The sequence below is a fragment of the Peromyscus eremicus genome, chromosome 3, assembly GCF_949786415.1.
Source record: "Peromyscus eremicus chromosome 3, PerEre_H2_v1, whole genome shotgun sequence".
Taxonomy (NCBI): Eukaryota; Metazoa; Chordata; class Mammalia; order Rodentia; family Cricetidae; genus Peromyscus; species Peromyscus eremicus.
In genome coordinates, this window is record NC_081418.1 from 71,415,210 (window position 1) to 71,559,388 (window position 144,179).

At 46.7% G+C, this 144,179-nt stretch overlaps 1 protein-coding gene across 2 annotated transcripts; it reads left to right on the forward strand.

The window, feature by feature from the left end:
• Positions 1–29,473: 29,473 nt before the first annotated feature.
• Positions 29,474–81,936, forward strand: Adcyap1r1 (ADCYAP receptor type I). Of its 2 annotated transcripts, XM_059257882.1 has the most exons (18): positions 29,474–29,795; positions 37,692–37,813; positions 39,500–39,605; positions 51,316–51,423; positions 54,134–54,154; positions 55,045–55,086; positions 57,681–57,790; positions 58,276–58,373; positions 58,798–58,930; positions 60,123–60,276; positions 60,615–60,675; positions 61,279–61,348; positions 65,142–65,233; positions 67,959–68,042; positions 71,636–71,719; positions 74,483–74,612; positions 75,977–76,018; positions 77,389–81,936. In XM_059257882.1, the coding sequence occupies exons 2-18, from the start codon at positions 37,748–37,750 to the stop codon at positions 77,575–77,577; spliced, it is 1,590 nt and encodes a 529-aa protein (XP_059113865.1). In that variant the 5' UTR covers positions 29,474–29,795; positions 37,692–37,747; the 3' UTR covers positions 77,578–81,936. The 2 variants fall into 2 exon arrangements, with proteins under 2 accessions (XP_059113865.1, XP_059113864.1); XM_059257881.1 differs by lacking the exons at positions 67,959–68,042; positions 71,636–71,719.
• The last annotated feature ends 62,243 nt before the right edge of the window (positions 81,937–144,179 follow it).

Below are 144,179 nucleotides of genomic sequence, written 5' to 3' on the forward strand. Positions count from 1 at the left end.
GAGAACTGGGGAGACTGCCTCTGTACCTCTTCACTGGAGATCCAGCATACCTATGGTCACCATGCTGCCTGATGCAGGATAGACATTTCATGTCAAGAAGTCTTGCTCTCTCTTCAGGCATCAGAAACAGACATGGAAGTCACTCTAGTGAGAGATAGGTCAGGTCAGGTTTCCTAGGATATCGAGGGAATCTTCTCTGACACCTCAGGCCTCAAAGGCCTCAACTGAAGCCCTTGCCTACCTTTTCCACACTGAAGGGAAAGAGCCACTGTGCAAGGCTCCTCCTTTGTTGACTAACATTTGCCCATGTCCTTTCATTTCTGGACCTCTAGCACAAGACCGTGTCATATCTGGCCCCAAACAGGCCTTGTAGGGACGTCTACAAGGGATGCTTGCAGGATGTCTGAAACGGTGCTTCCAGGAGGAAGGGAGAAAGTCATGCGGAGACTTGGGAGAGGAGGAGATTGGGGGAGAGTGTGCCTTTGTGGAAAATAGGGGCACTTTTGAGGATGCTCAGGCTAGAGACTGGCCTGCCACCTTGGAGCACCCATGTCACCAGATTATATACCTCTGCAGGTAGCTGATCGTGAATGGCCTGTCCACCTTTCACCTGCTGCAAAGGTGATCCAGTAGGGGAAGGGCAGAGACTTGGGGAAAGCAAATGAGGAAGGAAGGAAGAGAAAGTCAAAAGCAGGGCCCATAAGAGGGGGTAGAGGGAAGGAAAAGGCGCGGGGAGGGAAAAGAAAGGATACAAAGAAGAGGGAGGCCGAGAGAGAGCACTCAGGAACGGGACGAAGAGGCTCTCATTCTCAGTCTGTGTCCCTTTCAACCTGGCAAGGCAGAGTCTGTGTTGTGTTGTGAACATTTCCTTGTGACTTTTTTACCTAATAGTTGTGAGACTAGATCCTTTTGATGTGGGTCATCCTGGGCTCTAACCTAGTACCTGGGGCAAACTGACCAGAAGCTGGCTCCTTCCCTGGTCCCCAAATGTCTCATGCTTGGAATCAGGAGGCTTGTGGTCTCGGAGAGAGCATGGCATAGGAAGTATGTGGGATCAAGCTATCCAGGCTCAGATGCCTGCCTGTGACTTTAAATGACTCAATGACGAATTGCCTGAATGCTTTCAGCTTCTGTTTGATGATCTCCAAATGCGACAAAACCAGCATCTCCCTGGGAGGTGGTGTGAGGTTTGGATGAGGCAATCCAGGTAGAACATCAAGCCTGGGCATCATGAGAATTGCAGGAGTCTGTGGTTTTGTTCCTTGGGGCCCTAGGTATGGAGGTGATAGCCCTCACTAAACTTCTGCTCATGGCTCTGCTTGCAGAGGGGGGTCAGTGATCCTGGCTCAGAAGGTAGCCAAGGGTGGTGAAGAACCTATGCAGAGCAGGGGCAAGCAGCATGTCCCCAATGACTGCTTCTCCTTGGCTTTTCCTCCTCTCTCTTTGAGGAAGTATTAATGTCCACAGTACAGATGAGGAAACCCAGGCTAGGGGCAGACTGTGGTTTACCCAGGCAAAGTGGAAGATCCAAACGACTAGAGAAGTAAGGACTCCCTGCCTAGAAGGTTCCTTTCAATGTGGGCCCTGACAAGGAGCTTGGGGACTGTGGGAGGACAGGGGACAGGCTCAGTTCCTGCCAATAGCACCCATTACCTCCCACTTACAGTTCTTTGTTGATTCTGAACAGCAGGTACCAGGTTTTAATGTCACCATTGCCGCTCCACATCAGGAGGAGAAAATTGGACTAAAATGGCTTGGTGCTTTTACCTCACAGTTTGGAAGAGGATGAAGTCACAGCATAAGGGCAAGTAGGAAAGAAAAGAATTGTTTCCAGACCGAATCCAGGCATGCCAGCCTGCAAGGGGCTCAAAAGCGGGTGCCTGGGAAGAGGGAAGAGCTTACCAGGGCCCAGGCCCCTTCCCTGTAAGATTCGGGTGTCTGAACCTCCTCCAGTGAGTGGGTGGTCTTTTAACTCGGGCACGTTCAAGTGGGGCCCAGTGGAAGGGCCTGCCTATAAATATAAGATGCTTAAAACCATGGAAGAGAAGACAAAGGTTGGTACTCAGTTGGGTGAGGGCAGGAGAAGGGGACACACCAGAAAACTGTGAAAAGATGTCTGTTTTCCCCAGGGCTGGGACATAGGGACCTCACTTGCCTAGCACGGGGCATGCAAAGAACACCATAAATTTAGGACAGTCACTTCTATTATTCATGGATCACCCCAAGACCTGCAGCCTATGGCTCAGGACTAACTAACTATAGAGTACGTTTCCCACAGAGTTTGGGTTTTGTCCCCAGTACAGGTGCAGCTTAGGTGCTACTTAGAGGGTTAGCATGGCCTGTGGACCACTGTCGTTGAGATGGACTGAGGGGAGTACTCAGACAGAGGAGTACTTTACTCCCCAGAGAGTAAAGGGCTGAGGGTCTGGTTATCACCATCCAGTGCTTCAGAAGCCAGTGAGATGCAAGCTATGGGGCTGGCAGGAGGTTGCAGACCCCTCAAATCACAACAAGAAGTCTATGGATATAAAAGCCCAGATCCTGAAGGCCATGGTGGGACTACCACTGCTGCCCCTAAGGAGTAGGTTGGGGCACCTAAAAGGTCCTGAAATGTATTCCTTACTTCTCTCATTTCTGTGAACAAATACCTGAGCAAAAACAACCTAAGAGGGTGTCTTAGTTAGGGTTTCTATTGCTGTTATGAAACACCATGACTGTAAGCAAGTTGGAGAGGAAAGGAGGGTTTATTTGGCTTACACTTCTATATTGCTGTTCATCACTGAAGGAAGTCAGGACAGGAACTCAAACAGAGCAGGAACCTGGAGGCAGGAGCTGATGCAGAGGCCATTGGGGGATGCTGCTTACTGGCTTGCTTCTCGTGACTTGCTCAAACTGCTTTCTTATAGAATCCAGGACCACCAGCCCAGGCATGGCACCACCCACCATGGGCTGGGCCCTCCCCCATTGATTACTAGTTGAAAAAATGCCTCACAGATGGATCTCAGGGAGGCATTTCCTCAGCTGAGGCTCCTTCCTCTCTGATGACTCTACCTTGTGTCAAGTTGACACAAAACCAGCCAGTACAAAGGGGAAAGGCTTATTTTGCTCACGGTTCAGAGAAATACAGTCATGTCAGGGAAGAGAGGAAAATGGAGTGCTTGGTCTATTGTGCAACCAGAAAGCAGAGAAAAGACAATGACAGTGTTTAATTTGTTCTTCCCTCCTTTTCTGTGTGGGTCTAGTGTATCCATGTATGTGTACAGTTTATGCAGGAATGTACATGTGTGTGTGGCGACCAGAGGTTGATGTCAGTGTCGTCCTCTATTGCTCTCCTTATTTTTTGAAACACAGGTCTCTTATGTAACTGGATATCTCTGATTTAGATAGATTGGATGGCTAGCAAGCTGCCAGGATCCCCCTCTCTGCCCTTCAGTACTAGGGTAACAGATGCACACCATCATGCTCAGCTTTTCATGGATGCTGTCCGTCCAGATGCAGGTATTAGCGCTTATGTGGCAAGTGCTTTCTTTATAAGGCCATCCTCCCGGCCCCCTTCCCTCTGTGTATTCAGTCTGGAACTCCAGCACATTGGATGGTATAATACTTACTTTTCTGTTGCTGTGACCTAACACCACAATCAAGGCAACTTATAGAGGAAAGAGTTGGTTTGGGCTTACAGTTCCAGAGGGAGAGTCTATAATGATGGGGGAGGCATAGAGCAGGAGGCTGGAGCAGGAAGCTGATAAGTCACATCTTCAACCACAAGCATGAAATAGAGGGATAACTGGAAGTACGATGAAGCTACGAACTCTCAAGGCCCATTCCCAGTGACATATTCCTTCAGCAAAGCTGCACTTCCTGAAGGTTCTATAACCCCCCCACCCTCCACCCCCACATAGTGCCATCAAGTAGGCACCAAGTCTTCAAATACCTGAGCCTATTGGGGACATTTCTCATCAAATCACTACAGATGGTGCCATCCACATTCAGGTGAGCTTTCCCTCATCAATTAAGCCACCTAGGAAACACTTCACAGATACGCCAAAGGGTGGGCATTATTAATGTCCAGGTGTTTATTAATCCTTTCAAGTCCACAACTGAAATTTATGAGTCTATCCCTTTTCAACTTGACACTCAAACATCACAAACCATAACGTTCCACCCATCATCCTTCTTAGGCTCATGGAGATCTCATACATAATGCAAAATGCACTCATTAGGACATCAAAAGTTCTCACAGTCTTAAATTTTAACACTTGTTCAAAGCCCAAAGTCTCTTCTGAGACTCAAGACAATCTCTTCACTGTAAGCCTCTACTCAAAAAACAAGTTCATACTTCTGAACTACTATGGCACACAGCATATATCCTCTTACTCAAATGGAGGAATAGACTCATAAGCAAGGAAAGATTAGGTTAAAGCAAGACCAAAAACACAGCAGTTCAAACACTAAAATTTTCAGCTCCATGCTCAGCCTCTAGGGATCTTAACAACATCATCTGAGCTCCCATACCTATTCCTCTGTTGGTGCTACATACAGCACAGATAGACTTTCTCCCTTGGTCCAGATCCACTTTATACCTGTAGCCTTCTTCTACAGATTTCCCATGGTCTTTGCATCTCCAACATCCATAGATATCTACTAAAAGCTTAGACTTTACTTTTACATTTTCACAAAACTTCTCAGAGCCCCACATCAACTGGGTTTGGTTGCTTTCCAAAAGCTTGGCAGAGCCTCCATGACCCTCAATTTGTATTTTGCAAACCCACAAAGCAGCACCATGTGAATGGTACTGCCAAGTTCTGCTGCCAGTTTGAGATCCAGCATGGCACCCTTCTGTCACAGTTATACTTACCTTCATACCTTGGAGAATGAACCTATAAAAATACCTTCCTTGGTTTTTGTTTTGTGAAGGGACTACCTTTAGTGAGTGGGGAACCCCTTCAGAAGAATTTTCCAGCTCGCCCTCTCTTCTTTCAAATGAATTTGCATTCTTAAAAGATTTTCGTTTTGTTATTTTTAATTATGTGCGTGTGTGTGTGCGTGTGTGTGTGCGTGCGTGCGTGCGTGCGTGCGTGCGTGTGTGTGTGTGTGTGTGTGTGTGTGTGTGTGACTGTAGGTGCCCACAGAATCTAGAGACATCAGATCCCTTACGGCTGAAGTTGCAGTCAGTTGTGAACCACTTGACTTTGTGCTAAGAACTGAGCTAGGGTTCTCAGCAAAAGCAGTATGCATTCTTAACCTTTGAGCCATCTCTCCAGGCTTGAATATGCATTTTTTATAAGGTGGAGCCTTCAATGGGTGGGGTCTTGCCATTAAGGAGAGCAAATGTGTGGTTTCTCTGTAACTTTTCTAATTTAATTAACAGTTACAGTAGCTACATCTCTACCTCCCTTGTTTACAACTTTAAATTAGCTCATGCTCACTTTCCTTGTCAGACTGCACAGTTGTCTGAAACTGATCAGATGCACTAGGTTCCTCCATCCCCAATCTTTATAAGCAGCAAGGACTGCTGAGAAAAAGCACTAAATCGATGGATCAATCAATCAATCAATCAATCAAGCCCTATAGAGCAGCAGAGCAAGAGGAAGAGACCAACTAAACTCATTAAGCTTCGGGTTTTCAGATTTTGTGAGCTATCACCCATGCTGGGTTGGGATTGGGGTGATGCAACCCTCTTTGAGTCACTTATACCCCTGTAAGTAACCATCACCTACACTCCATCGGTAACCCAATAAAGCTCATTGGTTCATCAATTTGGACTTTAGAGGCATCCTTTGGTCTGTCATGAATTTCCTTTCTCAGGTGAATGGACTTTTGTTCACATTTCCCCAGGATTAATGTCACATAACAAGTTGACAATCAAAATTAGCCATTACATGGAAGTGATATGGAGGCCAAGACCCTAGGGAGTCTATTCTGCATGTATTCAAACTCCATTTATTGAATTTTATATGTTTTTATTTAACATGTTTTCATGTAATATCTTTTGATCATATTCCTTTCCTACTCCATCTCTTCCCAGATACTTCCCACCTCCCTACCCAACCAACTTCCATGTTTCTTTTTCTTTCACTCTTTCAAAACCAAAAACCAAAACAAAACTGAAAAAACAACGACAACAGCAACAACAAAAAAAATGAGAAATTAAAATCAAAACAGACAAACCTAAAAAAGGGAAAATCAATAAAACCAAAATACCAAAACACAGCAAAACAAAAAGTGGACGGAAAAAACAAAAACCATGGGGAATATGGAGTCCATTGATGGTGATCAACTATTCTTAGGCATGGGGCTGGCCCAGGAGTGTGGTTGATACACCTAGTGACATTCAGTTGGAGAAAACTGGTATTTACTTTCCTAGCAGGTACCAATTACAAATAGCTTCTTGGTTAGGCATGGGACTTTGTGTCCACTTCCCCTTCTCAGTGCTGGGATTTTGTCTGATTTAAAGCTGTGCTGGTCTTGTGTATGCTGTCATTGTCCCTGTGATTTCATATGTGTTCCAGTCCTGTTGTTTCTGGGAGATGTTGTTTCCTTGGAGTTGTCCACCACCTCTGGCTCTTATAATCTTCCTGCTCCCTCTACTGTATAGATCCCTGAGCCTTGTTGGGATAGATTTGATAAAAGGAATCCCATTTAGGGCTGAGTGCTCCAAAGTCTCTCACCCTTGGCATATTGTACAGTTGTGGATCTTTTTGCTAATTACTATCTACTACAAGAAGATGCTTCTTTGGTGAGGGTTGAGTGGTGCTCTGATCTACCAGTATAGCAATTAGGGGTCATTTTATCTCTACGTTAAATGAGATAAATGGCAAAAATACTATGTTTTAGGAGAACAATAGTAGGTTTCCTCATAGGTCCGTGACCTGTCAGCTCTCAGATTCTTTCCCACTTCATCAGTGTCGTGTATGGATTCTATTTCATGGAGTAGGCTTTAAATCCAAATTTTTCAAAGTGGCTAATTACTCCCATAACATTTGCACCAATACTGCATCAATACTGGCAGGTCTCTTGTTGTAGGTTTTAGGATTTGTAGCTTGATGAAATTGGTGAATATTTTGCTCCTTCTATAGTGTGCAAAGTACCTAGTTAATAGTTATGAAGTTTCTAGTTGGGTACTAGCTTGATTTCTTCATGTTCAGTGACATGAGTAAGTTGCGTCTTCAAAAGGCCTTATCATGAGGCTTGGAGAGTAATCAATAGCCTTAGTAAAAGCTTGTGATTTTTTTTTGGGGGGGGGGCTCTATAGTTAATAACTCAGCAATATATAACTCATTTCTGGCACTGGAGGTTTTACTTGGTGGAATAAGATGTCTAGTTTGGGCACTATCTACCCCATTACAAGTTGACTCTATTTAAATTCCTTTCATATATGTATATTTTTCAGGATGCTTTTGCGGTAGTAGGTTTCCATATGGCCTTTCAAAAGACCCTTAGTGGTAGGCGTCCTTTCCCATAGTTTCTCATTTACTATGCTCTTCCATCTCCTTCACTATTTAATCCTCCTATTCTGGTTTTCTCTTTATCTCTTTATAACACTTGAATCTATTTCCCTCTTTCTTAGAAGATCTCCTCCTCCCCTCTGGTCCCTTACTAGGTACCTAACCTCTGGAGTTATTTGAATAGAAACATACACACACACAGCTCAAAACTACCATCCACATATAAAAGAATATATATATATATATATATATATATATATATATATATATATATATATATATGCATATGTTTTGGGTAAGGAAGGTTATTCTTGTACTCGTGAGGTAAGACACTGACTTGCAGCTGTTCTAACCTCTCCCAGATCATCTACCTTGCATCTTGCTTCTGCCCTTCTTCCTCCTCTTTTCTTCCCCTTACACTTTTATAATAGGACAAATAGACCACACATGTCTCGGTATGTCATCATCAGGGGCCCAGGACTTTCTCCTCTCAGGGGTATAGGTGTATACAGAGATGGAGTCTGCATTTCATACTTGTACAATAACACCCTACAAACTTGGCTTCCCTGGCAGGCATTTAAAAGAACATTTAGGCTGGGACCAGATTTTGAAATGGTAAAGCCCACCTGTGAGTTGGCCCTCAGGGGTACTGGCCAGGGGAATACTAATGGCCCTGTGCTGCCTGCTCCAGTACATTAACCAAAGCCCTGCACCTAATGTCCATGCCCACAAACAACAGAGACTGTTAGCATCCTGCAGTGGGGTGCTGATAGCTCAGGCTCCTGGGTCCGTACTTGGGGCTCCTGATGGTGTTTGTAGCAGCTGTGCTGTTCTCCTAGCTGATATTCCTGAACAGCCAGTCCCCATTAGTGAGCAGGTGTTTGTCTGGACCATCCATTGACTGCAGACCTGAAGAGGACCAAGGGAGGACTCCTCCCTACATTGTAGCTCTCTCTCTAGGGAATCCTTAGATACTGCTCTAGAACTCAAGCATTCTTCAGTTCTGGAGAATGCCAGGATATGTCCAAACTGTGGCTTGCTTGAAAGTGGCTAACTAGCGATATAAAACATCCCAGAGGACTTTAAAAGCATGGAAGGGCTTCGGTTAATGTTGTCCAGTGTGCTTTCTAGGCATGTTTAACTAAAAATCTAACCAGGAAGCTTCAGTGACTAAACCAGATGACAACAGAGTGAATCTGACTGCAGTAGGCGCTGGGCCAGGGCCTCCTGACTGATCTCATCCTCCCTGCCCAGCCAGGTCAACTCTTGGAATGTCCTCAGTTAACCCCTTGGGCCCCGGGGAATCCTAAACTGGTTGCATTTAGTGCTGTTTGGGATGCTGTCTTAGATGATAGGGTTCTCATTGCTATTTTGATCAACACCATGACCAAAAGCAAGCTGGAGAGGAAAATGTTTATTTGGCTTGTACTTCCACACTAGTTCTTCATTGAAGGAAGTCAGGGCAGGAACTCAAACAGGGCAGAAACGGATGCAGAGGCCATAGAAGGATGCTGCTTACTGGTTTGCTCCTCCTAGCTCGCTCAGCCTGCTTCCTTATAGAATTCAGAGGTGATCCCACCCACAATGGACTGAGCCCTTCCTCATCCATCACCAATTGAGAAAATGCCCTACAGACTTGACTACAGCCTGATCTTCTGGAGAAGTTTTCCTAATTGAGGCTCCCTCCTCTGAGTTTGGCTTGTGTCAAATTGACATAAAGCTAGCCAGCACAGACGCTGTCAACAGATTTCTATTTCTCATGTTATGTATTTGCCTAAATGTTTTCAGATAGGTACACTGAGGTTAAGGCAGAGGAGTAACTTATTCAAGATTACTCTGGCACAGCTAGGAACACCAGTGTAGGTTTCTACATCATAGCCTGGCTTCTCCCAGCTGCCCTAGAGAACTCCATCTTCCTGCCTGATGATTGGATTCCAACAGCTCTGTTTTAGAGAATAATTTTATTGTCCTCATTATGCATTTCAATATTCTAAACCACCTTCCATCTGCTTTGGAGGCAGGCAAAGGAAACATTATAAACACATATATACCATCATTATGCTCCCTTTGGTCATTCAACTCTGGCATCTGTTCCCTTGTGCAAGGGAATAAAGGAAGATGAATCTGAGCTTGGGTCTCCACAAGGTCATAATCAGCGTGAGGGTAGAGGCAGAGGCGATAGGCCCTGGGCCCACCCTCAGGGGAAGATAGGCAGTCATGCCCTCCTGTGCCCTGGAGGTGCTGTGGCTGACTGCAGGCCAGGGGTGTTCTGTATCATCCCTGCCTTTCATCAAAGTGCTATAGACTCACTGCCACTTAGCAGCTGTGATCTTTGGCAAGTTTGCTAATTGTCTCTGCCTCAGTGTCCTCCTTGACAGTATGATAATAAAAGCAGCCCTCTTTGCCCGAGGCTTGGACCTTGGAGTCCTGGCTGGGACTATTGCAGGCAGAGGTCTGTCACAGAAAAGAAGAGCCTAGGTAGGAAAACAACTCTTCACTCTTTCAGAGGACCTTGGGCAGGCCTGTGCATTGTCTGAGACATGGCTTTGTTGCATCTGTGTGCGTGCTAGTTTGAGTAAATGTGTAACAGGCATAGCCCTTTGCCTGCCACATTGGAGAATTCAGAGAGTGTCAGTTTCCCTCCACAACAAGACAGGCAGGCTACCCTGAGCATCATGATAAGATCATCTTTTGAGTTATGAGAGAATATTAGAGGTGATGGGAGCAGCTGAGGAGGCCAGGCTGGCACAGAGGAATATTTCATTTTTATCCACTCGCCCATTTTCTGGATATGATCTATGTCTGTTCCCTGGTTGGTACCCTGGGGTAGGCAGGTATGTCCTTAATGTTCCTGCCCACAAGAGTTTCTAGGCTGAGGGAAACAGGGTAGACGTACAAAGGCTTGCCTGATGTGTGGAGGCACCAAAGGTTGAGGGCTGAAGTATAGCTCCAGTGATGTAAGAATGTCACATTGATTGAAAGGCATCCTGAATGGAAGAAATACCTGGGAACCCAGGGGCAGAAGACTACGAGAGTATGAAGGATAATGTTGTGGCAAGTTGTGTATTGACTGCTTCCCTTGGACATACCATTCAATGAGCTCAAAATTCTTCCTGGGGAGTCTCCCTTCCTGCAGCAAAAATCCAGAGCTCCATTAAAGTAGCAACCGACTACTCTAGTTCTCAAATGGAGACCAAACCTTACTGGTTTCTACCGCACAGGTGAAGAGTAGGTGCAAACTCAAATTCTCAGCAGGATCGTGGAGGTTAAGAGAGGCCAACAGGAAGCCTGAATAGGACTAGCAGAGGCCAAAAGGCTTCTAGGAGCAGGGGATGCTAGAAGAGGAGAAAGCCTCCCCTAAGAAAGCTGAGGTTGCTCATCCACATCTCATGGCAGATGCAAGCTGGGAGCTTCTTCATATTATGTCTCACTAAGGAGACAGGCCTCTTCTCAGGCACAAGGCTGACATGTTTTGTTTTCCCCAGATGGGGATAATCAGCCTGTTTGGGAGCAGGGCTGACAGCTCCAGCAGCAGGCTCGGTCTGGGGGCGGGAGGCCCGGGCTGCAGGCAGCTCCCGACTCTCTAGGGAGCAGAGGCTGCCTACGTGACAACCTCCAGCAGGTGGGGATCTCTGTTGGCACCACAGAGAGGACTGTGGAGTAATTTAGCTCCGCTACATGAACCCTGAGAATCAGCCCAGATCCTCCTTCCATTTAGTTTACGCCTGAGTGTCAGAGCTGAAGTGCATCAAGCCAGCCTTCCCCAGGTCCACTGGTAGAGGAATGAGCTGAGCATTTCCAGATCTTGTGCAGGAAGTTTGAGTCTGGCTGTCCCCTCCACTTCTTTGGGAAGATTAGTATACTTTCCTGTCCCTTACTGAGGTCCCCACTCATACCAGCTCCCCAGCCCTCAGCCTCCAGGCTCACATCCCAACTTTTCACTAGGGTCTGTGTAAGGTTCTTTCTTGGTTCAGGTTCTGGGGGGAGGAGAGCAGAAGTTCCTACCACTCAAGGGGACTCCTAGGCAAGCCTGCTGGCCTAGGGCCCTGGTTTGCTGATCAGCATTTCTGAGCACTGGCCTAGGAAGAGATTTGTATCTTGTCCCAAGACAGGACTCAGCCTCTGTGATACCAGCCTTCTCAGTCATATTCACCCTGAGGATAATGGGTTCCTTCCACGTGGATCCCTAGCGGTCTCAGGAGACCTAACATTTGCAGATGGCAATGGGCTCTTTTTCTACTTTCTTCTCATGCTGTCCCCCACCTTCAGTTACAGGAGACTGTAACAGCAAGGCCAGCCTTTTGGAGGGGCTTCCTCCCTTGTCCCATCAACAAGCCCTCCCAGTTCGAAGACCCAGCCAGCGCAAGGTTTGACTCTCCTCCCCACCTTGGCTCAGCACCCCTTTTCTGGGTCCCCAGCCAGGTTGCACCTTACATATCTGTGTTTGCTCATTGGTTCCCTGTACACTATAGGTTGGAGTCTCTCTCAGTCTCCAGCTGTTCCATTGTATCTGTTCCTGGGAGCAAGTTTAATAAGGACCTTAATAGAGTTGGGGCTCGTATCAGGGGAAAACCTGTACGTATATGCGTAGGCCCATGAGTTTCTCTGTCTGTGTACCTGGCCATCAGAGGCCAGGATGAGGCAGAGCCCTGGCTTTGTCCTCGGCTCCTCAACCAACACCCACCCTCAGTGGTTGGTGATCTGGGCTCTGCATCTCAGTTCCCCCATCTATCTAGTGATTGCACGCCTGTGAGACCCCAGCGGTATGTACACAAGGTTGTGGTCCCCAAGACATGCACCTCTGGGACCCCGGGCCATCTGGTCTTCTGCAGCCTTGTGGAACAGCTTTCCTCCTCTGTGGTCTCCCTGGCAACGCAGAGCCACCTGCCAAGCCTGCTGCCGGGGCCTGGTGCCCGAGCCGATCTTTAGTGCCACACAGAGATGGCTGATGGCAGGAGCCAGGGTGAGGCTCAGCCTTCCCAGCTGTCACAGTGAGCAAATCAGACAAAGGCTGAGTCTGTGGGGGTGGGGCACTAGGGCCAGGGGTCCTGGGAAAGTGGCTTTGAGGCCCTGGCTGTACCTCTCCCACCTCATTCTCCTGATGCTGCCCTGACAGTGACCCTTGCTTTCCAAAGCAGTCTCTGTGAGGTTTCACAACCTGGACTCCACATTTCTCTATCTACCAAAAAAGGGAGCAAATCCTCTATCCCTCTAGTTTATTGACTGAAGACAAGAATGGAGCTTAGATATCACAGCCCTATGGAACGGAGAGCCTTCAGGTAGCTAGTGGCCTTTGGACAGCTGCCCAAACTGGCCTACAGGTCTTTGGAGGGTGCTGATCTCATGCGCATTTATTAGCAAATATCTCCCGAGACCCTTAGGTCTAAGGTCCAGAAGTCACTGTGACCCTTACTCCATGATTCTGGAAGGCATTCCTTCCCAGAGCTAGGTTTGCCCTTGAGGTCTCTCCCCAAGACCACCAGGTTCTGGTGGCTGAGCATCTATCTTGGCTTCAGATCATAGGCACTCCATCAAGGACACCATTGTTTCCCTGTCTTGAGAGAACAGGATGTTAGAGCTGCCCCTGGGAAAGGAGTCCAAAAGAAGCATTTGTGTCTGAGAGAGCCCTGGGGATGCTGTTTCTGTCTGTGGACAGCTGGACAGATCAAAGCCAGGGAAGGAGAGACCATTATACCTCAGCAGACTCCCAGGTCTGGAGCAAAGATCCAGGTACTTCCATCTAGGCAGGCCTGGGCAGCAGTAGAAACGGCTAATTGCAGAGGGGTTCTCTTGGGACTAGACAACTATCACCAAACAGCAAGATCCACAAGGGCAGGTTGCCCGCAGGCCCCCGTAGCCTCTTTATGTGAAGGAAGGATGCCCTTTTCCTCTAGTCTTGACTCTATGGTGAGTGGACTTCATTCACTTACACCTCCACAGGCTATATCTGAACCTGAATTGCTATCTGTTACAGCCTGCCAAGCAGGAACTGAAGAGCAGCAACTCCTTGACCAAATACTAGAAAATCCAGGGGCAATTCCGGGCTGGTCTCATGAGGAACTATTGTTGACATTGAGCCTGAGACCCAGAGGCCAGAGCAAGGACTTCAGTTCCTTCAACAAACACTAATTGAGATCCCCTGCCTTTGCAAAGAAAGTACTTGAATCAAGACAGAGAAGGTCCCTGTGGTCTTGGTGCTTGTGCTATATAGAGAAGAGACTAGAATAATACCGTGGGAGATGGGCAGGGAGATGGATAGTGAGCGCATGGCAACAATAGATGTGGCCTGAGGAGACACATCTGGCAAAAAAACACCCAGAGCCTTAAGCAGTAACCCTCCTGAGAAAATGTTTCTACTTCGGCATGGACAGCTTGGCCATAATGTTTCCCTGCCCCCGCCCCCCATGGGGTCTTGGAACTTACACAGCTCATTCCCTTGCTGGGCAGAGACTTCCAATGCACTGATTGCAAGCTGCCATCTCAGCCTGGTTTCCAAGTAGCATTTGGGCCTGGGAAGTGAGGTGGGAGCAGTTTCTGGAGCTCTGGGCACTATTCACAGAGGCTCCTGTAAGTCTTAGCATACAGATGGAAGGTCAAGGCTGTTGAGTGAGTGGTATATGAAGGGACCTTAAACCAAGCCCACCCAACCAGAGTCCTGGAGAGCAACAGAAACATGATCAACTAAAATGTAGGATGGTTGATTCCATCTTGTCCTGGAGGAAATGCATCCCCTTAACACATCACACTTAGAGTCACACATCTTGGCTGCATGTGCCCATGTCTCCTCTGGCACAACACCTTCTTCTCACCAGGCCATCAGCAAATCCACCCTGGGTATTAGCCAATGACCTGAAGACCCTCTTTACCAAAGACATCTTGGTAGACCACTGGCCTTTGAGCCCTAGAAGCACAGACAAAGCATGGCAGAATCTCAGCAGAAGCCTTCCTATTGGCATCCCCCCCACCCCCCGGCCAGCCTCCATAGGTATAGGTAATGGGCAGTAGATCCCTAACACTCAGCAGAAGTCATAGGAATCAGATTTCAGAAACCCGTGCAAAAGAATGGATTTTCTTACTGTGCACACTCTTTCATTTCCTGTGTTTGCCCCCAAAGGGCTTTTCCATCGACAAAGCACTTGCTTCTGTAGGCAGTGCAGTTGATGAGAAGCTGCTGATGGGGAGATTAGCGATGGGGACAGAGAGAACCTGGAGAGCTGGGGCGGCAGTACTAAGGAAGGGGTGGGAGAGCCCAATCCAGCCCCAGGCAGACAGGAATGGGCCAGCTAGAAGAGGAAGCCAGGTGGGGCTGCACCAGGAACCGGGGAGCCCCGAGTACTTTGTCAAACCAGAATCCAGTCTCTATGTATAAGTAGTGTTCCAAGGAAACGGTGTGTGTTCAGCTAAACTACAAGAACTTTGAATAAATATTATAGTCAGACAAAAGGAAGGACTTCCTGGCTAACAAATGAATGAGTTTTTTAGGTCACTTGTGTATACTGAAGAGGCTTCCTCTTACTTATCTGGGGCCACTCGGCATAGCCCTTCTTAGGAACAAGGACTGCCTAGCTCTTGGGGATCAAGGATGAGCTTGATGCCGGCAGGACTTAACCAGAGGAAGCCCTGTATCACAGATGCCCTGCCTTGGGCATCCCTCAGACTGTCTCACTTCCAAAGGCTTCCAATGAGCCTGAAAGTGAACTATGCCCACCACCATCACCACTCCTGATGCATTCCTACCTCTCTTCTCTGTCCTTGCCTCTGAGCTCCTCTCTTAGCCCCTTCCTTTCCTTCCTGCCTTGCTCTAAGCCCCCCTCTGAAGCCCTTCACTCGACATCTGTACTCTCTGGGTGGTCCCATTGCCCTCTGAGGTTCTCTGCCAACAATGCTTAGCTACACTCCATGCCTCACTGTGAATCCATCCACCTTCTCCACAGGACCCACACAGATCTCCTGAGCCTCTTTTCCCAGCCTGCAGGCTCCATTTCTATGAATGGCAGTGCCCTTTTTTGCTACTCACACCTAGATGCTCCTGTGCCTTTTGGATCCCTTGACTTTCCTTAGGCTTCCCAGGGCCTGCTGTTCCCTCACTGATGCCTGCTGAGCCCCTGCAGGTTCTGACTCACCCTTCCCCCTCCCCACCACTGCCACTAAGGCCAGGCCTCCATTCCCAGAGGAAGTGATTCAGCACTCAGACTCTGCTATGTGCCTACTGCCTGTGCAGCTTTGGGTGAGTTAATTAGCCTCTCTGGGACACAGCTTCCTCATGTATAAATCAAAGATAAGAATGATATATCCCTTCTGCACTTGTGAAAAATCAAGTGGTCCATGTAAAACAGGCTTGTGCGTAGAGGTAGGAACCTGTTAATTAGGGTTGTCTCTGGCCACTCACTGCTGCCCCATAGAAACATGAGAGCCACATTGAAGCCATATATATAATTTCAAAACATCTAGCAGCTGTATTAAGAGGAAACACATGGAATTAGTTTAATGGTGTATTTTATTTAGCCTACTAAATTCAAAATATTATTTCAAAATTCTATCAGCATAAAATATGACTGACCTATTTTGCCTTCTTTCTCATGTGCCAAGTCTGAAATCCAGCATTTATTTTACATTCCCATCACATCTCCATTTGAACAAGCCATGTGTAGAGTGTTCAAGAATCATATGTGCCTAGTGGTAAAGGCACTGGCCAGCAGGAGTATGAACAGTCTCCTTGCGTCATGGTTCCTCCACAGCAGACTTGCTCAACCACTGTAAACGGCTGCTATGGCTTCCCACCACACTGAAGACAAAGTCCCAGGCCTTCAATGGGGCTGACAGTGTCACCACATCTGCCCCGGCTTGCAGAGGGCATCACCTCCATTCTCCTCAGCCACTAAGCTGCAGGTCTTGCAGCCTCCTCGTTCATTACGGGACAGGCCAAGTTCATTCTCTCCACCTGTGCGTGGAGAACTTGGTGTGCTTCTCCCTCTGACCTTCCGCCCTGGCAGGTGACCCAGCGAGGGGGATGACAGAGTACAAGGGGACACAGGAGCCTTAGTTCGAGACCTTACTCGAAGGAGGAAAGCCAGAGTTGGGTGACTGATACAGAGACTCCTTCAAGTTCCTTGAGTTGTGTCAATATATCCTAGTGTGGGATAAATTGACAGCCAGTGACCACAGTTCAGGCACTTGGAGAATATTCTTCACTGGGGCTAGGTTGGCCGGTCTCTACCCCGGGGAACAACAACAGTAGAAGAAGAACTAGTATGCATCAGGATGGGGCCCTGTGAGGCTAGTTTCACTAGCAACCTCTTGTCTTGGTAGGGCCTCACCATAGTTCTCTTGATGTGTAGATGGGATCAACAAAACCACACGGCTAGCTGTCAGGGGAAGAGACGATAGAATAGCCTGAATGCCTGTGAGTGTGCAGCAAAGGTTGGTGCTTGCAACAAGCCAGCAGCTGCAGTGACAGAACTCACAGGCTGGCCCTGGGCAAGGGGCTCCTTCCCAAGGAGGCCTGTGGCATCCACTCCCTGGTAGCCTATGCCCAGGTCATAGCAGTGCCTAGAGAAGTTCCTAAGAGTCTAGAGGGCAGTGGGGGTGTAGGCCAAAGAAAAGAGGCCATTGTCTGTCACTCTAGAGCCCATTCTTGCTGAGAGGACAATGTATGTCCTATCTGGTGTCCCTGTCATGTTCCCTGTGGCCATTGCCGTGGGCTGACTGGGCAGTGGCTAGGTGTCATCACTTTTTCTCATCAGCAGGCAGTAGCAGGAGGTGCGGGAGGCACTGAAGGGGACAGGCTCTGAGTTCAAGTCTCTTCACTCTGTTCTTCCATCTGTCCACTCCAGTGTTTCAGTCATCCACCCAAGTAGCCCCACTCTCAGCTGCCTATGAGAATCGAATGGGGACTTTTAAGAAAACCCCAATGCCAGATCTTGCCTCAAATCCCTTCTGTCAGAATTTGTATTGTGTCTTGTTACCAGAATTCTGAAATAGTCTTGTGATGCCAGGGTGGAGAACCTCTGGCTTGTTTCCAACCCCAGGCTTGCTCTTCCAACTTCAATCTCTTTTCTGAGCTTCTCACTTCCTCCCGTGATATCTCTTCCTGGGCTTCCCTTAGGGTGTCTCAAACCCATCTGCTCCAAGTCAGGCTCCCTTCAATGAATGTGTCCACCAGGTACACAATAATGCAGCTTGGTGTCAGCCATCGACTCTGCTAGGTTCAACCTCCATGTATTTCACGGCTCATCCATCCTTTGAAGGTTTGCTTCCTCAATAGTAACAGTGAACATCAGTGTCAGAATGCAAGAGAAGCGGACTGCTTCCTTGCATACTAATCCAAGGTGACTCACCTGTAAGCCAGATCCTTCTCAAGAAGCAGCTTTCTCTTCCTCACAGGGTTATGCTGGTTTGTACTATCACACTTCTCTTCCAGTTGGTGGGGAGGAGAAAGCAAATGGCTCATCCATGGTCCTCCCTTCAAAAGAATTGACTGGATGTTGTTTACATCCCAGTGCCCCAAATTCAATCACACGCTCACGCAGCCAGGCTGTTCTCCTTAGATAGCCTCCTGTTTCTCCATCTCTCTCTCCTTCCCTCAGTCTTTGCCCAATGCAGCCAGTCTTCTGACTCTGTTCTCTGCACCCTCCAGCCTCCTCTCTTCCTTGTATCGTGGGTAATACTTTCAAAATGCAAGTGAGATCTGGTCCTCTTCTTGACCACTTCCCACTGCTCTGAGGATAAGGCCCCTGACCATGCAATCTGGCCCTATGGCTCAAATTCAGTCCAACCCCATTGGCTGGCTCTCTCATGGTCTGGGGGCAGTGGGTCTCATGCATGCTGTTGCTTTTCTCTGTGGCCTGTGCTTTTTTTCTCTATTATAATCCCTCTGCCCCATGGTTATTCCTTAACTTGTCCTTTAAATCTAAGATCAGCCGACTTCTCAGGGACACATCCCTGACATCTGGCTGAGATCAGAGTGCCCGGCTTCCCAGTGTCAACATTCTAGTTGTGTTCCACTAAGAGGTTAATCATTGCTTAAATTCTGTGCACCCCATTTGAGCAAACAGCCCAGGAGGAATGGATCACTGTGATTTCAGTGTGCCACTGTGACTAGTCCTTGGAAATCCTCACTAACACTGCTTATGAATTATGAGGAGCAACTGTAAGGAGTGACACCCAGGCTCCCAACTCCCCAAGAATGCAAATGAGGTACATTTGTAGAGGAGGAGCATTGGGAAGCAAGGAGACAGCAGGCTCTTGTGTTCAACACGGAAATGCTGCCGGGAAGTGTCCCAGAAGTTACTGGGCTCATGTGGGCTGCTATATAGATGGGAGTCCGGACCTCTGGAGGGATGTCCTGGCTGGATCAATGAACTATCTGGATTAAGGAACTAGAAAACTAGAAGCTGCCAAAAATGTAGTATAATCATTGTTAACTTGATTAGACTGATAGACACCTAGGAAATTAGTTGGACACACCTCTGGGTGTGAGAGTGAGGGTGTTTCCAGAGGTACTTAATATATGGGATACAAAGCGATGTAGGAGAGAATCACCTTGACTGTGAGTGGTACCATCTACTAGTGTGGGGACCTGGATAGAACCAAAGAGGAAGAAGGAGGCAGCCAGCTAATGCACAGAGTACACAGTACAACCACCCCTCTGCCTCCCCCCTCCTTCCTCCCTCTCTCCCCTTCTTGGTCACCGGGAGGTAAGTGACTTCACCATGGTGTTCAGCCTCCCCACAGCCTAGAAAAAACAAAGATAGCAGACATGGATGGATACTGCTGGAACCACAAACCCGGGAAAATTATTTCTCCCTTAGGTTACTTTTCCTAGTTTTTTTTTTCCCCAGAACAATGCATATGACTAATATAGGCAGTCATTCGAAGGTTCCTGTGTTATGTCCAACTTTAAAGGGGAAAAGTCCCACTTACTCACCTTCCTCTGGTGACCTCAATGCTGTTCTGAGGTTCCAACTTTGAGTCCTTAACCTTTCCTAAGTTGCTTGGAGGCAGGTGGCAGGATCACGCTGCCTAAACAGGGCTGAGGACTCTCTCTTTGCAAGTCCCACAGGATGACCTCTGTGTAGTTCTCAACGAGTAGAGGCAGGCCACGTTAGAAATGTTCGAGGGTGTTTTAAATTTCACGGTGAGTAGCCATGGCTACTGGGATTTAGAGCCAGAGACACGCTGAACACTGGCTAGGACAGCCTGACAATAAAAGGTCTCAACTCACATGCCTTCCTTGTTGTCCTTGCTGAGCAATGAATATGGGGTGATGCGGCTGAAGCAATGTGGTTGGCAGCGTGAACTCAGCTTAGAAGGAAAGTCTCTTTGCCACCATCCATGAGGCCACTTCTGCATACATCTCACTTGTCACGCAGAGAACGTGATTCTCACTGGAGAGATGTTTAGGAAAGCTGCTGGGGTGATAAAGGCTTTCCTGATGACCCGCATGCTCTGTGGCCACATGTGCCATGGGAGGCTGGCCATGCTATTCCTTCATTGTACAACTAGGGCAGTCTTTTCTCATTTCTCCTCCTGGACAGTTGGAGGAGAGTTTTCAGGCTCTCTTCTCCTTTCTAGACAGGACCCCTTGAGCGTGTGGGCATGAGAATGTTAGTTAGTCAAGGTCCCAAGGAGGAGGTCTGGAAGCCTCCGCCGCAGCCATATTGAAGAGCAGAACACAGCTTCCCTCTATCTTGATGATGGCAGAAGATTCAGAATCCCTCTTAGAAATTCTCTGGGCTCAAATAAGGAAGAGAAAGAAAGCTGAGGAACCTGCACGAGATGTGTGAAGTGCATGGTCCATTCAGGACATTCATCCCTATCTGACTCCATTTACCAAAATTATCAGGGTCAGTGTTCCATTCCCAACACCAGGTGGTGATGAGTTGAGTCACTGCATGGCTTTTAGGAGTGGGCTTGACTGGGGTGCTGAGGGAGTGAAGAAAACACGAACACATAAATATACAGGGAAGCTGGAATTGGGTGGTCTGGGCTCTCAAATGGAGAAACCCCAGTACCATAGAATCTCACATGTTTAGTATACAGAACTGACACAGAGAGGCAGAGTCATTGCATTCAGCTGAACAGAAGATGAGGTCATTACAAGGAGACAGAGTTTATGGCAAATATGGTTTATGTTTATCCAACAGCTGGATCAAGGAGTCAGGTGTAGCTAATCTCAGTAGGAGCAGTCTCTGTAGGGGAGCAGTGTTCAGGCTGTAAACATTTGTGGGGAGAAAGCTATGGTGGACATTTTCTACATACACTATCACCATCTACTTGTGGACCAGAAGGGAAGTCTTTACCATTTTTCTTTTTGCCCTGAGTTGTGCCCATGGCAGGGGAAGGAGAATTTGCCATTTCCCAAAGGGTCTAAGAGCAGGGTCCTTGTTATGGCTGTGCTCACGCCAACAGTACCCATTCACTCAGTACTTTGATCCCTACAGGGTGGTTACCTCCACAGTCACTCACCAATTCTATCATCATCTGCATCTTCACCTCCAACAAGGATGACTCTGTCCCCATCATCTATGTCTTGACTCTGGGTGGGGCTAGTATCTGCCTACTGATCTCCGTTTAGACTCTTTCTGGACAGAGTCTGGAAGGACCTTTGGCACAGAGCTACTTCTGGAATCACACACACACACACACACACGCACACACGCACACACGCACACACACACGCACACACGCGCGCACACACACGCACACACACACATACACACACGCACACGCACACACATGCACGCACACGCACACACACGCGCACACACACACACACACACACGCACACACACGCACACGCCAGGGCAAGATGAGTCCCCTCTGAGGAGCGGGGGGGAGGGAGTATGGGCTAGGGCTTTGCAGCTGCAAGTTTCTAGAAGCCAGTAGGTCTCAGGGAACAAGCAGTTCTTTAAGAAGAGTCCTGTCTTCAGAGAGAGCTCTATGGAGATGGGCGAGATACAGAGATGCCCACTGAAGAATGCTGGGAGACTCTGAGTAGGGGCAGAGCTCTGTCCTGGATGAAGATTATGGGTCATTTTATGACCTGAGCCAAGGCTTTCTCTGAAGTGGGGATTAGAGGCCAATCTGAGAAAGTGTAAAGGGACAGGCCTGGCTGGACCACAGTATTGGCTGGCCTGAGGATGTTCTGGGGTCTCACACTCAATGCTTTTTGTGTCACCCCCACCATCTTTTCCTGGCTCCTTGGTGTCACTGGCCTTGCCTTTACTTCCCTGGTACTCGAGGCACAGCTACATCCTCCTTAGTGTTTGGGATTTGAGTGAAACAGAAGACCTTCAGAACCTGAGGATCTCTGCAGGCTGAATCTGCAGGCTATCCCGATCAGGGGAGGAGAGGGCAGCGCTGGGGTCTGGGGTTTTGCCAGCACTGGCAGCTGGATGAGCAGCTGTAATGGGATTAGGACCAGCCATGCCCACCTCCCTCCCCCGGTAGCCTGATTAGGATGCAGTGTTGGCTCTGCTGACTGGACCAGGCAGCTCTTTATCCCTCTGCCAGTGCCTAGCAACCCTCACAGGGGAGCCCTTTCCCACCGCTCTGTCCACTAGCCCGGCCCTAGCCTCTGAGCACACACAAGCGCCACTTGCCTTTTTTTTTTTTTTTTTTACACTGAAAGGGAGCCAGCTGGTCAGATGGTCTCTCCAGATCCTCCTATGATTCAGTTCTGAGTTTCTTCTGAAAATCTAGGCTTCCTTTCCAAGAGTCCTGCATCCTATCAGCGATGCTCGGGTAGAGTTTCATTATGGAATCCCTGAGTCACGTGGGTCTATTCTAGAAAGCCCCCAAAACTCCAGGATTGTAGGGCAGGGGTCTCAGATTGGTGGGCTGGACTCTAGGACTTGGTGAGTGTGTTGGAGAGGAATGATCTAGAAATGGGGTCTGTGGCTGTGGTTCAGGGGGCACAGCTAAGAGGTGCTGGAAACAGAAACTTCCTGTCATTCTCTCGAAACTGCACTTTCTGAGTGTGCAGCGGGAAGTTAGGCGTCAGTCTCTGGTTTAACAGTGTTCAGCTGCCCAGGCTAGGGCTGGAGCAATGAGTAAAGAAAGACTTGGTCCTCAGGCAGCTTGTGATGCCTTAGGGGAGACATATCTTATAGGAAGGGACAGGTGGTGTGTCGGGTGTGCACAGAGAAGGCCGTGGAGGAAAAGGGCAAGCCTGATGTGGCTGCGCATTAACTCTAGCATTGCTGAGAAGGAGGGGGATCCCAGGTCTAGCCTGGGCTAAGTAGGGAGAGCCTGTCAAAAGCAATTGGCAACAACAACAGCAACAACAAAAACTAAAGCAAACAAATTGTTGAAAACAATATGAAAAATGAAAATGAGCAAGCAAACGAAACATGACTCTTAGCATCACTCCAAGACATGTATATATATGTATGTATATATGTGTACATATATACATACACACACACACACACACACACACACATATATATATATATATATATATATATATATATATTTTCACAACGGCCTTAAAGACTCACTACTGTTAATTAGCTCTGCTTTCTGGGTAAGGAAATAGAGGCACAGAAAGTTAAACAACCTTGTAGGAATGGCAATTTGAACCCTGAAGGCTGAAGCTGAAGTCTCTGCCTTGCCAATACTGCTAACCTCAGTGAATCAAGAAGAGATGACAGGGTTCATGATGGCAGGGCCATGTGGACTGAGGAAGAGGAGAAGGGATGTATGAGGAGATCTGGGGAAAGGGTGCTGGGTAGATGTGTCCCTCAGAGAGTGGGCTGGTGGCTCCTTCCAACAATAAGGATGGTGGAGGTAGCCTGGGGGCTGGAGGAAAGCTTCCCACTGGGAACCTGGTGCAAGCAGCAGTCTCTAAGAGCTACTGTGACTAGGGTGTGTCTCTGCTCACCCCCAGATAACATTCTTCTGTGACCTTTCCTTCCAGACAACTGCAGATGAGGTCCCCCATTCTGTAGAAGTATCCTCAAGACACACAGAAGCAGCCAAAGAGACAGCCTGGTGACAGAGATCGTCAGTCAGGCTGATTAGGAATAACTGAAAACACCTCTCTCTCTGTGGCAGTCATCCCAGGGTGAAATAGACCCAGGACTGATTACCCCAGGAACCTGAACAGAAGTGCAGGAGTGAAGGAAGTAGCTGAACGTCTTTGAGTCCCCTTGCACATCTGTCCCCTGATAGACAGAAGCAGTGTCGGTGACATTGGGGTTGAACTGAGTGGGCTGGCAGCATCTTTGGACAAAGGACTTGGTTTCTCTGAGACTTGGTTTCTTCACCTGCATAGATGAGCACCATGTCCCTAACCAATAAAGCTTGACGAGCTCACAATGACAGCACAGAACCTGTCATACAAGCTCCTCGTCAACAGTGTTGCAGATGTTGTTTCAGGCTTTGGATGGGTTGATGTAGTTGTTTTTCTGTGCTGGGCTTTGGACTCCCCACCAAGGTACAGTGGAGATGGGGGTTGGCGACTCACTTAGAATCAGCACAGAGTGGATGCCAAACACTAGAGGTGCAGCCAGGCTCTGACTTCAACGAGCTGCTATAGTGGGCTGCTGAGCCCCAGTCCCGTCCTCACACTCCAGGCTGCAGACAATGGGGACTGCAATAGGTTGAATTTTAACTACCCCCAGTTCCTGCCCCTGGTGTGAAATATCATATAATCCCACCCTCTTGAGTGTGGACAGGACTCGTAAGTACGGTGCAATTTTGCTTTCCCGATTGGAGCTCTTAGGAGGCAAAGGGGAAGGGATCTTGCTTATGTTACTGAATCTGTTCCCCCAAAGAGTTGCCTTTTAAGTTTACTCCAAAAGAGCCTGGGCCAATCAGATGAGTCCTTTGAAAGAGAGATGGAGGACAGAGAGGCAGAACAATTCTGAGGGTTACAGTGTCATGGTGGACCTCAGCAGCACATGGTGACTACCCTCTAAAAGCGAAGGCCCAAGTTCTACAACCCAAAGCAATTGAATTCTGCCACAGATCAGGATGAGATCCCAGGTCTCCCCTGAGCTGCCGGGCCTGGTCTCTTTTTGATCGCTGCCTTAGAGTATCTTGAACAGAACTCCCTGTCCAGTCTCTGAATGCATAGAACCTGAGGCACATGCCAGCTAGCCAGGTATATTATCTCAGGTCACTAAGTTGTAACATTTTGCACAGCTCTAGAAACTCAAAACCATATAGACTCTGTCTTGAATATTTCCAAGGCTTTAAGTCATCCCCTTCCCGTTAGCTCAGGTCTAGGGCCCAGGCACCTTATGGATTTCTTGCAGACAGTTCTTCTATCTGCTACAGCAAAGAATTATTTTATCAGCTGCCAAATTGTTCCCAAAGTTTGTCATCAAATAACCTTCTATTTGCTCTACTTTTAATATAATTATCAGCATCATTTGCATGATACCAACTCAGGTCTCAGCCTGTCATAGGCCCTATATTATCTGAACTACTTTTTCTGGGAACAGCTTTATTCATGCCTCATGCAGGCTGCCTCCTCCCACATGCATTATCTGCAATTTCCACACCTTTGTGCCCGCCTGCGGAGGCCCTTTATTAGAGTCAGGGCTGGTGTGGGGTTGGGGCATACTGTATTTATAGAGTAGTCAAGACAGACTCTAGGAAGCTGTAGGAGCAGCAAATGGAAACTGGTTTTGACTATGGTATCTGCAAGGAGGAAGCAGACAGAGGTGATGCATGAATCAATTGTGACAGGACCTTGAGCAGGCCAGGGGTAGCAGACCTGCTCCTAGCTGAGGGTAGGGTATGTACAAAATGGCCTTTAAATACATATGTGGCCATTTTATAACATAGGTTGGAAGGGTCCTTTCTGCAATCAAAGAGGCTGTGCACAAACTCCAGACGTGAAGAAAACAGGAGGGGATGGAGGGATGAGAAAATAATCCTATGGAGAGAGAAGAGATAGTGTGAGAATAGAAATATTTCATTCTCCATCAACTATGGGCTCTCAGAACATTTGGCTCCCATGAGTAACCAGCTGAATCCCTGGGGAAGGCACTACGGAAGGTGAATGGAAAATGTCACTCACTCTCTGACAAGAATTGCCTAAGAGTGATGAAGCTATCCCTCTGCAGACAGGTTCTGCTGTCTGCCTGAGATCCCCCAGGAGGGAATATCTCTATCCCAGAGGAGAAGATGTATATTCAGAGCATGAATCTGTGTGTGGTACCACTCACTGGCTCATCTGTAACCACACCTCTGGGGATGTATGCTGCACCGGAAGTTGCAATGAGTATGTATATTTACCTGTGCACTCATCTGGGCAGGACAGAGTATTTGAATATCTATGTACACAGATCAGAGAGCTGTAGATCAGCACACAGGTCTCTTGATTTTTCCTGTCCGTTTCAAAGAATTATTTCTCTCATCCAGTCCGCCCTAACATCTGTACTTTCCAACTTCCTAGATGCATATGTTCTTATCTAAGAGTTAGGGAGGCACAGGGCTGGTAGCTCCGAGGCCTGCTCTGCCAGCAGCTGTAATGACTCGTAATTGAAGTATCATTTCTGATCCTGAACCTTATGAGTGAGGGTTCCAAATCTCTTGCCCCTGGTTCCCACCTGCCCCTAATTCCAAATAGTCCTTGCCTCACTCATCTGTATCCACTGCTGGGCCCTGGAATGGGTGGGGGACAGAGAGAACTTAAAGCCTAGCCTCTGAGGGGTGCCTAGTACCTCTGAAGATGGCCTTCCATCCTCCTTGACTCCCTGCAGCTGCTAAGATATGTCAAGGGATTTCAAGTACACCACAGCCACAGTCTGCACAGCATGGCTCTAGACAGAGAACTAACATACATTCCCTTGTTTTTTCAGGGTATCCCAAGGTCTGGGGACCAGGTCCACAAGGTCCCTGTTCTGGTTGTATGAGCAGACCACCTTGGGAGGTTTCCACACAAGGCATGGAGAGGGCTTCTCACAGTGCTCCAGAACACTCGGGCCGTATGTTAAAACACCCTAGGGAGCTTTCAAAAAACACTCCTACCCAAGCCTCTCCACAGACCAATTATCTAATTATCTGCGGTGGTGAGGCCTGGGCAGGGGTGTTTCTTTCAAAGCTTGCGAAGAGATTCTGTGGAGAAGAGCTAAAAAGGATCCTTTCTCTAGCGGACAGTGCCATGAATCTGGAGCAGCCTTGGGTCTACAGAGGGAGAGCACACCAGAAATGCCAGCTCTCCACCACGAGACACCTGTGTTCTGGAAGGTGCAGCTCATGTCTGAGTGGCGCCAGGGCTGGGCTAGAGTCACGGAAGGAACGGCTGCCCAGGAGATATGAATGCTGGGTAGGGTGGCCTGGCATCCATCTCCCTCAATCCCTCATCCCAGGAAATCAAATTAAAACCCATATTTTTCAGCTGCTGCCTGCTCAGCTGGCTGGCTGGCTGGCTTGTGGAGAGGGATGAGGCAATGAGCTCCTCAGGGTAGGGAACAATGGGTGTGGAGGCCCCTCATTCTCCTACTCTGGGAGGGAAGGCACCTCAAGAGGGCTCTGGGAGACCATTGATGTGGTGGTTCTTTAGCACCCCTCCAAATGCTTTCCAGAGCCTGGCAGCTAGGGTGTGGGTGAGGTGCCAAGCATAGAAGGTAAAGGTTAGAACTTGACCTGAAGTTGACATCTTGGGTGAATGAGCATAGAGATAATGAGAAATCCTGGTTCTGTTCTTGAGGATGCTTAGCTTGGGTGACCGGAATTGGTGTAGTTATTATGCATCAGACCGTGTTAGGAGTACCAGAGACGAATACCTGTGATAGGAACAGAGTAGCTATAGGGCACAGAAGCTCATCCTATTCTTATGATGGAGGGGGTAGCTCACAAGACCCTCCTCTGCTGGGGCATGGTGTTTGGTCTGATGAGAAAGTCATCTTTGTGCCCCTGGGAAGTGAATCAACTGAGAAAAAGCAGCACTTTTGGATGACTTCAGACATACCTGGCTGCGTGTGTCACGTTTTCCATCCACACTCTGCCCTTATCAGATCTATTTAGACTGGGTGCAAGTAGAACCAGAGGCCTGACTGCCCAATTGGTCTGTGGGGGACGCACCTTCAGATGATTAGGCTGTGAGGCAAAGGGAGGACAGGTGTGTGTGTGTGTGTGTGTGTGTGTGTGTGTGTGTGTGTGAGCACCTCACTTCCTTCTACACAGCTGGCTGCCTGGACAGAGGGAGATGCACACCACAACTGCCTTCTCAGACACTATGATGTACACCTGGTAACAAAGAACAGAGAGCAGGGTTCTGGTTCCCGGACACAGATATGAAGAACCAAGAACGTAATAATAACCCAGGGACTGGATGCACAACTTCAGAGTGGTGGTCCTCCCACTCTGACTATCACCGTTTCCGGAGTGAACTGCTCTACTGTAGGTGATCCCAGCTCCCCGTTCCATGCATCCCCTAGTGCCAATGTCCTGCGTTTCACGCTTCACTTCCTATCTGGAGGCTCCCAACAGCCATGTCTTCCCCTGTATGTCTCACAGCTTAACAGAGTACTTCCGCAGGTGACATCTCATTTGATTGTTCCTGCATCAGGACTGGAACATCAGCTGAGTAGAGAAGCTGACTCCCGGCTTGGGAAAAAAGACGAGAGAAAGAGATGCAGTGCATTCCAGAGGGTGGTTTTGCTGACACCTGCTTAGCACCTGGCTGTGCTCTTTCCAGAGGGGACCCAACCACTCTTAATAGAGAAGACTGGTATTCTTCACTTCTCTTCCTCTGGAACATGGCTGGAAAGGAACACAAGCTAGTGCCAGCCAACAGTGAGGTGAGGGGCCAGTGCTTACTGGGCTACAAGGCGGAATCATGAATATGCTGTCTGTATATAGGGCACTTCACATATCTTTCTGGGACATTAGGTTGCTCCTTATTCTGAGCCTTATTGTTTTCTTTTATGAAATGGGGTCTTATGTGTTAGGGTTCTGTATGGCTCTCATCCATGGTTCTTCTCCGTGTCCCAGACCTTTCATCTTCAGCTAGACTGACTTTTCCAAAGAAAGGCTCAAGTCTTTTCTCCTTCCCTCTTCCTCCTTGGGGATTCCTCAGAAAGCACTCTGTACCCAGTGAATGGACTCACAGGGAGGATGGCCTAGAACTTACCCGAATGGGCAACAGCAGACCTGGTTGAAGGCTGAGTGATGGGGATTCAGAGAACTCACAGGATGCTCTGACTGGGGACAGTTACAACCAACTGGGTGTGGCAGGACAGTTGGCTATGTGCCTTAGCCTGCCGAGTTCTGCTCATTAAACCTCCAAAATGTACCAGGATAAGGTTGAGCAGACCACGTCACCAATAACAATAGTAATTTGTTCAGCATCAGAGACTGAAGCTAGTACAAGTCTACTACTGGCACACAGACTGTCCTTACTCAGTGTTGTTCTCAAGACAACCAGAAATAGGAACTATGATTCCATTACGCAGGTGAAGAAGTCGAGGCTCAGAAATGTCAGGGCACATGCCCAAACTCACAGAGCTGGCAGGGCAGTCTCATTTATTTTAAGAGACCTCCTATGAGCACCATCACTTCTACAGTGACTGTAGAGGTGTTCTCCAGAGTGTCACATTTGAGGACATCCAGACAGGCACTTGCAATCCAACCCTTGCAGACCCGGACTGTGGGCAGAGAAAGGCCCAAAGACGGCCTGGGACTTGCTCGGGTGGGGGTGGCAAGGTTGGCAGAGGAAGCTTGGGACACAGTGAGGAGAGGGAGAGGGCTTTCCCTCTTGGATGTTTTGTGGTTGGACAGAAAGGTGGAGAGTCCTGAGGAAGGCTCAACTCAGCCCGGAAGCTCTGCGACAGAACTGGGAAAGGGGGGCTGTTACCTCCGCCTCCGCGCCCTGGGTCTCTGCCGCAGCTCCGGCTTGTGTCAGTGCGGTGGTCCTCATCCAGCTCCCCATCTCTGCCCCGGGCCTAACCCCGCCCCCGGGCCCTCATTGGCTTGCACCCCACCCCCAGCCTGCGAGGTCCGCTGGGGAGGCGGTGGTCTGTCGCCTCCCTCAGCCCCGGGCCTGGCTGCGCAGCAGAGGCGGCGCCTCTCCCGCAGGACAGAGCGGGCCGCGCAGTGCAGAGCGGACGAAAGCGGACGAGGGGCTCCTGGCTCCCATCCCCGGAGGTGACTGGCAGGCCACTCTGGACTAGCGTGGTCCCCGTGTGCACATACGCGCACACGCCGCGGCGCAGGGACACACAGACCCAGCTGCCCGCGGCCACACGCACTCAGAGACCAGGCTCGGCGCGCGCTCCGCGGCTCACACGCTCCAGCCAGTGCAGCTCCGGGCGCGGATTCGCGGGCTACGCGCCCTCCTGCATCTTCCGTGCCGGCGCCCTGTAGCCGGCTCGGCTCTGCGGCCAGCAGGTAAGGGTCATCTCCGACCTGCTCCAGACGCTTCTCCTCTCCGGCGGGGCCCTTGGACCCCTCCTCCAGCTCAGAGGTCTCCTGGAGCCGCATGCTCCGCCGATCCAGAGCCGGCGAGGGCCAGCGCGGGGCACAGCGCCGGAGCCCAACCTCTCTCGCAGCTGTGGGCTGCCTACGCTTCTCTCTGCCCCATCTAAGTGTCTGGGACCGTGGACTGGGGCTATCATCCCTTTAGACCACTCAGTGGGGATCGGCCTAGCTTTCTCAGCCTTTTCTGATGCCAGAAAAGGACATTCAGGGGCAGGGATGACACTGCGGCCAGAGGGACCCCAAGAGATCTATCTCCCTGTCTCCAGGGCGGACCAACGTGCCTACGCGGATTTGGAAGGGAGATGCTGGAGGGTCCTTTGGGGGACTCGGTTCCACAGTCTGCGGGATATTTGAGGGGTAGGCAAGCTATGTGCTGGGGATGAAGGTAGGGAAGGAACCAGTTTAGTTTGTCCCCCAGTGGAGATAACCTTTGGATTGTTTAAAAAAGGATAGTCCAACGATTTTTCCCGCGGCGCAGAAAGGTTGAATGAGAGATGCTTGGGCTTTGGTGGTCTAACAAGGAAACGCCCTGCAGGGCCTGTGGGAGAAAATTGTTGCTGGGAGTGGGGCTGCTGAAGTGGGCCCACCTGAGACCCCCTGCTGACTGTTGTAAAGGCCCGCAGTAGGTAGCTACTGGGAACAGGACCACATCACCAGCAACAGCATGGCAGGTTTGGGGGTCTGAGGGACCAGGCACCAGTGCATGGAACTAGATCTGCAGGAGCAAGCACGCAGGAAGGGGACAGTGATGGCATTTCACTTGCTGCTAGGGAGTGGAGTATCAATTCCACATGGAGCTCAGAGCCTTCTGGACCATCTTGGCCTGAGAGTAGGTCTTGGTAATTCTTCAGCCCATCTCAGGGCTGGTGTATGTGGCTACTTTTCTTTACTTCAGGCTATGTGTCCCATAACCCTTCACTCTCCAAACAAAAAGAGAAACGGGCCTCTCTTGGGATTTTTCTGTGGCAGCTCAGGTGCATTCCTGTGGGGGTATGTGGGAGTTTAGAGCCCAGACAGAGCGTGTGGAGGGCAGTTTGCCCTGGGGCTGCAGTTGAACTGAGGCAGGCTGTTCTGAAGGTCAAGCTGGAGGCTGGAAGGTGGCTGTGGGCATGGGAAGAGGATGGGGTACCGTGATTGAGCCTTTTGGGAGCCCAGGGATAGCAAGTAGCTCTAGGTTTGTTCAGGAGGCCCTGGGATGCAATTGGTGTGGTGAGCAGGTGAGGTTGGAGGATTCCCCCATTCCCGAGTGTGGGCCTAGGACTCCTGCTCCTCACTGACCTTGGAGAGAACAGGCAAAGGCCCCAGTCTGGACATAAGCCAAAATCTGAACACACAAATTCAAGACAGGACATGCTGGAGCTGGCCTTGAGCCCGATCTCCTGACCAATCCATCAACAAGTGTGTGTGGTGTGACTAGGAGTCAGATGCAGATACGGTTCCTCCTGCTTTCTGCCATCAGTGGTGGCTCATGGGTGGTGGGACATCTGTCCTCAGGCCCCCGAGGGTCTGTCTGTCTCTGTGTAGTGAGGGACGTGTCTGTTGGAGGACCTTTTCCTGCCCTCCTGAGCCTGGGCCAGGCTAAAGACTGCATTCACATTTTGTGCATGTTTCAGGCTAGCAGGGGGCTGATTGGGGAAGCACTTTGGGAGCCCTTGCTTTTTGTTTTGTTTAGTTTTGTTTTCACACGGTCACCTCTCTGTCGTGCTTCTACTTTTGGACACTCGTTCCTTCCGTTTGTATTGAATGGTGGAATGGACTCAGTGCATGTTTATAGATCAGAATGCAGGTGAGATTCCAGAAAGGACAGGAGATAGGGCCACGATGTGGCTTTCTCATTGAGAAGGTGGCCTGGCAGGGATGCATTTCATTGCCCAGGAATGGCACTGAGGAAGCGGAGGACCCTGTGCTGTGGGCCAAATGGCAGGGCCCGGGGAGCTCAATGCAGTGTGAGAACTTCACTTAGGACCAGGAACACAGTGTTCATCTGTGAGCCGCCCATCCTGGAGTTGACCCTGAGGGGACTGAAAGGAGCAGAGGATGTGTGTGAGCAGAGCTGTGATGCTCCAGACAGGGGATATGGGGGCCTTTTACCCCGGAAGGCCTAGAGGCTGCCTGCCACTTCTGAACAGCAGGAACTGGGCTTCTATGCCCGAACGGATTGGGCCTCATGGTCCAGCTGCCTGGCAACATGGAGGCAGGAAAGCCCTTAGCTGTGATGTGTTTGTACTGAGCTCTGGATGCCGTCAGAAGCACACAATGATAACCACCCCCACAGTGACACACAGAGGAGTGACACACAGCTGGGAAGGCTTGTAGGCTTCCCACGACACTTGCCTGGGATCTGAGATGAAATAGAAATAAGCAGCAACAGAAAGACATCCTCACACAAGATCGGGGAACACTTGGTCACAAAAGCCAACCTTAATGAAGGCCCAGGGGTGTGTGTGTGTGTGTGTGTGTGTGTGTGTGTGTGTGTGTGTGTGTGTGTGTGTGTGTGGTGTTTGTACACTGTATTGCAGGAGCCTAGAACATGGGATGTAGCTTTTTTTTCTGTAAATCTAGCAGATATTTTAGACTCTGTGGCCATCGTACTTGGTCTCCGTGACTTTGTCCTGCTGTGTTAGCTTGGAAGCAGCCACAGGGGACAGACGAACAGAAATTAAACCTGACTGTGTTTTGGTAAACTTTTTGGACCCCTCATATTTAATTTCACGCAATTTGTATTTTGTGAAATTGAGTTCTTTAAATTTCCTGCACCATGTAGAAACCATACTTGACTCTCTGACTGTCCAAAATTAGGGAACTAAGTGAATCTAACTGGTGGAAGGGTCCCTAGCTCCTGGGCTGGATGGTTAGAGGCAACAGAGGGTCCAAGAGGTTGAAGAAAGAGAATGTCTGATCTTGGAGCTCAAGACACCTGAGCACTAGGTGCTCCTCTTGGTCTCTGAGAGGCATCTGTCTATCAGTCCCAGGGGAGGCCTCCACTGTGCTCAGGGGACACCCCTACTCCTGCAGTGTACCTGGAGATGGCACCCATTAAATGCTTCTGATGTCTGAGCAAGCCGAGTAGTTCCTAAGCCCCTTCTCCTGTTCCTCTCACGAGGGAGAAGCCAACTCAAAACCTCACCTTGGATCTCGCAGTAAACTTGGCAAGACCTCAACAGCCTAAGCAGGAGGGAGGGGCTCTTTGTTCACGGCTGGGGACCGGAGGATAGAATGAGTAAGTCCACTGGTGGGCTTTCAGGAGGTGGTGTTCCAAGGTTGGAATGGCCTCTCTCCTCCCAGCTCTCCCCAGATTCTGAGTAGTATGTGGCTCTTTATTCTCCCTGGCAGATGGGCAAGTGGCACGCTGGCTGAGATCACTGGCAGCCACTGTGCACCTTGGAATCTCTTCACTGGGAACCTATGGCTCGGCTAGCAAGCTCACCCTCCCTTCTGCTTCTCTCTTGCCCTGCTGTCCTCCAAGGACCTTTCCTTCCTGCAACATCTTCCAGGGATGCTTTGCTGTCATATTGCCCCATACCTCAGAATTTGGCCCACTTTCCATCAATTTGGTCCTGATCCTGAAGGGCCGGCCCTATGGTTGCTCTGCTCAGTGGCCAGAAAAATATCTTCCCTTGTGGGGGTATAGCAATCTCTTCCCACTCAGTGATACCCCATTTCCTGATACTGTCCTCCAGTGTCCCTAGCTGCTAGACTGGCTCCAGCCTCCCCTACCTCCTCCCCATCACCTGATGTCTTGCCCTGGAAGTGTCTCTGGTGCAGGGCATATATGGAGCCCAGGCCTGGATGAGGGGACGGGGATGGGACAGTGCTATCCTCACGTCTATCCCTGTAGGGGCTTCACAGGGCAAAGGAATTTAGAGTAGGAAAAGATGCAGAGAGATACCAGACTCCAACTGAGGACCTGGACCATGTGTGGGAGGAGTCATAAGTGGCCTGCAGCAGAAACCACGCCCCCTCTGAGCATGGCAGATGGCCTCTGCTGGGTTTGGTGCAGTGAGAGCGGCTGAAGGGTCTGCAAATCCCCCCTTCTTGTGACGAGGAAAGTCTCGAGGTCTGTGAGTCACCAATTCTCCCGTGTGCTGACTGGTGATGTAGCAGCTGCTGCTGCTGTCAGTTCCTGTTCAACTCACTTCAGAACTGCTGCAGCCTAGGGAGGGCAGGCCTTCTCTGGCTAGAGGGCTGGGCCTGTTCTGGGGTCTCCTAGACCCCCTGAAGTTGAGTTCACATCTCACTCCTGTCAGGCATATCTCTAGGCTTCACACCGTGTAACCTTGGGAAACACCTTCCCACTCCGGCCTCAGCTTCCCCGTGATGAGGCGGCTTTTCAAGTGGATCTCAGGCAGAACTGAAATGCTCTGTTCACAGCTGTTCTTCCTGACAATGGGGACAGGTACAGGTAGGCCCACCTCTGCACAGGCAAATGGCGGCCAGTAGTAGAGGATCTGCACACCTCTGAGCCTGTGAGAACTCATTGGGGGTGTTGCACGCTCCTTTACAAGTGATAGAGTCCTCAAGGGACACACGTGTTTTGGTGCCACTTTCTAGCTCTATGGAGCACTTCCTGTGTGACCTTGGAGAAGTTGTATAGTCTCTCTGCGCCCCTGTCATCTCTCCTGTAGAATGAGGATGGTGACAGGAGTTATTTCGTAAGTGTCAGTCAGGTTACAGAAGTTGATGGGTATTCAGTTTGGAAGAGCGCCCAACACACACTGAGTGCTTAGTAAGTACTGGCCACTAGGAGATAAAGTGCAGCCATCCTGCTGTTCCCAGTGTATGTGACAGAGAGTGGAGGGAACAGCACTGTGGCACAAGAATCATGAACACAGAGAGGGAGACACCTCACAGATGCCAGGCTGTGGCACATCCTTGAAGCGCTGCCATTGGGACAGGCATGGCTGTCATGCCCACTTTGCAGACAATGTGTAGAGGCCAAGCAGAAAGCTTAAGTACTTTGCCTGAGGTCAAGACGAAAACCCCCAGGGAAATCTTCCCATTTCTCTTCCACTCAGAGCTCGGAAGCAGAGCTTGCCTGTTCTCAGAGCCACCTGCCCTGCACAGTTTGAACCCCAGAGAGCATGGGGTGGGGTGAGTGGGCATGCAGGGTGCCCAAGTCAAAGGGCCTGATGCCCCTCCTCAGGGTGGGGTGTCTGACAGATCTGTGGTGGCCTGTCTCATTCCGTGACAGGGACACTTGCTTCTCCAACGAGTTTTGAGGCAGAGGCAGCCTGGGTAGAGAGGAGCAGTAGGCTGGTGTGGCAGATCCAGGGGACACATCTTGGGAGGCTGCCTGTGGAGGATTGTGTCTGGGCCCCACAGAGCACTGTAGAAAGCATGAGCTAGGTGCCACCAGGAAAGAGTGGGGACAGGACAGAAACACCCGGAAGAGCAGAGGTTACGTGAGATCTCCAGAGTCAGGAGGAGAAGCCAGGGCCTGAGCCCTCTGTGGTAGGAATGAGGTGGAGCAGCAATTGTTACCCAGGACCGTAGCTCTTGCCTAGTCGCTGCCCCACCTGAGATACTCACCTGTGTGCACTCCATGGCTCTTGTGTCAACACTATGTGTATCTCCCTGGATTGTGATTTGTCTGGGAGACTGTACACAGAACCAGGGATCCCTGCACATATCTGCAGGAGGATGATGTGTCTGTGAGCTAATAGTACCCTTACAGTAGTGTCTTCTGTATGTGGTTCTGGGTCTCCATAAAGGGACACATGAGGAGAGGTGTTACAGCTGATCATATTGATGCTGGCAAGTGAAAACTCTATGGATATTGGTGGTTTAGTGTCTGTGGACATGACGTGTGTCTAGGCTCATTTGTTTCAGAGAGGGAAGGGGAGAGAGGAGAGGGAGAGGGTAGACTACCAGCCCCCCACCCCACCCCAGCTCTCTGCCATCGTGATCCCTCCACCAGAGAGAACCTTAGAGCTGTAGCTCTTTGTTCCTGTGTGCATCCCAAGGTTCTCACAAGGGTTAATGCAGAACCACGATAAGCCCAACAACACAACTCAACTGGAGGCCCATCCTGACTGAGAGGGTCTGAGACAGAGAGGAGGGAGGTGCGTCTGGGGACAGTCTGGTCCTAAAGGGTTTCCCTGGGGACCATAGCTCTGTTTTGGAATCTTAGTCTTGAGATTACTCAAGGTGAAAGAGAATCAGTCCCGACTTCGGAGGACGTCCTGCTCTTACTGGTTTTTCTGTCCTGAACTAGCTGGGGAAGATGGCTTCTCCCTCCTGCTGAGGGCCCCAGAACTAGATATTCCTCTATCCTAGCCAAGCCTGAAGTCATTTCTGCAGGCAGAGTCTGGGAATCTCAGACTGGTAGAGATGATTGCCCCCTTTGGGGGAACCACCAGTGCTACAACCAAGGCTGCCTGTAGCCGCGAGGAGATGTAGGAACCTACTCAAGCCTGTGTGCCTACCTCGGTCTGTTCCCAGTCTTCTCCAAGCCCAGCCCTACTTGCCCCCTCCCCCAGTACTTGTCAGCTATCTGAGGCCTCCTCAGCATCTCTGACTGAGCTGTAGACTGGGGAGGGGCATTCTTTTCTCTTCATCTTCTTTCCTGTCGCTGGTCTTTATTCCTCATTTTGGGTATTTGTCTATGACAAATGGTTGAGCCAAAAGGGTTGAAAGGGGGTATTAAGACCAAGCAGCAGGGGCACAGAGGCAAAGGTGACAGAAGCTGGGTGCCTAGGACATGTGGGTAGAGGAGGCAGGCTTGTTTCAGCTCTTCGCGGCCTCCACAGTGAAGCACTTTTGTGTTAGCTGTGCTCTGATAGGGCTACTTAAGAATCCTTCCCACAGCCATGTAGTAATAACCACCATCACTCTGGAGGGATGACAGCACTCTGCTTAGCAGGGCCGGTGTGACGCTGCTGCAGTGAGTAGACTCACATACGTTGCTCTCTGTCCAAGGGCAAACCTTCCCCAGTGCAGAGCTCCCGAATGGCAGGGCATTTGTATCCATAGTCAATGGCTGGGACTGGAACTGGGACTGTGAGCTCAGTACTCCCAGTTTCCTCAGTTATCTGTAGCTTTTCTGGTCCCTTCCAGGGTCCTGGTCCCTCCCACACCTGTCCTTGAGGTCCAGCAGCACTAAGATGTGAGGGTACCCTTTAGTAGTCACTGAGGACAAAGTGGGGTGGGGCAGGGTGGAAGGGGAATGTAACTATCCCAACTGTGCAGTGGGAGCAAAGAGGCCCTTTCAGAGTGAGCAGATGGTATAGAAGTTCATTTCTCCATACCAGAGCAGCTTGGAGTTAGCTAGGCTACCTAGGCTGGAGAGGTGTCCTGCTGCCACAGACCACACAGTGATCCTGGCTTCTATTCCACTGTTATTCTCCAACTGCTAGGAAATTATTCTGTCCCCTCCCTTGAAAAGGCGGACCCTGCATTTAGAAGGGAAAATGAAAGAGGTAGGAGCATATGTGCCCTGCACAAGAGACTCATGCTTGTGCCTGAGAACAAGGGAGCCTGGTAAATGTCACTGCTAGGTGGGCATGCATATGCCAGCCAAAACGCTGCTCCTGTGTGGAAGCAGAGAATGTCGAGACATGGAGACAGTTGGTCTACTACAGAGGAATAAGCTGCCCTAGAGTGTTCCAGTAGCCTGGTAGCTGAGCTGGCATGTACCTACCACATGCGGTGCCCTACTGTGGGCCCAGTGCAGATGATGCTCAACCCATGTTGGTAGGACAGAAGAGTAAAAAAGAAGGCGTTCAGGCCCCAAGGGTTAACCAGGGCTGGAAGCCCAGACTGGGAACCCACTGCAGTAGACCTGGTGTGCTCTTTCCTTCCCTTCAGCCTGTGGACAGCGGCACTGATTCTCCACTGCTGGGAGCCGCAGCCAGAGATAGAGGATGGGAAGCACCATGGCCAGAGTCCTGCTCGGCTCCTCCCTGACTGCTCTCCTCCTGCTGCCTGTGGTAAGGGCCCAGAGTCTCCCTCCACAAGTGTACGGAGTCTCCACCTGGAGAACCAGTTATGTCTGTGTATTCTCAGCCAAGCTGTCCCCTAAGCTGGCATTTTTGTCAATTTCTGCCAACACTCACCGCCCCCCCCCCCCCACTGCACCACTCATGTTTCTGTGGTGTGAATTAGATAAATGATTTTTCTCAAGACTGGTGCTGATTGAACTGAAAGTTGTTACAGAGTTTACAAGTCTATTAAGATGGTGATATGTGCTGTGGCATTTAGAGTTGCATAGTATCTGGATAGCTCTACAGTGTAGCTAGAGTTTTCCTGCCTGGCCCACAGTCAGGACAAATCTTTGTCACCCGCCAGTCCCACAGCTGCTCAGACCCAATCAAGTAAACACAGAGACTTATATTGCTTACAAACTGTATGGCCGTGGCAGGCTTCTTGCTAACTGTTCTTATAGCTTAAATTAATCCATTTCCATAAATCTATACCTTGCCACGTGGCTCATGGCTTACCGGCATCTTCACATGCTGTTTGTCATCGTGGCAGCTGGCAGTGTCTCTCTGACTCAGCCTTCCACTTCCCAGCTTTATTCTCCTTCCTTGTCCTGCCTATACTTCCTGCCTAACCACTGGCCAATCAGTGTTTTATTTATTGACCAATCAGAGCAACACATTTGTCATACAGAACATCTCACAGCACTACAGTGTGCAGGGTCCCTGGTTAGGGCCACAGAATGGTCTTTTGGTCCCCATCCCATGAGGCCCTCTGACATCTAAACTCAGGGGCCTGTCCTCTGCTCAGACCTCTCCTGTGCAAGGGTGAAGATCAGGAGGGGAGGAGGGTTCCATTTGGGCCAGGATGAGGCTGTCCTTAGAGCCCCAGGTATCCAGTCTCCTGATCTCTATCTCCTTATGTGATGGGATAGGCACATCCCTCTCTCTGTGAGAAGCTGGGGTTGGATCTGTCTTGGGACATGGCCCTTGGCAACTCTGATCTTTGCCAAGGGAATCATTTCTGACCTGGGATTTGATGGAAATGAACTTGGCCATCTATCATGATCATCTACACTTGGCTGTAAAGTTCCTCGATCCTGCCATGGGACCCGAGACGGACTTTGTACCATACCATCTCTGAGCTTGTCTTTCCTCCTCTGAAAGAGAGTGGTAAGGCCCCTGAATCCTACCATTACCCTTTGTCTGCTGTGGCAGGGTGCTTGCTCCTGTAGCTCTCAGTTTACCAGGCCTCATCTGCCCCTAAAGTGCAGCAAGAGTCAGAAGATCAGCTTCAGATCCTGTGACACGGCCGTGTGTCTTGGAACAAGTTAAGTAACATCTCTGCTTGGTTACACATCCGCAACAGAGAATGAAGAAAACAAAAAATAGTCCCTCCTTTGTAGTGTTTATGAGCTTCTAGCATGCACGCACAGATGCTCAGCTGCTAGAGGGCAGCCCATGCAACTCTTAATGTCACCATACTGTGGAGACTGAGGCTCAGGAGCCTGTGGGACCCACACATTGAGTTGGGGTCTGTGGGGATCTCTCATGGCATCTGTAACAAAGTAGATGTTAGTGCCCCTGTTGGTCTGAGGTCTGTCACCCTCCTGCTTAACACTTTGCTTCTAAGTCAAAGCAGAAGGGCTGTCAATGGAGCCCCTTGCTCTCTCATTGGCTGTTCCTCATGTCCTACAGGCTATTGCTATGCACTCTGATTGCATCTTCAAGAAGGAGCAAGCCATGTGCCTGGAGAAGATCCAGAGGGCCAATGACCTGATGGGCCTAAACGAGTCTTCCCCAGGTGAGTGAGGTGGCACATAGGCCTGGTGTCCTCAGCACAGGCAAGCTAGCTGTGCAGACGTGGTGGGAGGGTGTGAAACTCTGGAGCCTTCAGAACGCCCTCTGAGGCCATGGCGCTTGACATCTGCCCTGCTCAGTGACACTGGGTGGCTCTCCTTGTGCCAGTCTGGGCTGGGCTATTCTGGGTAGCTTAAAGTGACTTCTTTTCTCTTGGGCCTGGTCTGGATAGCAGCTGTCAACAAGCTTGTTCATGGGCCACCTGGGACCAGTGGCAGCAGGAATGCAGCTGTTATGGTGGTTGGGTTATAGAGTATCTGGCTAGATAGAGGCAAGGGTGTGGGGTCATTTCCTATCTGCTGGGTCAGGCAGAAACCAGGGTTGAAAGCAGAAGCCAACCCCAGGGCTTTGGTTAATGTGGAGCTCCTGTATCATACGCTGGATGTAGTTGCGTACATCTTTAGCTTGTTTCCTCAAATGATCCCAAGGATTCCAAAAAGTGCCTCCTAAAAATTCATGTCCTGAGGGAGAGGCACAGCTCCTGGGAAGACCCAGGGATCTTCTTCCAACTCCCCCTGCAGGGGTAGGGGAGGTTGGGTGGGCATCTTGGAGAGGTCATGCTTTTCTCCTGCTCCTGTCCCAATGCAGAGCAGGCTGGATCTGCCTAGGGGTGGGGATCCACTACATCCTGAGGAGTGTACCTTTCCCTGTGGATTCACTCAGCTCTTCTGAGAACAGTCTGCTTGAAGACTTTATTAATCTTCAGCCCAGTTAAATAGAATTTCTGCTGGGCCAGCTTTACACCAGCAGCTTCTTCACAAAGACTGATGGGGGGGGGTGCTCCCAGCATGGCGTGGCTGCTTCACTGTCAGACCAGAAGCGGACTCTAGCCCATACCAACTAAAGATACTGAGGAAAGGGGACAGATGAGTGTACAGTGAGAGGAAACTCAAACTCTGATCTAAGTGGCTACTTCGCGTGGGTGAGAAAGTGGGTCCTGAAAGGAATAGCTACCCAGTGCCTGTGCACCATGTGGGTAGACCCCATGCAGCCTGCGTCCTGACCTGGAGTCATTGGTCCCAAATGGCTGCTCTCTTGCCCATAGGGTGTTCTTATCTGCAGGCTGAAGCAAAAGAGGACAGGTGTGGGTAGAGCATTGATAGAAGGAGGGGCCGGTGGTGGTGGGAGGGGCTTCCCTGGTGGCTTTGGAGAAGAAGAGGTGAGGGCCAGGAGGAGCAGGGAGGAGTGAGTAGCTTGGAATACCCACCCACCAGGGGACCTTTTAGGAGGACATCCACAAGCCACAGTACAGATTAAACCAGAATCTTGGCTTGACATAGTTACAAGACATTCAATAGCTCCCAGGAGGTTCTGATGAGAAGCTAGAGCTATGAAAACTGGTCCAAGGGAGGGGTGGGCATCGGACTGCGGGTGAGACAGGGCCAATGGGAGAACACTGCAGGCTGTTTGCAGTCACTCCTACTTCATAGATGAAGAAACAGATGCGAGGGAACCCCGCACCTTGCTCAAGGACACAGTTCACTGCAAGTGGGGCCTGAATTTGGGCGGTCTGTATCCTAAGTCACTGGAACAGACTGCCTCAGGACAGCATACTCTGAGGCCCAGCATGACTTCCATATCACCTTTGAAGACACGTAACACCTCAATTTTCTTGGGTCTAATGGAGGGGGGATTATACGTAGCAACTGTCATCTGTATGAAGCAAGATGGCTTGAGGACTTCAGAGTCACTGCATCTGAGTCTCCCTCATGGTGTAGAAAGCTACAGGCTTTGCCTTTGGCTAGGTCAGACTTCTTCTGGCAAGGTAGACACCATTTGGAACTGTCTGGAAAGCCTTTCTGAAAGAGAGGGGAGTGTAGTCAGACTTTCTTGGACTGCCAGCCCCCAAATAATGACACGGAGACTTATTATTAATTATAAACACTTGACCTTTAGCTTGGGCTTGTTCCCAACTAGCTCTTATAACTTAAACTATAACTTACAAGTGTTTCTATTAATCTATGTTCTACCATGTGGTTCTTTACCTCTCTTCCATTCTGTATGTCCGGCTCCCTCAGTGTCTCACTGACATCTCTCAAGCACGTAGATTCATCTCCAGTTCCTCTCTACCCCTGGAAGGCCTGCCTAGTCTCTCCTACCTAGCTATTGACTATTCAGCTCTATTGGTCATTCAGCTCTTCATTAAGTCAATCAGAAGGCACCTTTCACATAGTGTGATCAAATATCCCTCAACAGGGGAGGGTTGAGAACCAGCCCTGGCTTCAGAGAACCGAGGAGAGGAGGGAGGGCAGGAGAACAAGCCTAGGTAGGGGTGGCTTAAGACGGGTGAGAACTGTGAGCTAGCTCTTACGGACTAGGTCCTAGCAGAGCAGGCTTGGGTCCTCAGCGTTCATGCCCGCACACAGCTTGTCCACCCAAGTCAGCAGTGATGCTTCCTTCCACCTGAAGATGACATTATCTTCTCAGAGAGTCCCTTTCTTGCTTCCTTGCCCATCATCTAGAAGCCCATGCCAGGGTGGTAGGTAGAGTCTGTGTGTATTTTTGGATAGGTCCAGAGATCCCAGCTCCCCCAATCCACTACACTGCAGTCGAAGAGTGAAAAGTCTCCCTGATTCCAGGTTTTGGTGGACACATGAGGAGTTGTAGAGAAGAAGCCCTTGGGTCTGTGTTCAAGGGGGCCTGCATTGCTCAGAGCAGAGCCCCGCAAAGGCAAAGGGTGTTCGCGTAAATGCCGCAGTGGTGGAAGGTCCACTAAGGAAGGGCAAGGGTAGAGGAAGGGAGGTCCCCTTGGGATGGCTGTGCTGAGTGAAGCATCCATCAAATCTGTGGCCGAAAGGTCCTATGGCATGATCTGCAGCAAACAAACATTTGCATAGGCAGCTTCTGGGCACCATGCCAGGATTCAGGGTCTAGGACAGCTAACCCTTGTTGTCAGTCCCCAAGGGAAGGCCTCCATGTCTTCTGAGCCTCATATGAGCCTCATGCCTGCCTCTAGGGCTGTCTTCACCTGGGTCTTCAGATTAAACAACCATGTGACCCTAGAGCAGGGGCCATCTCACTGTACTTTGCAGGGCCATTGAAGTCCCTAGGGTACCCATGAACAGTCCTTTCTCACCCACAGCCAAGGTCAGCAGCATCTGGGGCTCAGGCTCCAAGGAGGTGTGTTCTCCGAGCCAACCCCCAGCTGATTGTAAAGTGTGTCCAAGCTTGATTACTCTAGAGAACCGCCTCTACCACTGTGCCCACGTGATGTCAGGCATGAGAGAAAAGGCCACAGAGCAGGTGAATCAAGCTAAGATATCCGTATCTCTGGGAGTGGAACAGGGTTAAGAGATGTGTTGTGTTGTCAGCCTTGGTTGGGGAGAGTAGAGACTGGTAAGCTGTAGTCTCCTTCTGCCTCTCCCTCTATGTTGTCCCTGAGCACTTATCTGCACAGACACTGATAGGAAGTAGTGCTAACCCTGAGACATGCTTGAAAATGAAGAAGAAAGCCTGCCAGTTTGCTTCAGCGCCTGGGAGTGTGTGAACTCAGGGCAGCTTTTATACATGTGCACATGAGTGCATTCACTAGCTTCTCAATGTCCAGGCCACTTAAGAATGGTATGGCTGGGAAGCCTCCCAAAGCATCACACAGGGCAGGATTGCAGACCTTGGTGGTCTGGTCAGCCACTGCTCATGGCTCCTTTGTGCAGTCAGGAGACTGTAAACAGGAGATGTATGAGAATATGTAACATGGCACAATGCTTTACAGTAAAATCGAAAAGTTAAGTACACTGTGAAATAATGATACAAGTATAGTTTAATAGATTCATGGAGCCAAGGATTTAGTCAGTTAGTCTGCATCATACGTAATTGTGTGTGCTGTGCTGTTTCACATGACTGGCAATGAGGCGGATGTTCCCACCAGCGTCACCACACACGAGTGACTTTAACATGGTGACGGCATCACTAGTGGCAGGGACTTCTCAGCTCTAGTATAATGTTAGAAGATAGCCATGGCATACCTAGTAAGTTGGGTCTGTCGGAATGAAAGCCTGGTTTGTTGGAGGCGAGGGCCATGTGTGGCACTGTGGTTGGGGATTACTGTCTTGGGGAGGTACCTATATTCCCTCCTTGTCCTGATTTTCAGGGCCGGAAGTACCACCCCATCATTTTGAGCACGTGTTGAAGGGGTTTCTTGGGAAGAGGACCAGGGGATGGAGGTATATTTCACTGTTTTGTTTCCAGATCCCTGGATCCTGCATGGGACTTGAGCCAACTCTGAGACTGGCTCTGCCATGTGACATATGATGCGGCTAGAGCCAGAGGTGCTGTCCCTGGCAAGTCACATGGAGAGTCTCAGCCAGCTCTGGGTGGGTGCCCAGAGCTCCTGACTGGGGACTTCCCTTTCTGCTGCACTGTAGCAGTGCCCTTGGAGGAGGACTGGACCTGGGAGGGGGGCTGCTGTGCACGGGAACTGGGCCTTGTCTGTGCATGACAGGCCCTGTAGCTCCATCCTGTGATCCTTCTACCTGGATCAGGGTTTGTTTGCCTAGGTTGTGGCCAGCAGCACCCCCTCTTTTGTGAGGCTTTGAGCTGTGAGCACGGGAACCTGCCTGTGTCCAGGAAGAGCTGCCCTAGCTGGCCTTCAGTGAATGCCACATGCTGAAAGAGACGGGCAAGGTCTGCAGCACCGTGGCAAGTCAGGGGAGAGGTCTTCATGCTGCCTTTCTGGACTTATCCTAGGTGGAGCTCAGGTGCCTAGACCACCCCCACCCCTGACCCTATTGGCCTTCCAGCTGCTCTAACACTGACTAGGCCCAAACATGAGGAAGTGAGTGTCTATAGAAACCCTTGCTCCAAGGAACTTACCCGATGTAGGGTTCATAGGAACCTGATTGAGAGCGTGCTCAGACTCATCTTCTCCAGGAGCTCCTCCTATGGAACTCAAGCATGTATCAGACTCTCCTGAGGGTTTGTTGAGCACAGGTTGTTGGGTGGTCTCAGGGTATCTCCTGCCTAGGTCTGGGTGGGGCCTGAGCGTCTGCATTCTGGGAGGTCTGCTGCCAGGTGTGTTGCTGGCTTGGGGTCACATTTGGAGATTCGCTGCCTTCAGCTCTGCCCCTTTCCTTTAGCACTCACGTCACGGGAGGGGGAGGGGTCCTCATCTGATAAAACAAGAAACCTTGGCTGTCAGGAAATTGAATTGTTTTTCCACTCTCGAATTGTGTGCTCAGATGGAGGACCTTCTTTAAGAATACCTGAACATCCCTGGGTGGATCTTCAAAGGAAGGGAGGACCGTGGCTTTGTCTGTCACTCTGGTGTCCCTGGGCTCACGAGTTTTGAACTCTATGTGGAACTGGACAGAATCATCACCATGACAACCCCTGATTAGCTCCTCATTCTGTTCCCTTCAAAGACTAATGGCTCATGCACTCTCTCTCTCAGCTCCACGCCTAAGTAGGTTCTGTCTCCCCCGCGGTCACAGGAGTCACTGCCGCTGCTTGCTTGGTATGGAGTGTCATGTTGTGTCGGAGGGAAGGTGGGCGCACCCCTCAAAGTGTGCAGCACTTCCTGGCTCATGGTGCCCTCAGTCCTCAGTAGGGCTTGTGTGGGTTGAGCTGGGAGGGCTAAAGGTGGGGCTGGTGCAGACCTGGGGAGTAGAGGAGAGGTCACGGGGGTGGCGAGATTTGGTGGGGCAGCCATCAAGGGAAGCAAGCTCTGAAGGGATCGAGGCCTGCTCCAAAGGTGGGAACTTGAGCATCTTCTCTCTGAAGCACACGTTCCTGGCTGCTGTCTCGCTGTCCTGTCCTGCTTTTTCTCGGCAGCCTTCTTTGCCAGCTCCTCTTCTGAACCTTGGCATTCTCGGGTGTTCTTCTGTGAACTCACTTTCTCACGGGATGTTCATCTAGCTACCCTGGCCACCTTACCTCTTCTCATCTGGTTTAATTTTGGCTCTTACCGTGATCTCAACTCCAGCATACGTGAGACCAAACATGCTTTTCAACTTGTCTAATTCTCTCATCATTTGGCTCCTAACTAGTCCTTAGTTGTGACAGTCTATCCATCCATCTGCCCTTCTACCTACTGCCTACCCACCCATTGCCCACCTATCCATCTACCTACCTGTACATTCAAACATCCACTCATCCATCCATCTATCCACCTTCCCACTCATTTATATCTTCATCCATCCGTAGAGATGCTCAAGTCAGAACCAGGCTGATATCAGTGATACTTCCTTACCTCTCTTGTGTGTGAGTCATATCACACAGACTATGCGGCAGTTGCAAGCCAGCCTTAAAGTCCAGAGATTAGAACAATGACTTTTTTTTTTAACTTAATACAGGTCATCAGTCAATATAGTTAGCTATAGTGGGAAGACAGAATTTAGCTTTGCCTAGTCATTAAGAGACCCAGGCTCCTTCCTTGTTGGAACACTGACACCCTTTGTATGTTATAATAGGCTTTCTTTTGGGCCACCGACTAGCTCCCAAATCATGACACAGAGACTTATTATTAGTGATAAATGCTCAGCCTTATCTTATGCTTGTCCCACTAACTCTTGTAACTTAAATTAACCTGTTTCTCTTCATCTATCCTTTGTCTCAGAGCTTTTTACCTTTCTTTCATTCTGTATGTCCTACTCTGTGTCTGTCTGTCTGGTCCTGGGTGTCTCCCTCTCTTTCTCTCTTGTTCTCTTCTCTCTCTCTCTCTCTCTCTCTCTCTCTCTCTCTCTCTCTCTCTCTCTCTCTCAACCTCGATTCATCCTCCTCTTTATTCCCTGTGCCTGCCAGCCCTGCTTATCCCGCTACTGCCTGGCTATTGGCCATTCAAACTTTTTATTAGACCAATCAGGTGCCTTAGACAGGCAAAGCAACACATCTTTACAACATTAAACAAATGCAGCGTCAACAAATGTAACACATCTTTGACTAGTTAAACAAACATTCCTCAACAGTATGTGGTCTCAAGGGTGTTGCTGAGAAGGAAGAGAGAGAAAAGTAGTAAAGGCCCCAGGGTAGCTTTGGAGACTAGTTCGCCTCTTCTACTTCCTTCCTAAGGACTTAGAGTTCAGGGTAGGAGTCACATGACATGGGTGAGCACTAGCCATCCATTCCACACTTCAGCCCTGTCCTTCCCCGTGCCCTGTTGTTCCTGTCTCTAAACCGTCCTACACAGTTCTACCCATCTTTGCTGCCATTACCCTGAAGCAACCCCTTTCATGATCCCTGGGCTACCTCCATATCCGGCGTGACTTTCTGTCCCATTTTTGCCCTTGTGTTCTCTCTGATCCACTAAATTGGATCACCTGGACACTATCTTAAAAGTCTTCCATGGCGGGCAGAGAAAGATGCCCTGCTACCATCTAGAGAGAGATCCTTACCTCGCAGCCCCCTAAACCTGCAAATACGTGACCCTCCCTGATGGGGGACTTTGCAGACGATCTGGAGATAGCGAGAATGCCTTAGATGGCTTGGATGGACACAGAGTGATCGTGAGAGTCCTTAGAAGTGAGAGGAGATGGGAGAGTTGAGGAGCCTTAGGATGCCAAGCTCCTAGTTTTGAAGCTGGGGGGAAGGGCCATAAGCCAAAGAGCACTGGTGACCACTTGAATTCGGGGTCATTGGAAGGTTCATTTCCCCAAGCCTCTAGCAGTCTTACTGATGCCCAATTCTAGCCAGATGAGACTCATTTCAGGCCTCTTTCCTCCAGGATGGTATGATAGTAACTTGTGCTGCCCAATGATGCTGAATTTCCTTATATAAACCTCCAGCCCCAATAGGAAACTAGCCTATCACTCACTCAGCATAGCATTCCAGATCACTGTAAACTCCGTGAGGTCCAGACTGGCTGCTTTGGCTTCATCTGCACTGCTGAACTCTTTGTGTCTTCACTGAATCCCTTTCGAATGAATGAGCAAATGAGAAGGAAAAGCAGAAAGAGGAGAGAAGAAAGGATGAAAGGAGAGGAGGGGGCAGGAGCAAAGGCTTCAGTCGCCAGCAACGTGAACTGCTGAGCTGTGGAAACTACACACGTTCTGTGTCTGTGGTGGGGACATAAGTTTCTGTCCTCGACCAGAAAACCCAGGGCCCTCTTGTGAGCCCACCTCCTGTCCTGTCTGAAGGATGTCAGTCTTCATAGGTGGGGGGTGGTCTTTATAGGTCCTGGGGTCCTGGAGATCTTCTTCCGGGCTTTCTTGATGTCCTGGCCTCATAAGAAGACAAAATTGGGGGCATAACGAAGGACTGGGAGAGTTTCCAGGCTTGTGACAGGTAGATCCTTGGGAATCCTGGGCAAGGCACTTGGCAGACACACCGGAAAGTAGTCCCAGTGGCGTTTGCCGTCCCTGAGGCAGCAGACAGTCCTGTGAACTCTCTGTTCCAGATTCCAGCTTGGCCACTCACAGCTGGGGGTGCCGAGAGACACCGGGCCCTTGCTCTGACACTCGTCGATGAATCACAGCAGAGGAGACCACACCATAAATCTGGGTTCTTCTAGGCAGATTCGGAAGGGAGGCCCTGCCCTCCCTACAGCTTTGTCCTCTTGTGAACTTCATGCACATCTGGCACAGGGACGTCACTGAGAAAACTCTCACCAAGACCACGTATTACTTACCCGGCCTCCACCTGGGATCCCCGGCTTTAGATCCTGGCTGCTGCCACTCCTTGCCACTCATCCCTCACATCTGTGCCCTCTGTGTGGCCCCCTGACCTCAGCGTTGTCAGCTGGAACAGCAGCTGGTTGTGCCAGGGCCTAATGTTCCAATTATGGAAACATCTGCTGGCCAGGGCATCTGGGGTATGGGCCAGACATGGTCATGCTCCGTGGGCATTTCACAGTTAGCATGGGCCATGGCAGCCAAAGATGTGCTGTTGGGTCTCTTTCAAGGACATGATGTCACAGCCAACTGTGTATTGGCGAGATACCCTGGGTGGACGGGAATCCTTGATAGCAGCATGTTGAGATAGAGGTGGTTTTTCTCATCTGATCCTCTGAGTCTCTGTACACTTGAACTCTGCATAGAGAACTTTAACAATTTTCCTAGCTCCTAGAGGGTGTCATTCCATGAGCAGGATGCCACAGGCCAGATAGTCACTCATGTGAATACCAAAGCAGCAAGGTCTGAATTCTGAGAGACCTAGAAGCTGAGAATGTCTTGGGTTGCCAGAAGTCATGACTGCGACAGAGGAACCATGCTGTCATGAAGCCTGCCCAGGCCACCCCTCCACCTGCTCAGGTTTCCTCCGAGCCTGTCAGCAGCTGGCCATTGAGCTTCTATCTCCCCAGCAGGGCTGCCCTTCCAAGGAGTGATTTCCAGGAGCATCTAGTTGAAATAACGAAACTAAGCCCAGTGACAACCAACAAGCATGGCGTCATCGAGGTGCTGATCATAGGACTTTCTGTGTAGGAGCTCGTTAGTCCCCCCCAGCAGTCCTGGGAGGTAGGATGTGAGCAGTCACTCACTTCCTTATGGAACACTGAAGTTCCCCCATCTGTAGACCCTCTGTAGGTCAGGCTCCTCTCCCGAAGCTGTCTGATGCTGCCTGACCTGCTTCGGCACCTCCCCCACCCTCTGCCCCTTTGTCATACACTCTCCACTACGTCACTACATGTGCTTCCTTTGCTAACCCCAAGTGTGGTATCCTGGGGCTCCCTCCTCCTTGCTCTTCTTCACATCCTTTCCTTGGGAGACATGACTCATGGGCTGGAGAGATGGCTCAGCCATTAAAGGCTAGGCTCACAACCAAAAAGACATGTCTCACCACTCCTATGCTCAGGAGGAAGTATGCCTGGCAGGCCAGATAGGGACAGGTAGGCAGGGCAAGGACAACGGCTGTCATGCTTATGAATCAGGGTGAGAAGAACACAGATTTTAATTGTTGATGTGGGGAGTCACCAAGCCACACAATTCGCAAAGATTTTGGTCCTAAACGAGGGAGATCTAGGAGGAGGCTGTGATCCCAGTGAAAACTGATAGGTTTCATTGATGTCTGGAGGGAACCAAGCAGGACCTGATGATGCCCATGATGGAGATGGAGTAAATGGCGCTCAGGTATCTAGCTGGGCCTAAACAGACGCAGGGTTAGCAGGAGGGTCTGGGTGGAGCCCAGAACTCGTGCATTTGACTTGTCTTTGGCCCCTCAAAGTGGGGACATACAGCAGGTCACGAACGAACCTTGGGGTCCGCCCAGAGAGTGGCTACATGTAATTCTGTTAAGTCCCTGAGCAGAGTGAGCTCATCCAAGGTGAGTGGGCAGGTGGCCCAAGACAGGGTGCCTTCCAGAATCTGCCGCCAGTCGGGTGGGCAGAGTGCAGCCTGGCTGGAGTTGAAATTGTTCCTTGGACTTGGCAGCAGCCGAGAGGTTGTCGCTGACCTTGGTGAGTGCTGCTGCAGTGCAGAGGAGAGGTGGAGAGAGACGGTGGCCACAAGGGGAGAGAATGCACAGAAGGACAGGGGCATCCCGTGAGCCACCAAACCTCCCAATCAGGGCTAGTTGAGCCGGACATACTCTTCTTCCTCACTGCTCACCCCAGGAAGACTTAGTGATTCCCAAGTCTCTCTGTGTTCCGGTCCCTTCCCCTCTGCCACCAGTTCCCATAGCAAGGCTCTGACCTTGGCCTCCTCAAGGACTCTCCCTCCATCACCTCTTTCTGTTCCAAGTCTTTCCATAGTTCTGTCTGGATACCTTCTATCCCCTCAGCTGGGGAAGCGGTGACCTCACTTCAGGTGCCAGCTTTGATCCAGGCCTATGCTGGGAAGGAGGTGGGCTCTGGGGTCTAGCCTCGGGCCAGCTGATCTAGCCTCAACCCCACTCCCGTGGAGAAGTGAGCCTCACTGGGGAGGTGAATATGAGGCCAGATCCCACAAGGGTGGTGAGGCCAGGGGAATGCAGGTGTCTGGCAGGCTGCAGGTGTACTGTGGCATGGAGAAGAGTGCCTTCCACGGAGCCTCCTGCTCTGGAGTTCCTACAATGGTTTTCTGAACCACTCCTGGAGTGCTTTTCCAGGTGCAGGAGCAAGCCGTCCCCACATAGGAAGACTTACCTTCTCTCCTTGTAAACTGTTTGCCTCCTGCAAGGGCCAACCTCTGAGCAGTTCATGCAAAGTGTGTGTGTGTGTGTGTGTGTGTGTGTGTGTGTGTGTGTGTGTACTTGTGTGTGGCATGTGGTTGCTATTTGCCATTATTATCAGCTGATTGCAATACCTAATAGAAATAACTTAAGAGAAGAAAGATTTATTTTAGCTCACAGTTTCAGGAGTTCTGTTTGTGTTTGGGAAGGCACAGTAGAGTAGCTCAGCTCATGTTATGGTGCCTCACAAGCAAAGAAATGGGGAATGCTAGCACCCCACTAGCTTTCTCCTTCCTCACTTAATTTTACCCAGAATACGAGCCCACCCATATTCTACCACATTCAGGGTGGATCTTTCCTCCTTAGTCAGTCCTCTCTGGAGATGCCCTCACCATTACCAGAGGAATGCCTCACCATCTCTTAGGTGATTCTAAAGCAAGTCAAATTGATATTGAAAACCAGCTGTTACAGAGGGGCGTATGTGAGTACACATCTATAGTATGTGTTGTGCCCGTGTGTACCTGCATGTGTGGGATGTGTATGGTGTGTTTGTGTCTGGTTGTGGTATGTGTACACTTTGTGTGCATGTGGTATGAATATGGCTAGGCACACTCTCTCACGGTGGCTCTCTCCTCCAGGTTGCCCTGGCATGTGGGACAATATCACATGTTGGAAGCCTGCTCAAGTAGGTGAGCTGGTCCTTGTGAGCTGCCCTGAGGTCTTCCGGATCTTCAACCCAGACCAAGGTAAGTAGAGCTCAGAATCTCTCCAGCTGTGTTGATGTAGCCTGCAATCCACACAGCCATACCCCTGCCTGGAGCTCAGCTTCAAGAACTCAGCTGCCTGATGGGCAGATGGCAGATGGCAGACAGGATGGGATGGCGCCCTTCATGCCAGTACAGGGCATGGAAACACTTCTCCAACGTAGCACTAGGGCCAGGTGTGCATTGTCAGGTGAATGTCCTGGTAGGTGAGAGCAATCTGGGCTACGGCAGCTCTCTACTGCTTACCCCATTAGGGACCTTCTGTAAGGTAGATCATCCCTCAAGTTTCTGGTCTAGCAGATGGTAATGTGACACAGCGGCTGTTTTCCAAGTGGTCTGTAGGGATAAAGTGAGGTCACTTATAGAGATGCTATGTAGCACAGCACCCAGTGCATTTTGCATAGTCAGTAGTAAAGTTAGCTGACATCATCACAGTCACCACGATGATGACATAACCATGGAGACGTCTCAAGAGGCCTGGAGGAATATGTGCATGCAGTTGTATGACCAAATACCCACAGGCAGAATGGGAGTGTAAAGATTGCTGACAGATACCTGTGCCCACATTCTTCAACGTCTTGAAGTGGGCAGGTACCCAATCCTCCAGGCTGCCAGTCAGTCTGCCAGCCCACCCACCAGCATACACATTTGCTAAGCAAAATATGCCCCTGAGCCTTACTGCCTTCAGATGACTGTGAGGATTCGGGGAAGAGGAGCTGGAGTCCTGCTCCTCTAACCCCAGCTGACCAGGACACCAAAGAAAGTAGTCTAGGACATGTGGACATTGGCTTCAGAGATGTGTGTATGATGGCCTGTCATAGTTAGGGTTTCTATTGCTGCAGTGAAACACCGTGACCAATAAGCAAGTTGGGGAGGAAAGAGTTTATTTGGCTTATACTTCCATATTGCTGTTTCATCACCAAAAGAAGTCAGGACAAGAATTCAGGCAGGGCAGAAACCTGGAGCAGGAGCTAATGCAGAGGCTATAGAGGAGGCGCTGCTTACTGGCTTGCTTCCTATGACTTGTTCAGCCTGCTTTCTCACAGAATCCAGGACCATCAGCCTAAGGATGGCACCACCCACAATGGGCTGGTCCTCCTCCATCAATCACTAATTAAGAAAATGCCTTATAGCTGGATCTTATGGAGGCATCTTCTTTTTTTTCTTTTTTTTCTTTCTTTCTTTCTTTTTTTTTTTTCAAGACAGGGTTTCTCTGTGTAGCTTTGTGCCTTTCCTGGAACTCGCTTTGGAGATCAGGCTGGCCTTGAACTCACAGAGATCCACCTGCCTCTGCCTCTGCTGGGATTAAAGGCGTGCGCCACCACCACCCAGCGGAGGCATCTTCTTAATTGAGGCTCCTGCTAACAGAAACCTCTAGTTTGCATATTCAGTTAACATAAGACAAGCCAGCACATAACCTGTGCCAGGAAACCAAAGCTGGGTGGAGGGGGTCTGTGGAGCTCACATACCATGTCTGTTCATGGTCTCTGGTGCCCCCAAAATGATGTGTACAATTCCTGGGGCCAAACTGGGATCCTATGGAATGGTCACTATGATATTGGATACAGAAATGTGAATCAGGGAGCAAGGAAATACTCTGCCCAAAGACAGGACCCCAGTGTGCCTGACTTCATGGATGGGATGTCAGGCCCTGTCTGGGGGGGCTGGGCGCACACAGCCAATAACTTGCCTTCACCCTGGCTTGCAGGAGGTGGGGGACAAAGAGTGGTATTCACTGGGGTTCTGAGTCTTCATCCAGAGCACAGAGAAGGTGGGGTTTATCTATATATCCCTCCTCTCTTTATCCCACGTCTTTGCACCTCCTGCTAACCAAGAAAAAGCTGGTTTCTGAATGTTCCCATTCTGAGGGTTTGGAGACTGGCTGTGCCCCAGAGCAGGCCAGAGGGTAAATTCTGGGGGAGGCTCTAGGCAGAGAGGCAGAGTGAGTAGAGGGAAGATGGAGGCCGTCAGGGATAGGGCCTGACTCCTAAGATTTATTCCCATGGAAGCCAGCTTAATCGCTTCCTCCATGTGCCCATTGCTTTATTTCAGTTAGTTATTTGAAGCTTTTTGGAACATCCTCCCTAGGCAAAATTCCAGCCACAAAACCTTTTTTTTTTTTTCCTACAGTAGCAGCCACAAGAGGTGACAGGAAGGAGGGTAAAATGATTTCCCTCAGCTGCACCCGCCTCAGGGAGCAGGGAATGTTATTTACACCTGGCTCTTAATGGTTCATTAAAGCAGGGCCTTTAGCACCTCTGTTCACAAGCCTGGTAGTGAGACCTGCCCTCCCCACAGAAGGGAGTGAATTGCAGTCTCTCTCTGCTTTCTCATTCCTGGAAGCTCAGTGACAATAGTGTTGGATAGGCCTTCCAGAAGTGCTGGCTTTGTGGGAGGAGCTTTGTGGGAGGAGCCCTGGCCAATGCCTCCCCTTCCTCCTCGGGAACTGACCTGGAGGTGGAGTTAGAGCTTCCAGAGCTTGCTAGGTCCTAGCGTGGGGATGGATCCTCAGGCCTTCAGGTCCCTAGCAGGGCTCTCTCAGGGTTGGGGGTGGGGTGGGGAGAGAATGACCTGTGGGGACAGACCTTCCTTCAGCCTGGTTCACCACTGCATTTGTATTCATATTCATGTTCTCTCTCTCTCTCTCTCTCTCTCTCTCTCTCTCTCTCTCTCTCTCTCTCTCTCTCCCCAGTCTGGATGACAGAAACCATAGGTAAGACGACCCTTGGGAGGACAGACAGAGTTCCATCTGCCTAGCGGGAGCCCAACCTTAGCAGATTCAATGCCCCTGGGTGCTGGAATGATGGTCAGGTGGGGTAGCATGCACGACAGGACCATCAGGGACCAGTTTCTTTCCTCCTCCCCACAATTTGGCCATCCTGGAGGCTAGGAGAGATGGAAGGCACAATGGTTGGCTTCAAGGCCTTTCCAAGCTGGGTCAGGAGTTTGAGTCACCAATGGAGGGGTTGGAAACCAAGCCCATCTGTGTGCGTGGTTCATGCATCTTCCTACATGTGGCCTGGTCCTGTTTGTGAGTTCATGTAGATACTGTCATTCCAGCAGCAGAGAGGTGGGAATGTACCTAATAAGCAAGAGAACAGAAGATAATTAGAGGCAGATTATGCAGGGGGACAGGGAAGAGGTCAGGGCAAACCTTCCTGAAGGAGGTGGTACTTCAGCTTAGAAATGGATTTTGAAAAGTTGAGAGGAAATGGGGTTAACTTCTAGGTCGTCTTCACACAAATATGAGTATAAAGGTTATGCAGCTGGGAGAAAACTGCAGATAAACTTTTTGGGTTTGGGGAGGTCCCTTTGGTGAGAAACAGACTTGGAACAGCAGTGGGAGATGAACTTCAAGAAAGAAACCCCAAGCTCTCTGGTGGGGACCAAGCCATGGACCACTCTGAGCTTCCTAGCCACGCAGCCGCCACCCTTGTGAGATGGGTGTTGCCAGAGGCCGTGTACCACAGGGATGTGCATCTGCTGAGTGAGAGACAGCCTCTAGATCCCAACCCCACTCGCTGCAGACTGACCACCCTCAGCCTTGGGTAATGGGGCCAGTTGATAAATGCAGTATTCTGACCCGTGTTTGTGTTTTTGCAGGGGACTCTGGTTTTGCCGATAGTAATTCCTTGGAAATCACAGGTGAGGGAGGAGCTGGAGGCACTTTGGGCTGGTGAGGGTGGAGGGCAGCTGCTGTGGGAGCCCTGACCTGCTTTGTAGCTAGACTTTATCCTCTGTGTGGTCTTGAGCATGTGGCTTCTCTGAGAAAGCTGTGTGTTGTCTCCTTGGAAGATACCACTTAGGTCCCCAGAGAGAAAATGGTACATCCATCATGCAGATAATCATGTGCCGTGGGGGAGCTATGGGTGTCTTGAAGCCCCTTGGTGTATTGTGAGTGTGGAGCCTCTGGATTACAAGGTCTTTGGTGGCTTTGAACCTCTCAGAGAGGTTCTCAGACTTCAGCTTTGCACTCCAGTCACCTGGATGGGGTCAAGCCATGTGCCACTCAGCATCACAGCCACGCAGCCGCAACCCTTGTGAGACTGGAGCTGCAAGAGGCTGTGTGCCAGAGAGATGTATGGTGGCCGAGTGAGATGCAGCCTACCTGTCCCCTTCCGGCCCTCTGCAGACTTGATGAGGTGCAGATTCTGGGGTGTCACCCCAGTCTCTGATGTAACCAGCTGAAGCAGGGCCAGATGCATGGCCAGCCAGTCTCCAGGTGATAAGGTGGGGCCCTATCGGGGAGCGTGCTACGCTCCTACGGTGTTGCCCGAGCAAAACAACCCAGTGAAAGAGATGCTGTCACTGTGAGGTTTTGAAAATCTGGAGAGCACTCCATCTTCCAGAGATTTCTATCAGAACAATATTCACAGAACAATTTTGAGAAGAAAAAGGTTTATGTTTTTCTGAGCCTACATCGTGTTATTAAAATAAAGAGGGAAAATAAAAGACAGGAAATGGCTTTTCCCTCTAGGAAGCTTTTTTTTTTTTTAAATTGATTTTCACATCCCTGTGCACCCTTTGTCCCTTTCCTCTTCCTACCTCTGTGAGATAGGCAAGGCAGAGTTAACCAAAGCCCAGAGAGGGCGGTGGCGTGGCCATCCGGCTCCCAAGGGAGACGCGGGGAGGCAGTCAGATTTTCTCACCTGTTCAGGAGCCTTTGCAAGGAGGTTGCCAGCAGCAGCCTGAGACACGTTTTTTTCTGAAGAGGAGACAGTCTGGTGGCATCCCTAAGAGTGAAGTCCGTGGCCTGGTGGACTCCCTTGGCTTGTGTCACAGGCGTCAGAGCAGCTGTGGAGACACTCCCATTCTGAGCAGATTGTTCTTCTGGGCAGAGTCCCTGCTCTGCCACTCCTCCTGGCCCCATTCCTCCAAGTCCTAGGGAGGGTATGTCTAACTCTCTGGGCAGAAGGCAATTGGCCTTACACCTTCTAAGTCTACCAGCAAGAACAGGATGCTGGTTAGGAAAGTGTGGGGTCTTTCCCCCTGCCCTCTGCACTGACCCACCACCTCCTCATTGGCTCCTCAGAGGCCACCTTGATCACAGTGGATGGGATCCTTCCCAGCAGTGTATACTCCAGACTCCTTCCCCACAGTGCTCTCTTACCACCCACAAGTCACTGGTCTCTGAAACCCATGGACCGACTGTATCAGAGACCGCAGGATGAGGCCCCGGAATCTGTGCTCTACCAAGCCCACAAAGTGAGCAGGGGCATACAACTGAAGTTTGAAAACCTCTGTTCTGTCTCTAGGGATTTAAACCACCCCAGATCCCGGTCCTTTCAATGTTTCCTAAAAGATGGGTAAACTCTTGGGCTGCCAGCTAGGGACAAGTGTCTGGTGCTAGCTAGAGGAAAAGGCCTACTTGCCTTGTGCTTCCCTGGACTTTAGTGTCTCTCGCAGGCTCAGAATGACATGATATCATCCAAGGCTGAAGCCACCCACTCACATGAGAAATAGCCTACACGCTGCTTTGCAGGTAGCAAATGCCTTTTTCAGCAGCCGTGACTGCTCTGTCCCTCTAGCATCCCACACAATGGCCTTAGGGTCGATCCAAAGAGAATGAATGCACACTGATGACAGGAGACAGACTACAAGACTCTAAAAGGCAAAAACAAAGCAGTGAAACAGCAATGGCAAAGGCCCACCGAGCCCTGTAAGGGTGGAAGTAATTGAGAGTATGCCTGGGCTTGCTAAGTAGCGGTAAAGCCAGGTGCCCATTGGTGGGAGATGTTCCAGCTGCTGGGAGGCCCAGAGCTCGGAGCTCAAGTGTGCCCAGTCCTCACCCCACAGTCACGCAGGGAGGTCTTGGACACACTGGATGCCTTGTTAGGGTCCCTGCGGTTGGGGATGAGGTTGAGGGTGGGTTTGGAAGCAGCATTTGTGACCAGTCTCTAGGTGGTTCTGCACATTGACCTTTTGAGAAGTGCTGATCTCAGGCCCCGGGGGGGGGGGCAGGCTCCAGATCCTCTTCCAGTGAGTGTTTGGGAATATTTCAGGAGAGATACAGGCATTCTGGATTCTTGGTTCAGGGATCAGGTTGCTCATTCACTCATCCCTCCCTTCACCCTGGGCCTCTGTCATTAGTGAAGGTCTTCAGCAATCACTCGACCTTGTACCTTCTAGCTTGAGCCTCCAGTTGAACATGAGGGTTTTCAGGAATTCCCAGTATGAAATCATTTCCAGGGTCACTTAAAGCCATTCGCCTACCTTGCTTAGTTTTCTGTTCTCTGCAGACATGGGGGTCGTGGGCCGGAACTGCACGGAGGATGGCTGGTCAGAGCCCTTCCCCCACTACTTCGATGCTTGTGGGTTTGATGACTATGAGCCCGAGTCTGGGGATCAGGTAAGTCACAGGGTGGGTTAGTTCTGAGGAGCTCAGGGCTCTGGGTCGCACTCGAGAGCACCTGCTGTATACTGAGCCTGAAGCATGGAGGGTAGGATGTTCATTCACCCTGCTGGGGCTCTGTCCCACCAGAAGTCCCCTCAACCCTGGCTACTTTTTCAGGACACTGCCTTCCGCGTGTAGCCCAGCAATTGAGGGGTTAATGCTGGGCCCAGCAGGGAGTCTCTTCCACCCCTCTTCAGGCAGCTAAGGCTGCTTTCTGTTCTTACTGACCAGGACCCTGGTCTTCAATACATTCTGAACAGGTTTAGAGTAAGGACCCATTTCAGAGAGGAGCAGGTGTCCAGCCAGGAGTGGAGTGATGGCAGAGAGTGGGGAGAGGTTGGCCCCACAGGAGGGCAGGCCCTGGCCCAGGGACACTGGGTGTGGGTCCTAGGGGGGCAGTGGCTGGTTCCAAGTGGAACGTGTCCTGTGCCCTGCTCCAGGATTATTACTACCTGTCGGTGAAGGCCCTCTACACCGTTGGCTACAGCACGTCCCTCGTCACCCTCACCACTGCCATGGTCATCCTGTGCCGCTTCCGGTGAGAGCCTGGTGGTGTTACGACCACCACTGTCCATCCTGTTCAAAGTGCTTACCTCCCATCGTTCCTGGAATGCCGGTTGGACGGCAGGCCCTGTCCCTAGCAGCACAGCAGATGGGAAGGTGGCCTGAGAGAGCAGCTCATGTTTCCAGAACCTCACAGTTGGACAGGATCCCTTCTGGGAATCTCCCTTGCTTGCTTTAATCTCCTTGGTCTGGGTGGAGAGGCTGTAGGGGGGAGATGTGTGGCCAGCAGATGACCAGATGACCAGGGCAGGGAAGGCAGAGGATTATCGAGATGGGAGAAGAGGGTGGTCTGGGAGAGGGACCCCATTAAGACAAGCCATGAGGAGGCCCAGAACAGCCCCCCCACCAGGATGTGAAATGCTATGCAGTTTATGGCCTCCCCATCCCGGTTCACGCAGGAAACTGCACTGCACTCGCAACTTCATCCACATGAACCTGTTCGTGTCCTTCATGCTGAGGGCCATCTCCGTCTTCATCAAAGACTGGATTCTGTATGCCGAGCAGGACAGCAGTCACTGCTTCATCTCCACTGTAAGTGAGCCAAGCAGCCCAGCCACCCCGGGACTCTGCCCTGCTAGCACCCTACAGGGAAGGTGTCCTGCAGGTGAAGGCCTTGTCTCGGGTCATGTGGAAGTTCACGAGTTATGGAGTGGTTACTGTAGCCAGTGTATGACTTCACTCCCAGCCAAAACACAGTCAGGCCTGTGTATTTGTACACTGTGTACAGGTTTATTACTGTGACTGGTGTAATAAAACGCTGAACAGCCAATAGCTATTCAGGAGGTATTGGCGGGATTTCTGGGGAGAGAAAGAAAGAGGAGGAGGAATCAAGGCACAGAGGAGATACCAAGGAAACATGGAGAGAGAAGTCCATACAAAATGAAAGAAAGATTAAAAAGACATATGGTAAAACATAGATTAATAAAAGCAGGTTAATTTAAATTATAAGAGCTAGTGGGACAAGCGTAAGCTAAGGCCGAGCTTTCATAATTAATAATAAGTCTCTGAGTTGTTATTTGTGAGCTGGCGGCCCAAAGAAAAATCCAGCTACACAGGCCCTCAGCCTGGACCCTGGCCCAGGAAGGCCACATGAGAATGAGGCTCAGGCAGGGCTTGCCCAGTCCTTTGCTATATAACCAGTCCTGTGGAAATCCATGTGCCAGCTGTCCAGGGTCTTCCAGATGCCTTCCCAAGCACAGATGTGTGAAGGAGGTATATGCAGAGAGCTGGCTATATGATAGTATGGGCTAAGAACAGACTAGGCTTGGGGGCTTCACTGGGAGGGCATGTATTGAGGATCTGTTTGAGAAGAGATTTCCCAGGGCCAAGGTGCGTGTCTCTACTTGTGATGTGTCCAGATCCTCGATTTGTAAGCAGTCTCCTGTGGGGACTGCTGGTTGCTTCTCTTCCTGCTTACCTGACCTGCAGTGCTGGGTAAGGGGCGAGAGGGTGGGAAAGGGGAGCTTGGAGCTTTATCCTGTTATCACTGGTCCTTGTACAGCAGCATTTTCCTGGCTGGGCAGGTTATCCTGAGTCCTAGGATGCTGTGTATTCTGCCTCCTCCATCCAGGAATGCCCATAATCTTAGGTCCTTGGGATACCTGAGGCTGAGTGTGCCAGTGCTGACAGGCCTCCGGATTTCCCCTTGCTCTGTGGAGCTGGGTTTCAGGATTTACCTGGGGGCAGGGCAGAGAGCTCAGCTTTCCTCTGGCTGTCCCTGTAGGTGGAATGCAAAGCTGTCATGGTTTTCTTCCACTACTGCGTGGTGTCCAACTACTTCTGGCTGTTCATTGAAGGCCTGTACCTCTTTACATTGCTGGTGGAGACCTTCTTCCCTGAGAGGAGATACTTCTACTGGTACACCATCATTGGCTGGGGTAGGTCACTGGCTGGGTCTGGGTGGCTCAGCCTCCTAGTCAGTTGTCTTTGGTCCCAGTTTTAGGAACCATTAGGTAACAGCCCTCGCTAGGCTGTGGGCTACTTGCTAATTCTTAGAACCATTTTGTCTTTTACTTCCTTCCGGTGGGACCCCATTTGTTAAGGGAGCGCTATACCTAGGAATCATCTTAGGAGACCAGATGGCCTGAAGCTAGGGGAAATGGAAAGTATGAGAAGAAGCTAGAGATGAGGGACAATAGGACCCCTAGGAATTTTCCCCCTCCGCTGAGGCTAAGACTATCCCGGGCAAGTTGGATTTCCTTTTCTTGTTCTCCAGGGACGCCTACTGTGTGTGTGACCGTGTGGGCTGTGCTGAGGCTGTACTTTGATGATGCAGGGTGAGTACAGCTGAGAGTATAGAGTACATTTTCAGGCACCTGGCTTCCCATGAACTCCCCAACATGTTATTCTGAACAAACCCAGCCCTGGGCAGCACCTGAGTCCTCACCCCATGTGATCAGTCCTCTCTAAGCCCCAAACCAAAGCCTGGTCCCAAGCTCTTCCTCAGTCTTCACCTCTGTGGTTAGCCTTGTCTTTAGTGACAGTCCAGCAAGAGAATGGGTCCATTTCTGAGTCCTTCTGATTTGGGGCAACTCTGAGCATCTGGTATCCTTCGGAGAGAAGGAGGAAGAATGTCAGAGGTGAGGTTACTCTCCACTCCAAGGTTACCCTTATGATCCTGGAACTGAATGGGAGACACGTCCTTTCCAAGGATCCCACTGTGACCCTGATTCTTGGGCTCCAGTCTCTGCCATGACAGAGGAGCAGAGGGGAAAAAAAGCAAGCCTTGGGTGAGGGGTATTCTTCTAGCTAGCCCACCTCTACTTCCAGATTGCCTTGGTCAGGGGGTACAGGGGGAGAAAAGTGCAGACCCCCAGCTAGTCGTGTGATGTTCTGCAGGGTCTGTTATGATTTCTCCTCTTTGCCCGTCTGTCTTTTAGCTGCTGGGATATGAATGACAGCACGGCTCTGTGGTGGGTGATCAAAGGCCCCGTGGTTGGCTCTATAATGGTGAGTATCCTTGGAACAAAGAGGGAAGGGAGAGACAGACAAAGAGAATATAGGGAAGGGAAAGATAAGCTTTGTCACAGCTGTATTATATGCTGTAACACTGGTGTACACATTATTAAGTTATTCTAGTGTTATTCCATTTTTAATTATTGTGAAAGGTGCTACTAGGAATAATTTCATGCATGATTTTGAGCATGATTTGTAAGTTTTTCTTTCTAATGAATTTCTAGAGGTGGAATTGCTGGTCAAAAGGGTATACATTTAATACTTCAGATCCTTCACCATTTTGCAAAAATGCTTTAACAAATCACATTCCCTCTGGTGCCTTTGTTCCCCAGATACTCCCTATACCTGCAGTACCAGTCATTTGATGGTTCAGAGTCCTGTGGAGGGTGACACTGTCTTCGGGATGGAGCGTCTGTTTCTCTGGGTTGTTAGTGGGTTCAGGCACGCACTTCTGAACAGCTTTTTTGGTGGCATGTACTTATTTTGGACATTCCTGTGAACTTCTCTCGTTCAGTCCTCTGGCAGCTTGTCCTTCAGATCAGCTGAGGAGCAGTGACTTCTCTTTGCCACTTTATCATGTTCCCAGGCCAGCGTGACTTCCATGCACTGGGATCCTCGGGCTTCATCTTTATGATCCCAGCCTCACTTCTTATTTATGGAGGATTTCCATCAGCTTAAGCTATACAACCAATCTCCTCTTAATCGCTTCACAACACGGTTGTGGTTTAGATGTTCAATGTATCTTTAAGAAATGTATTTATTTTTTGTTTTTTTGAAAATGCTATCTATTTTTCTACGTTCATATTTTTGGTGGCTGCACATTTCCCAGTCTCCTTACAGATTCTTATATGCTGGAAAGTTATTTATCACAAACACCTATGCACTGTGGATTAGAGACCTTCACCTTTGTGCCACTCATGTGCCAGCCCAGGAGGGTGTGTCCGCTGCTATGACTCTGTATGTTTATCCACCGTATACATCAATTTCTCATTTGTTCAGTTGAACATTTCTCACACATTCAGTTAGTCAGGTAAACTTTTGAATATCCTCGTTAAGTTGTAAGAAAAGATCTGGTGGAGGTCTGCATTGAATTATGTACTGATATGAAGAAAAGTTGATTTTCTCCAAGAACACAGCAACATTCCCTGTCTGCCCAGTCTTTCTTGCTGTCATTTGCTTACTCTGAGGCATCCCCAGCATGGGCCTTGGTTGAGTCTAGAGATCTTTTCTTCATTGTTGTGTCTGGTGGTGGAGATCTGGTAGATCTTTCCTTCCTGTAGTATTGGGGCCATACAGGGAAGTGATCAGTTTTTGTGATTTCTTGGCTTTGTTACATTTTTGAATTCTCTTCTGAGTTTAATCCCTTTTATTTGCTTCACATGGGGTTTCTACATAGAAAATTATGCAACCTGTAAATGGAAACAGCTTTCCCCCATCTTTTCCAATATCTGTTCCTTTTATTCCTTGTTTTTATGGAGGACAATGTTTGCTCTAGTTATTGGCAATTGTCTTGCACGCAATTGGGCAAGGGTTTCTTCCTGGCTGGCTCTTCTGTGTGTTGTTATGAAGCTGAGCACGGGTATTGCATTTGATCACATGGGCTGAAGAGATCATGCCCTATGACAGAATAGTGTAATACACTAGTCCAATTTTTCTCTAGTTCTAGGGATGTATTTGTGTCTGGCTTTGAGCACAGGTGCTCATGTCTTTGGGATAAATCGCGAGGAATAAGATTCTGGGACAAAGAGTGTGTGCATTTACTATTCACATGGCTATGGACAAGGAGCAAGAGTGCTCACTTCCTGTGCTCACCATGTCTATGCTGGTTATTTGTCTATTACTAATTATTTGCCAGTCTCACAGGGATGATGGAGCTTGTTTTTTTTTTTTGTTGTTTGTTTGTTTGTTTTTTTTCATCTGTCGTCATAAAGAATAATAGCACATTTCTTTGCGTTCCTAGGATGAAATCTATGGTCATGATCTGCTTGCTCTTCTCAAGTACCACCAAATTCTGCTTGTTAATGTTGTCCTTCAAGATTTAGGATTGTTCTCCATGTATCTTATATGTCGGTGTGAGTTTATTTTCTGTTCCTGCCTGGCTTTTGTTTTGTTTTGCCTTTTGAAACAGGGTCTCACTATGTAACCACGCTCAGCTTTTTTTTTTTTTTTTGGAGGGAGTCTGTTCCCTTCCCTCGTGTGTGTGTGTGTGTGTGTGTGTGTGTGTGTGTGTGTGTGTGTGTGTAGGGGGGAGGTCAGAAGAGATCAATCTCTAGTGTCATTCTTCAGAATTCCCATTTGGATTTTTTCTGAAGGTTTCTCACTGGCTTGGACTGCAGTCCAGGATCTGCCTGTGTCTGTCTCTTCAGCCCTCAGATTACAAGCACATGCGGCCACACCTATCTTTATTTTTTTCCCCTTCACCTGAGTTCTAGGGATCACGCTTTATCTTTTATCCTCTTGCTTGTAAGATTTTATTGGCTGGGCTACCCCTCTCCTCCCCCCCCCCACCTTTTTTTGTAGTAGGATCTTAGAGATTTGCTCTGAAACAATTATGTATCAGGGAAACTGCATTTTCTTTACAAGTTCATGAAATTATCTGGGCCTAATGCTTTGTAACGCATATACTTTTGACTCCTTTTACATTCCCTTCTGAACGTATTGCTCTCCTCAGACCCTCCACCTCCTAGGGAGTTGTTCTTGCTCATTCTAGTTTCCTGGTTTGGGTCAACCTTCTCTCACGACTTGAAATCGTCTGTTTATCTCTGGTGTTGTCCTCGTTCTCACCCCTAGACATTTAATGGTACTTTCTCCTCAGCAATATTTGCTGAGTTAATTCGAGCATTAATTAGACAGCAGCAGAAGCAGAGACAAGCACGGCAGAGCAGGAGTGTGCTTTCTTGTGCTAATTGATCTGTGAAACAAAGAGAACAAGCAGGCTCCTTCCTGATCAAGGCTCCTATGGCTTCCAGTCTCTTTCTCACGACTCTTCACCTGCAGAGCATTCCCTCTGGTATACGTCGGCTTTAAGAAGATCACTCTCCTGCTTTTGGATGCTTGGTTGTTTTCAGAAGCGGTTGTTGTTTTGAAATAGAATCGTGTTGTTCTTTTCCTAAGGGCGACTTTGGCTCTGGCCCAGAGATGTCGCCGTGCGTGCCGGCTTCTTGTTGTGCCTCCTTTGCATTTATTTGCAGCTCTTCCTCCTCCTTTCTCAGCACACACGCAGCTTCCCACTGTGTTTGGAAAGCAGCTGTCCCTGATGGCACACGCTGCTGCTATTGCTGTTCCCAGGCAGTCCTCTAATTAGGAATGCCGCCGCCGCGGCTGCTTCTCCGTACTCCACGACTCTGGACTTGAACTTTCTCTCCCCATCCCCACCCCACCTCTATCTCTCTATCTCTGAGACAGGGGCTTGCTGTATCTCCCAGGCTGCCCTGGAATGCATGATCTTCCTGCTTTGGCCTTGCAAGTGCTGGGATTACAGGCCCACACCCCCACCGTCTGCTGAGCTTGGGGTCACTGTACAGTCACCTCCTCAGTTGTGCTGTTCCAACACCCTAGCCTTCTTTCCTCTTTCTCTTGCAGACAGTGCTCGCCTCTGGCTTACCCCCTGTGCTCTCTATTTCCAGGTTTTTGCATACAGTTCTTTTTCTTGTATCTTTTCCTTCATTCGAATGACTCCGTGGGAGGCTTAGAAATCTGCAAGGGAACTTGCCGGCCTGGGAGAGGGTCCTGTTGGGGACTACCAGGCTGGACAGAGATTCGAGTTTGCCTTTCCTTCCCTCCTCAGGTTAACTTTGTGCTTTTCATCGGCATCATCATCATCCTTGTGCAGAAGCTGCAGTCGCCAGACATGGGAGGCAATGAGTCCAGCATCTACTTGTAAGTATGTTATGTGGCTATGTGGATGCCACAGCCGTTTCCGACCACATGGCCTGCACTCGGGGTCACAGGCAGGACAAAGCTTGAACTTTGCTGGCAGGTTGACCTAGCATGGGCGTTTGCAAGATTCCTTCCTCATTAAAGTGCCTGTGAACTACAACTGCCCTCCCAGGCTTCAGCCAACCCAGAGTTCCTCAGCGACATGGGCACTGCATGGAAAAGGGAGAGAGAGAGAGAGAGAGAGAAAGAGACTGACAGAGCCTCTGTGGTGGCAGGAAAATCAGTGGAGAACTCCAGAGTCCCTGGGGGAGCTAGGGTCTTGGTTGTTTAGAAGTTGGCTTTCCTTTGGGGATGCTGGTTCTGTGGGAAGATGAGCCCATTGGAGGCATGGCTGTGACAGGCCACACCCCCTCATCCACTATGCAGAAGCTGCTAAGTGCCTGGCAGTCAGCAGGGGGACCTTCTCCTGGGTCACACTCTGCATGGGGATTCTCCTTCCTCCTCCTTCCCTCAGAATAGCTCTGTCCACCTCTGTGTCTGTCTGACCTTCTGCCTCGGCCCCCTTTGTCCTCAGCAGAGGAGCATCAGCTCTGTGATTGCCACTGAGTGCAAGGCTTTTGCTACGCTTACAGACATTCGAGTTCCGAGAAGTAGTTTTGCAGTCACTGATTGCCCTAAAAACACATGACCACCTCAATCCCAGCCCCTTCCCATTCTGAAATCGGACAGAGCTCCTGGTGACTCCCCCTTTGGGCTCAGAAATGGAGTGTGGGGTGTGAAGATACTTCTAATGCTAAAGAGAAAGGTCACGGGCTCAGTGAGGCTGATTGGAAGGGCATAGTAACGGCCCAGGATAGGTGAGGGCAGCCATGGGACTCTCGCAGCGTCACTGGGGTCTTTGTGACAAACCCAGCCTGAGGCTCACAACCTTGATGGCTTCTCTGAGAAGAATGAGGGGGGAGTAGAGAGAGTGAAACAGAGGGTTCTACCAGCCGTTCTCCTAGAGAGGAAAGGAATGCTGCAAAGAGACTGAGTTCCAGACCTGCTTCAAGGCTCCTGCAGGGGAGATGGAGACCACTCCTTTCCCCGTGTCACTGGTTAGCACAGGGTCTTCATTATATACGAGGTATTCTCTGCCTCTGCGATAATTACGTAACATTGAACATTGTGATCATTTTACTGTCCTCCCCATGCTTGTTTCATGTTTTTGCCATGTTTTATTTACTTATTTAAGCAACCCTTTACTTGCCTATCTTTTCATGTTTTGCCAGCTGTTTATTTATGTATTTATTTATTTGCTACTTTGTAACAGCCCTTCTTTGTCAGTATCTGTGATGCAATAGGAAGTTATTGATACAAGCCGTGACCTATCCGCAGGGCAGCAGCTCTGTGGCCTCTTGCCCTGCACTGGAGAGAGAACCTTGTCTCACAGAGTCACAAAACAGCCCCTTCTCCCCTCTGCCACCTTCCTGTCCAATGTAGGAAGCCAAAGTCGTGCCTCTATGCCCAGCCTCAGTTTCTCTTGCTTGCCTTGCGGACTGGCTCCCTTACTGACTGCCACCTCTTGTAATTGGAAAAGCTAATTTAGCCTCATTGTCTCCTGAGCACTGTCAACCTTGCTCAGTCTCCTCCCCTTCCTGGTAGGATCTGTGTCTTCTTCTGAGGCCTCTGGGCCATCTTCTTTGGGCTGAATGAGAAGATCCTTCCAGCTTCTCCTTACTTTGCCTATGCAGAGACACACACACAGGGGCTCAGGCTCAGTAAACAAGGATGCTCTGGGAACCCTGACCACATATTTGCCATATCAAATGCTCTGCCCCAGACAACAACAACTGCCCCTGGCCTGATGGGAAAGACCAGTGGGTCTTCCTAATGTATAGATAAGAACCACTTGTAATTAGCACATGGTTTATATTAATATTTGGATGCTAATCCAGAACTTTAAAGAAGCAGCTAGTTGGTTTACTTTCTTAGTGTAAAAACAGCACTTTACAGGCTTGGCTAGTGCTATTTGATAGAAAAACAAACGAACAAACAAACAAACAAACAACCCAAAGCTATGGTAGTCTCCAGTCGCAAAGATTAAAAACTCAATCTGTAAGGCTGACAAGGGATTAGCTTGATCCCGTTGAATTCAGCTATGTGTCTGAGTGTTCCCAGGGTCAAGGAGACATCACTGATCCTGTGACTAAGCTTCTGAGAGCTGCAGAGCATGTAAAAAGGCTTGCACGCAGTTGATGCTCACAGGCACAGCTGAGCAAGCTGGGCAAGCTATCCCTAACGAGAAGCCCCCTTTACAGCGAGGACACTAGTGTTCCATAACCTTTGGTGACTCCAACAGGAAAAGGAGCTAGGCTGTGGCCACAGTGCAGGCAGTGGGCACCAGAGCCGGCTTGTGCCATCCTCCATGATCTCAGGGAATCCACAGATTGTACTTGATAAGGCTAAGCCAGTGTGTAAAATAAAAGGCTTCCTGAATGAAGATCCCTGGTAGGCTCCGGACGTCCCCCTCCACCCTCCCATATAAAAGTACTCCATTCCCAGGACTTTAGAGAAGCTGGCTGTAAGGGGAGGTGCCTGCACTGGGGAGGAGGGAGAATCTGGGGTGGGCAGGGCGTGGTGGGAGATTCCAGGGCTGTGCCTGGGACCCTAGACGGGTGTATTTGCTGTAAAGCCCCTTCTGGTCTGCCCACAACAGCTCTCTGGTTTTTTCCTCTGTTTCCAGAACAAATTTAAGACTGAGAGTCCCCAAGAAAGCCCGAGAGGAACCCCTGCCTGTGCCCTCAGAGCAGCATTCACCCCCTTTCCTGTAGGTTGGTTCCAGCTGTGCAGATGCTAAGGGTTTGTCCACTGTCAACCGAGGTGCTCTTGGCTCAACCTTGAGGGACCTGCCGGATGTGGGGCTCTGCGGAGGGCAGGGGAGCCTGGGCCTGCATTAGGGTCAGCAGGGGCTCAGGTTAGGGTTGTGCAAGCATTCAGCCCTGGGCTTGGCAGGGTTGGCTTGTTTGGGCCTGAAACCTGAGTTTCTGCCAGGCACAACTCCCTGACTCTGGAGGGTGGAAGAGAAGAAGGTTTTCTGGAAGATGGAGACTGAGTAAGGAATGGCTCAGTCCAGCCATGATGTGGCCTGGCTTCATTCTTAGTGCCCATGACTGGCTCTGCTCTTGGAGGGGGGCATTGGAAGCTACCGCTTAGATCTGAGGTGGGGAGGGAAAACCTATTTGCGCACTCCCCCCCACATTCCCAAAGAGATTCCTCCACTACCTCCCAGGACAGGCTTTGTGTGGGCAGGCAGCCATTCATAATCAGGATGCTCAGCCAAGGGCTTGACATCCAGGTATGGCCTTCCAGTCCCTGCAGCCCATAACCCTCACCCTGTCAATGAGTATCTGCCCCCAGAGTTCTGTCAGGGGTGGTTTAGGGAAACTGTTACCCTGAGAAACCCAGGAAAAGAAAGCCACCCAATAAGTCAGTGGCCACAAAGCCTTGAGCCCAGGTGTGGATGCCCTCTGGGATCCTGGGCTTATTCTGCCTCTTTGTTGGAGGAGGAAGTGGTGATGAGCCACACTTTAGCAGGGCTGCTATTTCTGGGGAATGTTTCCTGGGGACTGGGCAGTGTTCTGAAGGTGCAGGTGAGCTTAGTGTCAGGACACCATCATGGTCTATAGACTGCCAAGGAAGCAGTAGTACATGGATTCCTAGGCTCAGAGGTGGAGACAACGGGAGTGCTCTCTGCACAGGGCATGGATATCTGTCTGTCTAGTATCCCATTGGATGTTTCCTGGGGCTTCAGTCCAGCCAGCCTCTCACACAAAAGGCACTGTAAAAACCTTGTGCCAGATCCCTGGGATAGACGTGAGAGCTGAGACCCTGGAATAGCCCTGATGCTCTTACAGATGAAGAGAAGCCATGTCAGAGCTGGACCTGGAAGCACCTACCCTGACTTGCAGAGGGGCCTCTGCACCAGCCACTGGCCAAATCCCCACAAGTCAATTCCCACTGACCACCAGAGGTCTTCTGATTCAGGGAAGCCCCCACCCACCCCAGCACACTCCTCTGAGTCTCCTGTGCTTCCGTGGACTCAGGGCGGCCCTCCAGGTTGGCCTGGGTGTATCTCTAGATGAAACCGTTCTCCACTCTTGCCTACTTATCCTGGGAGGCCTCCACCCTGCCTTTCTCACTCTCTGGGTCAGCTCTCCTGTCACTGCAGGGCCTGTTGATTTTCAGTGAGTCTGTTTGCAGGCCACTACAGGCCAGGGGCAGGGATTTGGGAGAGGGCCTCTTCCCCGCTTTCTCGGGATAGTCTCCCCTGAGAGCCCTCTGGATGTCACCTTGCCCTTGTTGCTCCTGGATTTGGCCTTCCGCCCTCATCAGGGCCACCCATCCCAGTAAATGTGTCACTAAATCGTCCTTTGGCTATTTTCCAGATTTTTTTAAAAGGAGAATCAGGGGAGTCAATGTGTACTGTAAAGTGTTGCGGATCCCCAAAAGGGAGAAATATGGGACAGTGTTGGGGGAAAAAAGGAGAGGTCTTCAGGGAGAAAGGCTAAAGCTTAGAACTCAAGGCGTCAGAAACCGAGCAACAGCTGTGTGGGTGTGCAGTGTCTTAGACTGGCCCTGTCTGCTTCGGCCAGGGTTGAGGGATGTTAGCCGCTTGGTCTGGGCAAAGGAGAGGACCAGGAAAACAGCTGCTGTTCCTGTGGACCCAGAGATCCTTATTCTCCTCATTTGTATCACCCTCTCTTTCTCCATACACACACAATCCAGTCCCTTGTCATTTACCAAGTACACACAAGAACTTTCTCAGGAATACCTTGCAACAAGGCTTCTCCAGCACACCCCCATCCCCACCCCCAAGGTTGAAGTTGAAGTGCAGCTCCTGGGCTGGCACGTCAGTAGGCCAGAGTGGCACCATAGTCTGTTACTGATATGTAACAGTACCAGCGGCAGCCAGGTACTGTTCCTGCCACTGGCCTGGGGATCCCTTGAGTAGCAAAGCATCAAATAACACTTATAAAACAGGCCTACAGCACCTACCTCATAGGTGATGTAAAATAAAAGATGCCATTTATTGAATGAGTACCACAGGCCTGGAGAGGAACAGCCTGCTGGGCAGGCTGGCCTTTGCCTCATCTGGAAGTATGCAGTACATGTTCTTGCCTCAGCAGAGTAGCATGTCCCCAGACTCTAGCTGCCTTTAGACCCACTCCCAGCTGGAGTCCGAAAGCAGGTCTTTGTATGTTAAGGACCTAATTGTTCTGCACACCTGATTAATGCATTCACTCGCCACCAGGAGGTGCCCCAGAGCCCTCCACAGGGAGGTGACTTGTTATCTAAGGTGGCATGGACTCTTGATCTCTGGTAGGGACACTAGTGTCCCTGGCTTACACCAGCTCAAGCGTGAGCAGGACCAGAAAGCATCAGCAGAGACAGGGGTACCGCTCGATGCCTGTGACTGAGGGCAGCAGGGTGCACGGGCAGCCTGGCCTCGGTGCTGCCTCCTCAAGGCATCCCTTTCCTCAGGCTTTTGCCCTTCAGCCTCCTGTCCATATACCTGGATGGAGCAGTCTAGCTTAGTGCTGTCCTGAGGAGTTCCTCGAATGTCCTGTTTTTATATCCAGCGTGTTCACCACGAGCCATGTGACTATTAAATTTTGATACAGTGACTAGAATGCTGAGACAGAGTTTTCATTTGATTGGATTTTAATTAATTTTAATTTGAATACCATCTAGGGTAGTGGCTACCTTAGCAGGTAAATACAGGTCTAGACTAATGAACAGTCCGTTGTGCCTGGCCTGTCTCTACTCTCCTGTGTGTCCTTACACTGAGAGGAGGTGGGGGTGGGGGAAGAAGAGCTGGTCAGAACACCCATGGTAATCTTTGCTAACAAGTCCAGAACTCTATCTCCTCATGCCAGCCATGCATGAGGTACACAGCATGAGTCTCCAGCTGTTCGTCTTACTGGGTGACCTTGGCAAAGCCATGCTCTAAGCCTGGGGCTGATACGGAGATGGCCTCTGGCTCCCTGTCTGATTCCCAGCTTGGGCCTCATCTCCTGAACACACCTACCTTTTAATACTACTTGCCTACTAGTGGCCCGAGAGTGAGTGTGTGTGTGTGTGTGTGTGTGTGTGTGTGTGTGTGTGTGTGTGTGTGTGTGTAAGCTCTGTAACTATACAGATACACATATACTTATGGACATGCATTCCTTTGTCCAGAGCTGAGTGTGTTTTAGTCCTTAGCGTCCTCACTCTCCTCTGGGTGGCTTCCTTAGCTTGTCTCTAGTCCCCCATTCTCTGCCTTCCCTGTGCCCTGTGAACTAAGTCCTCCCGAGTCCCACTGCAGTTTCTTCATTGCCCAATGCCCCCAGCTGACAGAAGTGCTAATCTTGTCACACCCAGCAGCTGCGTGCAGAAATGCTACTGCAAGCCACAGCGGGCTCAGCAGCACTCTTGCAAGATGTCAGAACTATCCACCATTACTCTGTAAGTGTGTGTGGCCGTGGCTGTGGCCGGGTGTCCTGGAGAGGGTGGGGGATGCATGCTGCTGTTGCTGCCACCGCCTTGTGCTTGTGTCCTGTCAGGCTGGAGGAGTGTGGAGAGCCACCCCGAGCCTCCCAGCCTACCCTACTCCCGGCTGTTGCATGTTGACGTGTGTCTTGTGAGTTCTTTGCAGTCTCGTGGGTGGGGCTGGAGGGCATGTGGGTATTGGAGCTGCGGCATTGCAGGGACATCTTGACTTGGTGGCGACGACTGATGCCTGCCTCACTCCACAGTCGGCAGTTCGTGGCTGCTGACAGAAGTGTGTCCTTCCTCAGATCCTCACGTCTCTGGGCTTTAGTCTTGGCAGTGGCAGAACTGTAAAAGCACTCAGAGCTGGGATGAGTTCACTGTGTGCTGAGCACGTTGTGTGCTGCTTGGCTGAGTCCAGTCTCCACAAGGACCCTGTATGGTGGCTTCTCTCACTGTCTCTCCATTTGATAGACAAGGAAACTAGAGCATGACAAGGTGGAGTAAGTCACATGACTGGCAAGGCAAGGACTGGAACCTAGAGCATCCTAAGAATCACAGCCTAGGTCACAGAGTGGGAGGTGTGGCCTTCCTGGCAACCCACTGATAGTTTGGGTGGTTCTATTCAGGAGCTCTTCTTGAGATTGTAGGACTCTTCTTCCTATTGATAGTTCTTTGGGATAGGAGGACAGAGGTAGAGGCTGTGCCACTGGGTCTCTGAGTTAATCACAGTTCAAGGCTTATAGCTTGTCTGGGGATTCCCATTCCCAGACAGTCAGCTCAGACATCTACAAGTCCCCCACACTGGGTCCCTCTCATCTGTCACCACTGCCCTGTCTGCCAAGGGCCTGTGAGGTGTTCTGAGTCCCTACTTCAGAGCTGTGGGAGGGTGGATACTGTTCTTGGGCCATACCCTGGGAAACCCTCTACTCAGATCCATATCTGCCCTGTGGCTGGGAAGGGTCCGGCACCATTCCTCAAAGCCAGTTTCTCAGTTTTGTAGAATTGTACTGTGATCAGCGGTGAGGCTTAGCATCGTGGTTCTCTGCTGAAGTAAGAACCTGGAATGGGTCCACTGTACAGGGGAAGCTGGAGGAGGAAAGCAGGACCCTAGCCTGCTCAGGACCCAACAGGACCCCCAGCTCTGCCATGCATGTGCTTTTGTAAGCACATCTCCCAGCTCTTCCAACTTCCATTCTGTCTCCAGACACACCCTGCTGCTTCCTGGTGCCAGATCCTGGGCACCAAGAGGCAAGTGGGACCTGGTGCCCAGGAGACATTGGGTTTTAAGGACTCTAGCTCGTGTGGCTGAGCAGCCCTGCTGCTCTTCCACAGATCAGGCATTTCCGGTGTTGACCGCGTGCCTGAAGGTGCTTGCTGTGAGACCTGACAGATAAAAGAGGGGCCCTCTTCAGGTCACTACGGTGAAAACAGACTGGTAGGAATCCATGTGGGCTCACTGCAGGGACTCACTCAGGTCCCATTGGCCCTGCCCTAGTTTAGGGACCTTCAGTGACTATAGATTAAGCTGCCTTCGAGCAAGGGGGCACTGTGAGCCCCACAATTGTGGGCTTCCTCCTCACTGGGCTGAACCTTCTCCCAAAGATCTCCTCAAGCTTCTATTTCTCCCTCCTTCTTTCCCCTCCTCTCCCCGCTCCTCCTTCTAGTCTCCCTTCTCATAGAAGCTAGGACACCAAGGACCTTATTCAGAATCTAGGAATTTAGTTGGCTTTTCTAGAAAGCTGGAGTCCAACGTTCAGCGGAGTGCTTTTTTTTCCAGAAAGACTGGGAGAGGGAGAGGAGGGGCACATGGTAGAATTTATCCCAGTCAAATGGTCACCCTTATATTTACTGTCTACCTCTGAGGGCTAAGCTGTGACTGGATAGGGTGAGGCCGATGGTCCCGGGGGGTCTGGATACAGCTGAGGGGAAAACATCTGCAGAGGAGAGCTGGGCTCTTTGGGGAGGCTCCCAGGGGGCCAGTGTCCTGGGATGGGTAGAGATGGGGCCCACTCCGGGAAGCCCCTGTGAAAATTTACTCCCTCCAGAACAGTCCACGTGTGCCTGATGTCCTCACTGTGGACCTCGTCTGTCCCTGTACTAACAGGGCCCCACCCTACTCTTGGCTCTATCTCAAGAGCTAAGAGCAGGAGAGGATCCCAGGAGGTGTGGTGGGATCCGTCTTTAGGGCAGACCTCATCCTTTGACTCAGTTCTGGGGCAGGTAGAATTTGTGCTCAGCCAGCAGGTCTTTCCTTGAAACCCCCCCAAGTTCCTCTGTGGTCCATCTAGGACCCTCCCTCCTGGTTGTCAGCATGGCCCCCAATGTCCCTAGCTATCCCTAGACTCAGAAAAGCCCCATCTCCATGGGTCTTTGGGCAGCTGTTTTTGAGGTCACGCAGCTCCTTCTGAGCCAGGACAGGCATGCTTTGGCTCAAGACTTTGGAATCCTATCCTGATTTTACACGTTACTCAAGGGGGCCCCTATAAATGATACATGTTCACTGGCCCTGCAGGATACTAAGTGCCCAGCAGACTGGGGAAGCCTCCTTACAACATCCTAGGAACCCTGGCCTCTAGTTGGCTCCCTCATTCCCAAGCCCCTTGCACCAGGAAAGGATGCCAAGTGGGTCTGTGAACAGGGGCACTGAGGGCTAGCCAGGGCTGGTGACAGGCCCTCTGCCCTCCCTGCTCCCAAGCCCTGCAGTCTCCTGAGCAGATTTTTGCTTTCTTCTGACAGACGGCTGGCTCGCTCCACCTTGCTGCTCATCCCACTGTTTGGAATCCACTACACAGTATTCGCCTTCTCTCCAGAGAATGTCAGCAAGAGGGAACGACTTGTGTTTGAGCTTGGACTGGGTTCCTTCCAGGTAGGCAATGATGCATGCAGAGCACGTAGCTCCTTGGAAGCTAAGCCCTGACCTCTGACCTGCTGCCAGCTCTGTAACCCTATGAACCTTGACTTTAGTGTTTGTCTCTGACATGAGTGCTAGAGCATAAGTCCTCTATGGTCCTTTCTACTGCTCCTAAGATGCAGTAAAGCCTGGCTGTCACTGTGCCTGGGGGCCCTGACCCAGGTCCCCCTGAGTGACTTGAGTTGAAAGCGCTCCAGAAAGCCCAGGAGATAGGATGACTTTAAGACCCTTATGCTGTGTCCACATTCTAACTTCAGCCATGCATCCAGCCACATGAGGACTGGAGTTCTGTCTTATCCACCTTGAGTCCCTGGCATAGGGGACCGCAGTCTAGGGCCTGACACAGAGAACTGAATGGGCTGGAGGTACCTGGACAGACTCTTTAAATGAGTGGGTATTAGGACAAGAAGAGGAACAGAGCAAGTAGGTAGCTATAAGGAAGTGCATGTATCACAGCCCAGGAAGTGAATGAAGGCACTAATGGTGGTGGGTTGTAAGGGGGAGGGCATCTCTCCCTAAGCCACCCATTTAAACTGGCATTTGAGTTTGACGGTCAGAAAATGAATGCTCTGTGCAACTGACTTGAATTTTAATTCAAAGCCCCTTTCCCCGATTCACATTCTTACTCTGGAAAGGCTGGGAACATTGTAGAAAAAAATTCTGACCCTGGAATTACAACCCAACGCTCCCATCTTTACGTTTATTGGCATATTCCAGCCATCATTCTTCTGACATTTTCAAATGACAGCCCAGGGTACTGAGGTCTTACAGACCTGGTTTTCAGCATTCAGGAAAAGCTTGTTTTGTTTGGTGTAGAAGAGCTAAAATCATTCTCTGCCAAGCACTTACCACACATGGTTTGCTTTGCTGTGTACAGAAGCAGCTTGCCAAGGGAGGGCAGAGTAGGGGGTGGTGATGGATAAAGATCATATGTTCTGTTCTAAAGGAATCCTGCTCTCAGGAGCCTGAGGACTAGTAGCAGAGCCCAGAGAACATTCTGGCTTCCTCTAGAAAGGGCGAGTGGCTTCCCTAGGAAATGGGATGAAGATAGTCTTCAGTGATGGGAAGGATTTGGTCGAGTGAATGTGGGATCCAAGATGAGATGTCTGTCAGTGGGGGCTGGTCTATCGGCCATCTGGCTTCATGGGAGTGCCTGTCTTAGGGAGCAGGACGCATTCCATGTTACCGTAGAGTTTTACGCAGGTGTGCCCTGTCTAGATTGATGTTTTTCGTGTTTCTGGTGTCTTTTCCACTGCCACTCCTGTGTCCCAGGAGACCCCTTGCTGATGGGCTCACGGTGGTTTGCGTTCTCTTCCCAGGGCTTTGTGGTGGCCGTGCTCTACTGCTTCCTGAATGGGGAGGTAAGACACGGTCTTTGCACCTTTCTCGCAGTGCAGGTGGGGGTTGGTGGGGAGAAACTGGGAGCAGATTCTTCAGATGGGATCTTCCAGGTTCCCAGTACTGAAGATAGGTTGACATAGGTGCCAGTGTTACATGGTACCAACATCTCCTACCTGTTCCAGAATCACTCCAACTCTGCAACTAAGGTCAAAACTGAAGACAGAGTGGAGTGCAGTTGGTGATGGCATCATGTCTGCTGAGAGCACAATTCCAGGGCACATTCTTTCCAAAAGACATGCCTTAGTGAGCAAGAGTTAATACCTATAGGCCATCAGGCTATGATGGGCAGAGCTGCTGAGCCCCAGTAAGCCAGCCTGACCATCCCTGCTAGCACATAGCCTATGAGAATCTGAAAGAAACCCTGAGAAGAAACCTGGAGCCTTCCTGAGGTGTTTCATTCCCAGAGCTACCATTTGGGACTCCTTCTCTAGCCTGCTGGGGTAATGTTCTGGAGCAGACCCAGGATAGAGGTGCCAGGCAAGTGGTGGGCCCTGGCTATGTGGGATGAGTTTGCAAGTGGAGAGAGGTCTTAGTGAAAAGATCTTGGCCTCAGCAGGCTCTCCCCCTTGTTTGCATCTAAGACTCAAGACAATTAAGCCTCCATAATCAGAAGGTCAATATAGATCAGATTATAACAGATCAAGAGATCCCAGAGAGGGCCTTGCACAAAGATCCTAGGAGAGCCAGAGGTGGGAGCATGGGCAGCTTGTCAGGAGTCTGCCAAGGGAGAGGAGGCACGAAGTGGAGAAAGTGGGGATGGGTGCTTCTTCTAGTCGTGCAGCTTGTATACTGCATAAAGGTGCCTGGCTGAAGTGCCATATGGAGCCTTACGTTTTCTTGGCACGGCCACCATTTACTATATGCAGAGCTACACGGGGTTTGCCAAGAGCCATGGACTATTTTATAACTCTCTGTCTCAGAAATCTTCTCACCTTGGAAGCGTTCAAAGCTGTGGATGTCTAGGACTTATCCAGAGATGCTGATATCACCATTCATGGTCTTTGGGCATCTGGAATATTTCAAGTTATTTGAGTAAATCTCGTATGCATCCCACAGTGGTCAACAAGGGTGATGATCTTTATTTGATCTATTTGCTTCAAGGGGTTGCTAGGAGAGCGCTCTTGACAGTTCCAAAGGATGGGTCCGTTGAGAGGCCCAGACAACAGGAAGCTACCTGAGGGCTTTGCCAAGACAGACTAGGACAAAGCTGCAGGCTGCAGCTGGGGAGTGGGAGATGATGGGTGGATATTCACCATGGCAGCTGGGAAAGTGCCCGGCCAGGGCATAGAAGATGCTCACTGGGAAGTCATGCACATGTTGCTCATTGCAGGTACAGGCAGAGATTAAGAGAAAATGGCGAAGCTGGAAGGTGAACCGTTACTTCACTATGGACTTCAAGCACCGGCACCCGTCCCTGGCCAGCAGTGGAGTGAATGGAGGGACCCAACTGTCCATTCTGAGCAAGAGCAGCTCCCAGCTCCGCATGTCCAGCCTCCCGGCCGACAACTTGGCCACCTGAGCCCTATCTCCCTTCTGCACAGGCCGGGGCTGCAGGCCGGCGCCTGCGCATGTTTGTGCCTCTCCCCTCTCCTTGGGCAGGCCCTGGGTAGGAAGCTGGGCTCCTCCCCAAGGGTGAAGAGAGAGATAGGGTGTAGGCTGATATTGTACCTCTTGTTTGGGTCTCACCTACTGTGGTCCATTTGAGCCCAATTTGACATGTAAATACACCTCAAATCTGGAAAGTTGGCCCATATCTCCCCCAATCCATGCCCTTGCTCACCTCTGCCAGGTTCCAGCTTGACCTACTGTGTCAAGGCCAGCCTCAGTGATGGCCTGATCCCAGGTGCAAGGCCTTGTGAGCTGAGGCTGAAACATGCCTGCATTTGGAGAGGCTTTGGGTAGTGCCCACCCCAGAAGTCTTTCACTAAATTGACTTTGAATGTGGGCCTTTCTTAGCCTGTACCAAGTCCTGCAGTTGGCCAGGGATGCAGCTTAGTAGCCAGAGCATCCTTTGGAGTGGGTCAACCTGAGGCTCCTTTTGCTTACCTGACATCTAGGTTGTCCAGGTGCTCAGCTCCTGTGTGCCTGGATGATGGGAGGGTTACAGGGCTCTTTCAATCAAAGACTTAAGTTGGGGTGAGGGTCAGGGAAAGTTCTGGTGCTTTTCATTTGATGTAAGAGCTGAGAGCCAGAAATGCAGATGCATTTGGGAAGAAGATGGGATAGCTGAAGATCTTATCATGTCCTTGACTGTGCCCTGACTCAAGACTTGATCATGTGATAATTTCATTTCTACCCTCCTTGCCCACAACGAATGGTCTGAAGAAGCCCTTCTCCAGCCATGACACCTACAGAGAACCCCTAGCTCTCCTCTCTCAATTTCCCCTGAAGTCAAAGCCATGTCTAGAATGAACCAGCCACCCTGCAGTGATATCAGTGAGTTCGGAAGCAACTTTCAATTTCCATGAGCCAAGTCCTGGGTCCAGGGCTTCCCACAGCCCCACCTCTACTGATGACAAAGAACTGTAGATGCTGCCCCCAGCCTGGACACAATGACTAAACTCAGTGGTCTGCAAGACTTCCTCCATGTGCCCTTGGCATTTGAATCACTTGCGGGCCTCGTAGAGTGTTTGGAGGGGATGTTGTGTCTGTCATGTGCATGAGCAGAGACGACTGATGGGAGGAGTGGTGGATCTCCAGTGCCCATCTCGGCTCTCCAGCTGTACATTGCACAGCCACAACCCACGACTTTAAAATAAGGCCGCATCCAGATTTGGGAAGAGAGGAGGAAAAAAAGCAGTGCCACGGGGCCACGGGGCCCAGCTCTTTCCACGTTGATGCTTGTTCTTGTCCCTGCCCCTGTGAACTTGTTCATGGCTGTGCTCTGGAGTGCATGGGGAGTGTGGGAAGCTGCCTTGCTTGCTGTTGTATTAAGTAGAAGGAACTATGGGAGATTCAAAACAGTGATCCTGGAAGAGCCGTTAGGCTGGAGAAGGTTCTAGTTGATATGGTGTAGAAACCAGCTCTGCGTTCTTGACCAGTGAATTCAGTTTTGGGGTCTTTGGCAAAGCCAGAAGGGGAAAGCACCTCCTTGCTCCTTCCCAGAAACATTGAGTGGCTTGGACCAGCCACTGGGTGTACATTGGCCCTTTACCCCACACCTTATTCCCCCCTCCTCTCCCCTCCCCTGTTCTGAGAACCAGGTTCTCAGCCAAACAAGAATCAGTTGATCACCTTGCACTTTGGACACTACTAGGGAGCCCAAGCTATTTAGAAGAAGCCATGGTTCAGGATTCCCGTTGGCTCAGACTGAAGGGGCGTGCACGCACGTGTGTGCACACATGTGCATGTGTGTGGTGAGGGGATGGCATTCTGTGTATTTTCCCATTTGGATACCACAGTGCAAGTTTCTAGAGCAGAGGGAGGCCCAGGCCATCTGACTGGGACCTCAGATATGACATGCTAGCCTTCTAGGCCTGGCAGAGACAGGTAGCCTGTGGCACCCTCACTCCAAGGTGCGGCCCCTGGGCTAGGAACCCCATTCTGTTCACTTGTCATCACCCGCAACCCATGGGTCTGCCTCACTGTGGAAGAAGAAACTGTGACTGTCTAGTTGCATCACTGCAAAACAGCAAAAACCAGATCAACCCTGAGCCCTCGCTGCTTCCTGAGCCCTGAGCCTGCGTCCTCCTACAAGTTCCAGGTTCCTCTTGCCTGTTTTTCCGTCTGAAGGATTTCTATTATTGTTATTATTATTATTACTATTTTTGCTAGTCTTGTGAGCAGATGTACCTGAAGGATTCTGCATGTTCCAGGAGGGTCTGGCTCTCAGGCCACAGGCAGTGAAGGGGCAATGCAAGGCTGGGTAAAGCCCCTCCCCTTTGACCCTCTTACATCTATAGCGCAAGCAATAAGACTTACTGATTTGTGTGTACCCCAGTTTACCTCTGGGGTTCTACCCAAACACCAACCATCTTCCCTTGGAATGGGCCCCAGGCAAGGCTTGCAGTAATACAGCCTGGACCCAGAGAAGGGAAAAATGACTAAGAAATCCCATTTGGTGGGTAAAAAGGGCTTCATAGACTTAGAAATCTTGAGGCAGGAGCAGAGCGGATTCAAGGGGCACCCGGTCTGTAGAGGATCATTCCTGGGAAGTGGGGTCTTGTTCTATGAAACCCTGAAGGCCAAATCTCACAGACCACATAGTTTAGGGGGGTAGGGCAACCTTGTCTTGTCCTGTTTCCTGTCGTTACTGTCCAGCTACAGGGGGAGCAGGAAGTATCAGAAAAGGGTCTGGTCTTCATAAAATGGGATCTACAACAGGGATGCTTAGGCTGCCAGCAAGTCAGAGGGCTTTGGAGGTGTTGCAGCTTTGAGATTGGCATCCACCAATGCCCAAGACCTGACTTCCACCTTAGTGTGCAGCGATGAGGTCCTCCTTGATGTGCTCAGGAGCCCTAGTGAGTCCTTTCCTAACCCCATCTTCCCTGAACCAACTTCTCTGAGGACAGGGATGGGGAGCTTGGTCAGGGCCCAGTGGTGGAAATGACCTGGCACCTGCCGCCTAGCACCAGGGCCTCCTCTGTTTGGTCTGTACCCTCTCTTCCTTGGAAGGAAAGCTGTGAGAGACTTTTAATGCCTTGTGTGCCCTCTGCCCCCTACAAAGAGAAGGCAGCAAGTACTGTGACCCTGCAAATTCCACTTGAGCGGACGGAGCCTGGAAGCCAGCTGGAAGAGCCTTGAGCAGGAAGCCTGGGACTTGGGGCTCCTCAGCTTTGCTGCTCACCTGCTGTTTGACCTTGACTCGTCCCTATAAGGGGAAATTCAAAGACTATTAGAGCTAGGATTGACTTGGAGATCTGAAGGGTAAACCTTCCCCGTGGGCTCATGAGGAAACAGGTGGGCCGAGCATGTTTTTGAATGAGAATGTGGCCCTACCAGTATTACACAGCCCTGCATGTGAGCCAGATATAACACTCCAAGCAGTGGTCGAGTACACTGTACCTTTTGCAGGAGGGGCTGCACCTGCAGAAAGTCCAGGAGTCCACGATACAATACAGGAGAAGCAATGGAGTTGGCGCGGTATAAGGATGCTTGCTAGCAAACTTAGCCCTCTCCATCTGTTCTGGGACTCCATACTTACTTATTCTCAACCCCCTAATCTGCAATGGTGTGGCCGTGGTTACATCATCTGCCCCCCAGGTAGGGATGAAGTGGGAGTGAAATGCTCCCTGTCAGTTTACAAGCTCTGAAAACAACACAGCTATGTGCTCGTTCTTAGGGTGAAGACCCCCCCCCAAAAGGTATCCCTTGCAATCAGTCTACTGCTTTGATCCCTCCTGGGTTAACCATCACCCCGTTTGTAAAAACCACCAGCACTGAGGGGGAGGAAAGGCCACGGGGCTCTGGTGGACATTGAATTCCAGCTTTATCTTCTCCACATTGTTCAGTTTGCTTTGAAGGTGAGGATGGGGTAGAGCTCTGGGAGTGCAGCGAGCACCTCTGTGCCATCTGCCTAGGAATCCTTCATGGGTATGGAACGTTCCTCAAGTGGGCCAAATGCCCATTCTTTCCCCTCTCCTTGAACTCCGGGTCCTGTGGTGTGTCTGTACTCAGCCGTGTGTGTTTTGTCTGCTGTCTGTCTTCTGAGGCTTTGCGTCTGTCAGGGCTGGAGTGGTTCAGCCCTTGGTACTCCAGACGTGGCTCCAGGCCCACTCCTGGGAGCTGGACATGTCTGGGTTTAATTTCCCACAATAAAGATAAATCCCACGGACCTCACTGCTACCGCTGCCTCCATTAACGCTGTGCTCACACCTTGTCTGGGATTTTAAGGATGTCAAACTGCTGTAGATGACTCAATAAATGTCTTATCATTTTCCTTGGTGTCTGTAAATTGCTGAAAGTGGAGGGTAAGGATAAGAGTCAGGAAGGGAGAGGACTCCCCCCAGATCTGATTATCCCAGAGTAGTGTAGTCTGCAAGGCCTCATGGCCTTTTGGATTCTAGAAGAGAGGAGTGAGAATGGGATTGAGTTAGCTGAAGATGGAGGAGGAAAAGAAACCCTGGCCTTCAAAGGACATCCCTGTGTTGTGAGTGGAGCTGGGTTCACTTGGATGTCTGAAAACGGAAATGGCTTAGCCTAAAGTCTTTGATGCCTCATGACCTTTGTGGAGTTTGGTGGGAGCAGTCCTCAGATTCTGAAAGCTTGCCTTCAGGGGATGTTTCAGCTCAGCCCAGGTGTGCCCTTGGCTGTGAGTGTCCCACCCACAACATTCCTGGAATCAGAGCCACCAACCCCTGCCACACCAGGTAACGGATTCTAAGTAGCTCTCATTTCCCTAAGGGCCTATTGATTGTTGTAACTCTCCTGCTCAGTGCGTTAGTCATATTTTAATTGCCAGCGACAGAAAGTCAGAAAGAGAGTCCTAGAATTCTGTCAGGGTGAAGAAACAATAAGAGTTACCTGAAGCTACGTGCCATGCCACAAAAGTGATGCCCAGGCTTCTGTCACAGTAGCTGCCACCATCCCAGTGATGAGTCTGTTATGCTGGGGTCTTGACATTGCGCTTGTCACTGCCTCTGAAGGCTATAGCTTGAGACATTTCACTGGCAAAGTGTCCCACATGCAGCATCTTCTATTTGGTTGTCCATTTCTGTCAAAGCCTCGTCTGACCTTTGTTCTACCTGCTGGTGTTCTGTTTTCCTGGATCCGTCTGAGAGGAGGTCAGGATTTCAAATCCAGAGATTTGTAAACTATTCCCAAGTATTAAGGAGGCCTGAGAATAGGAAGTACTGACCACAATGGGCTGGAAGTCTATATTCATTACAGAGCCAGTTCCCTCCAGCTACCAGACCACTCTGAACTGAAGCCAATGAGATAAACTGAAAGCCAACAGATGTCAGCCTTCCACCTGATAGGCCCTGGAGGCCTCTTACCCCAATGTCTAGGAGGCTGCCATGTCTGCTTTTCGAGGCTGCACTTGCCCTTTTCTCCTTTTGGGAGATTGACAGGCCATGCCCCATGACTCATTTAACAGACACCTCGATCTGAAAGTTAATCCCTCAGGGGGTCAGAATCTGCTGGCTGCTCCCTCGGATCTTTCTAGAGCTGTTATCATTTGATCAGGACAAATGGAGGCTCCATATTTCATTCTTAAAGGTCATACTCAAGAAGCACAGGCAAAGAGCCAAATGTTAAGTTGGAAATCTTGAGTTCCGTATTATGGAGGAATTTCTTGGCAAATGTAAATATCAGACTACTTAGTTCATGGGAGTTAAGTACCTTTGTCCTCAACCCTGAGGACTATTCCAGCCTCTTTCTTCCCATGTCCTTAGGAAGTCCCTGAGCTCCGGTTTTTCTTAGTTAACTCCTGGTTGTTCTTTAGTAACAACAAGTGAAATTTCATTCAGGAATCCAGGTTCTCAAGCTTTGGGCTGAAGTAGGACTACCAGATGTTGCTGGGCCCATCTGTACAGTTTCTGATCAGCATGGCTGAGTTTGGGCTCATCAGTCACTGCCACTTGGAGCTAACACTGTAAGAACCACTGTTCTATCCATCCTATCCGAGGGGATGTGACTGGACACCGCAGCCTGTTTGTGAACCTTGGACTTGGGCAGTGGTTCAATTCCTAGAGGCTAGACAGCATGAGGTCACTGTCTGTTTTAAGAGGCTCAAAGGGTCTACGAGAAAACTGACCTTTAGATGTCTTTTGAGACTTAGTTATCATCTCTGGATCTTGTAGATCATCAAAGATAATCTGAGAATCCAGATCCAAGAATGTAAACTATCTTGAGTTTTAGAGCCATCTTGGAGATAATTAGGGTCAAGTTCAGAGGATGTAACTGAAAATTCCCAATAAAAAGTGACCTAAAGGAGGCAAAACTTTATCTTCCTTACATTCAGTCTGCAATAGAAAGCCCAGAACTGGTATTGTGGTTCATGGTCCCTCAGGTGCTATCTCTTTGCATGTGCATCCTTGGTACGTGAGTCCCGTCCCAAAGTCAGAATGGCACTTGGAACATTGGAACTAGACTTGGAGTGAATAGAGAGAAAGCAGGTATTTTCCCACTTACCTCCCATTGGCCATTGTTTAGTCACATGATCACACCTCACTCCAAGGCAGGTGTCCTAGTCAGTGTTCTATTGCTGTGAAGAGACACCATGACCACAGCAACTCTTATAAAAGAAAGCATTTAACTAGGGCTGGCTTGCAGTTTCAGAGATTTAGTCCATTATCATCTTGGTGGGGAGCATGGCAGTGTATAGGGGGACATGGTACTGAAGAAGGGGGGGACGAGAGGAGGGAGGAAGGGAGATCTGTGGTTGGTATGTAAAATGAATAGAAATTTCTTAACAATGAAAAAAGAAAAAAGTAAAACAAAACAAAACAACAACAAAAACAAAACAAAAAAGAAATATCTGAGAGTTCTATATCCGGATCTGCAGACAGGAGGAAGAGAGAGCCACTGGGCCTGGCTTGGGACTTTTGAAAGCCGACCTCAAGTGACACACTTCCTTCAACAAGGCCATACTTCCTATTCCTTCTCAACTAGTGCCACTTCCTGGTGCCTAAGCCTTTGGGGGTCATTCTTATTCAAACCATCACAGCAGGCAAACTAACACATCCTCCATTATCCTGGAAGGCAAACGTGTACACTGACTATAAAACGGTAGTTTGTGTCACACTCTCAAGGCCCTGATTCTCTGGCAAGTCTGGTGGCAGTCACCTGGCTCTTCCCACACCCATGAGAGAGCAGAAACTGTTGCTTTATTTGAAAACAAAAACAAACAAACAAACAAACAAACAAACAAAAACACGGGGAGATGCAGTGTCCTAGCTGGACCACAGAATGACTCTGAAGTCTCCCAGTTAGAACCGGTTGTTCCCACCCCCTATAGCCTTGCTTAGATCAAGGGATGAACACAGACTGGGTTATCTTCATTCTTTGAGTGCCTTCACATGTGTGAATTTTGTGAGTGTATTTTGTGCTGCGGGAACTCCTGTACTCATTACTCACTTTTTAATTAGGGTGATCTTCAGAGACAGTTCTTTTGGAGAGGAGAATGAGCATCATAATTGCCATGAATTCATGATCATCACCACAAGTAGACTCAGGCTAACTGCTTCTCGGCCTCTGCCTTTGTTAGGTTGCCCCCTAGTGGAAAGCACTGTGCAGTCGCATTGATGAAAACAGCATCCAGCCTGCAGCCTGAACTGCAAGATTAGGAATTCCCTGTGGGAAGCTGGATACCAGCCATTCGTTCCTCCATACACCCATTCTATATTTAGGGAGGCAGTCCTTAGCAAAGAACTGTGTGTCCAGAAACAAACTTTATCTTTTAGACATTGGTGTAAAGATCGGTTTTCTTCACTGGTGTACTTATTCCATTTCGAAGAACACTAGGAATGGCGATCATTTTGGAGAGTACAGAAGTGACAGGGCATGTGGCTTTCATCTGTTTACTCAGTAGCTACTTGTTGATCATTCATTTCTCGTTGGATTACTCTCGAGTGCGTGCCTTTCCGTTGGAACTGCTCTCAGGCACTGGTGAGCGTCTCAGAAAAGCCCCCACTGTCATGGCTCATGTTCTACTGAGTCAGCAAGAAGGAAAGATACAGAATATGATTTGCAGCGGAGGTCAGTGTCTGTCATGAAGAAAATGAAGCAGTTGTGGAGAGGGCAACCCTGCGGCTGGGGAATGATTTTAGAGTGGGTAGCCAGAAAGCTGGGCATGCAGGAGTTTGAGCATTGTAATTTTCTGAGCCTTGCAACTTTATTAGGATCTCCAAAAATATCAATTGCAAGGACATCCCAGATAAAGAGCTACCACAAATGAGTGCTCTGGGGTTTGAAACGAGGCTCACTCATAATGTGCAGTGACTTCCTGCAGTCATCATAATCAATGACTACAGGTCTAGGGAGGGGTTGTCAGATGACTGACATCCATTCTTTTTAAAATTCTTGAGTCTAGACATCAAGTCAAGATGCTGCTGGGGCCATACCCTGCCTGAAGGCTCTGGAGGGAGTATTCTATCTTTTTATTTTTTTAAAAAATGAGTTTTGGATCTTGCTGGTGAGTTTCTTTTAGCATTCCTTGGCTTTTTGATGTGTCACCTGGATCTTCTGTCATCACAGGGCTTTCTCTACTTCTGCACCTCTGTGCCTACTGTACTTCATTGTAAGGTCACAAGTCCTATCTGACTTAGGGCTCACCACAATCCAGTGTGGCCCATCTCATTTCGCCTCCAGAGACTTATGTCTAAATCTGGCTCTATCCATAGACACTCAGAGTGAGGACTTCAATATATCATCTGGGGAGACACAGCCAACTTGCAGGAATAAGCGAAAGTCTGCAGCTTTCACTGGCTGAGCTGGCACAGTGGGGCTGTTGGGCTATTTATAAGGACGAGTTGTGGCTGAAGGGAAGTAAGGGCAGGGACTCGAGCCAGGAATCTGGAGGCAGGAACCGAAGCAGAGACCATGGAGGAACATTGCCTACTGGCTTGCATCTTGCTTGTTCAGCTTACTTTCTTGTACAACTCAGGACCACCCGACTAGGGGTGGAACTTCTCCAGTGGACTAGGCCCTCCCATATCAATAGTTAATCAAGAAAATGCCCCACGGACATGCTACAGGCTAATCTGATTGAGACAACCACAACCTTGGTTGATAAACTGGGCCTCATCTCTAGGCACAGTCTATAACATGGGCACTAGTGTGTGCAGGATTCCCACAGCTTCTTGTCCAGCACCACAGACAGCTCCACAACACCGAGCCTTCTGGAGAGTTCCTGTGTATTTATTTGTCTGCTATGAAAATGGCAAACGCAGGTTCTATGGGGTCTAAAACTCCTATTATTCAGGGTTTCCTCTTTAACACAAAAACAGGCAAAATGATACGTTTTTAGTATGACAAAAGCTGGTACAAGCATGATGATAACGTTTCGGGTATTCTTTATCGGACAGTTTTTATGTCATTGTCTATTTAGTTAATTGAAATATAATTTAGTCCTAATGTTAATTAAAGTGGAATTTAAAAAAATTGATAGGCCTCTGTACTGATGAGAACAGAATCTTTTGATTACAAGTTCACATACACAGGTGATGGAATTTGTCTTGCAGAATAGAGCCTGGCTCCACACATGTCCTTGTCTTTCTCCAGTAGCAGGGGGCATCTTTGCATCATGATACCCCACAGTTTCTGGATCTCTAGCCCTGTGTATGGTAGGGAATGGAGCATAATGACCTAACTGTAAAGTGAAACACCCTTCACTCATCTACAACCCACGGACCCAGCCCGAATGCATTTCTAACAACTTCTCCTTGGATCGATCACCAAAGTGTTCCTGGCTAGTTTTGTGCTACTTAACATGTGAGGAGGTGAGATGAGAGGAAGCCATGGTGTAATCGGCCTGTGTGCTTATCAGGGACAAATTCTCCCAAGACCTTTGAATGCACTTCCGTGATTCTGGTAAAGGGAAACTGAGCAATGACTGAGACTCAAGCTTGTTGGTCACCCGAGGCAGAACCTTTCTCGGTTAAAATATATAATGTGGAGTCAGCAGAGCCCGGCGCACTGAGCCTAGGCAGGTCCAAGCCCCTCCCCACTGCACCAAGGCTGTGCAAGGTGTCATAACACTAGCACTGGATTCCCAGAAGCCTGCCCATGCACCAGGGACGGATCTCGATCCCCCTGCCTGGGTGCCCCCCAAACAATTCGAGCCAAACAACCATCTTCCATTTCCAGAGGGCCTAGTCCAGTCCCATGGGGGCTCCACAGCCACCAGTCCACAGTTCATGGGCTTCCACCAATGTGGCCGGTCGTCTCTGCACATCTTCCCATCATGATCTCGACGTCCCCCGCCTGCAGAATCCCTCCTCTCTCTCATCAATTGGATTGCCGGAGCTCAGCCTGGCGCCTGGCCGTGGATCTCTGCATTTGCCTCCATCAGTCACTGGACAAAGGCTTTATGACAGAGGTTAGGTTATTCACTAGACTGGTCACCAGAGTAGACCTGATTTGGGGGATGTGGAGATGTGGGGTGGCTTGGGAGGGAGGGATGGGGGGTGGGAGGAGGGAGGAGATGGGATCTGTGGGTGGTATGTAGAGTGAGTAGAAAATTTCTTAATAAAGTAAAATGAAAAAAAGAGAAAGTTTTAAAATAAATGTTTAAATCACCAAATATATACATATATGTATATATATACACATACACATATATACATATACATACATACATACATATACACACACACACACACACACACACACACACACACACACATATATATATATATATATATATACAAAATGTGCCTGGAATGCACAGACCAGAAACTTCTAGGTTTCACCACTTGGATGACGTCACATATTCCCTGAAGCACTCAGTCACCTCTCAGATTCAAAACTTCTTTCTAGGCAGTAGGAGGTAGCGGCTCTGAGGAGACGCCAACACCAGTAACAATCCGACTCACTTTGCATCCATGGTCAGGTGGCATCCCTGTTTGCTTCTCGGTGGCTGTGATAAAACACTGACCAAAAGCGGCCGAGGGGAGGAGAGTGTTTATTTAGCTTACAGCCTGCAGTCCATCACTGAGGAAAACCAAGGCAGGAGTGCACTGAAGGAAATTGGAGCTGGAACCTGGAACAGAGATCGTGGAGGGGTGCTGCTTCCTGGCTTGCTCCTCGTGGCTTGCTTAGTCTGCTTTCTTATAGAACCCAGCACCACCTGACTAAGGTGGCATCACTCACAGTGGGTTGGACCCTCCCTTATCAATAAGTTTAATCAAGAAAATGCCCCACAGATAGACCCACAGGCCAGTCGGATGGAGACAATTCCCCAACAGAGACTCCCTCTTCTCAGGTGCCTCTTGTTCGTGTCAAGGTGACAGAAACCAACCATCTCTGATGGAGAAGATGAAAGACAACCCAACAGCGTTGTGTGTGATGTCACCGCACTTACACTATCAAGGGTCCAGGATGTGTGACTAAGATGACTGTACTTGTCACTTCCATTACCTACCACTCCTAAGATGTTCCCAACTCTGGGAGTAATTGCTCTCTCATAACGAGCCCACTCCCTTGTTAAATGACGAGCCTGTGAGCCATGTGAGAAAGGTACCTCTAAGGCTTCTAGGACCCAGGAAGGAGCTCACTAGCACGCGACATGCAGGTGACACAGCCATTTGCAGTTAATAGAGGCAGCTGGGGGCCGTTCAGAAAACACAGAGGGGAACAGGGGCTGTGGTACTGCCATTTGCCTCACTGGGTCCAGCCTTGACTGAAGGCTGACCTCGCTTCTCTGACTTTCTTAGGAGTTGATGGTAAAAGAGTTATTTGAACAGGCTACACAGAAGAAAGACATTTCCTTACAATTAGCTTTTCAAATACACGCACCAAAGTACAGAGACACCTACAGCAGATTCACATGCCTACTTCAGAGCTAGCACACATGATGAATATATCATGATGCTTAATTAAGCTGTTTTTTTTCTTTTTAAAAATAATATTTTATTCAGTCTTTGAGAACTCCACACAGTGTTATTTCAATCTTGATTTTATTTGCCCCTTCGCACCTCCCCCCATTTCTACCCTCTCCATCCTCACCCCCGACCCACACAATTTTGAGTTTTCTTTTATTTTTTCCACCATTGATTAACAACCATCTCCATTCCTGGTACTGGGGTTTTTATTTGCCAGCCTGTTCTATTCTAGTTGGAGTATTGCCTCTCCATTGTTTGGCATGGATATTAAAACCATATATGTATAAAATTTAGGAAGCGTCTATAGCAGTAGGTCTCCATACGAATTTTTCAAAGAGCTACTAATGTTATTTATATCTCCCAATATTCCCTCCTCTAGCCTACCCTCCCAATCTTCCTGCCCTGATTTGAAACATTACAGATAGAACTTGAAGTCTCCAATGTCTCCTTGTCTACTTTCAGAGTCAGTCACTAATACGAACTTTGTATGCATCCTTCTCATTCCTGTTTCTGAGATGTGTCCCAAGGGCAATGCCAAAGCTCCCAGCAAAGTTCTAAGGCAGGGAGTGATGCTTCCTTTATACGGTAAGGTCATCGAGTCCTCGTGGAGAAGGGGGTAGGCTGGGAGGTTTCTGGGGCTGGCAGGATAGTCTCAGAGTGGAGGTGGACCATCAGGGATGAGAACTGAGTGGATATGGGGGATTTGGAGACAGCTAGCAGGAGGTGCTCTTGGCTTGGGTGTGGTGAGGGAAAGCACCTGGCATCAGGCTCCTGGCTGGAGCCACGGGGTGAGGGTGAGGTGGTTTCTTACGGAGATGGCAAGAGTTTGTCACAGGGAAGTCAAGGTTCAATCAAAGGTAAGTCAAAAAAGGGAGAGGACATTTCTGATACTCCAAATAGGAAGGCATCAGAAGGAATTGCAAACTTAGAGAGAATGCTGGAAAAGCTAAGGGCAGCGTTTCTGGTGCTCCCAACTGTCAGCTGCAAAGTGAGTGCTCACCTAGAACTGAATCCCCATGTTACCAGTAAAGCAGTGGCCCCGGCGTTGCCTGCTAGGCTCATTCCTGTACAGTGACTGGTGAGGAGATAATGAGAGGCAAGAGCAAGCTTAAATGTTTGCTATAATTAACAGTGGGAGAAGACACATGCGAAATATCTTGTAAGAAGAATGTGACCCATAGGGCACTATTCAGGGCTTTAGTCTCTGGACTTCTGCTGACACACATTTGTATTTCTGTATGATCACAGAGAAAAGTTTTTTTCTTGAGGCGGCACATACGGGGAACACAGAAGTGTCTTTGGTGCCATTTAGGACGTGGATTTGTGTCTGAGAACTTCCACACTTGATTGTAAGCACAAACATCCGCATCCATCTGGCCATGCTTCAGATTTTCACGGAGGGTTTGCTTTTGTCTTCATTTTGAGGCTTGGGAGAACACCGGAGTGAGGGTCCCTCCCCAGGAGCTTACTGTTTAATGCATTCAGCTGGCCCCCTGTACCAGTAGGTTCCTTATCTGTAAATGCAGAAAACCTGGAATGGAAAATATTCCGGGAGAAGCTTTATCCAGCAGCTACCGAGTCCAGCAGCTATTTGTATAGCGCTCATATTGTGCTGAGTTTCATAAATGGTCTAGACATGACATAAGGCATGTGGGAGGAAATATGTAGACTTCGTACGCCGTTTTGTACAACCGACTTGGGCCATCACGGCACTTGGTCGGGCAGGAACTAGTTTCCCACGGACATGAGAATGCTGGGGGAGGGCTGCAGCCTGAGCAAATTAGGTAGCCAGACAAACATATCCAGGCGACGCTGCGGGGTTGCCGGCTCCTTCGCTGGCTTGGCTCCAGCAGGTGTGGGCTGATGTAGCTTTGGCCTGTTCTCTCTCCAGGGATGGCTGACTGCTGCCTGATGGGGAGACCATCCACGCCCGCTGCCCTTCCATTTCTCATGTTTCACAGCCAGTGACAGGCTGTAGGAGTAGGGCAGTGCACCCTGGCCTCGGGGAGGAAAAATTTTTGTGGTTCAGTGTACATGCCGGCCTGCTGGTGCAGGGTCAGGATGAGGCCAATCTGACGTGGGTAACAGTGTCTAGCCGCTTCCTCTGCTTTCTTGGTCTTCTTCAGTCCTCGGTAGGGCACTGCCCTCCTCAGTGACTTGCTCTGGGGTCGGCATGGCAGACTCCGTCACTAGGGAACTTGGATGCATTTCTTCCTTCGTGTTTGTTAGACGTATTCATTTCTTCCTCAGACACAACGATGGGGTGCCTTCCCTGAACTGGGTGCTCTTTTAGGTCTTGAGGTCACAGAAGCAAACGTGGTAGAGTCTGGATATCACTGCACCCAACTATGTTGTCGTGAAGAGAGAAAGACAAGAGACAGCAGATAAAGGGCAATGGATTTGTCTGAGCCCTGCAGGGAGGGGGAAGGCGGGACCCCATCAGTGTTAACTACTCCCTTTCTTGTATATCTATCTCCAGAGCCTTGCCCTTGAGGAGTCAGATGACAGTCCACCCCTGTCCCTGCCAAGTTTCAGTCAGTGTCACATTTCTGTAGTAGACACTCATCTTTTAAAATTATTGATTCTTTATTTTATTTTATTGAAAATATGTTCTTTTCTCGTACAACGCATCCTGACCATAGTTTCCCCTCCCTCCACTCCTCCCAGCTCCCCACACCTCCCCTCTTAACCAGACCCACTCCTGCTCTGTTTCCCTTCAGAAAAGAGCAGGCTTCCAAGAGACAACCACCAAACATGACAAAACAGGATACAATAAGACAAGATGAAAGCCCTCATATTGAGGTTGGACAAGGCAACCCAATAGGAGGCAAAGAGTCCCAGGAGCATGCCAAAGAGTTTAATCTAAATATTTTGCTTACCCCACCACAATTCCTAAAATGTTATATGGCAAATGAGTGAAATTAATGAATGAATAGGTGCATAGATATCATGGTTTTCTATTATAATGCACATAGTTCGGTCAAATACATCTAAGAATTAAGAGATGTATGTATTAGGATACATTTTGTGCCAGTGGTATGAGTTCCAGCATAATAAGATAATGAGCTGAGTGTTCTTATTTTTCTTTTTATTAATTAAATTTTTTCATTTATTTTACATCCTGACTACAGTTTCCCCTCTCTCCTTTCCTTCCATTCCCTCCTCCCCTGCCTCCCCTCTGCCCCCTCCCCCATCCACTCCTCTGTTTCTGTTCTGAAAGGGGCAAGCCTCCCATAGGTTGCACACTCATTTTGAATGGTGGCATTTTTTTTTTCTGGACCCTCCCAAAGCCTGTTTAGGGCTCTTGGAACATTCTCCAGGCTTTCCAAATACATTAAAAACATTTCATTTGGTTCTGGCTTCAGAGTAGAAGGGCTGTATACAGCACCGTTTCTTAACTGTGGGTCGCCATGATTTGGCAACAGCCAGAGGCTTCTGAGCATTCAACAATAAAAAACTAACTCAAAATCAGTCATGTGATGGATGGATCCAAGGTGCTTCTGGCAGAGTTGTCTGTGTTTGCATAAGGCGATTTCGTTGCAGCCTTGGTTCTGCACATGAGTGTGAACTTTGCACTGTGTACTCTCATGTGAGGCTAGACTACAATTCCTCTGTGAAGTTTTCTGCCCTTAAAGAAACTTAATGTCCCAATTATGGAAACAAAGACTGAACATTTCCTACCATCATTCCTCAGTGTGTATCAAATCAGTGTATCATTGGATTGTTTTATGTTAAAATATTTGATCTTAAAAATTCTTATTTGAGTTTCTGACTTGAGTTTCATTTGAAAAATTGTTAAATGATGTTTTGCTTAGAGTTAGGAAAGAGTTTCCAGCAATTCCAAAAATGCCCCTAAAGATAATTCGGCCATTTTATACTGTGTATTTGTGAGAGTGGTCCTCAGTCTTGATGACTCTAAAACCAAAATGTGAGTCAAACTATGAAGACACTGGACATGCTCTATGTCCTACAACATCAAATAGTCAGCCAAGATTTAATTCCTTATCTAAAAATGGACAAGGACATCTCTCATTAGCTTGCAAATATGCTTGTCTTTAATAAATTATATGCACACCAAGGAATTTGCTTTAGAATAAATCTCTATTTGATTTATTAGCAATCAGAGTTTGATTTGTACATCTAATTTTTCTTTTATTAAAAACAGATTTTTGAGTACAATAGATCTTCATGCAATATATTCTGATTATGGTTGTTCCTCCTCCTGCTCTTCCCAGGTCTTCCATAGCCTCCCTGCCATCTGGATTCATGCCCTTTCTGTCTCTCATTAGGAAACAAAGAGGCATCCAAGGAATAACACTAAATAAATAAATAAAAATAAACAAATCAGAATATGACTAAACAACCAAACAAGAACCAAAGCAAAAGCCCAAGAAATACATATAGACACTGAGACACACATGTTCGCACACCCAGGAATCCCATAAAAATCTCAAAACCAGAAGCCATATGTGCACAGAACCCATAAGAAAACAAAAACAAAAACTCCCTGACTTAACATTATGAGACAAAGAACCTCCAATCCTTAATATATATACAAAGGACCTGTAGGGTAAAAAGAGAGAAAAAATGGAAATTAAAATGCAAATAAAACTAAAAATATGAGATAAAATAAAAAAAGAAAGCCCTGACAACATTATGAGACAAGGAAACTCCAAAGATGCTGTTGAGTTCATTTTCTGTCTACTGCAGGACATGCAGCCTACCCTTAAGAGTAGTTTGTTTCTTCCTAAAGTCTCCACCCCCACAAGCTAGTAGACATAGTACTGGAAGGTACTCTGCATGCTACCAAAGGAGAAAAGTAATCACCAGCCCAGCTACAAAACCTTCAGTCTACAAGAGTGACCTGCCTGCAACATATGCTGATACATTAGCGGCACATAGTTATAGGAGAAACCAACCAATATCTGATTTGAGTTAAGGTCCACTCCTTGAGACAGAACCCATACCCAAAACTGCTTGGGTGACCAAGAACCTGAGACTAGATAGCCCAGTGACCTAGGGGGAAACCAAATACTGTTCTACTGGAAGAACTTAACAATAAAATGATTCCTGAGGATATTCTGCTGTACTCATAGATCAACGCCTTGCTCAGCCATCATCAGAGAAGCTTCCTCCTGCAACAGATGGAAAAATTACGTAGATCCACAGCCAACAATATTCAGAGAGTGAGGAACCTTGGGACATTCAGCCCTAAAAGGGATGTCTCCATCAAATCCCTCCCCTCAGGGATGAGGGAACTCTATAGAATTGGAGGCAGAAAGAGTGTAAGAGCCAGAGGAGATGGAAGACAGACACAGCAGGAGCAATGAACATATGAACTCACAGAGATGGAGGCAGTATGCACAGGATCTGTACAGGTCTGCCCCAGATGGGGCCCTAGAGCTGAAAGGAGAAGTGGGCACATGCCCCATCTCTAACCCAGAAGCTATCTCCAACTGATAACCACTTGCAAATGAAATTTAGCACCAGCTTGACTTCTTTGTGTTCAATGAGTTGTGTAGATGTTGTCTTCAGCAATAGGGCTTTCCCATCGGTTTGTGGAGAACCACCAATAACCTTGACAATAGTCTTGGTTTGGAGGTTCCCATGGGACCCCTTTGGCCAACAGCTCGATTAGATATAACCTATTCCCAGTATGGGAAGCTTCATTTGGTGATGAAAGATGTCCAGTTGGGGTTCTGTCCCCCTGTTATTTGCTGATTTTATTGAGATCGCCTTCATGTATGTATATACTATAGGAAGTATCTACTGTATTAGGTTTCCATAAGACTCCTCAAATGCCTTAGTTTTTAGCTGCCCCTCCTTACATTCTTTCCCTTGCCCCCTCTTCCCTCCTCTTTTCTGTTTGATTCTCCCATTTCAGTCCCTCCCATCCATCTGTAACTGTCTGTTCTAGTGAGATTCATCCTCTCACCCCAGTCCCTTACTCTCTACCTATCTACAGATTGTAGCTTGCTTATTAATTATTATTGACGTAACAGCTAGCACTCAAATATAAGTGAATACATACAATATTTGTCTTTCTGGATCTAAGTTTCCTCACTCAAAATGATTTTTCTAGTTATGTTCATTTACCATTGAGTTTCATGATTTCACTTTTTAACAGCTGAGTGATATTCCATTGTGTAAATGTACCAGATTTTCTTTGTTCATTCATCCATTGATGGACATCTAGGTTGTTTCCAATTCCTGGCTAATATGAATAGAGCAGCAATGAACGTGGTTGAGCAAGTGTCTCTGTGGTAGGATGAAGCATCCTTTGGGAATATACCCCAGAGTGGTGTAGCTAGAGCTTGAGGTCAATCAGCTCCCATTGTTCTGATGAACTACCACACTGCTCTCCATAGTGGCGGTATGCTTTTATATCTGGGGTCATGTCAAAAAAACTCTCAGGTAAAAGGGTGTCACAAGTCTGTTCTACAAGATCAGAGTAGCATCAAGTCCCTTCACTAATCAGCACAATATTTGTCATGGTGGGCATGTGACTTGGTCTGTGTGAGAACCTCAGGGTAAACTTGTCCTCCATGTCAGCTCCATTTTCTGGGCTGATGTTCTAGAGAAACAGTACATTATGAATCTGTGTTCCTTTCTAAATCTACAGCCTTGAGCAAAAGTTTCTCTTTCTGTTTCTCATGCTTTCCAAGTCGAGATGTTTTTCATTCTCCACACACCTATGGACACAAGAAAATCCTCCACACATGATTTCTTGGCATTAAGAGGCCCTTTTACTTGTATTTGCTGCTCCTTGTGACCTGCAATGGCCAGATGCAGGTCCTTTCTCCATCCAAAGCTTCCTGCCCTTTCCAGCTGTGGTCCCCTGCCCAGCCTGTTCCTCAGCTCAGAGGCAGCCCAGGGTAGGTCTGGGTCAGAGGACTGTGGGGTTAGAAAGAGAATGACCTCCATAGGCCCATATATTTGAACACTTGGTCCTTAGTTGGTGGGACTGTTTTGGGAAGGATTAGGAGGTGTGGCCTTGTTGGCAGAGGTGTGTCAGTCACTGGGGTGTGCGGGCTTTGAGGTCTCAAAAGACTCACTCCATTCCCTGTCTCTCTCTGTCTAATGGCTTTGTCTCAAGACATGAACCCTCAGTTACTGTTTCAACACCATGTCTGTCTGCCTGCTGCCATGTCCCCTGCCATGATGGTCATGAACTCTAACCTTCTGGAAATGGAAGGACCAGTAAGCTCTCCAGTTTTCTAATTGTGGCAGCCAATGTTTGGATCTACCTCAAATTAATGTAATCCTCAAAGTGTTGGCAGTAGGGCGGCTTTGGAAGGTGATTAGGACATGAAGGAGGAGCCCTCATGATGAAATTAATGGGGTCCTAATAAAAGAGACCAGAGCCAGAGTGTTGCCTCACCTCTGCCACCAGGAGAGATCCCAGAAAGAATATGGATGCCTGGGAACCAAGAAGTGGGCTCTGACTAGACATTGAAGAAACAAAGCCTCTGTTTGGGCTGCCCAGCTTTTGGAACCATGGGGCAAGGACATCTGTCAAAGATGTCCTGACTAGAAACTCTTCCCTCCCTCCCTCCCTCCCTCCCTCCCTCCCTCCCTCCCTCCCTCTCCCCACTCCTTCCCTCTCTCCTCTCCCTCTCTGCCTGTCTGCCTTCAAAAGTAATCTGGATCACCACTAAGGATATCTAAAACACCCTGACCCTTCTCTTTCTTATGGAGTTAGATGCCATTCACCCAAATTCCTGAGGTAGATGTGTCCATGTGATACAATTGGTCATCTCTGAACTATGAACAGTAGCTATCTGGATCACTTTTCTGCTTGTACTGGCTGGTTTTGTGTGTCAACTTGACACAAGCTAGAGTCATCAGAGAGGAAGGAGCCTCAGCTGAGGAAATGCCTCCTTGAGATCCAGCTACAATACATTTTCTCAGTTAGTGATCAATAGGGGAGGGCCCAACCCATAGTGGGTGGTGCCATCCCTGGGCTGCTGGTCCCGAGTTCTATAAGAAAGCAGGCTGAGCAAGCTAGGGGAAGCAAGCTAGTGAGCAGCACCCCTCCATGGCCTCTGCATCAGCTCCTGCCTCCAGGTTCCTGCTCTGTTTGAGTTCCTGTCCTGACTTTCTTCAGTGATGAACAGTGATATTCAGCATAAGTCAAGTAAACCCTTTCCTCCCCAACTTGTTTTTCGTCAAGATTTTTCATTGCAGCAATAGGAACCCTAGCTAAGACACTGTTGAAACATTAAGGAACCCATGTAAGAGCCATTACACTCCAGGTTTCTTCACTGGAGCAGAAGTCAGTGTGTACATGTGGGCTGAACCAGACGAATTCTGTAGTTATTTTTTTGAGATTATAATCACATAATTCCTCCTTCTCTTTCCTCCCTTCAAACTCTCCCATATACTCCTCCTTGTTCCCTTTCAAATTCATGGCCTCTTTTTAAATTAATTAACTATTGTTGTGTGTGTGCATTCCTAAATATAACCTTCCCAGTCTATAGAATGTTACTTGTGTATGTTTTCAGGGTTGACCATTTGGTATTGGATAACTTACTGGTATGATCTTCTGTAAGGAAGGCTATTTTTCCACTCTCAGCATTCTTTAATTGCTTGTAGTTCTTGTGTATTGTTGAGGCCCCATGAGCTTTTCCCTGATCCACTTTGGCATGCATATTTTTGTCCTTATTCAACTCATGTTTAGGCAGTCATGTTGGTGAGACTTTGTGTGTGTAGTGACATTAAAAGGAGACAGAGTCTCACAGCAAACTCCCTGATCCCCTGGTTCTTACAATCTTTTCTCCCCGTATGTGGCAATGTTCCCTGAGCCTTAGGTGCAGGGGTTATTTTGTTTATATAACCATTGGCACTGGACACAACTTCATTTTGAGTGATTATTTTTTTTTTTAACCTTCTCCTTCCATGGCAAAGAGAAGTTTCCTTGATGAGGCTTGAAGACTACACTTGTCTATGGGTATAAGGACAAATATTTAGAATGTAGTTAGGAATTTTGCTTGTTTAATTAAGTGGTGGTTGTAGATTCTCCTTCAAGATCCATGACTTCACTATCCCTGGATAGTTGCTAAGTTTTCAGTGTAAGAAATGGTTTCCCTCTTGTTGAGAGGGTCTTAAGTCCAATTAGAGAGCTATTGGTTTGAGTTCCAAAGTATGGATGGCACTACTGTACCATTCAAGTTATTGTCTCTCTGGTTGTTGTTGTGGTTCATAGGAGTCATAGCTAAGTAAAATTTTTAGTTGCTTCCTTTCTTTGGAAGACTGCATGTAGCCTTCTGGTGTGATGTAAGACAGTCCTTAGGGAAGAGGCTTACAGGTCAGTTCTAATTCAGGTGCCTCTAGGCCCTGTGTCTGAAGTGTATGGTGCCTTTAGCAAATGGTCTTACAATCTACTTCTTGGGGCCAACCCAGGGCAATAATAGCCACTAATATTTTGGCAGTCTCTTGGACAACCTTGACCAACATGTCAAAAGAATGCTTCTCATGCCTGATGTTGGGGTTTTGTTACATTGTCTTTGTCCCTTGGAGGGAGCATTGTCAGCCCAGATGAGATGAGTTCATTTAAACTATATATGCATATATATATATATATATATATATATATATGTTTATTCACAGACTGACATGAATTGTAGGGGTTTTTGTAGCATTCTTAGTCAGGGTTCTCTAGAGGAATAGAACCGATACAATGTATATATATATATATATATATATATATATATATATATATGCATATATGTAATAAAATAAAGGGGATTTATTAGAGTGGCTTATAGGGCGTGGTCCAGCTAGTCTGACAATGGCTGTCTACCAATGGAAAAATCCTAGACTCTAGTAATTGTTTAGTCCATGAGGCTTGATGACTTACCTCATCTTCAGTATACATTCAGTACACACCAGAATCCCAAAGAAGTAGGCTCTAATACCATGAAGGCATGGACTTGCCAGCCAGAGTAAGGGGAAGCAAAAAAGAGTAAAGACTTCTTTCTTCTATGTCTTTTATATAGGCTGCCAGCAGAAGGTGTGGCCCAGATTAAATCAGAAGATCTGGATTAAAGGTGGGTCTTCTCACTTCCAATGATTTAATTGAGAAAAATCCCCCACAGGTGTTTGAATTAATTCCAGATATAGTTGACAACCAAGAATAGCCATCACAAGAAGATAGTTAATAATATGATTAATAACATATGGATAGTTAATAATTAATAACAGATAGTTAATAGTATGATCCCTCATGACTTTTTCAAATACTCTGTTATCCTCCCGCCTTGTCCTGTGTTTATTTCCATTCCTCCTCCCTAATTAGAGTCCTTCAATCACTTGTACTCTGCTATTCCCCTCTCTATTGCTCATCCACTTCCATACCCCCTATTCTTTACTTTCCTGGTTTCTGCAGTTATTCCAGGATATGTATTCAAATCTGAAGATTTGGAGCTAGGAGTCTCACATGAGAGAGAACATGTAATATTTGTTTTTCTGGATCTGGGTTATCTCACTGAGTATGATCATTTCTAGTCCCATCCATTTGCCTGCAAAGTTCATGATTTCATTTTCTTTACAGCTGGATAGTGCTACATAGTGTACCTGTATAACATTTTCCTTGTCCATTCACCATTGAAGGACATTTAATTTCCTAGCTATTGTGAACAGAGCAGCAATGAACATAGATGAGCAAATATCTGTGGAGTAGTGGAGTAGGGTGTTGAATCCTTTGGGCATATGCCAAGGAATGGTATAGATGGGTCATATGGTGGATTTATTTTTAACTTTTTGAGAATTCCCCACACTGATTTTCATAGTGGCTGCACCAGTTTGCAATCCCACCAACAGTAAATGAGGGCCCTTTTTCACAACATCGTCACCAGCGTTTGCTGTCAGTCATTTTGTTGGTCTTTGCCAAAGTTGTTCTGATTTTCATTTCCCTAACTGCCAGGGGTGATGAACATTTTTTTTTTTTGAGATATTTCCTAGCCATTTATTTTTCCTTCTTTTGAGAATTCTCTGTTCAGGTCCTAGGCCCATTTTTTTCCAAATGGATCATTTTTTTAAAAAACTTTTAAAAATTGTTTATATATTCTGGATATGAATCCTCTATCAGATGTATAGTTGGCAAGGAGTCTCTTCTATTATATGGCTCCCGCTTTTAGGGAGCTATCCTAATCTATTTGAAGGTCTTCATTATGCCTTGGTGATTGTGACACACGTAAAGAAGCCAGAGGTCTCTTTATGAGGCTATGAGATATTCTTGAAACATCTGTCTCTGTACTTACTCAGGAACAAGATAACCAAAACAAAATAAACTGAAAAGGTCAACAAGATTTGACAAATCAGCTGCAGATCACATTACAAGCCTCTTCCTACTATACACTCAGCTGATTATGTGGCATTTACAGCAACAAAGTAAGATTAGCTGGAGTTACCTCTGCCCTACACAGGGACTTATATTGATAGGCAAAGAACGATGTAGAAAGATGGCAGAAGAATGAGGTGTCAGGACCTCCCTTCCTTAGAAAAGTTAGCTCATGCAGAGCCACTGTGCTGTCACATGACCAAAAAGCAAAGGAATGCCAGGATTAGACATATAAATAAACTTTATAAAGATATAAAATGTAAACATTGTGCTATGCCAGATATTGACTAACTGCAGTGGCTTTGGCTTGAGGATTTTCTTGAGCACTCTTATCATTCGGAGTTAATAATATACTGCTCGGGACATGGAAGTCTGCCCAAGCTGGCTTGGAGATTTTTCTTTCCATCTAGTGTCCTTGAAGAAACAAGAGCTACCAGTCTGAGAACAGGCTGTAATATGCCTCTAGATTCTTAAAAACTAGGTTATGGCCAGGGAGCCTGCATAGGACTGACCTAGGCACTCAGCATATATGTTACAGTCGTGTAGCTTGGTCCTCTTGTGGGACTTCTAACAGTGGGAACAGGGCCTGTCTTTTACTCTTTTACTGGGTTTTGGGACCCACTCCTCCTACTGGGTCACCTTGGTCAGCTTTAATACATGGGGAGGTGCTTAGTCTTACTGCAGCTTGATATGCCATGTTTTGTTGATACTCATGGGAGACCTGTCCTTTCCTGAATAGAAATGGAGGGAGAGTGGGCCAGGGGGTGGGAACAGATGGAATAAGTAGGGGGAGGGACTGGGAGGAGAAGACGGAGGAGAAATTGCAGCAGGGATGTAAAATGAATGAATGAATTTATTTTAAAAAATTGGGTTATGAGGTTGATGAGTAAAAATGATTATAAAAGATAACTGATCATCAATGATGACTAAACGTGAAGAGAAATGATTGTGAAAGATAAGTCTGTTCTGTCATGGTTTACTAATAATGACTAAACTTACAACCTCAGACGCACATGAAAAAAAGTTAAACGCATGTCTGGAAACAAAAAATGATATGATCTATGTTTTGGAATGAAATGAATATACCTCTGCTTACTGAATTCTGTACAAACAAAGAAGCATTCTGACTGATAGTCAGGCTGTAAGATGCTTGCCACCACCATGGTCTGGCTCACTTCTTCCCTCACCTACTTCTTACCCCTTCTCTGGAATCCATCAACCGCCAGGGCGTGCCCCCAGCAGACATTGTCTTAGTTAGGATTTCTATTGCTGTAAAAAGACACCATGACCACGGCAACTCTTATAAGGAAAAACATTGGGGTGGCTAACGTTTTCAGAGGTTTAGTCCATTATCATCATGGTGCAACACGTTGGTATGCAGCCAGACATGATGATGGAGAAGTAGCTGAGTGCCTGCATCTTGACTTGCAGGCAACAGGAAGTGGTCTGAGCATCACACTGAGCTTGAACATAGAAGACCTTAAAGTCCACCTGTTAGTAAATTGCACCAAAAATATTACTAAACTGATGGCTGAACTGCAAGGAGACAGTTCAGCCCTGGAGGGTGAGGTATCCCGGACACCTGGAGCTGCTCAGAACAACAACTCTGCCCTGAAGGTGTCCCGGACACCTAGAGCTGTTTAGCACAGCTCTGACAGCTAGAACTGCAAGGAGACAGTCCAACCCTGAAAAGGAAATTTTTCTGACTTCTCGGGAGAGTCAGGCCTGGAAGCGCTTCAGCAGGGAAGGCTATCCTGACTCTTTAGGAAAGTCAGGATATATCTGGTGTGATGGGGCATGGTCTCCCTGCAGGACACAGCAATCCTGCTCCTCTCCGGGAGAGCCGCAATCTCTGGCTCAGTGTTACCAGCTCTCTCTTGCTCAGTCCACTATGGGACTTCCCAGCAAGGTTCTTCTGTTCAGCTCCCCCTTGCTCAGTCCTCTATGGGGTGTCCCAGCAAGGTTCTTCTGTGCACCAGTGAATGAAGGTCTTCACTCAAAACTCTTTTGATAAAGAGATTTATTTGGGAAGGAGAGGAGTCCAGGAGAGTAGCTGCCTCTACCAGGGTGGAGAGAACAACTCACAACTGACCAGGCAGGGTGGTTTATATAGGATGTCCAGGGGGCGGAGTCAACTGTGATTGGTTAGTTTTTTTCTGCCCAGGGATTGGCCAATTTTGTGGGCAAGGGGCAGAGATGGCCCTGATTTCAGGGCCAAACTGTGTTTCTTTCACTGGCCTTTCTTGGCTTTTTGACACTACCTCTAAGGCCAGGACACATTTCTTTCACTGACTCTGATTCTAGGGGCCAAGGGTGTTATTTTGGTACTAGTCTCAGAGTCAGGGCATATTTCCCTGGTTCTGGGTTTGGGGATGAAGTGTTCATTTCTCTGGCTCAGGTTCCAAACACAGGCTATGTTTCTTTCCCTGGTCCTGGGCCCTAGGGCCAGGATTCTGCTGTCCTGCTCTGTGATTGGTTGGTTTCACAAATCGGTTGGACAGGGGCAGAGATGGCTCTGATCTGAGCTAAACTGTGTTTCTCTCCCGGGCCTTACTTAGCTTTTTGATACTACCTCTAAGGCCAGGGCACATTTCATTCACTGACTCTGATTCTAGGGGCCAAGAGTATTTCTTTGGTACTGGTTTCAGAGTCAGGGCATGTCTCCTTGGCTCATTTCTCTGGCTCAGGTCCCAAACACAGGTTGTGTTTCCTTCCTTGGTCCTGGGCCCTAGGGTCAGGATTCTGCTGTCCTGCTCTGTGATTGGTTGGTTTCACAAGTCAGCTGGACAGGGGCAGATACGGCTCTGATCTGAGCTACACCACCCACACAGTGGCACACTTCCTGCTAGGGTATATGCCCTAGAGTTGTATAGCTGGATCATTTGGTAGATCTATTTCTAGCTTTTTGAGGATCCTCCCCACTGATTTCCATTGTGGCTGCGCCAGTTTTCGGTCTCACCAGCAGTGAATAAATATTCCTGGAATCACTCAACATCAATTTTAGCATTTGATGTTTTTGTTTTTAAATCTTAGCCATTCTGACTGGAATAAGATAAAAATCTCAAAGCAGTTTTTAATTTGAATTTCCCTGCTATTGGGCATTAAAACAAAGCTTCTCTGCCACTTGAATGTCATCTTTTGAGAACTCTCTGTTTAGTACCATGTCCCATTTTAAAAACCGGGTCAATTTCTTGATGTTTAGTTTTTGAGTTCTTTATATATTCTAGATACTAACCCTCTGTCAGATGCACATTAGTAAAGACTCCCCCCTCATTTTGTATGCTGCTTCTGCTCTCAAACGATGGTGTCCTTTGCAGTACAGCAGTACAGAGGCTTTTCAGTATCATGGGATCCCGTTTATTAATTGTTAGTCTTCATGCCCATGCAACCAAAGTTCTGTTCAGAATGTTATTTCCTGTGTTATTATATCCTGTTGTGATATATGAGAGCCACAGTTGTGCTATGTCCTTGCTGGCATTTCATGCTGTTAAGGTTTTAAAGAGCTGTTTGTCCTTTCTCATCCTCAGGAGATAGGACTGAAGACCACAAACTGAACAATTTGTTGAAAAAGTCCAAGAGCATGGTGCTAGAATATTCTCATTTCCTGGTGGGAGTCTCATTGGGAACTGGGAGGGAAATGCACACATGAAAGGACTGAGAGGAGGTCCAGGCTTGCATTGTAATACCCAGCTCTCTGGTCTACTAACTCACTATTAGGGGAGGTGCATTAATCCCCCACGATCATGAAGCATGACCTAATATTTCTGAAGTTCCTGACTGTGCCTGTTAATACTGTGATGTTGGTTTCTGAATTGAGGACAAACCATCTTCCAGATACAGAACTTTCTCTATTAAAATTAATACAATACTTTTTATTCTTTGAGAATTTCCCACAATGTATGTTAATAATATTCATACCCTACTCCTCACCTTGACTTCTCCCAGATCCACACCTGACTCTAAATCTTCCCCCAAACTTACTTGGTATACTCTTTTTTAAAAAAATATTTTAATTACCCATGAACTCCAATCTGTGATGCCCATAAACACATGGGCATGGGTCCACCAACTGGAGCCTGGTTGATCTACCAGAGGCTGTGCTCTTAAAGAAAACTGACTCCTCTTCCCATAGCAGCCATCAACTCTCAACAGTACTTCAGAAACAGCTGTGCATGTGGAGACTCATGAGTCCTTCTCCTTGCCTTGCTGGAATATGTTTATTGACTTGATCTTATGCAGTTTCTGTGCAGGCAACTATAACTGCTGTGAGCTCATGAGGGGTGTCGTCATGTCCCAAAGTCACTGTTTTCTTCTAGTCATCCCCAATCTTTGGTGCTTACAATCTTTCTGCCACTCCTTCCATGATGATGCCTCTCTCTCTGCCCCCCCTCTGCAATCTAGCTCCCATTTGAGGCTGAGCACTCACTCTCTTTTTATTTGTATTTTGATCAGCTGTGAATTTTTACATTAACCACTGCCCACTGCACAGAGAAACTTCTCTGTTGATGTCTGAGAGCTGCACTAATCTGTGAATAGAGAGGTAAGAATTTAGAGGGCAGTTTAATGCTATGCCCATTTAGGAGAAAAATAGTTGTAGGTTAACCCCTGGGGTCAATGAGCTCTCCAACCATAGGTTATTGGCCAGATTTACACTACTATGTATGCATTTCCTTTTATGAAGCAGACCTTAAATCCTGCCAGAAAGTGTTTGGTTACACCTATAGACACATACCATTATTGTACCCAGAGCATCTCTCACCACACTGGTGATTATTCACAGGGCTCACAGCTAGGTAAGACTTCCCTCCAGACAGCCTACATAGCATCTTCAGTGTCGTGAAAGCTAGCCAGCAGCAACGAGGCTTCCTGGTCAGTACCACTTGATTTCTCAATGTCCAGTGAATCAAATTTTGTGTCATCTTCAGCAATAGGATCTTACAGTCAACGTCTGGTGGGAAACCAAGAGTAGTGGTGATAACCTGTCCACCAGCTGATGATAATGTCAGTGTGGTACCTATGCATAATGGAGTTTTATTCAGCTGCAGTGAAGAATGAAGTTAAGAAATTTATAGTTGAATAGACGGAACTAGAAAACATACAGACATAACCCAGACTTGGAAATACAAATGATGCAAATTCTCACTCACATGTGGCTCCTACCCTTGAATCTTTGGATCTGTGTGCTTAACTTGGAGTACCTGTAGAGGCCACGAAACCAGAAAGAGGATATTGGTGAGCAGCAGCAAGGGGCTCTTAAGGGATGGAGAACAGTAGAAGATAGGTGGTGTGAAGGGGAATGCTGGGGAGGAATGTTTTGGTGGGAAGAGGGGTAGAAGGGTACGATATTCATTTACTCATTCATAAGAATTCATTGTTCATCGGATGTGAGTTACAAATATTCCTCTCCAGTCTGTCTAAATGTTCCTAAAAGCATGTTTAGAATCAACATTTTTCATTTTTACTAAGTCCAGGGCATTATTTTTCCAGGTTCCCCCCCCCCAATTTTGTTTTCAGAGACTGTTTTTGTGCAGAAATAAAAAGATTTTGAAGAATTTTGAGCAGAGGAGCAACATATTGAAAGAGAAATTAAAATAAAAAAAGTCCAATTGTAGATAATAAAAGGATTGAAGTAGAAATAAATTTTGAGTAAGAAAAATCAGCTGTTAAAATGAATTAGACTCAAAAATGAGGGTTTAGGGAGGTATGAAAATCATAGCTTTATGCATTAAAACTTCGCCTCTGTGCTCAGCTGTGGGGTTGCCAGAGCAGAGTTCTTTATGTCCAAGGCAAGAAGACTCCAAAGGGAGCTGTGAAGACCTCTGACTCAAGGGCATCCCATTTGCTCAACCCCATGTAGCTGCATTTCAAATGTACTTCTTTTTGTGAATTATGGTTTCTGAGTCAGGAAATGCATTTTTTATAGTGTATTTCCCACCATAATGATTATTATATAGGCTTAATAGTTGCAGAAATTTCAAATCAGTAATGCTCCCCACCCCAAAGCTGAAAAAAATTTCAATGCCAACCTGATGCCAAATTAGCAAAAATATTGCATAAAATTACCTTCCCCCAAACAAGTTTAAAGAGTGTTAGTGCAACAGAACAGTGGGGGGGAAGGTGCCTGTCACCAAGCCCGAGGATCTGAGTTCAATTCCCAGGATCCACGTGGTGGAAGAAAATGACCGATCCCAGAAAGTTGTTCCCTCATGACGGCATTCCTCCTACCAAATAAATAAATAAAAATCTAAAGAACTAAGAAAAAGAGTAAAAATTTGTCTTCAGGTTTTATGTACAAGGTGCACATGAAACACAGATGGCTTTTATGTTTAGAATTGGGTCTTACGACCTGAATGTCTTCTTATGTAAGCATTCTCAATCCTGAAATTCTAGCTAGGATAAGGGCTACTCAACAGGTATCAGTTGGCAGTTGCTTTACCACAAAGCACTTCAAAACCCAAGGTCATAAAATCACCATTACTCAGCTCAGGAGTCTCACGATTGACTTCTGGTCCTGGGGTCAGCACGAACACTGTGCTGTGTCTTGCCTGATCCTCTTGAGTAGCTGTGGGTGGCTTTGCTGATCTTGGCTGAACATGTCATGTCATGGTGGCTTGGCTAGGAGGGCTAATCTCTGCTCTACCAGGGTAGTCCAAGGTATTTCTTCAACAGCTGGTGGAGATCCCAGAGGGCAGAAACCTTCAAGACAAGTCTGCTTGAGGCCCAGGCTCAATCAGAAAATGCCCTCTACAGTATTTTGTTAACAGAAATATGTCAAAAGGCAGCCAGATTCCAAGAGGAGGTGGAGGGAGGCCGTCACCACAGTAGGTCTAGCAAAGAATATTTCTGATTCATAGGCATTTCTGTGACATTCCTTGGAAAGAGAAGTATCCCAGGGAATCCCTCTTTTCAAGTTTGTGGTGATGTAATTACTTGTGAGTTTAGCTTTCACTAAATTTGTTGTTGTTACATGAAAGGGGCTTTTAAAAATGAAGTTGACTTAGGATCTGACGTGTGATTCCCAATTCCTGTTATTTGCTTCACACAAAATTGAGCAGCAGTGGTATGATCACAAGCTGCGCTTTGCTACGAGTGTTAAGGAACGATTGACCCTCCCTGGAGGTCTTCGTTTGGGCACTTGCTGGAAGCGGCTCTCGTAATTTTCAACAGCGCTTTATCTATGAGATGATCTTCCTTTTAGCTGTGCTGGGCTTTCAGATGCATTAATATAGCTTAATATCTCTTCCCGTTGCGTATCTAATTAAAAGCTTGTTGGATCTTCAAAGAAGAAATCATATACCCAAGTACTGGTAATAAAGTCTGCTAATAACCAGGAGGAAAACATCATCATGGGACGACATCAACCAGACACAAGAGATCAGGCAGAGAGACCCAGCCTCCCGAGAAGGCCACTGCTGCCAAGTGAGCAGAGTGTCTGCGTGGGGCCTGTTCCGCGCTGGACATGGGGCTCCCGGGTCTGAGGAGAGAAGCTCATAAGGTTGCCCATCTGCCTTCTAGCTTCCTAAATCATCTTCCTGGCTGCCCTTGGCCCCTCTGGTCCTCAGAGTGGCAATGCTGCACTTGTAACAATCTGCCACTAGATGGCACCAACTCTGCACTAAAGAGCTCTCTGACCTGCACAGACCGTTTGGAAAGGGAGGTACCAAGACTGCCTCTCCTAGAATTCCCACCCGCTCACTTCTCTCTCCCTCTTCTCGCCCCATTAAAAATTAGATTTCTGCTAGCAGCACTTCTGCATGATTTTGGAGTTAGAGGAAGTGTGTGTGTGTGTGTGTGTGTGTGTGTGTGAGTGAGAGAGAGAGAGAGAGAGAGAGAGAGAGAGAGAGAGAGAGAGAGAGAGAGAGGAAGCAATGACGTAAAGGTCGAAGAGAACTAGTTTGAGGGTCACAAGGATTTGAGGGAACCTCTCTAAGGGCCTTGCCGTCCCTGGGCAATCCTTCACTCTCACAACCCTAGCCACATTCCCTCCCGAACGCTCAAAGGCGGCTACTCTCCATGTACCTCTCTTCACTTCAAACACTGAATGTCTTTCTGCTCTCCAACCCCAAATCACGTTTTCTTGTCTTCACCGGAGGGCAGTGGCATCCTCATCTATAACAACCATTGTCCCCATCACTTTCACACCCCAGACTCATCCTGTAAGTCTAACTGATGTCACCTCCCTCAGGTGTGCCCCTCAGTCCTGCCACCCCGCCCCCACTGTTGCTGAATGACGCTGCCTTTGTCTGACCAACGTTTGATTACACATGTCTTGATATTGACACTAGGGATCCGGTGCTGACAACCACAGCTGAACCCTTACAGATGGTTCAAAGTTAGTGAGCCAAAAGGAAACTGTGGTTTTCAAATGGTGGTTTTTGTCCCCCAGGGTCATTTAGTGATGTCTAGAGATGTTTTGGGTTGTTAGGAAGGGAGGTTGCTCCTAGCACCTTCTAAGGAGAGGGTAAGGATCTGGCTACATATCTTAGGATGCACAGAGCAGCCTGCAACAACAGATTCTTCAGCCCTAAAATCCCAACGGTGCCAAGGCTTACCGGGGACTGGGAGTCATAGTACCGTAGGGAGAATGACAGATGACTCCAGCATGTGAAATCCACTCAGGATGCTCTCTGGGCCAACGTGGAATACAGAAAGCTTTGGGGCCACTGGAGACATTGTTTTAAGGGTCTCTGTGTGACATTGGTGGAGCGTTATAGTCAGGGGATGAGACTGCTCCATTTCAGTCTCTGGCTTGAATCAGTTCTTGTCTGGACCACTATGTAGAATACACTGGTAATGTGATAATACTCCTGAAATAAACTGGGATGAATCATCTTCATTTATTTCATTAAACAAATAGGTTGGATATATGTGTTAAGATTCTGTTCTAAAAATGCTGTCACCGCTTTCCTCACAATCGCTGCTGTGGTTTGGGTAGTGTCTCCCAAAGGCTCATATGCTAAGGGCTGTCCCCTAGCCTGCCATGCTGGGTGTGGGTAGAGTCACTAGGAAGTGGGGGTCCGTGGCAGAACTTTGATTCCCAGGGTGGAGCTGCCCTTGATCTCTGATTTCCAGGCTGCCTCGGGATGAGCAGGCCTCCTGTCATGATGTACCCTGATGTCACAGGTCCAAAGCAATGGGACCCATTGGACACGGGCTGAAACTGAGCCCGAACAGACCTTTGCTGTGTCTGTGCTCACTTACAGGGTTTTGTTTCGGTGACGGGAAGCTGAGGAGCGTGGCGGTTAGGGGTTCTGTTCAGATGTTGCCACAGTCACAGCTGCCAGCTTAATTCCTCCATGTTTTCTTAAAATGTTATTTGTCTCATGTTTGAGTTCACAATATCTCTCAAATCAGCTTTTGCGTGTAGAGGAAGACGATGGGCAATGATCTTTTTCTCCTAGCTCTCCAGTGGTTCTGTGGCTTCCTTGACCATCACTATTTTTTTTATTTAAAAACTTTTTATTGAAATGTAACAGACTCAACCAAAACAAACAAATAAACAAACAAACAAACAAAAACTTCTACACAAATCCTAAGCATAAGTATCAATATCATAATGGTCATGCGATCTTCATGATCTTAGGTCATGTGAAAGAATGCCAGTGTCCAGAAGCTGTGTCCATCCCTGGAGGGGTTGACTAGCATGAGTTTGAAATAAATAGATTTGTTTTTCCTGCTGTAGATTCTTTCGGTGGCCTCATTGGATATTTAGTAGTAGGGATTGAATCCAGGTCCTCATGAACATTGGACTATGCTGCCAGTCTAGAAATTGAATGCATAGATTCACATGACCTGTACTCTTTAATATCTAGATTGTTTCACATCATATCTTATACCCATGCTGCATGCAGAGATAGCTCATTTTCATTGTTGTATCATACTTAAAAAACATCAAAGTGTCAGTTTATTTATCCATTCTTGTGTTGATAAATTTGGGCTGTTTTAGCTTCTGACTACTTTGAATAATACCAATGCATATATCTTTTAGTACATACATGTGCACACACATATCCAGTTGCATTTCTAGTCATAAGAATGTGTATTAAGCTTTAGAGGACAGTTTTCCAAAGTGGCTGTAAAACTTTACACTCTCATAGGACGTCCATCTGGTGTCAGTTCATGTGGCATCACCACTGTTTTACATTCGGCTATTCCTATGGGCAAGCACCTGCATTGCATGTAAAAGCCACAGTTTTAATGGTCATGGTCATTCCTATATTGAATGATGGAACGGAATATATTTCCTGCAGTGCCCCAGGCCTCATGCATGGTAGACAAGCAGTCTCCCATTGAGCGAGAGGCCCAGCTGAAGTGGCTTTTTATATGATTACTTGATAGTTGAATAGCCCCTTCTGTGAACGCCTACTCAGTTCTGCTGTCTGCCTGCTCAGAGCTCACAGTGGTGTGTCGCTTTGGAGTGTTAGTATTTTCTGGACATCAAGTCAGTGACCCATACTGCTTTCCCTGACTTGCTTCTTACATTCTTTCTGCCCCTTCTCCCTCCAGGTTCCCTGAGTCTTGGAAGAGGTGATGAAGATGTTCCATTTATGGTGGATGCATTGTGTGTGTGTGTGTGTGTGTGTGTGTGTGTGTGTGTGTGTGTGTGTGTATGTGTCTTACAAATGCTTAAGATATACTCTTCGTAAGTTTTCAAGGGTGTTGTATTAATATAACATTATACCTGTACACACCACATTGTGCAAAGATCCCGTGGGCTTATTCTCCTCCAGCTGCAATTCTGTCTGCTTCGGCCTGCGTCTCTCAGTCTTTCTTGTCTCTGTTTCACCAGCATAATCCCAACACTGGTTAGCTCCCTCCTCTCTGTCTCTAATCCCATCTGCACCTTCCCCGTCTAAGGTGCAAGTATTCGCAGGCTCTCGCCATCAGACTTCCATATTTCTGGGGCCTCACTTTTGTTTGTTTTCATGGTCACCAGTTTCATAGGGAGCTTTTGGACTTTTGATTTTATCCCATTAGTTATTTGTCTCTCCCGTGTTATAAAATTGCTGTAATTTCATTGCACGTGTCTATATCTGATATTGTAAGTTTTCAATAATGCTAACTTTAGAGAGGCTCTGGATTCCCCCCACGTGCCTTTCTTATACATCTTAGAATCACCTTGTAAATGTCCCCAAAAGCAGTGTGCAATATTTTTATTGAAAGTCCATTGTATCTTTAAAGTTGTTTCCAGAGTAACTGAAATCATTTTTTTTCACACATCCACATTTAACTTTTTGAGAGTTTCACACCCGTGTACTGTATTTGCACCATTTCTATCCTTCCTTTCTTCTCTCCTCTTCAACAACTCCCCGCCCCAATCGCTCTCAGAGTCTTGATATTATGTGAGATATATTCTCAATAAAAGGAAAAGGAAAATCGAAGAAGAAATCAAGGCAATTAGATATAACCTACTCTTGGTAATGGAAGCATTTGGTGACAAGAGATGTCCAATCAGGGATCTGTTTCCCCCATTATTTGGCAATTTCATTTAGATGACTTTCATATATCTATCTATTTTATGAAGCTTCTACTGCATTAACTTTCCATACTACCTCTCATATGGCCCTTACTTTTAACTATCTCTCCCCATATTCTCTCCCCATATTCTCTCCCTTCCCCTCCCCATTTGATCCTCTCGTTCAGGTTCCCCCATTCATTCATTATCTATTCTATTTCCTCTTCTTAGGAAAGTCTGTCTGTACCCCCTAGTCCTACTCTACACTTAACCTCTATGGTTCTGTGGATTGTAGCTTGGTTATCACTGACTTAACAACCACTGGAATCATTTAACAGTAGAGTTTTCAACTCATTATCATGGTAGTATTCATCCACTGATTTCAGGTTTAATATTTCTTCACCGTGTCTTATAGCTTTCTAAGAAGAGACACCGTCTAATAGATTTAGTATTGATATTCATATCTTTAATATTTTGGAAATGTTATTATATTTAGTAATTTTCTATCCCAATTGTTACATCTCTAAAGAAATAAAATTAAGTTTTCCAAAAAATTACCGCCCTAAATTTACAAATTACCTGTACTTTAAAAATGTTTTTCTCTACATAATCATGCCATCTGCAAATAATCATTTATTAAAATGGAAAATTTATAGTCAAAATAATACTATTAGATATTAGTGCTTCCAACACTTTTCTGTTAGTACAAAGGCTCTAGAATTGTTCTTATACAGTTTAATTTAACAGGCTTGTTAATTCCCGCACTCGATGACTGTTTCTATGTTTTTAAAATTTATTTAGATAGACTCTTGTGTTTTCCTTTGGCTTCTATGCATTGTTGCCTTTCTTTGACCGATCTGGAATTATTTCCCTATGTCTATGTAAATTCCCTCACGGTGGATCTGCTCTCGGTGAATTCCCTCAGTTTGCATTGTCTGGAGTGTCTCTCTATAATTTTCAAGAACACTTGCTGGGACAGAACTCTAGAGCATTCTTGCTCAGATAATGCCGCGGTTGTCCTGAGAACACCGATTTCAACAGAGATGAATTGTGTTTCTCACAACTTCTTTGAAGAAAATGTCTACTTCCGCTGTTGATAGTTAGAACAATTTTTGTTGTTGTTGTTCATGTCTTATTCAACAATTTTGTCATGAAAGCTCTATTTTTTCCTTAAGATTTCTCTCTTGGGGTACATGTTTCTTATACATGTGGCTTAATGTTGAAATAACTTAAGATGGGACCAGAATTGTAGACTCTCTGAAAAGTTGAAGCCCCCTGGACCTTCTAAGTACCTTCAGTCTTGCTTGGTTTCCAAACATGAGAAAACTTGACCCATTTTTAAAAACTAAAAATGTCTGTGTTAAAGTAAAACAAAACCAAAGCTTAACCAACTTGATAGACAACAAACTCAGGCACAGGCTTTCTGACAAGGTAGAGCAAACGAGGCAAGTCTGTTACTATAAGCATTTCTTCCCAAAGTCTAGAAGCAGTTTGCAAGTGCACACACACACATATGTGTGTTTATGTGTGTCTTTTTTTGTTTTCTTTGTTTGTTTTGCTTGTCTGTCTTGTTTGTTTCTGGTTCCATCCATTTATCTGCAAATTTCATTTTTAGCATCAGAATAATATTCTATTATGTACAATATTTTCACTGTCCATTCATTAGCTGATGGATATATAGGCTGTTTCTGTTTCTTGGCTATTGTGAATAGAGCAGCAATGAACACGAGTGGGCAGGGTACTATATAGTAAGACATAGAGTCTTTTGGGTATGTGCCCAAGAGTGGTGTGGCTGAATAATGTGGTAGATCCATTTATAGCTTTCTAAGGAAACTTCAGACTGATTTTCGTAATGGAAGTACCAGTTTGCACTTCCATCAAAGTTCAGCAGTAAATCCTTTCCTATATCTGGGACAATACTTACTGTGTGTGTGTGTATGTGTGTATGTCTTAGTCCTTTTTCAGTCTAACTGGTATAAGAGGAAATCTCAAAGTTGGGTTTTTTTTTTTTTTCGAGACAGAGTTTCTCTGTGTAGCTTTGCACCTTTCCTGGAACTCGCTTTGGAGACCAGGCTGGCCTCGAACTCACAGAGATCCGCCTGGCTCTGCCTCCCGAGTGCTGGGATTAAAGGCGTGCGCCACCAACACCCGGCTCAAAGTTGTTTTAATTTGCATTTCTCTGATGGCTAATGGTATTGAAAATTTAAAAAAGTATTTCTTAGCCATTTATGTTTTATAGTTTAAGAACTCTTTGCTCAGTCTCTCTCTCTCTCTCTCTCTCTCTCTCTCTCTCTCTCTCTCTCTCTCTCTCTCTCTCTCTCTTCAAGACAGGGTTTCTCTATGTAGTTTTGGTGCCTGTCCTGGATCTCGCTCTGTAGACCAGGCTTGCCTCAAACTCACAGAGATCCATCTGGCTCTGCCTCCCAAGTGCTGGGATTAAAGGCATTGAGTCACTGCTGCCTGGCAAGTTGTTTGGTTCTTGATGTTTGGTTTCAGTTGTCTAGTCTAGATACTAGGCCTCTCTCTGTCAGATGTATAGCTGGTAACCATTTTTCCTATTCTGTAGACTGCCTCTTCACTCAAACAATGGTGTTCTTTACTGTATAGAGACTTTTAGTTTCATGTGGACTCATTTGTCACTTGTTGGTTTTAATGCCTGTGCTAAAGATCCTGTTCAGAAAATCCTTTTTTATGCCTATAAGTTCAAGCATAGTCCCTCCTTTCTCCTATTACAGATTCAGGGTCTCAGGTCTTACACTGATGCCATTGATTTATTGATTCAGTCTTGTGTAGGGTGAGAGATGAGGATCTAGCTTCATTATCTACATGTAGACATCCAGTTTCACCAGCACTGCTGATTGAGGATGCTGTCTTTACTTCAATGTATATTTTTGGCCTCTTTGTCAAAAATCAGATATTTGCAGGGCATGGACTTATATGTGGGTCCTCAAATCTGTTGCATTGATCAATGTGTCTGTGTTTATATCAGTACCATGTTGTTTTTATTACTAGTGCTTTGTATGTGTCGTATAACTTACAATCACAGATGGTGATACCTCCAGCAGTTCTTTTATTGTTCAGGATTGTTTTGACTGTCTTGTGTTTATTTGTGTTTCCATATAAAATTTAAGATTATTTTTTCAACTTTGGGAAAGAACTATGTTGAAATATTTATTGGAATTGTGTTGAATCTGTAATTGCTTTTGATAGATGGTCACTTTCACATTATTAGTCCTATCAATTTGTGAGCATGGGAGAGCTTCCCATTTTCTGCCATTTCTTTCTTAAATGCTGTAAAGTTTTTATTATACAAATCTCTCATTTCCTTAGTTAAATTTATTCCATGATATTTTTTAGGGCATTGTAAATAGGATTGTTTCTCTGTGTTTTTCCTGGTCATGTTTGTTATTGGTATTAATTATGACAGGCCAGCTTTCATATGTGAGTTCGTCCTTTTCTTTTCTTTTCTTTTTTTTTTTTTTTTTTTGGTTTTTTGAGACAGGGTTTCTCTGTGTAGCTTTGCGCCTTTCCTGGAACTCACTTGGTAGCCCAGGCTGGCCTCGAACTCACAGAGATCCGCCTGGCTCTGCCTCCCGAGTGCTGGGATTAAAGGCGTGCGCCACCACCGCCCGGCTGAGTTTGTCCTTTTCTTTTGCAGCTTTCAATAGCTTAGCTTTGTTCTGTACATTTAGTGCTTTGAGTTTTACATGTGGTGTTTTGTATGCTTTTGACCCTTGGTAAGCATCATTTTACTTAGATTTGGAAAATTTTCTCTTACAATTTCTTTTTTTTTTTTTTTTGGTTTTTTGAGACAGGGTTTCTCTGTGTAGCTTTGCGCCTTTCCTGGAACTCACTTGGTAGCCCAGGCTGGCCTCGAACTCACAGAGATCCACCTGGCTCTGCCTCCCGAGTGCTGGGATTAAAGGCGTGCGCCACCACCGCCCGGCCTCTTACAATTTCTATCTTAGTTATGTTTCTAATTACTTTGATAAATACCATGACCAAAAGCAATGTGGAGAGGAAAGTTTTATTTTTAGCTTACGTGTTACAGGTCACACAGTCCATTAAGGGAAGCCAAGGCAGGAGCCTGGAGACAACAATGGAAGCCGAGGCCACCAAAGAATGCTGCTGATAAGATTGGTTTCCACGGCTTGCTCTGCCTGCTTTAATTTTTTAAGATTTATTTATTTATTTTATGCATATGAATGTTTTGCCTGTATGTATGTAAGTGTGTATGTTTACCTCATGCATTCCTGGTGCCTGCAGAGGTCAGAAGAAGATATCAGATCTCCTGGAACAGGAGGTAGGGATGGTTGTGAGACACCATGTGGGTGTTGGTAACCAAACTCAGGTTCTCCGCAAGAGCACATGCTCTTAACTGCTGAGCCATCTCTCCATTCCCTCAGCTTGCTTTCTTATACACCCAGGACCACCTGACTGGGGTGGCACTGCCTCCATGGTCTGGACCCTTCAATATGAATAGTTAATCAAGAAAATGACCTAGAGATTTGTCTAATGAATTTTACTTCAGTTTGCCTTGTCTTCAGAGATTCTATCTCTTTATTAAACTCTATTCTTACATCTTAACTTGTTTTCATTTAACTGTACTTTGTGTTTTTGGCATTTATCCATATCCTTTTTGAGTTGCTTGATCATATTTGTAATTGATATTTTGAAAACTGTTTTGTACATCAGCTAAGTTGCTTTTTTCTGGGAACATTACAATGGGGGTACTAACTTCTGCAGGAGACATTGCATTTTGTTTTTCGTGCTGTTTGTATTTTTGTGATGGGACTTTGCATCTGGAGTTAGGTTGAATGGATGTTTGGATCTTTGCTATTACCTTAATTCATCAAGCTGTGCACCACATGAATGATGCTGGGGGTTTAATCTTGGGCAGCTCTGTGTTGATGTGCAAAGGGAGTGTTGGAAGTGGTTCTGGCTCAGCTTGGGGAAAGTGCTTCTTCTGAGCACAGGAACAAACGTGTAGCTTTAAAGATTCTCATGGCGATCTTCAGCTGTCTGAAGAGTTCTCCAAGTGGTCCTTGAGTGCCAACACATGTGGTCACAGTAGGAACTGGTAGTGCTCTGTTTGAATGAGGTGCAGTTGTTACACAGTCTTTAGGTGGAAGAGGCCAGGCTGGGGGTCCATATCTGTGGTCAGGAGTGTAGGATGCCACAAGATCACAGGATGCTGGGTAGCCAGGTAAGTGGAATGATTGTCAAATGAGTGGGTTGACTAGCTCTGGGGTTCCTACTTGGTTGTAGAATGCCAGTCTCACTGTCCATGGGCAACATGGTACATGGGGTGACTGGTGGGAAGGTGGGTGGGTGGAATAGCTCTGGAGTTTCTACCTGGGCACTCTACACTTCGTTTTTGATATTTTCTTCTGACTTATTGCAAGTTTGCTAATAAATGAGGTACATGTGGCTTTATGTCTGTTTTTACATTTGTACCTACATTTTGCAGTTAGACACATCTGTTGACTTTTCTATTTAAGTCTTTTGTGTGTTTGTGTGTGTGTGTGTGTGTGTGTGTGTGTGTGTGTGTGTGTTTATGGGTGTGAAGGTACATTTGCATATGTGTGTAAATGTACATGGAAGCCAGAAGTCAACCTCAGGTATCATTCTTCAGGGGCTGCCCACTATTTTTTTTTCTTTTGAATAAAAGATCTTTTCACTTGACCTAGAATTCACTGATACATCTATTCTGGCTGGCAGCAAGCCCCAGGGCTTTGTCTTTCTAGCACAAGGATTAGAAGAGCATACCACAGCATCTGGCTATATGTATATATAACATGTAATATGAATATAAAATGAAAAATAAAACTATGAATATATATATTCATCATATATATCATGAATTCTGGGGAATGAACTCAAGTCTTCATGCTTACACAGAAATCACTTAGACTGAAGTATCTCCCTAGCCTCTAGTCTTATCCTTTAAAAACATTTTCTTCTATACAGTATTGATTAAAGTTATATACAAAATATGACACGGTGTCACCTAATTTCTGTAACTATGTCATCACTTATTTTAAAGACCATGTCTGCTGAGGTCCATATAGAATCATATGGGATTCAGTGTCTCGTATTTGGTTCCCTTTATATCCTGGGTTTAAACCGTCTAGATTTATTTATATACATTACATACATACATACATACATGTATAAATATCAAGATATTATAAAGATACTCTGATTATATTAGTGTTATTTATGCCTAAAAAGGGCTTATTTTACTTCTGGTGAGAAGTTAAATGAGAACACGACAGTTTCAACACAATAATCTAGTTATATATTGAGTTAATTTGAAGTGGTTTTTACCAGTTTTTGTAGAAGATTGTCTATTTCTGCCATCCTCAGGACCCAAACACAGGTCTTTTAGGGATCTCAACCAAGATTCTGGTGGTATTTAGCAGGATGACTCTGCCAGTTTTTTGGTTTTTTTTTTTTTTTTGATGCATGTAAGAGTTTAGGAAATTCTCACTCACCCCCAGCTCCCCGCTGCCACCAAGGAGCCATCAAGGAGTCCTCAGCACAGCAGTGTCAGGCTAGGATCGAGCTCCTCTCTGCAAAGTCCTTTGTTCAGGATCTTGGACCAAGTATTTGCCCTTTCAACTCTTTATAATTTCCAAATCCACATTTAAAACATGCATTTGTAAGCACTTTCAGTAGGTTTTAGTAGGGGAGATGGTTTTTGAGACTAGATGTGCTATTGTTACCAGAAGCACATATTTCTGCCCATAAATTTTTGAAGTATATACATATTTCTTAGGCAAGTTTGTAGGAGACTTTTAAGAGTTTTGATTAGATTACTAATCAGAAATCTGCATGTGTCTTAAGGTTTCTATTGTTGTAAAGAGACACCATGACCACAGCAACTCTTATAAAGGAAAATATTAATTGGAGTGGCTTACAGTTCAGAGGTTCAGTCCATTATCATCATGGTGGGACATGGCAGCGTGTAGGCAGACATGGTGCTGGAGACATAGCTGAGAGTTCTACGTCTTGTTAGGCAACAGGAAGTGAACTGTGACACTGGGTGCAGCTTGAGTATATATGAGACCTCAAGGTCCATCCCTACAGTAACACACTTCCTCCCACAAGGCCATAACCTAATTCAAGAAAGCTACATCTCCTAATAGTGCCACTTCCTATGAGTTTATGGGGGCTAATTACATTCAAACTACCACAGTATGTAATTAGAGAATTAAAAAATTAAGACAAAAATTTGTATGTATGTGTATGCATAGGACATATGTGTAGGCATGTGTGCCACAGTATGTATATGAGGGTCAAGGGACAACTTGGTGGAGTTGGTTTTTCTCTTCCATCTTTATGTGGGTTCTGAGGTTGAACTCTGGTACCCAGGCCTGTACAGCAGCACTTTTACCTGCTGAGCCGTCTTGCTGGCCTAGATAAATGATCCAGGGTTTGGGATATACATCCATCTAAACTTTGCTTTATATGAACTGTATGGACACTTGTGTGATTTTCCTTCTTTCCTGTTGCTACAGAGTGTTCATGTTTCCTGTGTTTATATCGACCATCCTCATCTGTGCCTTTCAGCGAGGTACATGAGGATGAATATAGGAATCGTGACTTTGCAAGGCTGTCTTCATACCAGAGGTATGATCTCATTTGCATTTAAAATGGATCATTCTGACTATCATGTGAGCCATTGTTTCAAATAGGAAAAGATTGGAATGAATCTAAGTGTACATGAATACAGAATGGTTAAATGTGTTATGATAAATTTATTTAGTAAAACATCATAGCAACTAATAATAATTAGGTAGCTTTCTATGTGATGACATGGAACTAGTCCAAGAATTAGTGAGTGAGAAAAGCAAAGTGTCAAACTGAGTATAACATTGCTGATACCATTTGTATAAAAGAAGAGTAAGTGAGCATATTTTTTATAAGTACATAAAGTATTTTTAGAATAATATGTAAAGATTTATGTGTCTAGAAAAAAAACACTTATAAATAAAAGTTATAAGGGTCTAGAAAAGGCCCTTATGAGGAAGGCAGTAAGGTCCCTGGGATGGGTATTCTTGGCTGTTAACTTGACTACATCTTGAATGAACTAGAATCCAGAAGTGGAGGGCACACCTGTGAGAGATTATTTTTGCTTGGTTTGGTGTTGGTGAGTCCACTTCTGGTTCACACCTTTGAGGCAGGAAGACACACCTTCAATCTGGGCCAAGCCTTCTGTTGGAAGCCTACGTAAGGGCACGGAAGAAGAAAGCTTCTGCTTTTCGCCTGCTTGCCCTTACCTTGCCAGCACATCTATTCCTTCACTGGCATTGAGCCTACTTCTTCGGGACTCCAGCATATACTGACGACCGGCTGAGATATCCAGCCTTGTGGACTTAGCAACTACTGGATTCTTGGACTTTCCATTCACAGCCAGTCATTGTTGGAATAGCAGGACTGCAGCCTGTAAGTCACTCCAATCAATCCCTTTTATTATTTATCTGTCTATCTATCTATCTATCTATCTATCTATCTATCTATCTATCTATCTATCTATCAGTCAATCTATCTATCTACTTACCTACCTACCTATAGAGAGATTCATTCTATTAGTTTGTTACTCTAGATAAACCTAACTAGTATAGTCCCTGAGGACCAAGATCAACTAACTCTCAGTATACACTTTTGTGTATCCTTTGGATATCCTGTTTTGGGTGTGTGCTACCCATTCAAAAGTGTAAAGGAAATATCTTTTCAAAAGAAGTTATGACGATACAGCTCAGTGGCGATTAGAGTATTTATATAGTGTGCACAAAGCCTTGTGTTCAATTGCAAATTCAACCAGTTAATCAATAAACAAATCAAATATTCATTCTTACTATCTTCGAGTGAAATAACTTTCACTTGGGGGCCTTGCTAAACTATCTGTTTATTTTCAGTTTTATTTGTTATAATATATATTTTATATAATTATAATCACAACCTTTTATTTTTCATGATATGTGTTAAATGTTTTGGCACTATACTAAAATACCTGAGATAATCGGCTTGTAAAGAGAAAAGGTTCATACTGACCCTGAAGAGTCTGCTAAAGCCTTGCTTCTTATTGTCCCACAATTCCACATCAGGGACAAAAATCACTCTGGGGACCAGGTAGATGAACCTTTGGGGAACACTAAAGATCCAAGACATGGTGGTATAAAAACATTGCTCATATTTTCGTACTGCTTTTGAAATTATTGCTTAAAATCTTTGAACAACATTTTGTTTAGTCTAGGTGCTATAATTTAATTAACTCCATCTTCAGAGTTGGTTGTTTATATTTTTAAAGGTTTCCTCTTAATGTCTGATGTAGTTGTAAACACTGTGGTGAATGTCCCTGCACTGGGTGCCTATAATTAGCTGCAATACTTAGTGATTATTTGGTTGAAGGAAAATAAAACACTGTATGTACAGAGTTGAAGAACGGTCAAAAATGAATGCAGACCATCCTCTGAGACTCCCAAACAAGCACAGAAATTTCCATTCGCTCTAATTTTCATCTGTAGGGTAAAGCAAACAGAAGTGATGCTCTTTAAGTACACGTACAGTGAAAATTGAACTCACAGGAAATATTGTACTTTAAGAATCATTAATTATTACCTAATTACTTGCACCACTGTGGCATGGACAGAAAAATACTCTGTGATGATGAAGTTGTCAATTATAGTTGATAATTAAGGGGCCAGGTGCATGTTTAACGTAACAAGATAAATATCTGCCCAGATGTTGTTTGTCTGCTGCCTCATTACCAGGTAGCTTAGAAGATTTTTGCAAAGTAGAAAGGCTGGTAAGTCTATAACCTCCTGCACCAAGAACCTTCAACAAATTTGTAACTATAGGCAAAGCTTACTGAAGAGGGCTGGCCATTAGATTATCTAGAAGGCTGAAGGAGTGAACACATCTGCCCGATGCTGCCTTTGCATTAGCTGAGCATGAAAAGGTCACAGGACAGGACCAGTGAACTAGAGAATTTGTCTCCTTACATCAGAGACAGGGAGGGACCTCATGCAAGCTTTAAATCCTGGGCTAAGAGGCGACAGCAAAGAACCAGTTCTTGTCTGAGCATCCCAAGGACTCCAAGATCATAGCAAGAGGATTAGATTGGTAGAATCATAAGATAACCCAAGTTAAAGGAGACTTTGGGAGGAAATGACAGCCGAGAAGACAATGGAAGTCTGATCGCATCCTTCCTTTGATTAATTTTCTAGGGCTGAAATTAAACCTCCCAGACTGGGTGGCTGAATCAGTGGACATTTGGAGGCTAGAAGACCGAGGAGAAGGTGCTGACCCTGCTGGTTTATTCTGAGAGACATCCTGTTACGAATTATTACATGGGGACATGGTGGGGAGGGGTATCCTGTGCATGCAGGGAACCATGCTGGCATGCTGGGCAGATGCAACTGCGGGCTGGCGGGCGACCCACTCTATGCAGGCATGGCGGTGGGAACGCAGGTGGACATTCACAACCCAGATGCTACATCTGTGAGGAAATTGTTTATTATAATAGAGAGATGAAGAGAGGATAGGAAAGGAGACAGAGAGAGAGAGAGAGAGGTGTTGAGGGGTGCACACCTTGTGGGAGTGGAGGGAGGAAGGGAGAGAGAGAGAGAGAGAGAGAGAGAGAGAGAGGGAGAGAGAGAGAGAGAGAGAGGGAGAGAGAGAGAGAGAGGTGGAGTTTTTCCTTAAAAAGAAGCTCAGGACTCAGAGTGACTCCAAGGGGTGGGTCACAATATTAACACCCCCCCCATTGCTGGCACATGCCCATTCTCTGTCTTTGCATGTTCCTTTGTGCATGAAAATCTCGCATATCTTCTCCTCTTCAGAGGACATCAGTCACATGAGATTAGGGTCCCATTCTTATGATCTCACTTACTCATAATTATATCATTCAAGTAGTGTCTCCAAATGCAGTAATATTTAGTACTTCATTATATGAGTTTGGTAGGAACACAATTTAACTCATAGCCCCCTTCCTTGAAACTCTCCTACAGGACCTTCATGGGTAGTTCCACGCAGCTTCTCCCATATCTCCTAACAGTTCATCTTTGTATGTTCCCTGCAGCCAGGTTGATGCTTGGTATGTGTCTAACAACAAACCTACTCCCACCTCAGGTTCTTTGTGATGGCTTTTAGACTACTACAGATCTAGTTTCTTCCCTGCTGCCTCTTCCCCTGGTTCAAAGAATTCCTTGACAATGATATCTTTTCTCATAATCATTATAAAATACAATCCATCATTGTTCCCCTTGCCTTCTCACCAGGCTTTATTATCTTCCCACATAACACTTAAATCTTAAATTAATTACATAACTAAATATAGATGCATTTGCTTATTTCCATCAGTTCCTAGTAGTAATTTATATGAAGTCAGGAGCCTTGTGTTGAAAGACATTTTCAAATAAATCAAAGCAGAAGTGATTTTCTATCAAGAGATGTTCATTAAAAAAAGTTACAGGGGGCTGGAGAGATGGCTCAGAGGTTAAGAGTACTGCCTGTTCTTCCAGAGGTCCTGAGTTCAATTCCCAGCAACCACATGGTGGCTCACAACCATCTATAATGTGATCTGGTGCCCTCTTCTGGCGTGCAGGCATGCATGCAGATAGAACACTGTATACATAAATAAATAAATCTTTAAAAAAAAAATAAAAAAAAATTAAAAAAAAATAAAAAAGTTACAGGTTGAGAGAGAGAGACAGAGACAGAGACAGAGAGAGATAGAGACAGAGAGAGACAGAGAGACAGAGCTCAATGGTTAAGAGCACTGTACATTCTTGCAGAAGACTGGAGTTCAGTTCCTAGCTACATGATACCTCAAAACTGTAACTCCAATGCTAGACACTCTTTCTGTTTTTTTGTGGGCACCAGGCATACATGTGGTGCACAGACATACACAGAGACAAATACTCATATGCATTAAATAAATAAATAAATAAAAACTCGCAAGAAAGGAAGAAGGAAAAGGAAAAAAGTTAGAGCATGGTATGGTGACACATATCTTAATGTCAGGATTTGTCGAGGCAGGAAGGTTATGAATTTGAGCCTGTACTACACAGTGAAACTTCCTCTCAAAAAGTTGTTGGTTCAATGCCGGGCGGTGGTGGTGCACGCCTTTAATCCCAGCACTCGGGAGGCAGGGGCAGGTGGATCTTTGTGAGTTCGAGGCCAGCTGGGTCTACAGAGCGAGATCCAGGAAAGGTGCAAAGCTACACAGAGAAACCCTGTCTCGAAAAACAAAAAAACAAACAAACAAAAAAGTTGTTGGTTCAGATAGAAGGAAAATTATTCTGAGATGTTATTAGTCTAATATGCAAGAAGGAAAGGCATAATAAACAAGAAAACAAAAAAATCCTTAAATAATTAATATCATCTAATTTGTGGAGTTCAAAGAAAGACAGAATCAAAATATAAATAGGAGTTCAAAATTCCCAAACTAGTGAAATAACAGCACTGGCTTAAGGAAAGAAATAATAAAAGTTTATTGGTTGTAAAATGGATAGGAGAGAGAGAGAGAGAGAGAGAGAGAGAGAGAGAGAGAGAGAGGAGTAAAGTGGGACACATGAAGAACAACCATTGACTTTAAACTACTCAAAGTGTGCCACCAACCTATAAAAACAGACAGACCCATCAATCAAACATTGTGGTTTTTTTTAGCTATGTCTGTAATCCAAGTGACAGATGCAGGGCCAGGTGGCTTCCTGTGGGCCTACTAGTCAGCCAACCTGGACTACTTGACAAGTTCCAGGCCAATAAGACATCTAGTCCGAAGGACAGCACCTGAGAAATAACACCCAGTGTTGTCTTGTGGCACACATACAGACACAGACACAGACAGACACACAGACAGACACACAGACACAGACAGACACACAGACACACATACAGACACAGACACACAGACACAAACACAGACAGACAGACAGACAGACACACACACACACACACACACACACACACACACACACACACACACAAAGCTAACTGTAGTAGGACAGGCCCATAGGGTCGAGGAAATTGGCTCAAACCAGTTTCCAAGGTATACACTAATATACTTCCTTGTGAGTCAACCTGGAGTCTGCCTCAGGGCCTAGCAACAGGCATTGTCCAGAGTTCCTGATCATGCTTAGCCAATGAGGGGCAACCATGCAATGTCACCAGATCTCTGTCAGAGCTCCTGATCATGCCCAGCCAATGAGGGACGACCAAAGACATCAGATTGGGACACAGCCTGGTTGCTGGGAGGAGGGTATATAAGGCTCTCCCTGTTACTGAATAAAGGAGTCCTCCACTGTTTGCCTTTCACCTGACTCCTGGTGTCTGTGTCATTGACCCTGTGGCTTCTCACCCCCTCCCCTGAGGGAGCCATTAGGACCCAAAAACAGGTAGCCAAAGCAGCTTTGAGCAAAAAGACACTGTTGGAGATAGCAACAAACCTGGCATCAAGTTATACCATATCAGTGCAGTAATAAAAGCAGCATGGTAATGCCTCAGAAAAGACACATAGACTAGTGGAACAGAATGGAAGGCTCAGATGAAGTCCATGTAGCTACAACTACCTGAACTTTGACAAAGATATCAAAAATAAGCATTGGAATACAGATAGCATCTTCAACAAATGGTTCTGGGAAACATTTTAACACACAGAAAGATGAAGCTAGATCCATACTTCTCATACCTCACACTGTACAAAAACTCAACTGCAAAGGGAGCCAGGACCTTAGCATAACCCAAGACCCTGAAACCACTAGAGGAAAAAGTAGAGAGAATGTTTCAACTTCTAGGTTCAGCAAAGGACTTTCTGACTAGGAAATGAAACCAAAAGTTGACATTTAGGATGCGTCTCATGACACTAGAAAGCTTACGCAGAGCAAAGAAAACTGTCAGTCAAGTGAAGAGGCAACCTGCAGGATGGGAAAAGTATCCTTACTAGCTATTTAGCCGGCAGAGGATTAATTTAGAAATATACAAAGAATTCTAAAATGTAAGTACCAAGAAAACAAACAGCTTAATTTTTAGCAAAGGTAGGGTGGAGGGGCTCTGTAACTGAATGGAAAGTTCTTACATTTTTAAAGTAAGAAATTCAGATGACTATTAAACACTTAAAAAATCAACCTACCACGCAAAGGAAAGCTATAAACAAGATGCTGTAGTGGTCCTCGTATCTGATAAGCAGGCTTCAAGCCAAAACTAGCCAGAAGGATCAACAAGGGCACTAGACATTAACAGAGGGAACAACTGCAAACACCAGTGTGGACTGTCACAGTGGTTGCAGGATTCTACTGTGCCCAGGACTGCTAGAGTCGTTTGTGGTCACCAGGGTAAGGGTGGATCGTGTTTCCACATTGTTAGAAACACTTTCCACTCCTGTAATGAATCACAGATGAGAGAGGAGGTATGTACTCTGCTTCCCAGCACTGGTTGCCTCGGAGGATTTACTACCCCCTGATGGCTTCTGTGAATCAATTATCAAGCAGCTGCAAAACTGTGCTTTTAAAATTCTGTCCTACTTTTTACATTAACGTTTTAAATTCTTTTGCAAAAAAGCATTCACCTTTTTCTCTCTTCTTCCACGTTTCAAAAACAATTATATTTAAATTTTCCCTCCTGCCTTTTTGAGTACCTTTATACTTTTATTAGAATTATTTTGAATTGGATACATGACGAGTCATCAGTGTGATCATTTTTTTATATCGGAAATGTCTGAGTCTTGACTGTGGAGGCTCCTCATGCAGGCATCTGTTTCCTACTGTCTTCCTCTGTGAGTTCTCCTGCATCTTTCCTCTGGAGAGGATGAGTGATTCTCGTGCCTCCTGCTTTCCCTGCCTTGCAGCTAAAGGCAGCTTTGATTTGTTGTTGTTGTTGTTGTTTTATTTTTTAACTTAAAAGTTGTTTAATTCTTTGAGGATTTAATACTGTGTACAATGGAATGTACATGTAAGATGGACTTAGTAGGCTTTTGTTTTTAGAAAGAAAGATTAGTTTCAAGCATCTGAGACCAGAAGTCAAGGTCTGAGTGAGTAGGCAGTTTAGCATGCTGCTGCCTGGTGTCATTTCTAAGGCAAATACTGGAAACACATTAGAAAATGTGAAGAATGCCATGGGGACATGCTTTTAACACCTTGCTTTTGTTTCAAATTATTAATGGTCCACATGTATGTCTCCCAACTCATGCAAAAAGGATAAACTCTGTCCATTTTATGCTTGTAATTCTTATGATCCTGGGTGATACAATTTGGATAGGTTTCCATCCTCTTTTTAACTTATATTAATGGGAATCTGCTTTTGTCTATACAGTGGCCTCTGTTTAGGAGGGGACTTGCTGGTGATGGCAAATGGTAGCAGTGAAGCCATTTACATTTCATCACTTTCACTAAATTGGTCCCTGTACAGAAAACACTTGAGAGCTACATCATTTATTTAATCACTTTCATTTGTGAGAAGAGAACTATGCATAAGATCCATTTAGATATGACTACCTGAGAAATAGTTGCTATTGTTCTAAGGCAATAAAACATCCACATCCAATATTATGTCCGTGTTACCCATTTTTGACTCGATTCACAGAGTCAAGCTTAAGGAAAGACCAGGCAGGTACTCAATGTATTATCTTCTTAAGTAGACAGCTGTAAAAGACAACATTTAGTAATAATTTACTGTGTAAATACAATTATATTAAGAGATTTAAAATATTTATTAATTTTTATGTCATATGTACAAAATGTTTGCCTGCATGTGTATCATGTGTATGCCTGGTCCCCATGAAGGTCAGAAGGGAATTCTAGGTCCTCTGGAACTGTAGTCAAACATGGTTGTGAGCTATTGTGTGGGTGCTGGGAACAGAATCTGGATCAAGCAAGTGTCCTTAATGGCTGGGCCATCTCTGTAGCACTCCAGGTAGGAAATTTTGTTATTTATTCATTATCATTTTTATAAGATGTATGTAAGGTAAGCATCACTAATTTGTTTGTTTGCTTATTGATTGATTGATTGATGATTCAAGGTATTGCAATGTGGCTCAGGCTATCTTTGAACACACTATGTAGACCAGGCTAACCTCAAAGTTGCAGCGATCCTTCTCCCTCAGCCTCTCCAGTGTTAGGATTGCTGTCCTTTGCCACCATGGTCAGCTCAGTATCACTGCTGTTAGAGTCGATCATGTAAAGGCAATGGAGTCAAGTAGGCTTCAGATGACCTCACACTAACCAGCCATAGAAAGAGGACTTGGAGTCCATCTGTGGGAACTCAGGCTCTCTTTTTTTCACTGACAAACATGCTGTTTGGGAGAACTTGAATGTGCAGCAGGAGTGACTGCTGCAGGAGACATTCTACTTCAGTCAGTGGAGCTTCTTGCAGCCCTGCTACCTTTATGTGTCACAGATACCCCTGAAGGGCCAGTTGTGTACCTACTACAAGGAAGGACAGCCCTTGCTCAAGCGGATAACTGTGAGAGGTGTCCTTCAGCTTGGTTTTCCAGAGGGTAGGCCTGGGAGTCACTTCTCAGGATCTAGCCTTGACAAGCTGTGTGCAGAGGGTGCTGGGTTTCAACAGACATGGGACTCCATTTCCATTAGTGGTGCTGAATCCATGGACACCAAGGTCCTGACTGTCCTGTAGAGTGGTCTGGGCAAGAAGAAAGTTGGATTTGGGTCATTCTATTTTGCTGCCTAAATATATGTTCTTTTCAAAAGTCCACCTTATTGAGTTATACACTTACTTGTAATTTTGTAATCATCTTTTCCCTAATTATTATCATATTACATACACATATATATGAAAATACATTATAGAAATACATAAGGTAGAAAGAAAGCAAAAGTTTATTTCATTATCGTAAAACATTTGCTTGCTGTTTTTTTAAATGTGTTTGCCTCATGTGCTTCATGCACATATCATAAATTATTTCTTGAAAGCAAGTGTATGAAAGGGAATTATGATTTCTATTTTTCAGGTGATAAAAATGAGGCACAGAGATCCAGTCACCTATCTGAAATGTCAAACCCATTGTCTTCATCACTGTAAGGGGTGGACTCAATCCTTGACTGCCTAGAGGGCCCCTTACTTGGCTGAAAACAGTAGGGCTGCTTACGTGACTCTACCTGTAGCCCAGAATCTGAATTGGAGTAGGTATGCAAAGTGAGATTTTTATGTGTTCTCCAAGGCACCTTAGTGCTTGTTATAAATCCACAACCATGCGTGTGTGTTGCTGTGTCTTCTGTTACACTCTTTGGCTAACATTTCACATATGGAAAATTTTCATTTGTACAATTTTAAACCCCCTTTCTCTCTCCAGTTTTGTCTTACCAAAAATGTCTTTCAGTTCTCACCAGATAAACTTTGCATTTACTCATGTGTAGTTATCACCAGCATCAACATGCAGCTTCACATCTGATCCAACCCACGGATTGTTCACACATCTGAACTCCCTTGTTCTCTCAGTGTCCCCATTCTCTCTGGGAAGAAGCATTGAAAGCATTACTTGAATCTTCTTTGTCTTCCCATAAAGGCTCCTGGATCTCACCCCAACGGCTCCTTCACTTTCTATGAAAACAGGTAAGCAGGAGAAGTCCAAAGGGTGAGGGACATGCTGGCTGTGGCACAATGTAGATGCTGAGGAAGCCATGTTGGTTCTCAGGGTTTCCACAGCCATCCTGCTGAGTGTTTCTTGACTCTTCACCTGTGAATGACCAGAATGTCTAGATCTTATGTTCCTCATTCACTCAGCCCATGTCCCGGAGATGCTTGTCTTCCAATCTCCTATTGGTTGGTGGTTTGAACTTGGAGATGTTTGTAGATTTTTGTTTGACTTCTCAAGAAACAGAACTCACTGCAGAAAGAATTAGTGGCCTGAAAGTTGTAGAAGGACAAGTCTTCAAAAACAAAAAAAAAACAACAGTGGGAAAAACGTGCCTAGTTTTTCTCCACCTGTTTTGTCTTGTGAAAGCCTACTTAGGAATACACTCCCCTCTTGTCCTGTTGCATCATGGGTTTAGAGGATACTGGGTACACTGGACTCCCTAGGCCCTTCAAAGGACTATTAAAATTAGGTATGTCAGCCATTTTCCTGGTATTAAAACATCCAGAACCCATTGGAGCTGACTTGCCTGCAGAGGCACAGGATGCTAGAGAAGCCTCACTTAAGGGAACATTCTCTTTTTCTTCAGTTACCCATGCTTCCTGGTGATGGCCATCTGAAGGTGGGGTTTCTTTGGCCGTTCCCCCCCCCCCCCCCCGTAATTGTGTAGATGGAAAGGGGACAGAGAAGGACATTACCCACCTAGTGAAGGGAGAAGGAGCAAAATTAGCAACCACTAAACATTGTATAGGTAGCAATATTAATTCAGAAAAAAAATCCCTTTTTTTAAAAAAAATTAATTTTGGAGAATGATTAGGTTGATTGGAAATGAGAACAGAAGCTTAGTATTCAATATGGGGAACAAAATAAAGATTCCATGGTTGGTGTGGGCTGAAATTAGTAGCAGGACAGATTTAGACACAACTAGCATGTTTTCTCCCTAAAGGGAAATGTAATCATTAGTCAACAGCTGAGTGTGTTGGGATGTGTACTAACTAAATATAATCCATACTTTGGAATCTCCAAGAGTTTTCTAGGAACAAGTGTAGCTGATTCATTTTTTTCTGAATGAGTTGAGTGAGGGAGTGAAGAGGGCAAATAGAAGGAGGTGGGGGGTGACTTTTTTTCCCCATTTGGTCTGTGAAAATGACCCTGGAATACTGTGCTAAAACTGAAGGACCATTTAAAGTTTTTTATTTTGTATGCATGATGTTTTTATAGGCATGTATGCCCATGCACTATGTGTGTGCCTGGTGCCCACAGAGGTTAAAAGAAGGCATCAGATCCTGTGGAACTGGAGTCACAGGCAATTGTGAACCACCATATGGGTACTGGGAGTCAAACCCAGGTCATCTGGAAGAGCAGCAAGTGCTCTTAACCACCAAGCTATCTTTCTAGGTCCTGAAGGACCTCTTAGAGTAATATATGATAGAGTATCTCTAGTGAGATAGGAGCAAATTAACTTTAAGTCAATGGAGTTATCTCATCACTGTTAACAAGTATTTAAAGCCTAAGCCAGGTAATATGCACAGTGCTGGGGACACGTGGAAAGGAATAGAACCCTATTTCTGTGTTCTGTACACTTCTTATGATAGAAACAAAGAGACTGATTCTGTCTGTCTACTTTAAAACAGCAAACTAGGAATGGCAGTGCAGTGGCGAAGGGTAGAGTTCCTCAAACACAGGGCCAGGGTTCTTACACACAGATCTGTCCTACATGGGAAAGGGCTACTTAAGGCATTGCAAGTCTTCCTGTGGAGTCAGTTCCTGGCAGTTCGGGGGACTTAGAGATCATGCACATGATCACCTGTTTGGGAAAGTTGAAATAGCTAAGTAGTAAAGGGCTAATGGTTTAAACTATTTAAAGCATAGCTAATGATTGCTAAATTTTATGGAGAGTGTACTGGGACATCAGGAGTGTCGAACAGTACTGACCCTATAAAATATTTTGTCTTCTTTCCTTTTCCTGGCCGGGAAAGATGAGCATGTGTTGGTCATTCTATTGTTGTTATGATCAAATATTTGAGAGAAACAACTTAAAGCTGGATGAAGTTATTTTGATCTGTGGTTTCAGAGGTAGCAGCCCATCCTGGTGGAGGGGGCAGAGCATAACAGCTCACTCTACCGCAACCAGGAAGCAGAGAGAGACAGGTGCCCCTACAGGCTGGCTTTCTGTGCAACTGACCCTTTTAAGACAGCTAATCCCAGTCTCCCCTCACTGAATCCTCCTTGGGAATGACCTCTCCAACATGGTAGGCATGCCTTACTCTTATCCTAGGCATTTCTCAGACTAATCGAGTTCGAAACCAGGATTGACCATCACAGAGGTAAAGGAACATCTCCAAGGTGCAGAGCAGGTAAGGAAACAGTCAAGGCTCGTGCTCCCTCTGTCCTCCAGACTGCTGCTTTCAGGCTGCTGCGCGTCTTAACTTGGTCACATTAGTGACTCTGGGAGTGTGTATACATTTACTACCACATGCCTTGGCTCATGTGACAGTGTATCAAAAGGTATCAAACTGAGGGACAGGGAGGCACTGTGGAAAACGTGGGATAAGAGGGTTTAATGTGTGGTCTGTATCTAGGTTTTGCTCTACCTATCTCTACACATGCCTCTGTCCTTTATTAGGTCCCCTACAAAAGTGTGAAGAAGAGGAAGGGGACTCCCCAGATATAAAATTTTGTTCACAAACAGGACTAAGCGAGTAGAACAAAAGAAAAAGAAAACTCCAGCAATTGAAGATATTAAAGCAATTCGTTCTGATTGTAGGAACCATCTAGATCTGCCCCACTGGGAGTCACTTTGCTAGGTATTTCAGACTTTGTGTGGGGAGGCATTGAAAGGATAGTTTTTTCCCCCTAAAGGAAGCTGGGAAATGCAGACAGAGCACAGGAACTGCCTTGAATGCGGACTGCAGCTTGCCCACTGGCTTTTCTCAAGCACCCCCCTCCACAGGCTTTTGCAATATTAACAGTGAAGTCTCGAAGTGATCATTTGCTTCCTACAACATTGCATTTTTCCTGCCTGCGGTCCTTGCCTACCATCACCCGGCATCGCATGCCAGCAGAAAGATGGGCAGCAGAATGGAAAGCAGATAGATCAAAGCAGCCGGGTTTCCAGGCAGAAGAATTCTTCTGTGATTCTCTGCAACTGAAGACTCTCACCACTCTTGGAGAATGCGTTTGATGCCAGATAACTGCAGGAGAATACAAATCTCTGTGCATAATAACCACATGCTCATTTTTACTACAATGGGATGGTCCTTTTGCAGAAAAACCTTTGCAGGAGCTCTTGGGAGAAGGGAGAGTTGGATTGTCTTAAGTAGTCCTGTGTTAAGCATTTAGCAATCACCTCTCCTCTATTAACATTGCAGGAAATGCCAGCACCATGTGTGTGTGTGTGTGTGTGTGTGTGTGTGTGTGAGAGAGAGAGAGAGAGAGAGAGGAGAGAGAGAGAGAGAGAGAGAGAGAGAGAGAAGGAGGAGGAGGAGGAGGAGGAGGAGGAGGAGGAGGAGGAGGAGGAGGAGGACCATAAGACAAACTTCTTTTTATTAACAGTTTATTCTCTTGCAGAAGGGGAAATACTCAGATGCTTTCAGCTAATGGAGAGAGACAGAGAGACAGACAGAGAGAGAGAGACAGACAGAGAGACAGAGACAGACAGAGAGACAGATAGAAAGAGACTTCAGTGGACCCAGCTTTCCTTTTCTTTGCCTAATTCTCACACACACTTTGGAAGGAAGGACTCTTTGCCTAAATATCTTCTCCACCTACATTAACTTGCTGGAATCTCACTTTTATAATCTGCTTGGACTTCCCAGTACAGCTTTGGCAATGTAAGGAGTCTTAGTTGGTATCAGCATTGGTTCCCACTTTCAGCATCAGGCTGTTGGTCAGTACAGCCTGGTTTTGTCAATGATCGAATGACGTGACAATATGGCTTATGTATGTGAGAATTTGCTGCTTCATATCTACAGTTCTTCTAATTTTATGAAACGTATATTGCTTTTTTTTTCTCAGCCAAACACTGTGTTATGTGGTTATCATTTTCAAATGTGCAGAAAAAGACTAGATAAATCTACACTCACCTGCACAGGATATTTGGTGAGCATGTGCACCAGGGCCCCTTATCCCTGAACACGCCATGGGAAAGCCACACAGGTGATGAGATTCATTGCCACCATCAATCAGCACTTAAAACATGTATTATGAGAAGCCATTTGGAGGCAGGATTAAGGAGTTTTTAGGCCCCAATGTGAGGAGACAGACAGATAGCAGCCATGGCTGCTGGGAACAAGTGTGGATGATCAGGTCTCCTGGAGGGCCAGGGCCAGCAGAGAGTGCCTGTCTCCACCACTGCCCCGAGAAGACCACTGTTTGTTCTTCTCTATTACAATCTTATGGGGATATCTGTAACACAAAACAAGACAAACCATCTAATAGTTTTAAATTGAGCTGTAGACCTTACAGTCTCCTGCCCACGGTTTTTATGCAGAGAGAAGGGCGAGTTCGAGTCTCCCTCATGTGGATACCCAGTCTTCCAGTCAGCACTTACTGAAGCTGTCCTTTATCCATGTCTACTTTTGACACATGTTTTTGAGAATCAGCGGGCTTGAAACCTTTTGTGTGCTCATGTTAATTTATTTTCTAGTTTTGTAAAGTCATTTTTTGTTATTAAAGTCACCTGCTATTACACTGGGATCCATATCTCTTCTTTATGTAGTAGTGTTTGCCTTTATAAAATTGGGTGCTGCTCTTGCACTTGGGGCATATATATTTATTATGTTTTATTTCAATTTTATCCAAGTAGTTTAAAATATTTTTGCATATTTCTTTTATTTTATAAATTTGATGGTGTACTGCATTGAGAATACTTATTTTGTATTCCTCATTGGTTTATCTCTTGTTTTAGTGGGATTTCATTAAGATCACATTATTAATGATAATATTTAATAAATTACTTTTCTGCATGCAGAATTCCCTAAATCATCTTTTGGAATTCTGGTCTGGTGATGGTGGATTCTCCTAATATTTCCCCGTAATGGAAGGTCTTTACTTCTCTTTTGCTTGTGAAGGACAGCCTTACTGGGTATAATCTTGGTAGGTAGTTATTATCTTTCAGGCCCAGAAGTGCTCTTTGGCATTCAGTTTCTTCTGAGATATCTGCTATTTGTCTAATGTGTTTGTCTCTAAATGTTGTGTGACACTTCCCTCTTGCAGAGTGTAATCTGCCCTCTTTGTCCTGCATTTTTAAAAGTTTAACTGTAACATGCCCTGGAGAAGTGTGATTATAGTCATGTGTATTTGGGGAAACATTTCAGAATATTGGTACAGATGGATTTCCTGGATAAGACTTCAAAAGTAGATGAAACAAACAAGAATTGACAATAGAATTATATCCAAAGGTTCTGCCCAGCAAATCAGATAGAATGAAGAGTTGACCTATGGAATGAAGCAGTCTTTGCCCTCTGTCAATCTCATAGAGGATTATACTACATAAAGCACTAAAAACAAGCAAACAATCAAAACACAAAGAAACAACAAGTCCCCCAAACTTAAGAAAACAAATTGATCAAAGGATGTGAAAATTTGAATAACAATAAAGGAACACAAATATCCATTAACTTTATGAAAAGTTGTTTAGTCATCAGTAGAATTAAGAACATGAAGAGACTCTACCTTACACCAGAATGATACTATATTAAAAAAAAACATGTTAGTGAGAATTTAGAGGGAAAAAAGAGCCTTTACATACTGTCAGGAATATAAGTTTACTACAGCAATGTGGAATACAGTATGGTGGTTCTTCAAAACACTGAACATAGAACATCCAAACCATCTAGTTATCTCATTTATGTTTTTTAAAATTTATTCTTTTCTCATTTATTACATCCTGGTGGAAATTTCCCCTCGCTCCTGTCCTCCCAGCACCCCACCTTCTCTCCCTCAGATCCACTCCTCCTCTGTTTCCCTTCAGAAAAGAGTAAGCCTCCCAATTATATCAACCAAACATGTCATAACAAGTTACAATAAGACTATGCACATACCCTCACATCAAGGTTGGATGAGGCAACCCAGTAGGAGGAAAAGGGTTCCAAAAGCAGGCAAAAGAGTCAGAGACAGCCCCTACTCCCATTATTAGGAACCTCATATGAACACCAAGCTACACAAACATAACATATATACAGAGGACCTAGGTCAGACCCATACAGGCTGCTTGATTGTCTCTTCAGACTCTGGGAGCCCCTATGAGCCCGGGTTATTTGATTCTGTGTGCATGTTCTTATGGTATCCTTGACTCCTCTGGCTCCTACAATCTTTCCTCCCTGTCTTCTGTGGGATTCTCCGAGCTCCATCTAGTATTTGGCTGTGGGTCTTTGTATCTGCTCTAACCAGCTGTTGGATGAAGCCTCTCTGATGATGACTATGCTAGGCTCCAGTGTACAAGTAGAGTATAGCAGAATATCATTAGGAATCATTCCATTGACATTTTTTTCCTGACCATATTTGTTTCTATCCTAGGTCTCTGGGCTATCCAGCCTCTGGTTCCTGATCCAACAGGAAGCATTAGGCATGTGCTACCTCTCAAAGCATGGGTCTCAAGTTGGACCAGTCCTCGGTTGGCCACTCCCATAAGTTCTGAGCCACCATTACCACAGCATATTTTGCAGGCAGGACAAATTGTAGGTCGAAGGTTTTGTAGCTAGGTTGGTGTCCCAGTCCCTCCACTGGAAGCCTTGCCTGGTTACAGAGGATGGCCAGTTCAGGCTCCGTAATCCACATTACTAGGAGTCTTCTCTAGGATCACCCTCATAGACTCCAGGAAGTTTCCATTGCACTAAGTTTCTACCTTGCCTCTAAAGATCCTCTCTAATTCCAGTTGTCTCTCCCAGTCTCTCCCTCCTTCCATCCTCAATACCTGATCCCTTCTGTTCCCATCCCTACCCACCTCCAGTTCATCCTTAAAATCTATTTGTAGTGGGTAGCCATTCCAGCTTTGTTCTGGAAGTTCCAACCCCCATTGAGACTTCGGCAACTGTCACGCCTACAAGGCGGGGCCAAGGGAGGCGCCTGGGGACCCGAGATTTGGATCGGCGAACACTCTCTTGGTTCCAGGACCCTGGATGGTGGAGGTGGACAAAGCAGAGCTCCAGAGAACACCGCTGGACTGTGATACACCTTCCCCAGACCCCGCAACCTACCTATCCCTTAATTTGTAAGTTACGCCATTAAATAAATCTCCTTTTAACTACGTGGAATGGCCTTAATAATTTCACCAATATCTATTCTATTTTCCCTTCCCAGGGAAATCCATGTGCCTGCCCTACCTTGAGTCCTCCTTGTTACTTAGCCTCTCTGTAGATTGTAGCATGATTATCCTTTACTTTACAGATAGTATCCACTTATAAGTGAACACATACCATGTTTGTCTTTCTGAGTTTGGATTACCTCACTCAAGATGATTTTTTTCTAGCTCCATCTATTTGCCTACAAATTTCATGATGCCATTTAAATTTGTTTTTTGTTTTTGTATCCCAACCAAAGTTTCCCCTCCCTCCTCTCCTCTCTTTTTCCCACCTGCCCCTCACCATCCACTCCTCCTCCTCTGTTTTTCTTCAGAAATGGGTGGCCTTCCCATGGATATCAGCCAGCCATGGCACCTCCTCTTCTATTAAGGCTGAATGAGGCAATCCAATAGGAGGAATGGGTCCTTTAGGAGGCCACAGAGTCAATCTTTGCTCATACTGTTAGGAGTCCCACAGGAAGACCAAGTTACACAACTTTAACACATATTCAGAGGGCCTAGATCAGACCGATGTAGGCTCCCTGGTTGTCAGTTCAGTCTCTGTGAGCCCCTGTGAGCCCTGATTAGTTGGTTCTGTGGGTTTTCTTATTGTGCCCTTGACCCCATTGGCTTGTACAATTCTTCCTCCCTCTCTTCCACAGGATTCCTGAGTTCAGCTTAATGTTTGGATGTGGGTCTCTGCATCTGTTTTCATCAGTTGCTGGGCAAAGCCTCACTAATGAGAGTTGGCCTAGGCACCAATCTATGAGTATAGCAGAATGTCATTAGGGATCATTTCATTGACTTTCCCCCCCCAGTTGTGTTTGGTTCTCTCCTAGATCTCTAGAGTATCCTGCCTCTGAGTCCTGGCCCTCAGGGGTGAGCTCACTCTCATGGTATGAGCCTCAGGTTGGGCCAATCATTGGTTGATTACTACCACAATTTCTGTGCCTTCGTTACCCCAGCACATTTTGTAGGCAAGACAAATTGTAGGTCAAAAGGTTTGTGGCTGGGCTGGTGTCCCAATCCCTCCACTGGAAGTCTTACCTGGTTACAGGAGATGGTCAGTTCAGGCTCCTTATCTCCCATTGCCAGGAATCTTAGCTAAGGTTACTCTCAGATTCCTGGGAGTTTCCATTGCTCTGAGTTTCTAGTTCATCCCAGAGAAGCCCCTAGATCCCAGTTGTTTCTCCTAGTACTCTATCCCTCCATTCTCTCTTCACCTGATCCCTCCTGTTCCCATGCCTCCTCCCCAGTCCAGATTCCCACCATCCACTGACCATATCTGTTCTATTTCCCCTTCACAGGGAGATTCATGTGTTCCACCTTGAGCCCTCCTTGTTACTTAGCTTCTCTGGGTCCGTCAATTCTAGCATGGTTATCCTTTACTTTATAGCTAATATCTACTTGTAAGTGACTACATACCATATTTGTCTTTCTGGGTCTGGGCTACCTCACCCATGATGATCTTTTCTAGTTCCATTCATTTGCCATCAAATTTCTCTCTTTTTTTTATTATTACGAAGAGATTTTCTATTCATTTTACATACTAACCACAGATTCCCCTCTCCTCCCTCCTCCTGCCCCCCAGTCTTCCCCCCGAACCCACCCCCCCATTCCCACCTCCTCCAAGGCAAGGTCTCCCATGGGGAGTCAGCAGACCCTGGTACATTCAGTTGAGGCAGGTCTAACTAGTGGAAACGTGTGAGCTGTGGACAAATAACTGAGGAGGCCCCATGGTACTAGACTAGGCCCTCTGGATAGGTGAGACAGTTGTTTAGCTTGAACTGTTTAGGGGACCCCCAGGCAGGCAGTGGGATTGGGACCAGTCCCTGGTGCATGAGCCAGCAAATTTCATGATGCCATTGTTTTTAACAGCTGAGTAATACTGCATCGCGTAAATGTACCACACTTTCCTTCCTTCCTTCCTTCCTTCCTTCCTTCCTTCCTTCCTTCCTTCCTTCCTTTCTTTCTTTCTTTTTTTTTTTTTGAGACAGGGTTTCTCCATGTAGTTTTGGTGCCTGTCCTGGATCTTGCTCCAAAGACCAGGCTGATCTCCAACTCACAGAGATCCACCTGGCTTTGCTTCCTGAGTGCTGGGATTAAAGGCATGCACCACTGCCACCTGGCCATCACGTTTTTTTTAGCCATTCTTTGGTTGAGGGGCATCTAGATTGTTTCTAGTTTCTGCTTATCACAAGTAAAGCTGCTGTGAACATAGTTGAGCAAGTGTCCTTTGGGTATATGTCCAGGAGTGGTATAGTTGGGTCTTGAGGTAGACTAATTCCTAATTTTCTGAGAAACTACCACATTGATTTCCAAAGTGTCTGCATAAGTTTGCACTCCCTCCAGCAGTGGAAGAGTGTTCCCCTTGCTCCATATCCTCAACAGCATGTGCTGTCACTTGTGTTTTTGATCTTAGCCATTTTGACAAGTGTCAGATGGAATCTCAAAATCATTTTGATTTGTGTTTCTCTGATGGCTAAGGATATTGAACATTTCTTTAAGAGTTTATTGATCATTTGAGATCCTTCTGTTGAAAATTCTGTTTAGATCTGTACCCCATTTTTAAATTGGATTATTTGGTTTGTTTATGTTTAGTTTCTCAAGTTCTTTATGTATTTTGTATATTAGCCCTGTCTTAGTTAGGGTTTCTATTGCTGTGAAGAGACAACATGATCACAGCTACTCTTATAAAGAAAACATTTAATTGGGGTGGCTCACTTACAGTTTTAGAAGTTCAGTCTATTGTCATCATGATGGGGAGCATTGCAGTGCGCAGGCAGATATAGTATTGGAGTAGTAGCTGCAGGTGATAGGAAATGGACTGAGGCACTGGGCAGTATCCTGAACATAGGAAACCTCAAAGCCTGTCCCCACAGTTATGCACTTCCTCTAACAAGGCCATACCCACTCCAACAAAGTCACACCTCCTAATACTGCCACTCCCTATGAAATTATGGGGGCCAATTACATTTAAACCATCACAAACCCTCTGTCAGATGTGGGGTTGGTAAAGATGTTTTGCCATTCTGTAGGCTGCTGTTTTGCTCTATTGACTGTGTCCTTTGCCTTACAGAAAATTTTTAGTTTCATGTGGTTCTACCTATTAATTGTTGATTTTAGTACCTGCATTATCTGTGTTCTGTCCAGGAAGTTGTTTCCTATACCAATACATTCAAGGCTATTTTCCACTTTATCTTCTATCAGGTTCAGTGTATCGGGTTTTATGTTGAAGTCTTTGATTCACTTAGACTTGAGTTTTGTGCAGTGTGATAAATATAGATCGATTTACTTTGTTCTATATGCCGACATCCGGTTAGACCAGCACCATTTGTTGAAGATGCTTTCTTTTTTCCATTGCATATTTCTGGCTTATTTATCAAAAATCAGGTGTCCATAGCTGTGTGGATTTATCTCTGGGTCTTTAATTTGATTCCATTAATCAACTTCTCTGTTTTTTACACCAATACCATGCAGTTTCTATTATTATAGCTCTGTAGTACAGCTTGAAGTCAGGGATGGTGATACCTCTGTAAGTTCTTCTATTATAAAGGATTGTTTTGGCTATCCTGGGATTTTTGTTTTTCCATATGAAGTTGAGTATTGCTCTTTCAAGGTTTGTAAATAACTGTATTAGAATTTTGATGTGGACTGCTTTGAATCTGTAGATTGATTTAGGTAAGATAGCCATTTTTTTAAATTATGTTAATCCTACTGATCTTTGAGCATGGGAGATTTTTCCATCTTCTGATACCTTCTTCAATTTATTTTTTTAAAGACTTGAAGTTATTGTCATACAAGACTTTCACTTACTTGGTTAGAGTTAGACAAAGATATTTTATATTATTTGTGGCTATTGTGAAGGGAGTTGTTTCCCTGAATTTTTTTCTCAGTCCATTTGTCATTTGTGTATAGGAGGGCTACCAATCTTTTTTAAATTTATTTTTATTTTTTTTTAGGTAATCTTGTATCCAGCCACTTCTCTGAAGGTGTTTATCAGCTGTAGAAATTTCCTGGTAGAATTTTCGGTATCTTTTGTGTATACTATCATATCATCTACAAATAGAATACTTTGACTTCTTTCTTTCCAGTTTGTATCCCCTTGATATCCTTTGATTGTCTGTCTTATTGAGCTAGCTAGAACTTCAAGTACTGTATTGAATAGATATGGAGAGAGTGGACAGTCTTGTCTTGTTCCTGATTTTAGTTTAATTGCTTTGAGTTTCTCTAGATTCAATTTGATATTGGCTGTCAACTTGCTGTATATTGCTTTTATTATGTTTAGGTATGTCCCTTATATCCATGATCTCACCAAGACTTTTACCATGAAGGAGTGTTGGATTTTGTTAAAACCTTTTCCAGTATCTAATGAGATGAACATGTGTTTTTTTTCTTTTTGTTTTTTTATATGGTGGATCACATTGACAGATTTTCATATGTTGAATCATCCCTGCATCTCTAGAATAGAGCATACTTGATCACAGTGGATGATCTTTTTGTTGTATTTATGGATTCAGTTTTCAGGAATTTTATTGAGTATTTTTACATCAATATTTATGGGGGAAATTGCTCTCTAGTACTCTTTCTTTGTTGAGTCTTTGTGTGGTTTGGGTATCAGGTTGACTGTGGCTTCATAAAAGGAGTTTGACAATATTTCTCCTGTTTCTATTTTGTGGAATAATTTGAGGAGTATTGGTATTAGGTCTTTGAATGTCTGGTAGAATTCTGCATCATTAACCTTCTGGACCTGGGCTTTTTTTTTTTTGTTGTTGGAAAACTTTAAATGATTGCTTCTGTTTCCTTAGGGGTTACAGGTCTATTTAAATTGATTATCTGATCTTGATGTAACTTTGGTAAGTGGTATCTATCAGAAAAAAGTCCATTTCTTTTAAATTTCCAATTTTGTGGAGTACAGGTTTTTAAGATATGACCCAATGAATCTTTGGATTTCCCCCATATCTGTTATTATCTTACCATTTTTGTTTCTGATTTCATTAACTTGAATATTCTCTGTGTCTTTAGTTAATTTGGTTAAGAGTTTGTCTATCTTGTTGACTTCCTCAAAGAACCAACTCTTTGTTTCATTGATTCTTTGCATTGTTCTTGTTCTATTCTTTTCTATTTTATTGATTTTAGCCCTTAGTTTGATTATTTCCTGCCATCTATTGCTCTTGGGTGTGTTTGCTTATTTTTGTTCTAGAGCTTTCAGGTGTGCTATTAATTTGCTAGTATGAGATATCTCCAATTTTATTATGTGGGTACTTAGTGCTATAAACTTTCCTCTTAGCACCATTTCCATTGTGTTTCATAAGTTTGGGTATGTTGTGCATTCATTTTATTGAATTCTATGAATTCAATTTTAATTTCTTTAATTTAATTTCTTTCTTTATTTCTTCCTTGACCCAGTAGTCATTTAGTAGGGAGCTGTTCAGTTTCCATGAGTTTGTAGGATTTCTGTTGTTGTTGAAATCCAGCTTTAATCCATGGTGCTCTGATATGATGTGGGAAGTTATTTTCATTTTCTTGTATCTGTTGAGACTTGTTTTGTGACAATTTTGAAGAAAGTTCCATGAGGTGCTGAGAAGAAGGTTATTCTTTTGTGTTTAGGTGAATGTTCTGTAGATATCTGTTAAGTCCATTTGGTTCATAAAGTTTGTTATCTCTATTATTTCTCTGTTTAATTTTGTCTGGATGACCTGCTAATTGCTGAGAGTGGGGTATTGAAGTCTCCCTCTAATAATGTGTGAGTTTAAGCTTTAGTAATGTTTCTTTTACAAATGGAGGTGCCCTTGTGTTTGGGGCATAGATGTTAATAATTGAAATGTCATCTTGGTGAATTTTTCTTTTGATGAGTATAAAGTGTCCTTCCCCATCTCTTTTGATTAATTTTTGTTTGAAGTCTATTTTGTTAGATATTAGAGTGGCTGCACCAGCTTGCTTCTCTAATCCACTTGCTTGGAAAACTGTTTTCCAAACCTTTACTCCGAGTTACTCTGAGTTACCTTGATGTAGAGGTATGTTTCTTGCAGTGGAAGGATGGATCCAACTTTCACATCCATTCTATTAGTCTGTGCCTTTTTATTGCAGAATTGAGTCCATTGATATTAAGAGATATTAATGACCAATGAGTGTTAATTCCTGTTATTTTGTTGTTGTTTGTGATTGTGTGTGTGTGTGTGTGTGTGTGTGCGCGCGCGCGCGCGCGCGCGCGCGCTCGCACATGCTTCCCTTCTTTTGGTTTTGCTGTTGTGATATTATCTATTTCCTGTGTTTTTATGGGTACAGTTAATCTTAGGTTGGAGTTTTCCTTCTAGTACCTTCTTTAGGGCTGGTTGTGGATAGACACTGTTTAAAGTTGACTTTATCATGGAATATCTTGATTTCTCCATCTATGTTTATTGAAAGTTTTGCTGAGTATAGTAGTCTGGGGTAGCATCTGTGGTTTCTTTGAGTCTGCAGGACATCTGTCCAGACCCTTCTGTGTTTTAGAGCCTTTGTTGAGAACTTGGGTATACTTCTACTAGGTCTGCTTTTATATGTTACTTGACCTTTTCACCTTGCAGTTTTTAATACTTGTTCTTTGTTCTGTATGTTTACTGTTTTGATTGTTATGTGTCAAGGGTATTTTCTTTTCTCGTCCAACCTATCTGGTGTTCTGTAACCTTCTTGTACTTTATAGGCATGTCCTGTTTTAGGTTGGGAAAAAATTCTTCTATGATTTTGTTTAATATATTCTCTGGGTTTTTGAGCCAGATTTCTTCTCCTTCTTCTATTCCTATTATTCTTATGTTTGGTCTTTTTATAACGTCCCAGATTCCTTGGATGTGTTGTGTTAAAAATGTTTCAGATTTAACATTTTCTTTGATCGATGAATCTTTTTCCTGTATCATGTCTTCAATGCCTGAGATTCTCTCTTCCATCTCTTGTATTCTGTTGGCGATGCTTGCATCTGTAGTTCCT

Coding starts and splice junctions, on each gene's coding strand:
- Adcyap1r1 (XM_059257882.1), top strand. CDS start 37,748: ATGGGAAGCACCATGGCCAGAGTCCTGCTCGGCTCCTCCCTGACTGCT. Junction 58,931..60,122: donor GTCACTGCTTCATCTCCACT/GTAAGTGAGCCA, acceptor CTGTCCCTGTAG/GTGGAATGCAAAGCTGTCAT. Junction 60,676..61,278: donor CTGTACTTTGATGATGCAGG/GTGAGTACAGCT, acceptor TCTGTCTTTTAG/CTGCTGGGATATGAATGACA.